General features: G+C 43.6%; 1 protein-coding gene across 1 annotated transcript; it reads right to left on the bottom strand.

Annotated features, from left to right (window-relative positions):
* Positions 1–23920: 23920 nt before the first annotated feature.
* LOC139833595 (uncharacterized) lies at positions 23921–117510 on the bottom strand. Its single transcript, XM_071823912.1, has 7 exons — positions 117208–117510; positions 117034–117106; positions 116670–116933; positions 116364–116591; positions 26311–26429; positions 25332–25404; positions 23921–23949 (listed from the first exon to the last, which is right to left on the bottom strand). Exons 1-7 carry the CDS (start codon positions 117460–117462, stop codon positions 23921–23923), a joined length of 1041 nt encoding a protein of 346 aa, XP_071680013.1. The 5' UTR covers positions 117463–117510.
* Positions 117511–144179: the final 26669 nt, after the last annotated feature.

Raw genomic sequence — 144179 nt, forward strand, 5'->3', positions numbered from 1 at the left:
TCTGGTTTCAAAGTTTTCATCAAGCAAAGTTGGAACCAGAGGCAAAAGTGAAGATCATGTGCATTTTGGATTTTTGCTTTCCAACTCCATTTTGACCACCACCACCACCAATCTACTGCAAATAATATATGATCACACTCCACCAAAATTGAATTCAAAATTTGAAAATAAAGTTCTTGCGGGCATTTCATCGAACACTTGGTGAGCAGCACCCTGCCAACTCCATACATCAAACAAACCAGTGGGTTTTAGCCTAAACCATCACCATTAGGTCATCATTGGTACTCCCTTGACCCCCCTCTAGCCTGCCAAGCACCTCAGACAAGAAGTGGTACATGATTGCATCATGAACAGAGGCAAACCATGCCATGCCGTGGCATGGCATGAGCTCACCATGCCCACTTGCTCTCTGGCCATCTCCACCGTGCACCACCTTGCCAACCAGCTTCCCCACACTCCCCTGATCGTCTTGGACACGAGCCTCGACAAAACGGTGCACCAGACGCACCAAAAACGTGACGCCCAGACGCGCCCAGAACGTGCACGCGCACGACAGAGCGTGCACTGGCACGCTCCACAACGCGCCCGGCCACGTCATCGCCCAGACGCCTCCGTTGACCCTCGCCCTGGCTTCCAGCGCCAAACGCTTCACGACGCCACGGTGAGCCGCCCAGACACTGCCATTGGTCCGCGGGAACGCCGTGCGCCACGCCCACGCCGACGACGTCCGCCGCGGTACAGCAGGCTCCCGTCACCCTCTCGTCCTCGTCTCTCCCTCTTTTTCAACGCCGTCAAGCCCTGCGTCATCAGCAGTGCATCGCCAACCCGCATGCGTCATCGCCAGTCCATCACCGCCGCTGTAGCACCGTCGGCGATGGTGAGATCATCCATGCGCCACGGCCATCTCGCGCTGCTATAAAAGGGGCGCTCTTCTTCTCAAATTGGACACACCATTCGCTTCTCCTCCTCACACCACCCCTCCTCGACCTCTCCGTTCACTCGATTAGCCACTCCGCCGCCCCAATCGCTACCTCATCGCCGCCACCAGTACACGGAGCCGCCGGCGAAGGAGGCCACCCCTGGAGACGAGACTGCTACAGGCTGCTTCATCTACCTCGACAACGTCCTCCCCGCGCTTCGCCGACCCTCGCCGCGCCGCCGGTGAGCCATCGACCTCCTACCAGCGCCGCCTGTGCTCGCCCTTCTCGCCGGAGACGACGACGTATGTTGTTCGTCCGATCCCTTTCTAATCCTACGGTCCACCTCCCTCGTACCGGTTCGCGGTATTAAACCCGCTGACGCGTGGCCCCCACGCCGTCAGGCGGCCCGTTGCGTGGACGCGCCACTGGGCCGGCCCACTTTCCTCTTCCCCTGTGTAGCCCGTTAACAGTTCCCGCCTAAGCCCATCGTTTGAATTTGAATTTTTGAATTTGATTAACTATTCTCAGATGCTGTTTTCAAAATTAAATAGGGGAAAATCTACCAAACCAAATTTGACAAATTTTATATTTTTGGAAACCTTGTCAAATTATCTACAAAACTACACTGGCCCCAACTCTAGATCTGTTATAGAATAAATGTGATAAAAAGAACAAAACAGGGACTTTGCTCTATTCAAATAATTCTTAAAAATCAACCAAATTAGATATTAAGTTAATTCCAATCCCAATAGCTCACTTTTGACTTACACTAATTATTTATGAAATAAAATGGTGTGGTCACTTTGCATGATCATGCCCTAGTTTAATTAAAGGATCATTTGACTAGTTTAACTAGTTGATATTGTCCAAAACTATTAAAGTAAATAGTGTGGAGTTTTGCACTTCATTTTAAACTTGTCTCACATGAATTCATGTGATGCTTGGACCCCTGGTTTCAAACTCTCTTATATGAATTACTTGAGATTTAAATCAAATGTAGTGTTATTTAAATAGTATGAGGTGATCCATCTCATTTAAATTATTTTCCCAAGTAATATTTATGAAGAGGTTGACCTTGGTCAACCTAGGTCATATAATATTAATTGAGGAAATTAAATCTTAACAAGAATCAATGAGAGGAATTTATTTCTCTCAAGAATAGAATAGAAACACTAAGTAATGTGGGTAATGAGAGGAAATCATTTTTCTTAAGAATACCCCCAAAGCCAACTTATGTAATAAGCATGTTGTGATGTTAGCTTAGATTGTGTGACCCATGAGGTGTGCATTAGCCTAGTTAATTAAGCTTGTGTGGTGATTGTACTTCGTATTCGTATTTTAGACGCTAGTACGGAAGAGTATCAAGAGGAGGAGGAGGCCTACTCCCAAGGAGAAGAAGATCAATTTGATCAATACCACCACCAAGGCAAGCTAATATACTTGCTAAGTGCAAAGCTCTCAAGAGCAATGCATCACCCCTTTTTACCTTATGCTTAGTGGTCCTATCCCAATTTTTACTATACAAGTTTTACTGCTTTATTTTTCAAAGTACTTTTGATTCATGATTCACTTGGTCTAGAGTAGCATATGAGCCCAAGCCTAAAGCTAGAACAAGCAATGCTAAGTTAGCACCCCTCATGATTAGTGCTATTGCTAACAAATAAAACTTGACTACTCTAGATGGGAACTTGGTGAAGTGAAGTTGTTTTTGAATGATTTTTGAAAGGTGATATGACCAAGAGAAGATGGTGATTTTTTATTAAAACTGATATTGGTTTGGATGCGATACCTTTCCAATTTTACAAGTACCCCCACAATACCTGAATCTGGGTAAGGCTTAGCTGGAAACTTATGTATTTTAGTATGGGTTCCCTCTGAACAAGCATCATAGGGGTTATGCCGAGGCTGCCTTCGTACTGGTGAAGTGATGTGAAATGACGTGAAATGAGGTGAATGTCCGGCCCAAGCCCTGTGCAGTTCCCAGGCTGACTGTCTGTCTTCACTGGGAGGCCAAGCTCATGGGGAGAGGTGCCTATACTAGAGTATGTAAATGAAAGGTTAGGATTGGTAGTTCGCGTACTGCGTACGATAAATCAGGGCCAGTTACCCCTGACGAACTATTGCAATTGTTGTGGCACAAGTGTACAACCTCTGCAGAGTGTAAACCTATTCGAATAGCCGTGTCCACGGTTACGGACGGTTGGAAAGGCCATACAGTTTCCGGTATCAAAATATCTTGAAAAGGTTGAATGGTGAAGGGTGACTTGACTTGAATCACAACAGAGTTGTGGTAATGACACTAATGTTCCCACTTGAGTTAGTTAGCAAAGTTGAGTCTTTTACTAAATTGCTTATGAAATAAAACTGGCTTTATGCAAATCAAACTAGAGCTTAGTACCCCTACTAGAACTGAATAGCACTTACAATAGTATTAGTTTGCGAGTACTCAACGTACTCACGGCTTTGTCCCTGGCTATTCAAATGGCCAGAGTATGAAGACGAGCAGAACTATCAAGGTGAAGACCAGCAGGACGCCTACGACAACTAGGAGTCTTCTGACGTCAAGCGTTGGCCTGTGGACTAGAGAGTCCTTGTATCTTACGCTTCCGCTATGAACTTGTGTCTGTTCGTTGATCAATAGATCAACTATTCGTGTAATATGGATGATGTGATTCCAAATGTAAGACCTTATGGTTTGTAATGAATGATGACTGTAATACTTAACTATTATGCCTCGCAACAACAATATTCCTGGGATTGCGATGTATGACATAATAGGCATCCGGACGTAAAAATCCGGGTGTTGACACTGACCAGACATGTGCACGTGCAATTCCCTCCTTCCATTTTTGTGGCCTACTCCCTTGAACATGCGGAGGTGCCTTGTTTCCGAGAAAACCAACAGGGTCCTCGACATCTAGATAATTCGTCCAGAAAGAGATGTACTCTTCGGTGAGCCAGCCCTGGACGATGCTTCCATCCGGATGCGAGCTGTTACGAATGTATACTTTAATGACCCCATTCATTCTTTCAAACGGCATCATGTTGTGTAGGAATGCTGGCCCTAGATTTGTGATATCATCCACGATATGGATCAACAGATGGACCATCACGTCAAAGAATGCAGGCGGGAAGTACATATATAAAGCTCAGATAGGATCACCACGATCTCTTCCTGCTGTCTTCCAAGTTTCTTCATGCTTATCGACTTCTGAGTGATGACGTCAAAGAAGTTACAGAGGCCAGTCAGCGTTGCATGGACATGGCCATCCATTATACCTTGGATTGCAACCGGAAGAATCTGCGTCATCATCACGTGACATTCATGAGACTTCATGTCGTTGAAGTTTCATTTCTTGGGGTCCATGTATCTGCTTATTATCCTTGAGTAACCGAAGGGCACTCTAACTCCTAGAAGGCAATTGAAAAATTGATTGAGCTCATCCGGACTAAAAGTGAAGCAGGAGTGGGGGGCAGTAATAGTCTTGCTACTTAACACTTTTGCGCTTCTGATCGTCGTCCGTCTCCTCCTCCGGCTGGCCATCTTGGGTTGGCGGGATGTGAAGCTCTTCCCTAATGGCCAAAAATTTCTGGCCGTGTCTTGCTTTCGGCCCATCTTTGGTCTGGCTGGCATGTTGAGAAGAGTGCCAAGCAAGCTCTCGTACACGTTCTTTGTGATATGCATGACATCAAGGCAGTGAGGCGTATCGAGAATTTTCCAGTACGGCAAGTCCCAAAACACGGATCTCCTTTTCCATACCCCATAAGCGGTGTTGTTGCCTTTTTCTTCTTCTTTTCGGGCTTTTGATGAATCTTTCCTGGCACAGGGCACTCCTTTCTACTTATAAATAATGTATCGATCTCTTCACCTCTCTTCTTACGTGGAGGTCCTCGGGGCTCATTTGTACCATCGAACAGATCTCCATGATTTCTTCACGGGCCAGTCTTGTGTAGCCACCTTCGATGCCCCATGTAAATGATTTTCGAAGAGACGGGATCCTTATCAAGCTGCAAAAACACCATCTCATCCATGCACCTGACACATGCCTTGTGTCCATGGCACATCTGTCACGCAATATATCCGTATCCGAGGTAGTCATGCACCGTCGTGATCAACGCATCTCTCAACGGGAAATATTCTTCTGCAACGACGTGCCATGTATCTACCCCTTCCTTCGCCCACAATGTGTCAAGCTCCTCCTTTAATAGTTGGAGATACATGTTGATTTCGTTTCCTAGCTATGTCGGCCCTTGAATTAGCATACTCATATGTATGTACTTGCTCTTCATGCACATATAGGTGGGGGGAGGTTGTACATCCAAACAAACACATGCCAAGTGCTACATGTGTTGCTCTGGTTGCCGAACGGATTGAATCCGTCCGTGCTCGCACCCAACCCGATGTTCCTGGGATTTGCCCCGAAACTTTTCGTATTCAATGTGTAATGCTTTTCACTGGCTTGAATCCGAAGGGTGTGTCAACGCTGGGTGTTCAAACTGCTCAGGATCATTCAACATTGCCTCCTTTCTTTCAGCATGCTAGCGCATGAGTTTTGCTTCCTTGCGGTCTGCGAAGAACCGTTGCAGCCGCGGGCGAGCGGGAAGTACCACACAACTTTTCGAGAAGCTTTCTTTTTCCCTTTCTTTTATCGATCAATGTCGCACAACAGACATTTGGTCTTGTCTACGTCCTCCTTATGATAAATGATGCAGTCATTGATGCAGGTGTGGTATTTTTCATGCGGTAAATTGAGAGGGCAGGCGATTCTCTTGGCCTCGGCTACATTACCAGGAAGATCTTTCAAGTATTGCAGAATATCGTCGACGCTTGTGTCCATCCATCCGTGTTTTTCCTTCATCTGGAGAACACCGAGCGCTACTCTCAAGCGGGACTCCTCCAACCCGCAACCTACGGCGTACATCAGAGTATTCGAGTATATCTCCAGTTGCTCAAGCTTTGATTTCCCCACAGCACTTTTTGTCTTTTTGAGAAGCAGACCTTGAAGATGAGGGTCCCGCATGACTGAAGCTAGCGGCACCTCTTTGTCGTCATCAATGTTATTGTTCGCGTCTTCAACATTTTATTCATCATGATACTGATCTGCATCATTGTGTGCGACAAACTCTTCGTCGTCATCAATATGATGATGCCCTTCTTGCCGGCCATCACCACCTTGTGCCGTCTCCCCATTGACCTCCGCGTCATCATCATCATCACTCATCGATTGAGTGTGTCCGTGCATGAAACCACTAGAGAGCAGGTGACATAGGCATCCCCAATGGGCCTGCCGAAGATGGTACCCAGGGTTTACTGAAGGCCCATAACTCGAAGAATAAGAAGGTTCGGAAGCCCAAGTTATTATTAAGGAAAGCTAGAGTTGTATTAGGAAGTACTACTTGTAATCTTGCGGGATGGGTTGGAAACCCTCCCGGACTCTGTAAACTTGTGTATTACGAATCCCTCGGCTCCGCCTCCTATATAAGGGGGACTCGAGGGACAAAGAGAGGATCGAATCTATTGTCAACATAACCCGTTTCTTAATCGGCGAGTACTTTTCGGCTGAAACCTTCGAGATCTACTTGCCCTCTACTTCCGACGAAACCCTAGTCTACAATACGTAGGCATTGATAAGTTAATACCTTGTCAATTGGCGCCGACCGTGGGGATTAGAGGAGACAAGGAGCTGATCTCGATGGCACGTTCAAGATCGTCGACTTCGTCGGTAGCAAGCAACGCATTGGATCGAGGTAAACATGTCGAAACTGATCTAGTTGATTTTATTCCTCACCCGCCCTCCCGTTTGGATGCATATGCATATCTGGAGGAGCCCATGGAGATGACGTTCGGAAAGTTCCGATTCTGTGTCGAGAAAGAAGGATCATATCGTCTCGATGTTCCGATTTCATCGGGATTATCGGCGGAGGATTCCGATTTTTCGTCAAGCGAAGAGGAGATTTCGTCGCCACGCTTCATCAACACTATGGCAGGCGAAAAGCTCGCTAAAACTTTCAGCGACATGTCCTTCGAGTCGTCTGCGGACTCTGATATAAGCAGCGACTCAGACATCATCGACAACTTCAGTTTCGTCGACAGATCTATTGCTGTTGGAAAGGTCTTCACCAATCTATATGATGATGTCACCAATCCTGACAAAAATATCATCAAATCTATGCAATTGGAGAAACGAGCCGAGCAGAGCCGGAGACGTCAGAAAACTTCGACGATGCGGGAAATCCATATGTTGATCCTGCAGATCTGACGCCAGGTTTGGGAACAAAATATATCGGACCAGGAACAAGAGAGATGGTGCAATTCCCGCAAGCAGCATGGGATCGAGTAGCAAGAGCTATTGATGGTACAAAACCAATGACCGTTACGGTGACACCTGAGGAGTTACAAGCGTATCAATATAGACTTGCACGTACCAGGAGGGAGCTCGAGAAGCAGAAAATCGAGTTGGACAAAAGGCAGGAAGCCGCTTCCGCATCAAGCAGGCGAAGGGCAGAGCTAAGCCGAAATTCGAGAACTTCGGGAGATAGTCATAGAGAAGCTCGAAGGAGAGCAAGATCTCGGCTGCAAAATATACCTGAATCAGAAAGAGAGACTTTAATTCAAAACCTCGATATGTCTTTTATGTCAATCGATACAAGGGGGAATATTATTCCCAAAACACCGGAAGCGGGATACATGGCAACGCAAGCTTTCATCTTAGCGTCCGAACCACCTCCCGGAGATCCAAGAGAAGCGTTGTATAACATGGCCATGGCAGAGTGTGGAGCCATGGGAGCAGCATTCACAACTACACCTCCCGAAGGAGCTGCAAGGCAAAATAGTCCACGACCTACTGTTGCAGTGCAGGATCCCCCGAGAGCGAGCGGGGTCAGAGATACAGCGACTCAGGCCAGGGTGGATAGAGCGTGACAGGATAGAAGGGAACATCGGCATTCACCAGAAGTCGCTGAAGAAGATATGTGTGGACTCCCGTGTTTTACGAGACGAGTTCGAAAAACTCGAGTCCCGTCAGGATTTAAGTTACCAGGTAATTTCAAGAAGTTCGATGGCCTCTAACACCCCGAGGATTGGCTAGTCGATTACCTCGAGACGGTGAAACTGCAGGTGGAACCAGATTAACGGCCATGCAAAGCATTCAAGTACACTTGAGTGGAGCCGCAAGATCTTGGATAAAGAAGCTTCCCCCGGGTTCCATCGACAGCTGGGATAGTTTTGAGGATGTATTTGTCAAGAATTTCCGATCCACCTGCAAAAAACCTGCGTCACTAGAAGAGTTGAGATCATGTCGACAAAAGCATGATGAATCAATGTGAAAATACATCCAAAGGTGGAACATCATTAAAAACTCGGCAGAAAATATATCTGACGAGAGAGCAATAGATGCGTTTGTGGTAGGAATTCGACGAGGAGATTTTGTCGAGGACTTGGGGAGAACCAACCCAAGGACAGTGTCAGCATTGATGGAGATAGCAAACAGATGGGCAGATGGAGAAGATGCTGTTCACAATAAGCAACACAGGTCACCGGAGGAGGACCGTAGTCGAAACTTTCAAAATAGAGGACGATTTCCTCGACAATTCTCGAGTTACGATGCTCCTGGCCAAATATCGGCTGGGTTTCGGGGAAACACTGGAGGAAACAATAGAGATGAATATCAAAGGAGTAACGAGCAGCGAGGCGACAATAGAGATGACTCTCGGAATAACAGGCAAAATAGTGGACCAAGGTTTCAGAGACCTTTTGTATCTCCCGAGGATATGATGAACGGGCCATGTCAGATGCATTTCTATCTCGACAATAATGGGAAGAGGCAGTCAGGACATTTGCAGAAGGACTGTCGAAATTTTCAAGCAATGTTGAGAATAGCAGGGCACGCTAATGCTCAGGCAACGCACAGAAACCCCCAAGGGCCCAGGAGTGAGATCCACCTGCCACCTCCTCCCGCAATTACGGACGAAAATCGGCACCAGCTCAGAATAGCGGTAGCACCACACCCACCTCCATATGTTGATCCTAACTCCAATGGCGCGGTCTCGATGATTCAGAAAGCTAGGCCATCTAATAGGGCCCAGCAAGTAATTTTGCGACAAGTGTTCATGGCAGAGAAGATGTCTCCACCAACGATTGAGTACCTAAATTGGTCGGGACAGGACATTGGCTTCACAATTGCGGATCACCCGTAGCAAGTTCCTCGACCAGGACAGTCAGCACTCATCTTACCAGCGGTGATCGCAGGATTCGACGTATCTCAAGTATTCATAGATGGAGGCAGCAGTCTAAACCTTATGTACGTGGATACACTAAGGAAGATGAACATATCCCTGGCAAATCTAAAACCAACTGACACACGTTTCCATGGAATCACGCCAGAGAAGCCGAGTTATCCGTTGGGGAAGATCAATCTCGACGTTCAGTTTGGGACCCGAGAAAACTACAGGATAGAAAGGCTGGAGTTTGAAGTTGTGGATTTCCCATCGCAATATCACGCCTTGTTGGGATGACCAGCATATGCCAGGTTTATGGCGGTACCACACTACACGTACCTATTGTGGAGGTTACCTGGACCCAAGGGACCAATTACAGTCAAAGGCAGTTTCGCGGTAGCTGATAAATGTGACAAGGATTTTCATCGACTGTCAGAAACTTTCGGGATGCAAGCAGAATACATGGCGTCAAGGCTCACAACTGATTATGATGTGTTGCCAGATGTAGGAAGGCCGCTCCGAGAGCCAACCTTCAACACTACTAAGGATTCCAAGGAGGTGCAGATTCACCCGACAGATCCAAAGAAAACGACGTCCATTGCAACAGACATGGACCTCGCATAGGAAAGCGCGCTCGTTGAGTTCCTCCGTGAGCACTGGAAAATCTTCGCATGGTGTCCAGCTGACATGCCAGGAGTACCCAGGGAACTTGCCGAGCACCACCTAAACTTGGATCCAATAGCGAGACCAATCAAACAACCTTTGCGGCGTTTTTCGGAACCAAACCGCAAAGCCATGCTGTCAGAGATCGATCGACTCAGAGAAGCTGGTTTTATCAAAGAGCTACATACATAGGCCACGTGGGTAGCTAACCCAATGTTGGTCCCGAAGAAAAACACGAAAGTCCTTCGCATGTGTGTCGACTTTACGTGTCTCAATAAACACTGTCCAAAGGATCACTTTCCCCTCCCAAGGATCGATCAAATCATCGACTCCACGGCAGGATGTGAACGTCTTTCCTTCCTGGACGCATACTCTGGTTATAACCAAATCAGATTAAAAGAAGATGATGAAGTCAAGACAGCGTTCATAACACCTTATGGCGTGTTTTGCTACAGAACAATGCCTTTTGGACTAAAAAACGCGGGAGCAACATATCAGCGGATGATGCAGAAGTGCTTGGCAACACAGATTGGAAAAAATGTACAAGTGTACATTGACGATGTCATCATAACATCAAAAAAGAGGACAACATTGATCGAGGATTTAAAGGAAACTTTCGACAACCTTGACAAGTTTTGCCTCAAACTGAACCCGACGAAGTGTTCTTTTGGCGTCCCTGCAGGAGAACTTCTCGGGTTCCTAGTATCAGCAAGAAGGATCGAGACCAATCCTGAGAAAATCCAAGCCATCGTAACGATGAGGAAGCCAACAAAGTTGAAAGAAATACAACAGTTGACTGGGCGAGTCGCAACTTTGAGCAGATTCGTCGCCAGGTTAGGAGAGAAGGCATTGACGTTCTACGGGTTGATCAAACAAGGAGAGAAGTTTCAATGGAACGAAGAAGCGGACAAGGCTTTCGAGGATCTCAAGCGCACAATCTCGACACAACCAACCTTGGTGGCACCTAAGGAGAAGGAACCCCTCTTGCTATACATTGCAGCCACACCTCAGGTGGTCAGCACAGCTCTCGTAGTCGAAAGGGAGGAAGAAGGAAAACTCCATGGAGTACAGAGGCCAGTATATTTCATAAGTGAAGTATTATCACCTTCAAAACAGCGGTACCCGCAGTACCAGGAGCTAGCATACAGAGTGTTTACAACAGCAAGAAAGTTGCGACACTATTTTTCGGCGCATCCGATAATAGTAGTCAATGAGGCGCCTTTATCAAATATATTAAACAATCCAGAAGCTACGGGCCGTGTCTCCCTTTGGGGAATAGAGCTTTCCCCTCGGGACATCACGTACGAAAAAAGAAAAGCAATAAAGTCGCAAATTTTACCAGACTTCATCGCAGAGTGGATGGAGCTACAAAATACGGGACCCCTGATACGTCCAAAACGTATCTACTTTCCCGAACACTTTTGCTATTGTTTTGCCTCTAATTTGTGTATTTTGGATGCAACTAACACGGACTAACGCTGTTTTCAGCAGAACTGTTCTGGTGTCTCGTTTTTGTGCAGAAATCCAACTTTCGGGAAAATCCTCGGAATTTATGCAGAGGGCCTTATTTTCCCAGAGAACTGACGGAGCCAGAAGGACAAACCAGGTGGAGGCCCGAGGGCCCCACACCATAGGGCAGCGCGGCCCAGGGTGGGCCCGCTCGGCCATGTGGTGTGGCCCCCTCGGCCGGCCTCCGACGCCCTCCTTCGGACTATTTATCGGCCTCGACCTAAAAACGCACGGGAAGAAGTCAAAGTCACCAGAAACCCTCCAGAACGCCGCCACATCGCGAAACTCCGTCGCGGGAGCCAGAAGTCTCCGTTCTGGCACTCCGCCGGGATGGGGAATTGGAAGAGATCATCACCGCCATCACCGCCAACGCCTCTACATCAACCAGCCATGTTTCCCCCATCCATGTGTGAGTAATTCCCCCACTGTAGGCCGAAGGGGATGGTAGGGATTGGATGAGATTGGTCATGTAATAGCATAAGATTGTTAGGGCATAGTGCCTAGTGTCCGTAATTGGTACTTTGATGATATTGTTGCAACTTGTTATGCTTAATGCTTGTCACTAGGGCCCGAGTGCCATGATCTCAGATCTGAACATGTTATTGTTTCATCATGATATTCATTGTTTATGGTCTTACCTATAAGTTGTATACACATGTCGCTGTCCGGAACCGATGGCCCCGAAGTGACAGAAATCGGGACAACCGGAGGGAATGGTAGCGATGTGAGGATCACATGTGTTCACGGAGTGTTAATGCTTTGCTCCGGTACTCTATTAAAAGGAGTACCTTAATATCCAGTAGTTTCCCTTGAGGCCCGGCTGCCACCGGTTGGTAGGACAAAAGATGTTGTGCAAGTTTCTCATTGCGAGCACGCACGACTATATATGGAACACATGCCTATTGATTGCTTTGTACTTGGACACCGTTTTATTAATATCTGCAAATGCCCTGCTATGATTGTTACATGAGTTTCTCTCATCCATGCAACGCCCGTCATCCGTCCCCGTGCCTACAGTATTTTAATCCTGCTGTTTACTAAAATCACTACTGCTGTCTCTGTTACTCTGCTGCTGTTATTTCACTACTGCTACTGCTATAAAACTGTTACTACTGATAAACTCTTGCGAGCAAGTCTGTTTCCAGGTGCAGCTGAATTGACAACTCCGCTGTTAAGGCTTCCAAGTGTTCTTTGTCTCCCCTTGTGTTGAATCAATAAATTGGGTTTTACTTCCCTCGAAGACTATTGCGATCCCCTATACTTGTGGGTCATCAAGACTATTTTCTGGCGCCGTTGCCGGGGAGCATAGCTTTATTTGGAAGTTCACTTGGATTAATAATGTTCGCTGCAAATTCTCCATCATGGGTAAACCTCGCGATACTAAGGTCGCCATATTACCATCCACTACAAGAAAAGGTACAATTCTGAATACCTCCGCTACACTTGATTCACCATCTGTGATTGATAAACTTGTTTCACCGCCACATGCTTCACATGCGGGTACTTCTGCTGAATCTGAAAACTCTCATAATATTGATAATATTTCTGCTGTGCTTGATGATAGTGGTTCATTGGGATCTTTTGTAGATGCTACAATTGCTAGGTCTAGACAAATTGAAAATACTGAAACTCCTAATGCTACTACACCTGTTAATTCACCTGAGCTTGATTATTTTAGTGATGATCCTGATGAAGATTATGTGGAGCTTAATGATGATTTTATTGAAAAATGCAATGCTACTACTGATGCAAGAAAAATTAAAAAGTTACTTGCAGAACATGCTGTTAGATATAAACTGTCTCCTAATCCTAAGTTTGCCACATCTCCCATAAACATTAAGGATAAAGATTATGATTTTTCTCTTGATTTATCTCATATAGCTATTGTTGAGAAAACACCCTTTTGTGGTACTGAAAAAGAAAGTGCTGTTGAACACATGACTGAGTTATCTACTCTAAGTAGCCTGTTCTCTGATGATGTCAAGATGCGTACTTACTTTGTTGCTAAAATCTTTCCATTCTCATTAAAGGATGACGCTAAAACTTGGTATAATAGTTTGCCACCTAATTCTATTAAAAGTCCGAAAGAATTGCTTGATGCTTTCTTCCGTAAATACTTTCCTGCTAGTGCTCAACATATTGCTTTGCAGAGAATTTATAATTTTAACCAGGAAAATGGAGAGAAATTGCCTGAGGCTTGGGCGAGATTTTGTTCTCTTATTAGAGCTCGGCCTGATCATGATTTGGAAAAGCATGATTTACTTGATATATTTTATAGTGGACTAACCATTGAGTCTAGGGCATACCTGGATAGTTGTGCTGGTTGTGTTTTCAGGAAAAGAACTCTAGACGACGCTGAAGAATTATTGGCTAAAATAGGCCGGAATCATGATGATTGGACTACACCTGAACCAACTCCAACGCCAATATTGAAGAAGAGGGGTATGATTAAATTGAATGATGAAGATATGAGGGAAGCCAAGAAGTCTCTCAAGGAGAAAGGTATTAAATCTGAAGATGTGAAGAATCTTCCTCCCATAGAAGATATATGTGAGATAATTCCCCCTTCATCCATGATTGAGGTAAACTCCCTTCAATGCTTTACTAGGAAGATATTCCGTATTCAAAACCTCCTGCACAATGCTTAGATGAGTTTGATAATTATATTGTTAAGCAAGAAAATTTTAATATGAGAGTAGAGAATCATTTAATGGAAAATTCTCGAGCTATTAGTGAATTGCATGATATTGTAGAGAGAACCTCCAATGATGTTAAGATGCTTGTTAAACATTTTCATATGATTCAAACTCAAATTGATCAACTCACTAAAGTACAAAATGACTTGTTAGGGAATAATTCTAAAGAGAAACATGCTTATGAAGTAACAACTAGAGGTGGTGTCTCTACCCAGGATCCTCTATTTCCTGAAGGGCATCCCAAAAGAATTGAACAAGATTCTCAACACATTGAACCTAGTGCTCATTCTAAGAAGAAAAAGAAGAAGAAACATAAAAAGGTTGTAGAATCCTTTGAACCTGCTAATGATCCTAATAGTATTTCTATTTCTGATGCTGAAACTGAAAGTGGTAATGAACATGATAAAGATAATGATAAGAATGATACTCCTGATAAAGAAGAGGTAGAAGGTGAACCCGAAAAGCATGCTAAAAATAAAAAGTATACTAAAGAAGATTTTATTGCTGAGAAACATGGTAATGAAAGAGAACCTTGGGTGCAAAAGCAAATGCCTTTTCCTGCTAAGAAACTAAAATCAAAGGAAGAAGAACACTATAATAAATTTTGCGATTGGATGAAACCTTTATTCTTGCAAATCCCTTTGACTGATGCTATTAAATTGCCTCCTTATTCAAAGTATATGAAAGATATTGTTACTAACAAAAGGAAAATCCCCAATGAGGAAATTTCCACTATGCTTGCTAATTACTCTTTCAATGGTAAAGTGCCAAAGAAGTTGGGCGACCCAGGTATACCTACTATTCCTTGTTCTATTAAGAATAATTATGGTAAAACTGCTCTATGTGACTTGGGAGCCGGTGTTAGTGTTATGCCTTTTTCTCTTTATAAGAGACTTTACTTAGATAAGTTGATACCTACTGATATATCTTTGCAAATGGCTAATAAATCTACTGCTATTCCTGTTGGTATATGTGAGGATGTTCCTATTCAAGTTACTACTAACTGCTTAATATTAACTGATTTTGTTGTGTTGGAAATGCCTGAGGATGATAATATGTCTATTATTCTTGGGAGACCTTTTCTTAACACCGCAGGGGCTGTTATTGATTGCAATAAAGGAAAGGTTACTTTCAATGTTGATGATAGGGAGCATACCATTTATTTTCCCAAGAGGATTGAGAAAGCGTGTGGAGTTAATACTATTTCTAATGTGAGAACTATCAAAGTGGGAACTATTGATTGTCCTATATATGAGCCTAAGGAAGAATATCAAACTCTCGTGATTGGATCCATATCAATACAATTCAAGGTAACATGATTGATTTGAGGTTTATTTCTTCTTATGCTATGTAAAATTTATTTGGTGGTAAGACTTGATCAACCTTGCTAACAAATACTTTTTATATGCATAGAGGAGGGTAAACAACATCTCTTTCTTCCTCTTTTTGCTCTAGTTGCTGTAGCATTTTTAATTTGCAAAGTTCCTTAGTTAATCGGAGATTTCAAAAAATTTCCTGGCCAGTAATAATAAATTAAATACCCAGAAATGTGCATTTTTCAAAGTTTTCAAAAATTCACAAAAATTATACCGTTGGTCCTATTTTTCGACGAGGCACCTGGGAGCACCAGAGGATGACCTGTGGGGCACCAGAGGGTGCCACACCACAGGCCGGCGCGGCCAAGGAGGGGGGCGCGCCACCCTGTGGTGTGGGCCCCTCCTTGCTCCACTTTGCCATCTCTTTCTCCCAGCACCTTCTCTCTCCCGAAAAAACTCGTACCAGGTTCCTCTCTCTCGTGTTTTTGCTCAAGAGCTCCAGATTTCTCGATCTCTTTGCTCAGCCCAGATTTCTTGCTGAAATTTAGCACATTTGCTCCTTGGTATGTGACTCCTCCACCCATCCAAGTAGAATTTTGTTTGGTTGAGTATATCTTGAATATTTTGCTGCTGTAGGTAACATGTTTAGTGAGCTTGCATGCTTGTTCTAAGTGGTAGAAACTAGTTTTGATGCATGATTGGTACTCTAGCAAGTTCCTATGGTAGTTCCCCTTGATTATATGTCACCAAATCAAATTTTTATATTGTTTGTTGAAAATTTCAGAGAAGAGATGAAGAAGTTCAACTTTGGAGAGTTGTTCAAGAAAGGAACAACCAGCACCGAGAGGCCTTCTAGGGCCGCCACCCGGCTTAGGCGATCGTACAACGAGGATATCATCGCGCCTAGCTTCGCGCCCGAAGAGGACAACGGGGCTCCTAATGCTTCGTCTTTTCCATGCTATGATTTTCTGAGGAATGCAGGGATATTGGAGGATTTCTCCACCCTTGTCAACAGGGCGGGCCTAACCACCTATGTGGGAGATGAAAGGGAACAATACTACATGCTCACCAAAATCTTCGTTGAGAGCTTCAAGTTCCACAACAAGCAATATGAGCCGACAGTTGCATTCAAGATCTATGGTAATCCTGTTACTATGGGATTGGAAGATTTTTGTCGTGCATTGGATATTGCCCCTGTAGGTACAGCAAGTAGGATTGATGACAACCCCCGGGACTTGTTGGAGCTCTATCGAGGGATTACCGATGATGATTGTCGCACCATTCAGCATGGCAAGATAAGGAACATTCAACTCCCCGCCATTAAGTATTTTGCATATTACATTGCTACTAGCATTCTTGGTAGGGAGAACACTAGCAATATTTCTAGTTATCATCTTGCTTTCTTGAATATTGCACTTACTGGTCGGACATCTTATCACCTTGGTTCTCTTATTGCTCGCCGCCTGTCTAATAAAGGGCCTATTTTTGGAGGAACTATTGCACTGCGTGTTTTAACTTATCTAAGGCTTCCTATTGATCCTAATGATGTGCCATTGGCCCCTAGGAAACTTGATATTGCTGCTATGAAGAGTCATCATTTTGTTACCGCTGATTCTACTATAGATAATATGGTCTATAGAATGTTGTTTTCTGACGGGGATGAGAAGGAAATCCCTCTTCCCCAACCAGGTTTGTTCAGTATTGACAGGCAATCATGGTCGTGCACTAAGGAGGAGGTGGATGAACATATGAAGATACAAGACTTCCACCAGCAGCATGACTCTGAGGACGCCGAGGCCTCCCACGACTACACCGTCACGTATCCGGGTGCTTCTTCTAGCACATACCCGGAATACGATCCATCTTCGTCATACTACGGAGATATTACCTCATGGGATCGATGGGATTGAACTCCACTTAGGCCAAAAGCCTAAGCTTGGGGGGAGGTATACCGGCATCACTCATTCTTTGCATATTATGGTTGCTGGATACTTGTACATATTTGTTTTGTTCGTTTGAGTGGTTTTATAATGAGAGGAAGATGATATTTGGGGAAGTGCTGCCTGAAAACAGATTCTGGACTGTTACTAGAAAAATTCGAACGCACAGCCAGAGCGTTATTTTGAGCTGCCAATTTTTGTGCAGGTTCCCCAGGTTGTTATCTAACTTTCATTAGTTGAACACTTTTCGAGCTGAGCAACGTAAGATTTTTGTAAAAATAGATTTCTGTACTGCTGTCAGGTTTTGGCAGATTTCTGCCATCTCGCTTTTCTGTATTTCTGTTAGTTTGCTATTTCTTGTTTTTGCTTTGTTTCCTTCCCAAAACACAAAAAGACCAAAAATATTTCTGTTGTTTATCTTCACCATTTGTTTGCTTTGGTTTCTTGCATTTGTTTCGCTTTATTTGCTGTTGCTAGTTTGCTATAAGAAAACCCAAAAAGATTTTGCTTTGTTTGCTTGTTTCCTTTTGTTCTTGTTTGCAATTTGAAAACACCAAAAATATTTGCTGTTCTTCTTTGGTTTTGTAAAGTTCTTTATGAGTTCAATGGTCTTCGGTGGCTGGAGCGTGGTTTTCATTTCATATTATCCAAGCTACACAAGTGAAAAGGCAATAATGACGATCTACGACAATTGGATTGTGGTGAGAGGCTGGTATGAACTCTATTTGTTTTCATTTTTGTACATATACTCATCCATGTGAGCATGCTTAGTTGGTTCATGTGAGGTATATGTTATTTGAGAAAGTCTAGTAGTTCATGATCTCTCATGTTTAGCTCCAATTTATTAATATGAGTAGCATGTCATGGATGTTTGCTTGCATTGTTTTATTCATAAGTAAGTATGGCATTGTGGTATCCTCCTCTGAATAATTCATTTATATCGACTTGGCACATGCTCACGCATGCATATGACTGAACAAAAAGTCAATTAAGCCTCGATGATCTATATTGCTTCAGAGTTCTTGTATCACTTTTATGCCTCCGTTAATTTATTTTGCCGCAAGCATGATTATGACGATTCTTTGCTCTCTTGATTTGTCGCTCCCTAGTCTATTGCTAGCCTTCACTTGTACTGAGCGGGAACGCTGCTCGTGCTTCCAAACACATGAAAACCAAGTTATTCCAGAGTGTCCACCATAAATACCTATGCATGGCATTTCAAACCATTCCAAGTAAATTCTCATGCGCTACCTTTAAAACCTTCAAAATGCTTCTCAATTTGTGTTTATGTTTCATAGCTCATGAGGAAGTATGTGGTGTTTAGCTTTCAACCTTGTCATTTACTTTTGACGGACTCTCATATGGACTAGTGGCACATCCACTTATCCAATAATTTTGCAAAAAGAGCTGGCAATGGGATTCCCAGTCCCGAATTAATTAACTTAAATAGACACTCCTCCATGGTTTGTGATTGTTGGACGGCACCCGAAGGATTCGGTTAGCCATGGCTTGTGTAAGCAAAGGTTGGGGGGAGTGTCATCATCATAATAAAACTAAAATAAAAAGGCACTCCTTCATGGTATGAGATTGTTGGCAGGCACCCGAGGATTCGGTTAGCCATGGTTTGTGAAAGAAAGGTTGGAAGGAGTGCCACATAAATATGCAAATAATTCATTGGAGCCGCTCTTGAAAGTCCGGTTGGCGAGGTAGTTAGTGTACCCATTACCATTTGTTGACAACAACAAACACCTCTCAAAATGATTTTACTCCTGATTTCAAAAATGAAAAGCTCTAGCGCATGTTAATCCCTGCTTCCCTCTGCGAAGGGTCAATCTTTTACTTTTATGTTGTGTCTCCATTATTTCTTTGAGCACTATCTTGAGAGCACAACTATCATTCTTAGTATAATATGCTTGTCTCAAAATATGATTGATTGTGGTATAACTTTGATGCTTTTATCTTTGACAATCACTACTTCTAGTCTTTCTATGAACTCCAGAGGTGCCCGGGCATTTATGTTTTGCCAATCAAATACAGGCAAGCGAGATACCACTCTATCATGCTCTCTTATGAACATTGCAACCTTGCTTATATACATGATTCATGATGCTTATTATTAATTATTGGTACCTCTCCATGATTGACATAGCTGTTAGATGATCTTATTTGCATGTATCTCATTATGAACTGCTTAAGTATTAGCCATAGCATGAGAATATATACATCATATGAGCAAATGTGTTCGTGAAAGTTCTTTTATCGCTCAGTTGTTAACTGAATTGCTTGAGGACAAGCAATAAGCTAAGCTTGGGGGGAGTTGATACGTCCAAAACGTATCTACTTTCCCGAACACTTTTGCTATTGTTTTGCCTCTAATTTGTGTATTTTGGATGCAACTAACACGGACTAACGCTGTTTTCAGCAGAACTATTCTGGTGTCTCATTTTTGTGCAGAAATCCAACTTTCGGGAAAATCCTCGGAATTTATGCAGAGGGCCCTATTTTCCCAGAGAACTGACGGAGCCAGAAGGACAAACCAGGTGGAGGCCCGAGGGCCCCACACCATAGGGCGGCGCGGCCCAGGGGGGCCCGCGCGGCCATGTGGTGTGGCCCCCTCGGCCGGCCTCCGACGCCCTCCTTCGGACTATTTATCGGCCTCGACCTAAAAACGCACGGGGAGAAGTCGAAGTCGCCAGAAACCCTCCAGAACGCCGCCACATCGCGAAACTCCGTCGCGGGAGCCAGAAGTCTCCGTTCTGGCACTCCGCCGGGACGGGGAATTGGAAGAGATCATCACCGCCATCACCGCCAACGCCTCTACATCAACCAGCCATGTTTCCCCCATCCATGTGTGAGTAATTCCCCCGCTGTAGGCCGAAGGGGATGGTAGGGATTGGATGAGATTGGTCATGTAATAGCATAAGATTGTTAGGGCATAGTGCCTAGTGTCCGTAATTGGTACTTTGATGATATTGTTGCAACTTGTTATGCTTAATGCTTGTCACTAGGGCCCGAGTGCCATGATCTCAGATCTGAACATGTTATTGTTTCATCATGATATTCATTGTTTATGGTCTTACCTATAAGTTGTATACACATGTCGCTGTCCAGAACCGATGGCCCCAAAGTGACAGAAATCTGGACAACCGGAGGGAATGGTAGCGATGTGAGGATCACATGTGTTCACGGAGTGTTAATGCTTTGCTCCGGTACTCTATTAAAAGGAGTACCTTAATATCCAGTAGTTTCCCTTGAGGCCCGGCTGCCACCGGCTGGTAGGACAAAAGATGTTGTGCAAGTTTCTCATTGCGAGCACGCACGACTATATATGGAACACATGCCTATTGATTGCTTTGTACTTGGACACCGTTTTATTAATATCTGCAAATGCCCTGCTATGATTGTTACATGAGTTTCTCTCATCCATGCAACGCCCGTCATCCGTCCCCGTGCCTACAGTATTTTAATCCTGCTGTTTACTAAAATCACTACTGCTGTCTCTGTTACTTTGCTGCTGTTATTTCACTACTGCTACTGCTATAAAACTGTTACTACTGATAAACTCTTGCGAGCAAGTCTGTTTCCAGGTGCAGCTGAATTGACAACTCCGCTGTTAAGGCTTCCAAGTGTTCTTTGTCTCCCCTTGTGTCGAATCAATAAATTGGGTTTTACTTCCCTCGAAGACTGTTGCGATCCCCTATACTTGTGGGTCATCAACCCCCCCCCCCCAGATCTATCGAGAACCTGGACTATGAACTTCGACAGGTCCAAGAGATTAGAGGGAGCTGGAGCTGGCGTGATACTAATATCACCTGAAGGCGATAAATTAAAGTATGTCTTACGGATGACGTTTCCAAACGCGTCTAACAATGAGGAAGAATACGAAGCTCTCATACATGGGATGAAGATGGCGAAAGCTTGTGGTGCAACTCGACTAAAAATCTTTGGCGACTCACAATTGGTGGCTCAGCAGGTCATGAATCAGTGCGATGCAGTCAACGAAAGTATGATAGCATACAAAGAAGTGTATAACGAGCTGGAGAAACTGTTTGATGGAGGTGAGGTAAATCACATCAGCAGGCTAAGTAATGATGAAGCCGATGTTCTTGCAAACATTGGGTCGCAGTGTCTCGTGATTCCACCAGGCGTGTTCTGGGAGGAGATAATAGAGAGATCTACAAAGCCGAAGAAACCAAAGAAGAAGGAGAAGGATGAGAAACCCTCGGGGGCTACGAAAGTAACACTGGAAGAAGAAGAGGAACAGGATCTAGTAATGATGGTGCAAACTCCATGGATGCAGGCGTACATATCATACATCCTAAGGAAAACAATACCCGACGATCCAGTCGAAGCAAGGAGAGTTATTAGACGTTCCAAAGCCTTCACTGTAGTCAAAGGGGAGTTGTACAAGCAAAGTATTTCGGGTGTGCTACAAAGGTGCGTCACACCCGAAGAAGGAAGGATAATTCTGAAGGACATACACGAAGGAATATGTGGTCATCATGCAAGCAGTCAAGCTATCGCGGCTAAGGTTTTCAGAGAAGGATTTTATTGGTTGACAGCAATCGAGGATGCGAAGGAGATAGTGCGAACTTGCGACGCGTGCCAGAGATTTGCCGCAAGGCCTCATTCTCCGGCAGCAGAGTTGATGCCAATACCGCTGTCTTGGCCCTTTGCTCAATGGGGTCTCGATATGGTGGGAAAATTATACAAGGCCTCGCCAGGAGGATACGAGTATATGCTCGTCGCTGTCGACAAATTCACCAAATGGATAGAAGCAAAGCCGATAAATTCACCATACGGAGCGTCGGCCATCAAGTTTGTGAAAAGCATTGTCTTTCGGTTCGGAGTACCTCATAGCATCGTCACGGACAATGGCAGTAATTTCACTTCCAAGGAATTCAAAGCATACTGTGCAGAGGTGGGCATTAAATTGCACTTCGCGTCAGTTGCGCACCAGCAGACCAACGGTCAAGTCGAGAAAGCCAATGGTATCATCTGTAATGGTATTAAGAAGCGCTTGTTAGGACCATTGGAAAAAGCTCGACATACTTGGCCAGAGGAGTTGCCAAGTGTGTTATGGAGTATCCGAACAACACCAAATACAGTGACACAGGAGACTCCATTTTTTCTGGTCCATGGAGCTGAGGCAGTACTGCCGATAGAAATAGAGCATGATTCTCCAAGAGTTACGGAATACGACGAAGAAGCTTCCAGAAAAGCATTGGAAGACGATGTCGACGCACTTGATGAGGCTCGAGACGAAGTGTTATCACGGGTCGCTAAGTACCAGCAAGATCTGAAAAACTACCACAGTCGACATTTGCGACCAAGATCTTTTCAGGTTGGAGACCTAGTTCTACGACTCAATCAAAAAAGCCATGAAAAACTCGAGTCGCCGTGGCTTGGCCCTTACATTGTCACAGAAGTAATCGAAGGAGGAGCATACAGGATAAAGGACAAGAAGTCAGGAGCTGCCGAGCCAAATCCTTGGAACGTGGCACAACTCAGGCGTTTTTACGCCTAGAGTCGAAATATAGTCCTCCTTGTAAAAATACAATGTACTGAAACGCCCGCGAGTTTTCAGACGCACTCTTTTCCTTTTTCAGGGCACCGAGTGGGGCTGGAAAAGGTTTTTAATGAGGCGGACTCGCGGTGCTGCAATATAATAAAGATAGTGGAAATATTACATCCTTTTCTTCGACAGGCTCGGGGGCTGGCGCCCAGAAGTTACAATATATATATACATTGTGGACGAATACAACTTGCAAAAATATCACAAAATAAAGTGAAGATACAAAATAGTGATCAACAAAAAAGGCTCGGGGGCTAATACCCGCAAATATAGTATACTCAATATAATTTATTTTGCCATGGTTCAAACCTCGCATACGCAATAAAGAAAATCGCCACCGAAACAATCGGGGGCTTGACGAGGAAAAATAAAAGTATCTAGTGGCTTTACAATATAGATTATGTTTACAACATACAAGATACAACTCCTGAGAAAATTCGACAGGCTAAAAAAGAAACTCTCAATTGCTGCCTAGTATATCATCTATGGTCATCCGTTCATCATGTGCAGTACGAGTACTATGTTCAGCATAGCTGCCCTTCACGAAGAACTCAGCGTCCATCCGAAGAAGTTCATCCATCATCTCTTCTGCTACAGGGGTCACAATATCATCAATTTTGCCAATGTTCCTCTTCCTTTTCGCCATTTTGGCCAGGCACTTGGCAACAATTCGACTCATGTCTAACTTTGGATAGCAGATTTGTATCATCATCATAGCAAATCTTGCGCCCGCAGATAATTGGGCCCGCACAAATCCATGGATTCGAGGTGCATCCCGAAATTTATCCATCAAAGCAGGAAGGGTTTCTGGCATCTTATTGCGCGGGAACATGGTGCTGTAAACTAAGGACAATGTCCTTGTATAGAAGTCGAGGAAATCACGGACCTGACTCACACGATCTTGAAATCTGACGATTTGGCGGGTACGTTAAGGCGTAACCCAAAAGTTGGAACCATGTTCTTCGGCAAGTCTGAGAAGCACATTGGATCGAGCTTCAACACGATGATCCTCGGCAGCAGTATCCAAAAATGAACCTTTTCCAGTGGTAAAATCAGTAAGGAAGGAAGAACAGCAAGAATAACATCAAGCACGGTCAAGAGAACGAAGTATACCTGTCATATCCAAGCTGGAGTCATTCATCAGTTGAAGCATATAATTCTCTCGAGAAGAAGCTTCGGTAGCCTCAGTAACCGCGTCCTCTTTTTCAGCTATAGCATCCTGAGCCTGCTGAAGCACAATTTTTTCCCTCTCCGATGATTTTCGAGACTGCTCCATTATTATAAGTGCTTGCTTCTTCATAGACTGAAGTTGTTGGCGAAGTTCTTTCAAGTCTTCTATTGAACCCTTACTCGAGGAATCTTCGATAAATTCATTCTCAACAGGCATTTTCTTTGAGTAGGAGGAAGCAGGAAAAGCATCGGAAGGACGAGGAGTTGAAGTGCATGTAGTTATCAAATATCAACTAGAAATAAAAGTTTCGACATCAATCATCAAGCAAAAATAGATTTCCATTGATTTTCAAAGTATTTACATGGACATCACAAAAGGAAGGTTCCTAATAAGCTAAGGGGGTAGTTGTCGCCAAAGCTACTATGGCGACAGCATCAAAAGAGAAACAAAACAAAAGAGAAGACAAGGTGGTCTACTTGACCTCCGGCTTCGATGAACTAGGAGCGGGAGTTGGCTTGCATCCGAGGTAGGCGAGGATTTTCTTTGAGTTTGGCTTGGCAGCCTTAATCAACGACTGCCACTTCTTCGTTTCCATCGCCTTCGTGTCGCCAACTTTCGCCCAGTCGACATCTTGTTGGCTGTCAGCAACTAAGGTGATAGTGCCTTCAACACCAACTTTCAAACTCTCTTGGCAAAGTTTGAGCCCAAGATCTTCTTGAGAATTGAAGCACTTGGCAAGATTACTGAAAGTCGTGGGTTCCTCTTTCTTCGTGAAGAAGTAGGGAAAAAGCCGCACAAACCTGTTCTAGCTTCAGTAAGGCCTTCGCGTGCCTCATCTCCATGAATTTCAAGGAGGGAAAGCGCGTCGAGAAGGCGATCACCTTCAGGATTCGCCAGATCATAATCTTGCTGCGTTCTCCCTAAATGAGCAAAAAGAAGCTTGTCAAGAAAAAGGCGAACAAGGACAAATATGACGACCTGAAGTAATAACAAAAGATCTGAGTACTTACTAACAAAACATCGACTCTGCGACTCCAAGCGAGTAAGGATCTCTTCTTCGCGAGCCGAATGCTGAGCTATGTTATCACTCAAAGAAGTTTCCGCGTCATGAAGTCTTTTTCGAATATCTTTGACAGCGGCAGCATCTGCTTCAGCTTTCTTGCGAGCTCTTTCGCTTTGCTCTAACTTGATAGCAAGAGCGTCACCGCGTTTGTTAGCTTCCGCAAGATTCTCTGGAAAAATAAATGACAATAAAATGTCATGACGAAATAATGAAGGAGTTTATTCAGTAGAAGAGGCAGGAAAAAAAATAAAAAAATAGTACCTTCAAGCTTGGTGGCATAATCGCGGTACCCGATAAATTGGGTACCGAGGCGGATAAATTCCTTCATCGAAGGCTGAAGAGAAGACCACAGAAAAGGGAAGTCAATATAGTAAGCAAAAGTTCGATAGCACCAAGCAAAAACCGAAGGGGAGTCCAAAGCAATGAAATGTTCAGAGTATAAAAAAAGAGAGAGAAGAAGAGATAACTTACATCATCCATTAAAGGAGTCGTGGAACTACCAGTTAGCAAGACAGGCTCCTTGACCGACTCGACCCTAGTCCTCTTTGGAGAAGGGGCATGGGGCTTGCAACTGGAGTTGGATGCTCGATGTTTTGCTGAGGAGGCGTGGTTTCATCCCCATCAGGCTGAGCTTCAGAAACAACTAAAGTACGCGACGTACTCGTTTGAGCAGTCGCATCAATAGGTGGAATCTCATCCTCGTCACAACTACAGTAAAAAAGGCGACAATGTAAGAAACAACATAGACAAAAAATTGAGAGCTAAAGCAAAGAGCAGCAGGAACTTACGAGCTGACAAGAGCATCTTCGTAAGGGTTGAAAGTTGTCCTTTTTGAAGGACCAACTTCTTCGGCAGGAGATGTGCCGGGTTTAGAGGCGCCAGAATCAGCGGTTTCGTCCCTTTTCCTCTTGTTCCTTGGAGAAACAGCGGAGGGAAGGGAGTGTGTCGATGCGGTAGCCTCAGATTCGACTTCTTTTTCAGAGGAAGCCGCGGGTTTTTGAAAACCCGCGACTTCACTCTCAGGGTGAGAAGTACCCTGGTTGTCGTCGGTGACAATAGTCCGTTCTTCGACTTCTCCACCTTCGGGAAGGGGAGGAAGAGGTGACGCAGTTTTATGGCCCTGGACAAGATAGAAAGAGTATCAACATGAATTTGTATCAATAATAGCAGACGAAGAAATGGCAGAACAAAAAGAGAAAAGAAGAGAGTGAATGAATAAGCAGATGGTACAATAAATTACCTGCGGGAGCGCGTTGGCGGCGTTGTATGGTGTCACACGGCAAGATGATGGGACGGTGTCTTTCTTGCTCAGCGACGAGATCTTCCGGACAAGTTTTTCTAAGTCCTTGGCCGGTAAATCTATCGATAGGCGATCCACATCCTCATCGCCAGCATACATCCAAAGGGGGTTCTTGCGCGCTTGCAAAGGCTGCACCCTAATTCTAAGGAAATATGCCGTGATTTGGATACCCGACAATTCTTGTCCACGGGTATTTTGGAGTTTGTGGATGCGTGTCATCAGCGCCTCTGTCGATGATTTTTCTTCGTCGGTAGCCTCTGCATCCCAGGACCGGCGGCGACAGATTTTTTCGTTACCATCGAAAGGGGGAATGTTGTGTTCCGCCGAGTTGCGGCTTTCCTCGTGGATATACAACCATTTTTTGCGCTTGAACTAAGTCAGGGAATTTGACGTCGAAGTATTCGACGTCAGGGCGGACGCAGATAACAACGCCACCTATGTTATAGGCGACATTGGGGGAGCCATTGCGGCGGAGAAGAAAGATACGTTTCCAGAGAGCCCAGTTCGGTTGGACCCCAAGGAAAGACTCGCAAAGAGTGATAAAAATAGAGATGTGCAGGATGGAGTTGGGGGTGAGATGGTGAAGTTGCAATCCATATAGAAAGAGCAACCCACGCAGAAAATTGTGAATGGGGGAGGAAAGACTGCAGATGAGGTGGTCAACGAAACTGACCCGGTACTCGATTGGAGAAGATGGATAGCTCTCCTTGCTGGGGAAGCGCAGCGATTCCTTCTTCTTGCTGATCCCAAGTTTCTTCAGCAAGTTGATGTCTTGGGTGGAGATTTTGGATCTCTCCCACTCGGTGTTCCTCAGATCTTCCACCGCCATCTTCGACTCTGGAGTGCTGTGCCTAATGAGCCGCGCGCGCGGTGGCATGAACAATAGTGTAGGAGAAAGGTGCGAGCGTGGTTGAGCTCAAGAAGTGATGGGCGCAAGGGAGGATTTTTCGCAGAAGAAAGCAGAGGTGCGGCGCGAGTGAAAGTGCGAACGGAGGAAGACGATGACCTTAAGTAGGGGTGCGGCGAATCGACGCACCGTTGGATGGAGAAATCTTGCGATGGATGATGTACACGTGGATAAGGGGTAACAACGTAATTTCAATATGAAGGAAAGGAACAGGTGCTACAGTGCGTGCGCCAAAAAAAGTGGAGACGTGTGTCCCCCACTTGCACGACGTGTCAACCTGATAAGGATTTTGGGCCCGCAAGGCAGAGAGAGAGCAGTACTCGCGTCTTCCCAATATAGTGATCGTGGCTATCGTCAGTGATGATGTCACCTTGCCAAGAGAAAAAATCTCGGCTATGACAATTAATGAAATTGGCGGCAGACAAAGACTATTGGTAATTTCGAGAAGCTTTTGATCAAATACAATTTTTTGCTCAAATGCTCGGGGGCTACTTTGGAAAAAAGAAAAAAATCGAGTATGACAAAATAGAAAGGGCGAGAGCCTATGACCAAATGCAAGCATTTGTTCATAGCCTCGGGGGCTACTCCCATCGGGAGCGCTGGTCGCGCACCCGATAGATATGAAAAGCTCGAGAAAGAATAATAATATAGCGACAGAAGATACTAATTTGTTGAGCCTACAACCAAGTACAAGTCCATGGCTATAGCCTCGGGGGCTACTCCCATCGGGAACGCTGTTCACGTGCCCGATGAAATCGAAAAAAAGAGAGAAGAAAGGAAAAAGGAAATGAGCATATTTCGAGTTATGACTGATAACTCTACATATATTCCCATCGGGAACGCAAAATAAGTCATCCGTTGACTCAATAAAATGTGCTATTCCAACAGCCGAAAAAACACTCGACAATATATTCTCAGAGCGCCAAAGTCGCGAATAATCTCTGAATGCCGCAAAACTTTGCGAAGGTAAGACCCCAGATCCGATCTGAGCGGCGTGGCACCGTCTCTGACGTCGGTTTGCTACTTTTTTCCGTATCAACAGATACGAAGAAAAATCCTAACGGACGCGTTAGGTACCCGATAAAATATGACTGGGACTCGACAAAATGGTAAGACCTTAAGCGGCACCTGTCGAAGTTTACACCAGTATCCCGAGATCATGTCCAGGGACGTGATCTTGAAGTAGGTTTTTGCGGATTGCCACTAGAGCAGTTAACTAGTACCTGATCCGTCAGATGAACTAGCCCCAACTACCATCATTCATGTACAATATATAATTGCATATCCAAAGATATGTGATAAAATTCGACAGAGTTATTGAATGATTAAACTTGGAGATTTTCCATGATTCTTCAGTTCAAGCAAAATCTCGAGGGCTACTGACATAGGCATCCCCAATGGGCCTGCCGAAGATGGTACCCGAGGTTTACTGAAGGCCCATAACTCGAAGAATAAGAAGGTTCTAAAGCCCAAGTTATTATTAAGGAAAGCTAGAGTTGTATTGGGAAGTACTACTTGTAATCTTGCGGGATGGGTTGGAAACCCTCCCGGACTCTGTAAACTTGTGTATTACGAATCCCTCGGCTCCGCCTCCTATATAAGGGGGAGTCGAGAGATAAAGAGAGGATCAAATCTATTGTCAACATAACCCGTTTCTTAATCGTCGAGTACTTTTCGGCTGAAACCTTCGAGATCTACTTGCCCTCTACTTCCAACAAAACCCTAGTCTACAATACGTAGGCATTGATAAGTTAATACCTTGTCAGCAGGTGCCCCTGCAGTTTGCCTAAAAATGGCTTAAGCCATTTTCCTAGTTTGCATCTTCGACATGGACACAATATCTAATCTCTATGAGGTTATTTCAATATATGTGGCGATCGCGTGTTTGAGATATCTCATCACGACGCTTTCCCTCATCTTGATGACCATTATCGCCTGCACGACAAGATAATTGATTAGAACCATGCATCCGTCGGTAATTTTCAAGGAAAATTTCGGCATGACCTTCCTATACATTAGGACCTAGGAGCCCGAGAAATATGCCGAAACGGAAACTTAACGAATCAACATTTTGGCACAACATTGACAACTCATCTTCATCTCATCAAATCATTCGGTCACAAACACAAACACAATATATGCCACGCTTTTCTTCATCCGCAATTTGTTCATAAATCACCTATTTGGTTGATATATAAGTAGATCGAGACGTCACGCTGACACAGACGTATGGGTTCTTATTTTCTAGATCTAGATCTAGATTGAGCGGTCAATGCGGGATAGATCTAGATCTACATATAGGATATGTGATGCATGTAGGACAGAAAGATTTGCTAAAAAATATCAATTTCTTTGGCCAAATTAGCTAAATTAGGGGATGAAATGGGAAAAAATGAGCTGGGTTCGGAGAAGGTTCGGGTTGAGTGTGTGGGAGGACTAGTGGGAGAGTGAGATGAGGGTGGGCAGTAATAGAGCAGGGGAAATAGTTCCCAGGTTACTGTCGGCGCACCAAGGTAAGGGTGCGCCGACAGTAGTGGGAGCAGATGGTTGTACCTGTTCCGGGCCTGGTCCAAGAATTGATGCTGATGCACCAGTCCTGGGGCGCTTGGAAATAATAAAATAGCGCCGGCTCGTTGATACGTCCATTTTGCATCACTATTTTATATCATAATTTGCTGTTATTCATTGATATATTTCATATTTGGAGATAATACTTATGTTATTTCATCTATTTTGCATGTTTCATGATTATTGGAGGATCGCGCACCGGAGCCAGGATTCTGCTGGAAAAAGCACCGTCAGAATGCAATATTTCGGGAGATCAACAGTTGACGGAAATTATACGAAAAATCCTATTTTTCCAGATGACGAAGGGACCCAGAAGGGGGAGCCGAGGGGACCCGAGGTGGGCCCACCTCATAGGCCGGCGCGGCCCAAGGCCTGGCCGCGCCGCCCTGTGAGGAGGGGGCCCACAGCCCTCTCTCGCCTCCTTTTCTTCGCGTACATCTTCGTCCCGAAAACCTAAGCTCCATAGGGTACATCGCGAAGAGCCACAGCCGCCTCTGCGGGGCGGAGAACACCAGAGAGAAAAGAGCTCTCCGGCGGGCAGGAATCCGCCGGGGAAATTCCCTCCCGGAGGGGGAAATCGACGCCATCGTCACCGTCATCAAGCTGGACATCATCTCCATCACCATCGTCATCATCTCCATCATCATCACCGCCATCTCCACCGCTGCACCTCGTCACTGCTGTAACAATTCGGGTTGGATCTTGATTGTTTGATAGGGGAAACTCTCCCGGTGTTGATTTCTACTTGTTATTGATGCTATTGAGTGAAACCATTGAACCAAGGTTTATGTTCAGATTGTTATTCATCATCATATCACCTCTGATCATGTTCCATATGATGTCTCGTGAGTAGTTCGTTTAGTTCTTGAGGACATGGGTGAAGTCTAAATGTTAGTAGTGAATTATGGTTGAGTAATATTCAATGTTATGATATTTAAGTTGTGGTGTTATTCTTCTAGTGGTGTCGTGTGAACGTCGACTACACGACACTTCACCTTTATGGGCCTAGGGGAATGCATCTTGTACTCGTTTGCCAATTGCGGGGTTGCCGGAGTGACAGAAACCTGAGCCCCCGTTGGTATATCGATGTAGGAGGGATAGCAGGATCTCAGAGTTTAAGGCTGTGGTTAGATTTATCTTAATTACTTTCTTGTAGTTGCGGATGCTTGCAAGGGGTATAATCACAAGTATGTATTAGTCCTAGGAAGGGCGGTACATTAGCATAGGTTCACCCACACAACACTTATCAAAACAATGAAGATTAATTAGCCGTATGTAGCGAAAGCACTAGACTAAAATCCCGTGTGTCCTCGAGAACGTTTGGTCATTATAAGTAAACAAACCGGCTTGTCCTTTGTGCTAAAAAGGATTGGGCCACTCGCTGCAATTATTACTCTCGCACTTACTTACTCGTACTTTATTCATCTGTTACATCAAAACCCCCTGAATACTTGTCTGTGAGCATTTACAGTGAATCCTTCATCGAAACTGCTTGTCAACACCTTCTGCTCCTCGTTGGGATCGACATTCTTACTTATCGAAGATACTACGATACACCCCCTATACTTGTGGGTCATCAAGACTATTTTCTGGCGCCGTTGCCGGGGAGTGAAACGCTATTGGTAAGTGGAATTGGTAAGGGAAATTTCTACTGTTTGTGCTGATTTTATTTCTGCCTGCTGCTATAATTCATTATGGAGAGATCTTCTCTTGAGTGTTTATTTGGAAAATCTAATACTACTGCAAAGGTAGTGGATGAGGCGCCAGGTAAGGAAGAAATACCATACAAAATACCTATGAAAATTATTGAACGTGTAGTGGGTAACCGTTATACAGGGGATGGAACTGTCCACCCTGGAGATCATTTACTGTTCTTACATGAATTATGCGGTTTATTCAAGTGTGCAGGTATTGCTATGGATGAAGTGAGGAAGAAACTATTCTCTATATCGCTGTCTGGTAAAGCGGCGCATTGGTATAAATTACTGGATAATGGGGATTCTCTTGAATGGAATGATATTGTGCCCTAGTTTTATTCTAAGTTCTATCCTCCAAGTGAGATTCACAAAGATCGGAATCGCATATATAATTTTTGGCCTCATGAAGGAGAGAGTATTGCCCAAGCGTGGGGGAGATTGAAGTCTTTAATGCTCAAATGCCCCATTCATGAGCTTCCTGGTAATATTATTATTGATAATTTCTATGCAAGACTTTCTTTTCAAGACAAGACCTTGCTGGATACTTCTTGTTCTGGATCATTTACATGCAACAAGGAAGAGTTTAAAAGGGACCTTCTTAATCGGATCCAAGAAAATACTGAAGGATGGGAGAACGACAAGGATAGAGAATCAGGTATAAATTATGATTATAAATGCATTGAAGCTTTTATGGATACTGATAAATTTCGTAATATGAGTGCTACTTATGGTCTTGATTCTCAAGTTGCTGCAAATCTTTATAAAGCTTTTGCCTCTCATTATGAATTGCCAAAGAAGAACTTTGATAAGTATCATGAACCGTATAAAGATAAAATTGATTCATCTATAAATAAATGTGTTGTAGTTGAAACTGTTGATCATGTTATTCCTGAAGCTTATATTGAAAAAACTCCTTTCCCTGCTAAAATGAAGGAGTACTCTGTTATAAATAGTGCGGTTCATAAAAGTGAAAAGAAACCTATAGAACCTGAAGAACAAATAAAAGTTGAACCTGCTGTTGCAATAATTAAAGATCTTGTGACTGAAAATGTGGAGGATGGTCATATTATTTTCTGTGAAGATGCCTCTAATATTGTTTCGCATCCTAATAAGTCTAGGAAAGCTAGTGTTCCTATGCTATCTGTTAGAATTGGTGATCATTGTTATTATGGTTTATGTGATATTGGTGCAAGTATTAGTGCTATTCCTTATGAGCTCTACACGGAGATTATGCACGAAATTGGTTCTTGTGAACTTGAAGATATTGATGTGGTTATTCGGCTGGCTAATAGAGAAACTATCTCTCCAATTGGTATTGTTCGAGATGTGGAAGTTCTATGTGGTAAGATTAAATATCCTGCTGACTTTTTGGTACTTGGTTCTGCTGCTAGTAAATATTGTCCTATTATTTTTGGTAGACCTTTTCTAAATACTTGTGGAGCTATTATAGATTGCAAGAAAGAGAAAATTTTGACTAAATTTGCTGGTGAATCTTATGAGTTTAACTTCTCTAAATTTACCAAAACTCCTTATAAAATTGATTCGCCTAATAGTGATTTTAAAGTTGAACAATGTGCATCTATTGCTCTTGCTCCTAGTAATCCTTTGCAGCAACATTTGGAGAATAGTGAGAGTGAAGTTTTTAGGGAAGAAAGAGATGAGCTTGATGAAATTTTCCTTCGTCAACCTATTCTTAAGCATGATTTACCGGTGGAAGATCTGGGTACAACACCACCACCAAAGGAAGATCCTGTCTTTGATTTAAAACCATTGCCTGATAATCTTAAATATGCTCATATTGATGATAAGAAAATATATCCAGTTATTATTAGTTCTAAGCTTTCAGAGTTTGAAGAAGAAAGGTTATTGGAAATACTGAAGAAACACCGAGGTGCTATTGGCTACACTCTTGATGACTTGAAGGGGATTTCTCCCTCTATTTGCCAACACGACATTAATATGGAAGATGATGCAAAGCCTGTTGTTGAACCTCAGCGTCGTCTAATTCCTAAGATGAAGGATGTGGTAAGAAATGAGGTATTAAGACTCCTTGAAGCTGGTATTATATATCCTATTGCTGATAGTAGATGGGTTAGTCCTGTGCATTGTGTTCCTAAGAAAGGAGGAACGACTGTTGTGCCTAATGATAATGATGAACTCATACCTCAAAGAGTAGTTGTAGGGTATAGAATGTGCATTGATTATCGAAAAGTTAATAAGGTTACTAAGAAAGATCATTACCCTTTGCCTTTTATTGATCAAATGTTAGAAAGGTTATCTAAAAATACTCATTTTTGCTTTCTTGATGGTTATTCTGGGTTTTCACAAATTGCTGTTAAAACTAAAGATCAAGAGAAAACCACTTTCACTTGTCCCTATGGAACTTATGCTTATAGGCGTATGCCTTTTGGCTTATGTAATTCTCCTGCTACTTTTCAAAGATGCATGTCTGCTATTTTTCATGGCTTTTGTGAGAGTATTGTAGAGGTATTCATGGACGATTTTTCCGTCTATGGAAATTCTTTTGATAATTGCTTGCGGAACCTTGATAAAGTTTTGCAGAGATGCGAAGAAACTAACCTTGTTCTTAATTGGGAGAAATGCCACTTTATGGTTAATGAAGGAATTGTATTGGGACATAAAATTTCCGAGAGAGGTATTGAAGTTGATAGAGCTAAAGTTGAAGCCATTGAGAAGATGCCCTATCCTAGGGATGTTAAAGGTATTCGTAGTGTTCTTGGTCATGCTGGGTTTTATAGGAGGTTTATTAAAGACTTCTCCAAGATTTCAAAGCCTCTTACTAATCTTCTTCAAAAAGACGTACCTTTTGTTTTTGATGATGATTGTAAGGAAGCTTTCGAAACTCTAAAGAAAGCCTTAACAACTGCCCCTATAGTTGAACCTCCTGATTGGAACTTACCTTTTGAAATTATGTGTGATGCTAGTGATTTTGCTGTAGGCGCTGTTCTTGGACAGCGAGTAGATAAAAAATTAAATGTTATTCATTATGCTAGCAAGACTCTTGATGCTGCTCAAAGAAATTATGCTACAACTGAAAAAGAATTGTTAGCTGTAGTCTTTGCTTGTGACAAGTTTAGATCTTATATCGTTGATTCAAAAGTTACTATTCATACTGATCATGCTGCATTTAGATACCTTATGACAAAGAAAGATGCTAAGCCAAGGCTTATTAGATGGGTACTTCTTTTGCAAGAATTTGATCTGCATATTGTAGATAGGAAAGGTGCTGATAATCCTGTTGCTGATAATTTGTCTAGATTGGAAAATATTGCTTATGATCCTGTTCCTGTTAATGATAGTTTTCCAAATGAACAATTGGCTGTAATAAAGGTGAGCTCGCGAGACAGTCCTTGGTATGCTGATTATGCTAACTTTATTGTTTCCAAGTACTTGCCTCCGACCTTTTCAGCTCAGCAAAGGAGGAAATTCTTTTATGACTTGAGGCATTATTTTTGGGATGACCGACACTTATATAAAGAAGGAGTGGATGGTATTCTGCGAAGATGTGTTCCCGAATATGAGCAACAAGAGATATTGAGTAAATGTCATGGTAGTGCTTATGGAGGACATCACGCCGGAGATAGAACCGCGCAAAAGGTTCTACAATCAGGTTTTTATTGGCCAACTCTCTTCAAAGATGCAAGGAAGTTTATTTTATCTTGTGAAGAATGTCAAAGGGTTGGTAATATCTCCAGACGCAATGAAATGCCTATGAATTATAATCTTGTTATTGAACCATTTGATTGTTGGGGATTTGACTTCATGGGACCTTTTCCCTCTTCAGAAGGTAACACTCATATACTTGTTGCTGTTGATTATGTTACTAAATGGGTGGAAGCCATACCTACAAAAAGTGCTGATGGTGAGACCTCTTTAAGAATGCTTTTAGACATTATTTTTTCCTAGATTTGGAGTTCCTAGATATATTATGACAGATGGAGGTTCTCATTTTATTCATGGTGGTTTTAGAAAAACTCTTGCTAAATATGGTATTAATCATAGAATTGCTTCCGCTTATCATCCTCAAACTAGTGGGCAAGTAGAACTATCAAATAGAGAAATTAAATCTATCTTGCAAAAGACTGTTAATAAAACTAGAAAGAATTGGGCTAGTAAATTGAAGGAAGCACTATGGGCTTATAGAACTGCTTATAAAAACCCCATGGGAATGTCACCTTATAAAATGGTTTATGGAAAAGCTTGTCATTTACCTTTAGAACTAGAGCACAAAGCTTATTGGGCTGTTAGAGAACTAAACAAAGATCCTAAACTAGCCGGTGATAAGAGGTTGTTGCAATTAAGTTCTCTAGATGAATGGAGAAGTGAAGCTTACGAAAATGCTAAACTCTTTAAAGAGAAAGTTAAGAAATGGCATGATAGAAGGATTATCAAAAGAGAGTTTAATATTGGGGATAAAGTCCTATTGTATCGGTCTCGTCTCAGATTCTTTGCAGGGAAATTACTCTCGAAATGGGAAGGACCATATGTTGTTGAGGAGGTGTATCGTTCAGGAGCAATTAAAATTAGTTCTCTCCAAGGCAATGCCACGCAAGTGGTGAATGGACAAAGACTCAAGCATTATATCTCAGGTGATTCTTATAATGTAGATGTTGATGTTATTCAAGTGGAAACACCAGAGGCTTTCATCAAAGGTCAAATTGACAGCCCGCCAGAACTCGACTTTGAATAGGTAACGGTACAGGTAATAAAAAGTTCGCGATTTGCTTTTCGAACAATGTTTTTGCTGTTTTTGGAAAATATGAAAAATTACGAGATCGAAACGGAGTGGAGGAGACGCACGAGGGCATGCCCCCATAGGCCGGCGCGGCCAGGCCTTGGCCCGCGCAGCCCTATGAGCTGGCCGCCCCGTCGCCCCTTTCCGACTCCGGTTCGACCTGGTACTTTCCTTATGACGTAAAAATTCCTGCTATATAATCCCCCGGACCCCTGGAGGTCCGTATATCGTTTTCTCGTCGCGTTTTGTTTCTAGCTGTTTTCTGCCAGGATTTGTTCTTGATCTAGAAGCATCATGGTCTCCAACAACAAAGACAAGGAGCCTATGGAGGAAGATATTCAAGATCCCGGGGGGAAAGAGGTGGACGAGAGCGTTAAGGAAGAAGATGAAGAAGAAGTGGAGGAAGACTCGCGCGCATACCCGCGTGCTACCATTGCAAGCATCGAGGTGGTGGAGAACCCTTTTAATGCAAAGAAGAGCGCAAGAATTCGCACCGGAGGAAGACTTCCACATCACTACCTAGCTCCAAAGACATCTTCTCCAGGCACTTATCACCCCTTCCGCAATCTAATTTACAATAATCAAATTGAAAGGACTCCCAAGGCAGCATTGCCTAGCAATTGGGATATAGATCGTTCTAACACTGCAGGAAGGATGAAGCCTGAAACTGAAGAGTGGGGAAATTATTCCAAGAGTTGGGACTCGCCGTCGGACATACTTCTTAACCACGTCGAGCATAATTCGGAGATGATCCACAACCTCATGTACAAAATTGATGAGCTTCAGGAGCTTGTTGAGAAGCTTGTCAAGAATTCACCATCACCACCGAAGGAGTAATTCATCATCGGTATTGGCATCCCCTTGGTTTGTTCCAATCTTGGGGGAGTGCCGCGGTATCACATCATCACTAACTTTTACTTTTTTACTATCAAGTAGTGTCATATCATGAGTAGGGAAGTTATCATATAAGATGGGTTGCAGTGTGGAAGTATCTCTCCTTTAGTTGGTTGTCTATGTATCCCTTGGTGTGAGTTATCGTTATGAAATATTAATGAGAAGTCTTATCATTTACATATTGCACACCTTATTTTAGTTTGCAATTTCTATTATATGATTGATCTTGATTTTAGTATTGGTACCACTTTGGGAGCATTGAGTAAATCTATTTGGTTTTGGTAAACTTAGCATTGGTCAATAGCAACAACACCTTGAGGTTTAAGTAGAAAAGAGAAATATATATAGTTGTTTCATTGTCTTCCTTTCTTGTTAGCTCATAGCTTATTATTCTGAAGTTAAAATTGTTTGTGCTTACAAGAAAGATGCATGATTGTTTCTATCACATGTATATTCGTTTGATTCCCTCAACTTTTGTGCTTGCTAATTAACCTTGCTAGCCAAAGACCTGTACTGAGAGGGAATACTTCTCGTGCATCCAAACCTCAACCCAAACCTATGCCATTTGTGTCCACCATATCTACCTACTACATGGTATTTCTCCGCCATTCCAAAGTAAATTGCTTGAGTGCTACCTTTAAAATTTCTATCCTTTACCTCTGCAATATATAGCTCATGGGACAAATATCTTAAAAACTATCGTGGTGAAGAATATGTACTTATGTGTCTTATTTCTTAGTAAAGTTGCTTGTTGAGCGGTAACCATGTTTTCTGGGGACGCCATCAACTCTTTTACCTTTGTTGAATATCATGTGAGTTGCTATGCATGTTCGTCTTGTCTGAAGTAAGGGCGGTTTTCACAATCAAATGGTTTGAGTATGCATACTGTTAGAGAAGAACATTGGGCCGCTAACTAAAGCCATGATTCATGGTGGAAGTTTCAGTATGGACAGCTAATCCTCAATCTCTTATGAGAATAATAATTGTTGTTGAATGCTTATGCATTAAAGAGGAGTCCATTATCTGTTGTCTATGTTGTCCCGGTATGGATGTCTAAGTTGAGAATAATCAAAAGCGAGAAATCCAATGCGAGCTTTCTCCTTAGACCTTTGTACAGGCGGCATAGAGGTACCCCTTTGTGACACTTGGTTGAAACATATGCTATGCAATGATAATCTGTGTTAATCCAAGCTAATTAGGACAAGGTGCGAGCACTATTAGTATACTATGCATGAGGCTTGCAACTTATAAGATGTCTTATACATAACACATATGCTTTATTACTACCGTTGACAAAATTGTTTCTTGTTTTCAAAATGAAAAGCTCTAGCACAAAAATAGTAATCCATGCTTTCCTCTGCGAAGGGTCTGTCTCTTACTTTATGTTGAGTCAGTAAACCTATTCCCCTCCATCTTAAGCAAGCATTTGAGTTGTTGTGATCAAACCATTATATTGTGATTTACTTCATCATGTCTTTTACTCTTCCTTGTTTAGTACAAGTTTTATCTGAATGAATATAGCTTTGAAAGTTATCAATGATTACTATGATTGAGTATGCAAGTTTACCATAAGCTTTAATATGAAAACGCTGCTCCATAGATAAGTATAATCTGTTAACTGTTCTCTGACCAAGAACAAAGTTTGCCATCACCAACTATGATTTCTTATGCACCTTTATTTGTGATTTCCTTTTACTTGTTTCAAGTTGAATTATATGAGGAAGTTGTTCACTAATATGTCTTGTGTGAATTAATATGATGCTTCTTGTCCGTATTTTATTTATCGACTCTTCACTCCATAAACATGTGGTCTTGTTTACCGAGTTCAGTTTCGCTTGGGGACAAGCGAAGTCTAAGCTTGGGGGGAGTTGATACGTCCATTTTGCATCACTATTTTATATCATAATTTGCTGTTATTCATTGATATATTTCATATTTGGAGATAATACTTATGTTATTTCATCTATTTTGCATGTTTCATGATTATTGGAGGATCGCGCACCGGAGCCAGGATTCTGCTGGAAAAAGCACCGTCAGAATGCAATATTTCGGGAGATCAACAGTTGACGGAAATTATACGAAAAATCCTATTTTTCCAGATGACGAAGGGAGCCAGAAGGGGGAGCCGAGGGGACCCGAGGTGGGCCCACCTCATAGGCCGGCGCGGCCCAAGGCCTGGCCGCGCCGCCCTGTGAGGAGGGGGCCCACAGCCCTCTCTCGCCTCCTTTTCTTCGCGTACATCTTCGTCCCGAAAACCTAAGCTCCAGAGGGTACATCGCGAAGAGCCACAGCCGCCTCTGCGGGGCGGAGAACACCAGAGAGAAAAGAGCTCTCCGGCGGGCAGGAATCCACCGGGGAAATTCCCTCCCGGAGGGGGAAATCGACGCCATCGTCACCGTCATCGAGCTGGACATCATCTCCATCACCATCGTCATCATCTCCATCATCATCACCGCCATCTCCACCGCTGCACCTCGTCACCGCTGTAACAATTCGGGTTGGATCTTGATTGTTTGATAGGGGAAACTCTCCCGGTGTTGATTTCTACTTGTTATTGATGCTATTGAGTGAAACCATTGAACCAAGGTTTATGTTCAGATTGTTATTCATCATCATATCACCTCTGATCATGTTCCATATGATGTCTCGTGAGTAGTTCGTTTAGTTCTTGAGGACATGGGTGAAGTCTAAATGTTAGTAGTGAATTATGGTTGAGTAATATTCAATGTTATGATATTTAAGTTGTGGTGTTATTCTTCTAGTGGTGTCGTGTGAACATCGACTACACGACACTTCACCTTTATGGGCCTAGGGGAATGCATCTTGTACTCGTTTGCCAATTGCGGGGTTGCCGGAGTGACAGAAACCTGAGCCCCCATTGGTATATCGATGTAGGAGGGATAGCAGGATCTCAGAGTTTAAGGCTGTGGTTAGATTTATCTTAATTACTTTCTTGTAGTTGCGGATGCTTGCAAGGGGTATAATCACAAGTATGTATTAGTCCTAGGAAGGGCGGTACATTAGCATAGGTTCACCCACACAACACTTATCAAAACAATGAAGATTAATTAGCCGTATGTAGCGAAAGCACTAGACTAAAATCCCGTGTGTCCTCGAGAACGTTTGGTCATTATAAGTAAACAAACCGGCTTGTCCTTTGTGCTAAAAAGGATTGGGCCACTCGCTGCAATTATTACTCTCGCACTTTACTTACTCGTACTTTATTCATCTGTTACATCAAAACCCCCTGAATACTTGTCTGTGAGCATTTACAGTGAATCCTTCATCGAAACTGCTTGTCAACACCTTCTGCTCCTCGTTGGGATCGACATTCTTACTTATCGAAGATACTACGATACACCCCCTATACTTGTGGGTCATCACTCGTGCGCCTGCAGTGATTCTTGGGCCAGGCCCGGAGCGGAAGGAGTCGCGGCCTACCTTTAGCGCTGGCGCACTACAATTCTGATATGCCGGCAGTAATTGTGCTTCGTCAGCGCGTCACTATTATGGTGCGCCGACGCGCGTCAACGATGGTGCGCCGACAGTATTCCCTGCAGCTGTAGCCCTTTTCATAATAGTGACACCCACAATCGACATGATAAGATAAAATTGTGGATGTAAGAGAGTTACCATTAGGAAGCTCAGGCAAGTGCACTCCAAGGATGAGATCTTGTGTGTACATGCAAACTGATAGTTTAGTTGATTATCATCAAGTGCATGCATATCAGAGTGGTAGACGTGCATGTCAAGGTTAGTGGAGTCCGGGGCCGGCCCTAAGGGGGGGGGGGGGGGGGGGCAGGCAGGGCGGCCGCCCCAGGCCCCCGGAATCAAGGGGCCCCAAATCCCGAAGCAGCTATGCTGTGGATGAACTTATGTGCATCACCATTAGAGCAAGTCGGGAACTTCTCTGATACGGTTGACATGGACGAAACGTTATGGACGAAGCACAAGACTGTTCTGCTGGGCTGGTAGTTGGGCCCTTTTGACCTTTGGTTCGCTTCGGCCCTTTTTTCTCTGGTTAGATTGGGCTGTGGCAAAGTAGTAACGTTCCAGGAATAACAGTTGACGTGGGCATTACCCTTCGGGTAACCGACATTGCCCTATCCCATGCGGCCCAACTGGAGGCCCATGAAGATACGCGATGGCAAGGTGGGCCACTAGGACGGTGCTGAAAAGGATTCCTTGAAGAACAAGACGAAGAGGAGCCGAACAAGGAAAGTTTAGAGCTAGATCTTTTGTAAACCTAGTCATACCCGGACAGATCTCTTGAGACCCGGTCCCTTATATAAAGGCCAGGAGAGGGGCTGCCGGAGGACACAATCAATCTTAGTAACTTTAGCCACCAGAAGTCTAGACCTAGGTCGCCATAGCACTTAGCCTCTCGACGAGATCACAGCCGAAACCTTCGGCACCCCATTGTAACCCGATATTTTCATAATCAAGATCAGACAGGCAGGACGTAGGGGTGTTACCTCATCGAGGGCCCTAACCTGGGTAAATTGCTCTCCCCGCTTGTATGTGAACCGATGTCTCGTGTCAGCCTACAAGATTCCGTTAACCCTAGGCCCCAATCGGAGGGCATTGCCGAGGAGTACCCTCGAAAACAGTAGATGATGCTTAAAAATAAAGGAACTGCAGCACATAGTTGACTATCGACCCACTTTATTCTTCCTTGGCGTGTTAGTCTATCTGATAGATGTCATAAACAGAGGAATTGCAAGTCCATGGCCAGGTAGAGTCTAGCTTCACATGTGCAAGGCACGGTGCACGACACAGTTTGGCCGTCTTGTGAAAAAGAGCACAAGGTGATTCCAATAATATCGACATGATATTAGAAGAAATATTAAATATTTGTTCGTATAAATTATTTGATAGAAATATTTTTATGCGTTTTATGTATTTACTGGTGAAATTTCCGTAAAATTGTCATTTTATGCTTATTATAGGGACCGGATCAAAGAAGGATAAGGTTGTTATTCGTCCATTTCCCATAATAAGGAAAAATAACAAATCATTAGTTCAGTTTCATCAACGATCTATCCCTCTAGGCTTCACGAATTTCATCATGGTCCTTAACTTTTATTGCAGTGGCATTAAATAGTCATGTCATCTAAAAACAATAACTGGGCTCTGAAAAGAGAGAAGAGTTGATTGGGACTCATAGATATTTAATTTAAGGTAATATCTATTGTATCAAAGAATGTGTTAAAATGCACTTGAAATGTTTATTGTTAAGATTTAAATAGTATACAAAAATTATTAATTATTATTTTAATGCTTATATTGAGGCCCCTGGATCCTACGTTCGCCCCAGGCTCCCGAAATCGACCGGCCCTGGTGGATTCATAAGTGGATCAAGTAGTTAGACTGCTCATAGTGGAAGTAACATAGGTAACATTACACACCCCAAAACATTTTGGTGACATGGCATGACAATAAATAAAAAAAGAGAGTGGGGTGGTAACTAGCTATATGTTACCATAACATCACACTTCTCAAGACAAGATGAGTCTACAATCTAATAAATACAACATGCATGATACCACATATATGTAACTACCCACTATGAAGGTAAAACCGCCGCCGCCCGCGTCGCCATGGGAAAAACTTGAGAGAACCAGGTGGGGAAGGAGAACTGGGGAAGAACGGGGAAGTGAAGAGCTGCGCAGATGAAGAGGTGGAAGAGGGCGGCCGCATATTCACGAGGCCTGGAGGCGGCGGCTCGCTGGAGTCGAGGAGGCGGTCCTTAATCGCGCGCGCTCGACTCGAGGACAAAGGAAACGGGAAAACGAGGGCAAAATCGGGAAAGTTACGCTAATGCTATCCATGCGCCTTAATCGTTGGGAAAAATCCAAAAAAAATTCACGCCTTGTTCCCTGGGATGGAGGGAGTATAAGATAAGAGCCCACTTCTCTTCTCTCTTCTAATCTCTCTCCTCCAACTAAGCAAATTTATAATATTTTATCTCTTATAGCCAGCTGACTGTACCTTATTGTACTTGCTCTTACTCCCACTATGAGCAGTCTTAGAGCATGTACAATAGATCTTAATCAGCCTGCTACAATTCATAACATATCGTCAACATCTTATGTGGAGGAGAGATAAAGGAGAGAGAAGAGAGCTGCCGCTTCACTTGTAGCCTGGCTGTAGCACAACAATCTAAAAGTTGCAGCTCGCATGGAGGGTGGATATTATAACCTGATCTTCCCATCTTTTGAGTCTTGCATGCAAACACTTTTTCATGCGACCATTTAATACTTGAATATTTATAGAGCTAACCTAATAGCCAGCTTATGGTATGAAGATTTATTTGTGAAAGTTTTAGGTGACATGTCATGACTATATAGCCAGTGAGTGACTACATTATTGTTCTTGCTCTTAGAGCAAGGATAATAAAAGAGCCGGCTACTGGAGATATTCACTTTGGCTCATAGGAGCATTTGCTCCTGTTGTGTAAATCTATATTTCGAAGTGTCGAAAAAATTTAAAGTAAAATTCTTCATGTATATCTGCACATTTTATGTTCGTACACAAGTTTTAAAAAAAAACTAAAAAAATTTATGGCTCCTGTAAGAAAGACAAATTTTGATGCTATAACACGACTACGTAGAGGACATTTTTTGTTTTTTAACTTGTGAACTAATATACAATGTCACGATGTACACCAAAAAATTTATGTCAGATTTTTTGACATTTTTAAAATTGTTTTTTAATTATTTTGTACAATGGGAGCATTTGCTTCTATGAGCCAAAACGCCACCTCCTAGCGATTTTTTAATAATACACTTTTTTCGTTATTTTCGTAAATAATACTCGATTTTAATCTTTGCCACAAATAATACACTAGCGTCGCTACGTAGCTTTGGCAGTCTGCGCCACGTTAATGGTGATGCCTCGCCTGCCGGGCGACCGCCCCCCACCTCTGCAAACGAAGTTATGGCGATGCCACGCGTGCCGCGCCCCTCGCCTGCCTCCGGCGTATATAAAGAGGGCGCACGCTCGTCTTCCTCATCCTCTCCTGCACACAAACCCTAGCCGCCACAACCTCCACCGTAGCGCCGCCTTCACTAGTAGGAAAAGCCTCATCAGTGGCGCACGAAAATGGGATTCTGTGGCGCATGGGAGGTGCGCCACAGAAACGTCGCCACAAAAATAAGGTTTCTGTGGCGCACCTGGCCGTGCGCCACAGAATTAAGGTTTCTGTGGTGCACTAGGTCCGGTGCGCCACAGAAATAAGTAGTTCTGTGGCGCATGTGATATAGCTGCGCCACAGAAATAGGTGCGACACAGAATTATTTTTTGGTGCGCCACAGAACAATCTACAGGTATACTCGATTTTGTGCTCCCTGGTGTATTATACAGATTTTATACTAGTTTTATACACCGTATACAGGTTACATACTTATATAATATAGACAGATATAATATGGACATATATAATCATCACATCATCATCACATTACTTAGAGCCCGATCGAGTTATACATATAGCTCCATACAACTCATAATCCATGCAAATTAATTAAGTTCTCATCTTCTCTAGATACAACCGAAGTGACACCGGCCGCCGCCTACACTAGGATGAAATAGAGTACCGCCGCGACGATGGTGAGCAAGAGCGAGAGCACAAGGAAGGTCTTCATCTTGCTCTTGTTCGCTTGGTGCGCCCTCCACTTGGCAACCGCCTCGTGTCTAGTCGGGTACCCTTTGTAGCAGTTGCCGCTGAACTTGTGCACCTGTTTCTTGCACTCCTCCCACTCCTCGTACACTCCTGGAACCCGCCACTCGAACACGACGTAGTATGTCATCTCTATGGACACAAGGCATATTAGTATATAACGCAATGGAAAGAGTTAGAGGGTTCACATGCATACATATTCACAAGAATTAAAACAAGAAAATAATAATAAACCTAAAAGACATATAGCATCGGTATCACATAAGTAATATGGTTCAACGATACCGACTACAATAGTAATTGAAGTACAACAACGACGACCACCGTTTCGAGCAAATTAAGCAATTTTACTTTACAACACGGTACAAATTGTCCATCGATTCAAAGTAATGCTAGGCACACCGGCCTCGGTCAACGAGACGTCTTCTTGAGCGGCTCCGGGAACGGCTTGTACAAGTCCTTCGTCGTCCACGTCCTTCCATCACCCTGCCTATGTAGGCGGTCTTCGATATCCCTCTTAGGCAACGCTCTGGCTGCGTGTAAGAGCCCCGATGCGTTGGATACATCTTGTAAGATAATTTCCGAGAGCTTTACTTGGATGCGATGGAAGTCTTCTCTAAGATCATCATCATTGATTTCCCCCGACATTTTAATGGGGTCTCGCTTACTAGGTGGCAGAGACATCATCTCTGCATCCTCGACAAACCCTTTAAGGTGATGGAGGACATAGAAGGCCTCCTTAATGCTGCCAGCTGGCTACTTGATACAAGGGAAGTTGATCACGTGCTTGAACCCGATCTTTTTAGTGTCCGGCCTGATATATTGCCCATTCTTGTCGAAGGTGCCTCCATTTTTGGAGTAGCCAAGGATAGCTTCATCGAGAACACCCCTTATTCTGTTGTAGTCTTTCTTCGTCGTCGTACTCGACGAGTCGAAATACTGGCTAGTGACCACTTTGGATCTAGGATGATGAGTGTGCAGTATTTGTCCCAGCTCAACACATGCAATTGAAATGGAATGTTGGAAATGATCGGCAATGGAAGAAATATATAAGAAAGCATAAGTTACGACGGTCGTGAGCGGATGTGTACATACTCGGGAAAGACAGGCAGAAGAATGGTGTTGCTCTCTTTGTGCATGAGCATGAAGTTCTGGAGGTACCGCACCGCCTTGGTCCGTGTCCTTGAGCCGTCCTGGAGCTGGCTATCGCGCATGTAGTAGGGATCCGCTACCGCGATGTGGCGGGGTCTCTCTCTGTTGATCTTCATCTGAAGATTGATCGCGTATAGGCGGACCAAGTTATAGTCGAGCCGTTTCGAGTGAAATAGATTGAAGACGTCCTCGAACGCTATGAAGAAGATATCCGCGGGGTCTTCATTGACGAAGTTCTGGTCGAACGGCACCTTGACCGAGAACACCGGGTAATTTGGATCCTTTTCTTTAAGAAGGACGCTCTCTTGATAATTAATAGAGTGCTGCAAAGGGAGCATTTGTCCACTTGCGAGGTGTTTCATGTCCGGAGGCAGTATAGGTTTACCAGCTTCATGACACCGGGGCAAGCCATCCGGTGTAGGTGGTACCATGTCGTCGGCCCGGATCCTCTTAGGAGCAGGCTGGCTCGAAGATGCGCCCTTCTTGGCTCCTCTCTTCCTTCCCTTCTTCACCTGACCTACTGGGGGTGCTGGTGGTGCTGATGGTGGTGCTTCGGGTGCTGGTGGTTGAAAGGATCGTATGCCGCACCTAGAGGGGGGGTGAATAGGTGGTGCTAACCAATTTTTAGTTCTTTTTCAATTTAGGCTTGACACAAAGGTAAATTCTCTAGATATGCAACTAAGTGAATTTACCTATATGACAAGGTTATCAACTAAGCAAGATATAGCTACTCAATATATAGGAGATAGAATGGGATAGAGGTAACCGAGAGTGGAGCACGCGATGACACGGAGATGATTCCCGTAGTTCCCTTCCTTAAGATACGTCTACGTTTGGAGGAGTGTGGTTGCTACGCAAGCCAAACCAACAGCCACGAAGGCTTCACTCAGATCTCCTGTGAGCAACGCCACGAAGGCCTAGCCCACTTCCACTAAGGGATTTCCTCGAGGCGGAAACCAGGCCTTTACAATGTTCTTGGGGCACACATCCACAACCAAATTGGAGGCTCCCAAATCTGTAACAACACAACAATCAACAACAACACATCAACACAAATCAACTAGGGAACCAAATAGGAACACTAGCATGAGATCCCTCAAACAAATGAGGGGGAAATGAAAATCGCTTCGGTGAGGATGTAGATCGGTGGCTTCTCCTACGAATCTCCAAAGATCAAGAGATTTGGTTGGGGGAGGAAGGAGATCTTGCAAATCTTGTGTTTCTTGAGGTGGCTCTAATGGAGGTGAAGCTTGTCAGATTTCTTGTGCAATGATTGAGCAAAGGGGGAAGGAAGAAGAAGAGGGGTATAAATACCCCTCCCCAAAATCCAGCCGTTGAGCCTTCCGGGGGGCCGGATAATCCGGCCTAAGTTAGGGCCGGATAATCCGCCCCCCCCGGATAATCCGGCCTCCTGGTACAAAACCAGGACAATGTCCGAGCAATTGTCCGGCCCCTATACTGAGCTGCTTTTCCTCAAGTCCTTAGCCGTTTTCGAGGGGGCCGGATATTCTTGAAATGTCTGGCCCGGATTATCCGGCCCTGGGACAAAACCGGGACAATATCCGGGCAAATGTCCGGCCCCTGTACTGAGCTGCATTTCCCCAAGTCCTTAGCCGAAATTCTGGGGGCCGGATATTTTGGAAATATCCGGCCCGGATTATCCGGCCTGATGAACATTTTTGCAATTGCTTTTTGACAGCACTGACCACATCCAACACACATACAAATGTATCTATGTAATCCCTGTACCACTTAAACAACCATTAGTGTATCACATACATTGACATCAAACACTCAAAACATAATATGAGAGATGTTCTTTGAATCTCCCCCTTTTTAGTGTTTGATGACAATATACGGATTTGCAAGAGAATTACAATAGAGACAAGCATGATGGCAAAACCATAGAGGCACTCCCCCTACATGTGTGCATATAAGTAATTTGCATTTGAATACAAATACACAACACATAGGATTGAGGTGCCTCAACAATAGAGGTATCCATCATGAGCTCTAACAAGAGACATATACAACATGAAGTTGAGATAGGATGCTAGAAGTCATACCCATGTGTAGATATATGATACAGAGATATAGCATCACACATGATATAATAGTCTTGATCTCAACATATAGAAATCCGAAAACCATAACAATGTCTCACACCACATAGCACATAGTTTTAAAACAGAACACAACCAAAGCAAATAGTTCAAATAAGAGGGAACACAAGCAATAAAGGAATGATAAACGCATATGCTTGTGTCCAAACCATGCAAATCCCCGAGAGAGTTCCTAATAGAACGCTTCTCCCCCTTTGGAATCGAGACGCCAAAAAGGGGACAAGCGCGATGCTACTCGCCCCATGGGGATCACTCGGAGGCATCATCATCATCGGACTCTTGCGCCTCTTCCTCTTCTTCTTCTTCTTCTTCTTCTTCTTCATCAGTGTCAGGTGCATCCGGAGAGCGGCGAGTGAGGCTGGACCTTTGAATGCAACTATCAAGATCACTCCACGGAACCTGTGCAGAATGCCACCCACTATAACCTGGGTGAACTGGAGGCTGAGGAGGGGGTCCTTGCTCACCACTGAGCTTGTGCAGAATAACCGCCTGAGTATGCTTAATCTCAGAACGCTCCCGGCTGGCCGCATAGTTCTCCTTATGGATCTCAATGTTCATGCAAAGGATGTAACGCTGAAACCAACTGAGCCTGTTCACTTGTTTCTTCATAGCAGGGAGGTCAGGATGGCGAGCAGGAGCAAATCCACTAGAACGAGCATCACCCATGAATGAGTCAGGTGGAGGTACAGCAGAAGAGACATGCTTAAGCTTGTAGGCCTTCTTGACAGTGTGATTCATCAAAGGGTACCCGCTCAAGTCTTCACCACGCACGCCCGCAGTGTCGTTGATGAGGAGCTGGATGTAAGGCGCATAAGGTATAGTGGTGCGGGAGACCATGGCATCATGAATCTCATGGAAGATGAAGTCCATGACATCAACAGTGTAGTTACGTTCCTCATTCTCATCACGAGCACACCGAAAGCTGAGGTACATGAGGTCCACAAGAGCTCCCCGGATTGCGTCATTGTTACCACCACTAGGAGCGATGGTGGACCGAAAGAACCTGAGCAACTGACTATAGATGGGAAGCAGCCCCTTGGTCTCTCCCACTTTTCCAGCAGATGTATAGAGATCAAACAGTGCATTCTTATCTGCCTTCTGAGGTCCATGGAGACGACGGCCTCCTTCTGCAGGAACTCCAAGGATAGCAGCAAAACGGTGCAAGGTGGCACTACAGTGAGTGGAGCCAGACATCCATTCCATAGTACGGTCCTCATCTTTCTTGATGGCCAACGTAGCAAAGAACTGCTTCACCAACTCTGGACTATAGTCACATTGAATCTTCATCAAATCCTTCAAGCCCATCCTACCAGCCACCCAGATGGCATCCGCAAAGTGATTGTTGACTGCCAGAACATCCACATCAATAGCTTGCATGGGACGTACTTTCTTCATGGGCTCATAGATATCCTTATAGATGAACTCCTGTTCCATGCACCAGTATTTTCTGCCCTCTGTCTCTTCATCCCTTGGGAGGTCTTCATACCAGTTCTTCATGCGGATAGCAGAGTAAGAGATAGGGTCCATGGTCTTGTAGTTTTCCCTTGACGCCTTGTTCTTGTGCCTAGATGAGGTTGACTTGTGGGGAGCATTGGACACGAACTCATCACTAGACCGATCAGCCCTTGGACGTCTCCGAGAGGTACCCCGAGAAGTACGACCTGTGAATAGCAAAGATGGATAGCAAAGAGAAGATAATGCTCATAAGTCATGTATGACACAGTAATGCACTCTAGAAACATACTATAAGCTGGTACAAGTCTAAAACAAGATAGATTGTATCAAAACTGCAGTGGCGATGAAGCTCCAGGCCGGATAATCCGGTGCCCCAAGGGGGCGGATAATCCGGCCGGACCGGATAATCCGGTCCTCGCGGGGGCCGGATAATCCGGCCCTGCGAATCTAGCAGATTTTGCAATCAACAACTTGTCTTGGAACAGATCGGCCTAATAGCATGCAAGAGGAGTACACTACAAGCGATTTGGAACAACTAGACACCAAATCCACCAAGAAAATAGCACATATAAAACACAACACCTAGGGTTAGGGATTTTGAGTCATACCCGCATCCATTGCGAGAGCCGCTTGGAGGAGAAGGTAGCTAGGAGGGAGGAGCACCCGATCCACCCAAAAACTCCGGGAGGGAGTGGACAAGGCAACTCCGGCGAGGAGGAGAGTCTCCGGCGACCTTGAGAGGAGAGAGAGGAGAGAGAGGCGCGTGGGGGGTGGAATGAACCGTTTCCCCCCCGCGGCCTCATCCTCGGCCCTTTCAAGATCTGCCTAGGCCGGATAATCCGGCCCTAGTTTAGGGCGGATAATCCGGTCGGGCCAGATTTTCTGGGTTGCCAGGGGGCGGATTATCCGGTGTTCTGGAAAATTCCAGAACACCGTCAATCCCGCCTATCTTTAGTTGGTTATTTGCGTACCCATATGTGGTGCAATAACTATCACCTCACATATAAGATGCATATTTACCAATAAGATGGGGCAACCTAGATCATCCGAGCGAGAAACCTCAAACTCCAAGTTTTTTACCAAACATGACAAATGAGCAAGATGGAAATGGCTTATAGATGAGTGTAGGCTTAGGTTTAGAAGACTCAAACTGTTAATGGTACATGATCACTCAAGTTTGCAACATATGAGAAAATAAGGCCAAACTAGAGTGATTTCCCATAAGAACATGGAGTTGTCAAATAAAAGGCGATAAGATCCAAATAACTCCAACTCTTCACAAAGAAGAGTGTGGTGGCCTAGGCCACCATATATGAGTGTTGTGGTATGGCACCGCGAAGATATATCTTGGGTCAAAGCCACTACTCATCATTGACGCTCACATATCAACATATGATATTAAGAGAATGATTTCTTAATGTTGGCATTATGGGGGGAGGGATAGCTCAATAATTTAAACCGCACTCCCCCTATTTCCATGCCCACATCTAGACCAAATAAAGTTTTGAGACAAAGGTGTGTTTGCAAGATGGTCAAGCTATACTCCTTGAATCAATGATATTTAGCTCATTCCTCAAATAAGTGAACCTTGCTTCATCAAGAGGCTTCTTGAATATATCGGCAAGTTGATCTTTGGTTGGAACATAGATAAGCTCAAAATCACCGCAGGCAACATGATCCCTAATGAAATGATTCCGGATCTCAATATGCTTCGTTCTTGAATGTTGCACCGGATTATAGGCAATCTTGATGGCACTTTCATTGTCACACAATAGAGGCACTTTGTCACAAATGACACCGTATTCCTTTAAAGTTTGCCTCATCCATAACAATTGAGTGCATCCACTTGCGGCGGCAACATATTCGGCTTCGGCGGTGGAGAGAGATATACAATTTTGCTTCTTAGAAGACCAACACACCAAGGACCTACCAAGGAATTGGCAAGCCCCAGAAGTTGATTTCCTATCATCCTTGTCACCCGCCCAATCCGCATCGGTATAACCATTGAGAATAAAACTTGAGCCTTTGGGGTACCAAATACCATATCTTGGGGTATCAACCAAATATCGAAAGATTCTTTTGAGAGCCATCATGTGGCTCTCCTTAGGAGAAGCTTGATACCTTGCACACACACCAACACTCAACACTATGTCCGGTCTAGATGCACAAAGGTAAAGCAAGGATCCAATCATGGAGCGATATACCTTTTGATCCACCTCTTTACCATTGGGATCTAGTGCAAGATGACATTTGGTGACCATAGGAGTGGCCACACCCTTCATCTCGGTCATCTTCAACCTCTTGAGCATGTCTTGGAGATATTTTGCTTGATTAATGAAGGTTCCTTCCCTCAATTGCTTGATCTCAAAACCAAGGAAGAACTTCATCTCTCCCATCATGGACATATCAAACCTATCGGTCATAAGCTTTGAGAATTCATCATTGAAAGCTTTGTTAGTAGAGCCAAATATAATATCATCAACATATAATTGGCAAACGAAAAGCTCCCCATTGACCCTCTTAGTAAAAAGAGTGGGGTCGATTAGCCCAACATCAAACCCGCGGTCTACCAACAATTCCTTAAGGTGCTCGTACCAAGCTCTAGGAGCTTGTTTGAGACCATAAAGTGCTTTATCAAGCTTGTATACATGGTTAGGAAAGTTGAGATCCTCGAACCCCGGGGGTTGCTTAACATAAACCTCTTCATGCAAGGGACCATTAAGAAAAGCACTTTTCACATCCATTTGTTGTAACTTAAAGTTATGATGCGATGCATAAGCAAGAAGGATACGGATGGACTGAAGGCGAGCCACGGGAGCATAGGTTTCCCCAAAGTCAATTCCCTCAACTTGAGAAAACCCTTGAGCCAACAATCTTGCCTTGTTCCTCAGAATATTTCCAAACTCGTCTTGCTTGTTCTTGAATATCCATTTAGTGCCTATAACATTGCGGCACTCCTTTGGCTTCTTTACTAAGGTCCACACTTTGTTGCGCTTGAAGTTGTTGAGTTCCTCGTGCATAGCTTCCACCCAATCCGAATCTTCAAGGGCTTCAAACACTTTCTTGGGTTCCACTACGGAGATATAAGCATGATGATTGCTAAAGTTAGCCAATTGCCTTCTTGTGGAGACTTTTGCTCGAACATCACCAAGGACCTTGTCATGTGTGTGTCCACGAATTTCAAGGGTCCTATCTCTTCTTGCTAAACGACGGGCCTCGATCTCCTCCTTGGTTCTTCTTGGCCTTGGAGGTGTCACTTGATCAACTTGATCATTTGGGTCCCCGTCTTGACCTTCAACTTGAGCTTCCTCAATTTCTTGAGGTTGCTCATCCTCATGTGCTTGATCTTGGACAATATTTGGTGAAGCGCAAATATCAAATGGATACTCATCAGAGCTATCATGAATTCTTGGTTGATCTTGTCCTTGATCTTGTTCATGAGAGGGAGGGTTTTCTTCTTGTTCTTGGGTTGGTGCATCATTAGCTTCAAGAGATAGGGTTTGTTGATGTTGAGAGGATGAGGGCTCCACCGTGGTAGAGCATAGTTCTTCCCGAGACGCCACACCGTGTCCCTCAATGGGGCGGAAAAATCCCACACCCATTCTTACTATGGCATCTTGAGGTATTTCATCACCTGCACATACATCAACTTGCCCCACTTGGGAGCCATCATTTTCTTCGAACCTCACACTACAAGATTCGATGATAATCCCGGAGGCTATATCAAAGACTCTATAAGTGTGAGATTCGGCACCGTAACCAACAAATATACCCTCCAAAGCTTTAGGAGCAAATTTAGATAAACGAACTCCTTTGATTTTGTAGAAACACTTACACCCGAACACCTTGAAGTATGAGATATTAGGCTTGTTCCCGGTGAGTATTTCATATGGAGTCTTGTTCAAGCCCTTGCGGAGATAGAGCCGGTTAGAGGAGTGGCAAGCGGTGGAGATGGCTTCCGCCCAAAAGTTATAGCGGGATTTATACTCCGCCATCATAGATCTTGCCATATCCATATGGGTCCGGTTCTTCCTCTCCGCAACACCATTTTGTTGAGGGGTGTAAGCAGCGGAATATTTATGTCGAATCCCCTCATCACTAAGGAAATCATTGAGTGTATAGTTCTTGAACTCGGAGCCGTTGTCACTTCTTATTGCCATAATGAGGAGGTTGTGTTGGCGTTGCACCTCGGTAGCAAAGTCAATGAATATTTGTTGAGTCTCATCTTTCGTCTTGAGAAAGTAGACCCAAGTGTATGTTGAGTAATCATCAACAATCACCAAGCAATGTTTCTTCGCACCAAGACTTGCATGAGTAACGGGACCAAAGAGATCCACATGAAGGAGCTCCAAGATCCTCTTGGAAGAGATGATAGTCTTGCTTGGATGTGGAGAGTCATGCATTTTGCCTTCAACACAAGCCCTACAAACACGATCTTTGGCAAAAGACACGTTTTCCATTAGTCCCACAATATGGTTCCCCTTGTGAAGACTTTGCAAAGTTCTCATGTTGACATGGGCTAGGCGGCGATGCCACAACCAACCCACGTCCGCCTTTCCGAATAGGCACATCGCACTTGTCGTGGTGGTCCCCGAAAAGTCCACCACATACAAGTTGTGTTCGCGATACCCAACGAAAGCGACTTTTAGAGTCTGTCTCCACAAGAGGACCACAATATCATTATCAATAAAGACGGCGAAACCCATCTTGCCAAGGGCGGAAACGGAAAGCAAATTGTAACCAAGGGTTTTGACAAGCATGACATCCACAAGAGTAATGATGTGTGCAACCACAACCTTGCCAAAACCCATTACCTCGGATGTAGAATTATCGCCAAAGGAGACGGTGATATTATTTATATTGGGCCTCAACTCCTTGACGAGGTTCTTGCCGCCGGTCATATGACTTGTACATCCACTATTAAGTACCCATTTTGACCCTCCGGCGGCATAGTCCTACATGAGATCAATTCTTGGATTTAGGTACCCATTTCTCAATGGGTCCTCTTTTGTTAGCAACAAGGGTCTTTGGGACCCAAATAGACCAAGCAACATAACCATCATATGGGCCAACATATTTAGCATAAACATCACCATAATAATCTTTAAATAAAACATAGTGAGGGTTAGCATTTCCCGCATCATCATCATTAATGGTTTTGCCCTTAGGAGCTTCACCATTAGTGATATCTTTCTTCTTCTCTTGTGCGGGCTTGGCCTTTTGCTTGTTTGCCTTCTTTGCCTTGGCCCCATAACCAAGGCCCTCCTTCCCATTGTTTGATCTTTGCTTACTCAAAAGATCATCCAAAGAAAGTTTACTTTGGGGAGAGGAGGCCTTAGCAAGTTTATCCTTCAACCTAGTATTTTCCTCAATAACATTTGCATGATCACATGAAGGAGTAGAGGAACTAGGCACATCATATGAAGCAAGCCTAATTTGAAGTTGCTCAAACGACTTGGATAGGAGAGTGTATTCACTCTTCAAAGCTTTGTGAGCTTTGTCTAGTTCATCTAGATCCTTCACAAGTTTCTCATGATCAACCCCAAATTGGGCCTTTTCCTTTTTAAGCACTTTATTCTTAGCCCTAGCAAGATCTTTAGCTTTAGTGAGCTTGTTAATTTTATCTTGAGGCTCTTCAATATTTTCTAGCCTCTCTTCAAGAGAAGCTATGGTTTCTTGACTTTCCTCAAGAGCATTTTTAAGAGCATGGATTTCAAGAGAGTCTTCTCTCTCTATTTGACCCTTTTTCTCAAGAGTATGATTTTGTTGAGCTATACGAGCCATGAGATTTGAAACATGCTTTTTAGTGTTACCTTGTAGGTTGAGAATGAATTCATCAAACTCTAGCATTTCTTGTTTCACTTTTAGACTAGCATCATCAACCCCTAGATCACTAGATATGTGAGGCATAGAGAGGCTAGGAGATGATACCTCGGAGGATTTAGCCATGAGACAACTTTCTTCCTCCACACGAATGACCCCATTGGGGGATTCACTTGGTGATGAAGAGTTAGTGGAGAGGGAGGCAAGAGCGACCAATCCATTAGAGGTTGCATCTTCTTCATCATCAACATCATCATCTCCGGAGGTATATTCTTCTTGAGTTGATAGCACAATAGATGTGTCCAAGGAGGACCTTGCCATGAAGCAATGTGCATTCTTGATATGAGGATTCTCATTGGGGGACTCAAAGAGAGATGAAGAGGGAATGTTGGTAGTGGCAATGGCGGCCACTTCCTTTGAGCTTTCTTCTCCTTCATCACCACTAGAACTTTCAACTTCATCGGAAGAATATTCTTCCCTTGTTACTAGCACAACTCTTGAGGGCCTCTTGCCCTTCTTGGTCTTGTTGTTGTAGAATTTCTTGTTGGGGGCTTTTGAATATTTGCCCTTTGTGTCTTTGCTCTTGTCCTTGGGAATGAGCCTTCCATTATGAAGCTCTCTATTCTCATAGGGGCATTCGGCAATGAAGTGGCGCTTGTCATCACAATTGTAGCATGATCTTGTCTTTGGACCAAAGCTAGTGAACCCACTTTTGTTGTTTCTCTTGATGTTGTCTTCCTTGGCCTTGGAGGGATCAACCCAAAAGGACTTTGCATGGAAGGCCATGTGATCATGGTAGTGGCATTGCAAATCTTCCGGATAGGACATACTCCAAGATGCCCTATAAGATTCTTGAGGAATCACTTCTTCAACGGAGTTGACCGCCAAGGCAAGGTTGGAACCTTTTGTCATCCCAAGAGCTCGATTGCGAGAATCATGAGAGGTTTTCTCAAGCACTTTTAGAGCTTGCATCTCGTGCACGACTTGTTGAGAGGTGAGAGAGGAATAGCATTCCCTCCCCACAAGAGTCTTGACATCAATGGGTACAAATGGCATCATGCATTCAATGTACTTCTCCTTGATCCAAGAGTCATTGATGTGGGTGGCACCAATAAGCCGGAAGGCATCGACAACGGTGAGAAGTCTTACATACATGACTTCATGATCTTCATCCGGTAGCCTCATGAACCCTTCGGCTTTATTCTTAAGAGCATTATACTTGTTCCTCCTTGTGCTCTCACTTCCAATGCAACTAGCGGCCAAACCATCCCAAGCTTCCTTGGCGGTGGTGTAGTTCCGAACACGATGCAAGTCCTTTGTCCCCACACTAGTTTGAATCATGTACAAGGCGGTGTTGTTGAGTTGACTATCAACCGCTTCTCTTCTAGTCAACTTGTCGGGGTTGTATGGCTTGAAGCCTTCCAAGATGATTCTCCAAAGTTCATTGGAGGCACTGCAAACATGAGAGCGAAACTCAAATTGCCAAGTATCGAAATTATCAATGGAAAAATTAGGTGGGTCGCCCCAAATGTTCAAATGGGGATGGGGAACCGGTATATCGGGAGATAGAAAAGGTGGAGGTACTCGATTGTAGCTCTCACCCCCACTAGTTCCCCTACGAGATGCAATGGGAGATTTGATAGTGTTTAAGTTATCACCTTCCACGGGTTTGGTAGAGGAGGGTAATGCCGAAGCACCTCCCTCTTCTAACGCACCCGTGTCCTTTACCTCTACGGTGGAAGCCCTAGGAAGGACCGGAGTCAAAAGCTCGGAAATCATTTTTCTCATGCTTTCCATTTGAGCATCCATGGAGGATCTCAAAGAATTGATGTCCTCCATGGTGACCATCTTACCGGCCTCTTCCGAAGGCCCATCGTCCGGCATACTCTTAGGCGGTTAAGCCTGAAATAAGAGCCGAGGCTCTGATACCAATTGAAAGGATCGTATGCCGCACCTAGAGGGGGGGGGGGTGAATAGGTGCTAACCAATTTTTAGTTCTTTTTCAATTTAGGCTTGACACAAAGGTAAATTCTCTAGATATGCAACTAAGTGAATTTACCTATATGACAAGGTTATCAACTAAGCAAGATATAGCTACTCAATATATAGGAGATAGAATGGGATAGAGGTAACCGAGAGTGGAGCACGCGATGACACGGAGATGATTCCCGTAGTTCCCTTCCTTTGCAAGAAGGTACGTCTACGTTTGGAGGAGTGTGGTTGCTACGCAAGCCAAACCAATAGCCACGAAGGCTTCACTCAGATCTCCTGTGAGCAACGCCACGAAGGCCTAGCCCACTTCCACTAAGGGATTTCCTCGAGGCGGAAACCGGGCCTTTACAATGTTCTTGGGGCACACATCCACAACCAAATTGGAGGCTCCCAAATCTGTAACAACACAACAATCAACAACAACACATCAACACAAATCAACTAGGGAACCAAATAGGAACACTAGCATGAGATCCCTCAAACAAATGAGGGGGAAATGAAAATCGCTTCGGTGAGGATGTAGATCGGTGGATTCTCCTACGAATCTCCAAAGATCAAGAGATTTGGTTGGGGGAGGAAGGAGATCTTGCAAATCTTGTGTTTCTTGAGGTGGCTCTAATGGAGGTGAAGCTTGGCAGATTTCTTGTGCAATGATTGAGCAAAGGGGGAAGGAAGAAGAAGAGGGGTGTAACAACCCAAAATTTTCAAAACAAACAAAATGAATTTCCCTAGTCCAAATTTTTGGACCAACAAAAACTTTTATTAAAATGAGATTGATACAAGTAGATCTTGTTCAAATCTTGTGTTTGCCATGATGAGTGTTATTATGCTTATGTGCTAAACCCTAAAACCCCAAAGTGATCAAGTGAAGATCACCAATCAAATAAAATACAAGAGAAAGAAATCAAATAAGAAAAACCTTAAACCCTAATCTTCTCCAGAAATCCTTCTGGATCTATTTTGAGAAACCCAAAATAAAATAAAAGGCATATGTGGGCATCTAGCCCTAATAGGTAAATCTTGAACCCTACCTTTATTAATTATGCTAAATGGTGGTGAACCATTGTGAACCCCACAAAACCCTAAACCTCACCCCTCTTTTCACCCCTACTAGTTAAATAAGAAAGAGGCATATGTGCCTATGGCTATAATTATAAAACTTTACCCTAAGCCTTATACTTTGCTTAGAGGTTTGGAAAATCTTCATACACCTTACCTAGTACCTACTAAACCAAATCCAAGTGTTTTCCCAAGAAAATAAAAAGAAACTAAAAATGCCATAGAGGCATATGAGAGAAAAATGCAAATTTGTGAATTTAAGATTCTTGACCCTAGGACTTGTGGTGAATGGATGGATCACTTCCATATACCATTTCAACACTCAACAATATCAAATGGGCCAAGAACACTCAAATCAAAAATCAAATGCCACATATGCATAGAGGCATATGTGACACATAGCCATTTTGCCCCAAATCTTGACCTATGCACTTCTACCTTGATCAAATGATGGGAAACCATCTCTCAACCTATTATAACCCTAAATTGACCCTAACCCATGCCCAAGTGAAGCAAGGGGAACAATTTACAAAAATAATGAAATTTGAACCTCACCTCTTAGGTGTTATGGCCAATTTTGCAAATCCTTGATCAATACCTTGTGGAATGGATTCAATGGTTTGAAAATGTTTCTAAACTAATAAGAATCACATTAGAGTCAACCAAAGTCAACTCAATTGGAGAAAAATCAAATAGTGAGATAATCCCCAAAATTCACTCACATACACTTAGCCAAATTTGCAAATCCTCAACCAAGGCCACCATGGCTTGATCTCTTGCTTGTAGAATACCTAATTTTGATAAACAAACAAAATTGCATCAAAGAAACAAGAATCCAATCAAAGGAAATCTCAATTTCAATTCACATATGATAATGGTCATATGTCACTTTTATTTTATCTTCACCACTTTGCACCCTTTTATCTTCTGATTCCTCAACCAAACTTAGTCAACTATGACCATGTCATCCAAGACCATGTCAAGGTCAACAACTTCCATGTTGACCATCCCTGCTGAAGTTGACCAGGTTGACCAGTATAGTGTTGCCAAGTGGAGACTTTGGATTAAAGAGAAGATCATCTCACTTTTGCCATTTTGCAATTCTTTTCCAAATTGAACCCCACCACCACCTTTCCATCTCTATGAATATATGAATAAGATCCACCAAAGGATTTTCAAAATTTTGAAAACTTTTCTCTTACGGGCATTTAATCAAACACCTGGCAGGCAGGAGTAAACTTGGTGCCCATACCTCAATTTTACCTTGGACCAGGTCCAACCCTGACCATCTCTGAGGCCCTGGAGCTCCCTCACACCTCCCATCACCAGTACAGGCCACTGCACCCCTCTCTCTTGGTCACCATGACCAAAACCCAACCCATGCCGGCCACCATTGACACCCACATGCTCACCTCCTCTCCTCTCACATCCATCTCCCCTCACCATGTCAACTGACTCCCCCTGACCCTCCTGAAGCTGACCATGCATGCCCTTGACCAAGACGACGTCGGCATTGACCAGCAGCCGCGTGCCCAGACGCGCCCAGAGACGCCCATGCGCGACAGGACGCGCATGGTGACGCCCCGGAGCGCGCCAGAGCCTCACCTCGCCCCGTCGCCTCACACTCCCCCTCGATCCCTCCTTTCACCCACTTGCTCGCCGTGGACCCTGCAACCTCCCAGACAACGCCATCTCGCCGCGGGAACCCTGTACGTGACACCACCGTCGACGACGTGCGCCGGTACCCGCGACAGAGACCGCACGCGCTCGTCCTCGTTTCTGCCTCTTTTTCATCGCCTTCAAGCCCCACGTCGCCGCCGTGACGTCGCCGAGCCAGGAGCGTCATCGCCAGAGCCCCAGAACCGCTGTAGCACCATCACCATGACCACCACCGTCGCAGCACCTCGGCCACCTCCAGACGCTATAAAAGGAGACCTCCTCGTGCTTCACCCTCCACACCAATCTTGCTCTCCTTCCTCTCCTCAAGCTCCTCGACCTCACCTCTTGCTCGATTCACCACCTTAGCCAGTCAATTTGATCACCGGAGCCGCGGCGGTGCTGAGAAGGGCGCCGTCGATCTAGGCCACCCCTAGAGACGAAACTGCTACAGGCTGCCTCCCCTTCCTCGACAACGTCATCTCAGCGCCTCGCCGACCCTCGCCGCGCCGCCGGTGAGCCGCCGACCCCCTACCTGCGCCGTGCAAGCAGCCAGTTCTCGCCGACGACGACGACGCCCCTCCACCGTCAGATCCGCGTCTGATCCAACGCTCCTCATCCCCGCGTACCGCTTCGGTGAGTCACCCCGCTGACGTGTGGCCCCCACCATGTCAGGCGGCCCGTTGCGTGGACGCGCTACTGGGCCGGCCCACTTTCTTTTTCCCCTGCGCAGCCCGTTTACTTTCCCGCCCCCGTTTGAATTCAAACTGGTCTAAATCTTTTTCAATTATTTTACAATCTGATGCTAGATTCAAAATTTAATAGATCTAAATCTACTGAGCCAAATTCAACGAATTTTATATCTTTAGAAAGCTAATGAAATACCCCATCCAACCCCACTGGATTCATTTCAAAATTTGTTGTAAAATTTGAATAGTAAAAATAACAAAGCAGTAACTTTTCCAACTTCAAACAATTCTTAAAAATCAACCATAAACTATTTTGAGGTGGTTCCACCTCTCAAAAATCACATTTGATGTTGTCTAATTTATTATATAATAAAATACTATAGTTGTTTCATATGATCATGAGCTAAACTCACATAATGGCTATCTGGCCATTTCTAGCTCATTTAAACTTTTTCAAAAATAGTATTTAAATAGTATGAGGTGTAGCACCTCATGTAAATCATCCTCTCAAGTTGTATGAAGTAGTGTGATAACCCTGGTTGCTTGGCCTCATATTTGTTCACTTATACTAAATGTTTGCCTTAGTAGCATTTTAAATTGTTCCAACAAATAATTAAATCTTATGGGAGTGTTTCTCTCATTTAAATCTTGTCTTGAATAATTCAAAGTGAGGTAGAGACTCTGGTCATTTAGGTCTCACATGAATTGTTGATGATATTAACTCTTTACCTGGTTAGGATTAAAAGGTATGAGGTGTTCACCTCATTTAAATCTTTTCTCCAATGATAAGTATGAAGAGGTTGACTTTGGTCAACCTAGGTCATATATTGTTCATGAGAGAATTTAAATCTTAATAAGATAATGAGAGGAAATTATTTCTCTAAGTAATTAAAAGTAACACTTTATTTAGTATGAGAGGAAATTATTTTTCCTAAATAAGAAAACAACACCTTTAACCACTTAATAGTACTAAGTGATGCTAGTTTACTTGTGTAGATTATATGAAGTGTTTCACTTCATTTAAATCTTGTCCCAAGTATTTTCATATGAAGTTTGAACCCCTGGTCCAATACTCCCACATTAAATACTTGGAGATTTAAATCTTAATAGGCATTATTAAATGGTATGAGGTATCCCTACCTCATTTAACTCATTTTCTCAAATGATGATGATGAATGGTTGACTTAGGTCAACATAAATTCATGTGTGATGATTTGAGAAATTAAATCTTAAAGAAGATTCAATGAGAGGAAATTATTCCTCAAGAACTATATGGAAACTATCATTTACATATAAAATGAGAGGAAATTATTCTTCCTCAAAGCACTACCACCAATGCACCAAATTGTATTAATTGTGTGAATAGAATAGTTTGTGTGAATATATGTGATGTTTGGAATAGCCAAAAAAATTGTTTGGTGATTGTATCCTCGTATTCGTATTTTAGACGCTAGTACCGAGGAGTATCAAGAGGAGGAGGAGATCTACTTCCAAGGAGAAGAAGACCACTTTGATCACCTCAACAACCAAGGCAAGCTAGTATTTCTTGCATGCTTTTACCAATGCAAGCTAACACCCTTGCAAGCTAATCTTCTTGCAAGATATTACCCTGGCAAAGTGCAAAGCTCTACAAGAGCAAGGCACCACCACTTTTTACTTTATGCTTATGAGCCTAATTCCCAGTTTTACTCTTATAAGCTTTTGGTTTTGGTTATTTATAACTTGCTTTTATAGTTAACTTTGGTCTAGAGATAGAATACTACAAGAGTATCAAACTTAGCCTAGCAAGCTCCAAGATACTTAGCACCTCTCATAACTAGTGGCTAGTGCTCAATTTTAAAAGTGACTACTCTAGTTGGGAACTTGTGATTTGGAAGTGACTTTGAAAACCTTGGAATGATGAGTCATTCTATTGAAAGATTTTGAAGGTGAATATGACTGGTGAATGACTTGGTGAATTTTACCAAAACTGATGGTTGGGTTCGGATGCGATACCATTCCAATTTTGCCAGTACCCCCACAATACCTGATATGGGTAGGGCTTAACTAGAAGTTTATATATCTTAGTATGGGTTCCCTCTAAACAAGCGTCATCGGGGTTATGCTGGAGGCTGCCTCTACAAAAGTGAAGTGATATTGAAATGACGTGAAATGAGGTGAATGTCCGGCCCAAGCCCTGTGCAGTTCCCGGGTTAACAGTTGGTTTTCACCGGGAGGCCAAGCTCATGGGGAGAGATGCCTATACTAGGATATGTAAGTGAAAGGTTATGGTTGGTAGTCCGCACACGGAGTGTGGTAAATCAGGGCCAGTTAACCCTGACGGATTATTGCAAATGTTGTGGCACAAGTGTACGACCTCTGCAGAGTGTAGATCTATTCGAATAGCCGCGTCCACGGTTATGGACGGTTGGAAAGGCCATACTGTTCCGTCATCAGACTTTTTTTTCAAAAAGTGACATGTGAAGGGTGACTTGTGATTTTGAATTGAAAGGTGACTTTGACTTTGAATCACAACTGAGTTGTGGGAATGACACTAATGTTCCCACTTGAGTTAGTTGAGCAAATGAAGGTTTTTGATCATTAAAGTGTTTATGAAACAAAACTGGCTTTATGCAAATGAAACTAGAGCTTAGAACCCCTTACTATAGTTGATAGTACTTACCTTAGTATTAGTTTGCGAGTACTTTAAAGTACTCATGGCTTTGTCCCTGGCTATTCAAATGGCCAGACTATGAAGAGGAGTACGAACCGGAAGAAGGACAGCGGGACGTCTACGACAACTAGGACCACTCCCGACGTCAACGGTTACTGTGGAATAGATGGACTACTACTACGCTACTTCGCTTCCGCTATGTGTTTTGTAGTTGATCAATAGATCAACTAGTATTGTAATAAGACTGGATCATGTGATCCCGTGTTGTAAGACAATTATGCGTTGTAATAAATGATGTGTTGTGATATTAATCTATTATGTCTCGCAAAAACAATATTCCTGGGATTGCGATGAATGGCATAATAGGCATCTGGACTTAAAAATCCGGGTGTTGACAAGTTGGTATCAGAGCCATTGTTGACCTTAGGAGACCCTAGTTAGAATGGACGTCTGTAAAACTTAGTTTCAAAACCAAAGAAGTGAATATTTGTGAAAAACTTATTCTCACTCTTAACCTTGAAATCTTTTTCAAAATGAGAAATTTATGCTCTACTTCTTTTTGTAGCACTATCTAAAATTTTGCACACTTGACTACTTCTTTAACTTACTTATCCTACTTGCTCACAGATGAAGTACCAATGGGAGTCCTATAAGCTGGGTTCCGGAGGCGACCCAAGGTTCGAAAAGGAGTTGAAGCAACTAGTGGACTATCTAGGACACCCGTATCCCGAGTTCTTCGGAATACCCCTCAAGGCTCGGTTAGGAGAACCACCTCGGTGGGACGTTTCTACTGATCTACGAAGGAAGCTTGATGCCCCGGTATGGGAAACCATATGGTTTTCTGTAACGGGAAACACTTGGAAGGAAGGACTAGACAAAGCTATGCAAGAAGCAATTTCCCGTCTGTGTGGACAAAATGAGGACAAGATCAAGAACACTCGTTTCATCTACTACCCAAGACATGACTCCATGGGAAGACCGATGACCATGCCCCCACCCCAACCAAAGATGAACCCCTATGAAGCACCTCAGGACTTCAGGCAGTACAAAACCCGCAGGGATTTGGACAATGCCCTCGCCTCTCGCCAAGCACCTCACCTGTGAAGACGAAGAAATCCCCCCCCCTGAAGAGTAGTATCATTTAAACATTTAAGTAGGTGTGAGTTGTATCAGGATCCCCCTTGTATCGTAGAACGATGAATGGTTCTTCAAACCAACGGTGTGTTAGCCTTGTAATGTGTGATGCTTGGTATGAATGAAAAAGTGTTGTTGGTTTTTACCCCCGCAACACTACTCAAATTTTCAATTTGTGAACTTTTTAAAAATTTAACAAAACAAACTGTAGAAATTTCCCTCTTATCTTATCATCTACCTCAATGTTCAGATGGCCCCACCAACCCGCAACACCACCCAGGATGCCATGATGCAACTGCTGCAGACGATGATAGCAGACCGAGAAGTCGAGAGAGCTGAACGCCAAGCCAACATTACCGCACTGCAACAGATAGCTCAGAACAACCAAGGCCATGGAAACCACGATCACCCTGGATCGAAGCTGAAGAACTTTCAGCACACCAACCCTCCAATGTTCAACAAGACTGAAGAGCCCCTTGATGCTGATGACTGGCTCCAGACCATGGAGAACAACCTCGAAGTTGCGGGAGTTGAAGCCGCAGAGAAAGTGCTGTTTGCCACGCACTACTTAACAGGACCAGCCAGAGCTTGGTGGACCAGCACCCGTGCCCTGAATGCAGGACATATGATGACATGGGAAGACTTCAAGACTAAGTTTAGCAAATACCATGTGCCCCAAGGACTGATTAAGAAGATGAGAGATGAGTTCCGTGAACTCAAACAAGGAAGGATGTCCGTGGTGGAATACCGCGACAGGTTTCTCACTCTATCGAGGTACGCCCCGGATGAGACCGACACCAACGAGAAGAGAAAGGAAAGATTTCTGAACGGACTACACGACGAGATGCAGACTGTATTGGTGAACATTCCGTTCGCTGATTTGGAAGCCCTCGTGGACTCAGCCATACAGATGGAAGGAAAGCTGCATCAGGCCAACGAGAACCGCAAGAGAAGAATGATGAACCAGAATGGACCCCACCATAATCAGAAGTATCGCAATAACTCCTCTGGAGGATTCACCCCAAGATTCAACAATCCCCCTGCCCAGAATTATCGCCCCAACTACGCCAACAACAACGGAGGACCCCCGAAGCCCGGAGGGAACAACAACAACAACAACAACAACCGCCCCAACAACAACAACAACAATAGAAACAACAACAACCCCAATACCGCGCCGAGGACTGGAAGCAATGCTACCCCCGTCAACCCCAAAGACAAGTCCAACGTCAACTGCTATGAATGTGGAGTTGTGGGTCATTTCTCCAAAGAGTGCCCCAAGAAGCTTGCCAGGATTGCCGCCAATACCGCAGCACCTGCTCAGCAACAGCGCCGCTTTGCCGGAAGAAAGAATCAGAACAACAACAACGGCCGTCTCTACCACATGACCGCCACTGAAGCTCAGGAAGCACCCCAGACCATGCCAAGTATGTCTTCCTGTTAATAAAATGCTCAATCTCTCTTAGGAACCTAACTTTTCTTAAAATCTCGGGACGAGATTTGTTTAAGGGGGAAGGGTTTGTAACAACCCAAAATTTTCAAAACAAACAAAATGAATTTCCCTAGTCCAAATTTTTGGACCAACAAAAACTTTTATTAAAATGAGATTGATACAAGTAGATCTTGTTCAAATCTTGTGTTTGCCATGATGAGTGTTATTATGCTTATGTGCTAAACCCTAAAACCCCAAAGTGATCAAGTGAAGATCACCAATCAAATAAAATACAAGAGAAAGAAATCAAATAAGAAAAACCTTAAACCCTAATCTTCTCCAGAAATCCTTCTGGATCTATTTTGAGAAACCCAAAATAAAATAAAAGGCATATGTGGGCATCTAGCCCTAATAGGTAAATCTTGAACCCTACCTTTATTAATTATGCTAAATGGTGGTGAACCATTGTGAACCCCACAAAACCCTAAACCTCACCCCTCTTTTCACCCCTACTAGTTAAATAAGAAAGAGGCATATGTGCCTATGGCTATAATTATAAAACTTTACCCTAAGCCTTATACTTTGCTTAGAGGTTTGGAAAATCTTCATACACCTTACCTAGTACCTACTAAACCAAATCCAAGTGTTTTCCCAAGAAAATAAAAAGAAACTAAAAATGCCATAGAGGCATATGAGAGAAAAATGCAAATTTGTGAATTTAATATTCTTGACCCTAGTACTTGTGGTGAATGGATGGATCACTTCCATATACCATTTCAACACTCAACAATATCAAATGGGCCAAGAACACTCAAATCAAAAATCAAATGCCACATATGCATAGAGGCATATGTGACACATAGCCATTTTGCCCCAAATCTTGACCTATGCACTTCTACCTTGATCAAATGATGGGAAACCATCTCTCAACCTATTATAACCCTAAATTGACCCTAACCCATGCCCAAGTGAAGCAAGGGGAACAATTTACAAAAATAATGAAATTTGAACCTCACCTCTTAGGTGTTATGGCCAATTTTGCAAATCCTTGATCAATACCTTGTGGAATGGATTCAATGGTTTGAAAATGTTTCTAAACTAATAAGAATCACATTAGAGTCAACCAAAGTCAACTCAATTGGAGAAAAATCAAATAGTGAGATAATCCCCAAAATTCACTCACATACACTTAGCCAAATTTGCAAATCCTCAACCAAGGCCACCATGGCTTGATCTCTTGCTTGTAGAATACCTAATTTTGATAAACAAACAAAATTGCATCAAAGAAACAAGAATCCAATCAAAGGAAATCTCAATTTCAATTCACATATGATAATGGTCATATGTCACTTTTATTTTATCTTCACCACTTTGCACCCTTTTATCTTCTGATTCCTCAACCAAACTTAGTCAACTATGACCATGTCATCCAAGACCATGTCAAGGTCAACAACTTCCATGTTGACCATCCCTGCTGAAGTTGACCAGGTTGACCAGTATAGTGTTGCCAAGTGGAGACTTTGGATTAAAGAGAAGATCATCTCACTTTTGCCATTTTGCAATTCTTTTCCAAATTGAACCCCACCACCACCTTTCCATCTCTATGAATATATGAATAAGATCCACCAAAGGATTTTCAAAATTTTGAAAACTTTTCTCTTACGGGCATTTAATCAAACACCTGGCAGGCAGGAGTAAACTTGGTGCCCATACCTCAATTTTACCTTGGACCAGGTCCAACCCTGACCATCTCTGAGGCCCTGGAGCTCCCTCACACCTCCCATCACCAGTACAGGCCACTGCACCCCTCTCTCTTGGTCACCATGACCAAAACCCAACCCATGCCGGCCACCATTGACACCCACATGCTCACCTCCTCTCCTCTCACATCCATCTCCCCTCACCATGTCAACTGACTCCCCCTGACCCTCCTGAAGCTGACCATGCATGCCCTTGACCAAGACGACGTCGGCATTGACCAGCAGCCGCGTGCCCAGACGCGCCCAGAGACGCCCATGCGCGACAGGACGCGCATGGTGACGCCCCGGAGCGCGCCAGAGCCTCACCTCGCCCCGTCGCCTCACACTCCCCCTCGATCCCTCCTTTCACCCACTTGCTCGCCGTGGACCCTGCAACCTCCCAGACAACGCCATCTCGCCGCGGGAACCCTGTACGTGACACCACCGTCGACGACGTGCGCCGGTACCCGCGACAGAGACCGCACGCGCTCGTCCTCGTTTCTGCCTCTTTTTCATCGCCTTCAAGCCCCACGTCGCCGCCGTGACGTCGCCGAGCCAGGAGCGTCATCGCCAGAGCCCCAGAACCGCTGTAGCACCATCACCATGACCACCACCGTCACAGCACCTCGGCCACCTCCAGACGCTATAAAAGGAGACCTCCTCGTGCTTCACCCTCCACACCAATCTTGCTCTCCTTCCTCTCCTCAAGCTCCTCGACCTCACCTCTTGCTCGATTCACCACCTTAGCCAGTCAATTTGATCACCGGAGCCGCGGCGGTGCTGAGAAGGGCGCCGTCGATCCAGGCCACCCCTAGAGACGAAACTGCTACAGGCTGCCTCCCCTTCCTCGACAACGTCATCTCAGCGCCTCGCCGACCCTCGCCGCGCCGCCGGTGAGCCGCCGACCCCCTACCTGCGCCGTGCAAGCAGCCAGTTCTCGCCGACGACGACGACGCCCCTCCACCGTCAGATCCGCGTCTGATCCAACGCTCCTCATCCCCGCGTACCGCTTCGGTGAGTCACCCCGCTGACGTGTGGCCCCCACCATGTCAGGCGGCCCGTTGCGTGGACGCGCTACTGGGCCGGCCCACTTTCTTTTTCCCCTGCGCAGCCCGTTTACTTTCCCGCCCCCGTTTGAATTCAAACTGGTCTAAATCTTTTTCAATTATTTTACAATCTGATGCTAGATTCAAAATTTAATAGATCTAAATCTACTGAGCCAAATTCAACGAATTTTATATCTTTAGAAAGCTAATGAAATACCCCATCCAACCCCACTGGATTCATTTCAAAATTTGTTGTAAAATTTGAATAGTAAAAATAACAAAGCAGTAACTTTTCCAACTTCAAACAATTCTTAAAAATCAACCATAAACTATTTTGAGGTGGTTCCACCTCTCAAAAATCACATTTGATGTTGTCTAATTTATTATATAATAAAATACTATAGTTGTTTCATATGATCATGAGCTAAACTCACATAATGGCTATCTGGCCATTTCTAGCTCATTTAAACTTTTTCAAAAATAGTATTTAAATAGTATGAGGTGTAGCACCTCATGTAAATCATCCTCTCAAGTTGTATGAAGTAGTGTGATAACCCTGGTTGCTTGGCCTCATATTTGTTCACTTATACTAAATGTTTGCCTTAGTAGCATTTTAAATTGTTCCAACAAATAATTAAATCTTATGGGAGTGTTTCTCTCATTTAAATCTTGTCTTGAATAATTCAAAGTGAGGTAGAGACTCTGGTCATTTAGGTCTCACATGAATTGTTGATGATATTAACTCTTTACCTGGTTAGGATTAAAAGGTATGAGGTGTTCACCTCATTTAAATCTTTTCTCCAATGATAAGTATGAAGAGGTTGACTTTGGTCAACCTAGGTCATATATTGTTCATGAGAGAATTTAAATCTTAATAAGATAATGAGAGGAAATTATTTCTCTAAGTAATTAAAAGTAACACTTTATTTAGTATGAGAGGAAATTATTTTTCCTAAATAAGAAAACAACACCTTTAACCACTTAATAGTACTAAGTGATGCTAGTTTACTTGTGTAGATTATATGAAGTGTTTCACTTCATTTAAATCTTGTCCCAAGTATTTTCATATGAAGTTTGAACCCCTGGTCCAATACTCCCACATTAAATACTTGGAGATTTAAATCTTAATAGGCATTATTAAATGGTATGAGGTATCCCTACCTCATTTAACTCATTTTCTCAAATGATGATGATGAATGGTTGACTTAGGTCAACATAAATTCATGTGTGATGATTTGAGAAATTAAATCTTAAAGAAGATTCAATGAGAGGAAATTATTCCTCAAGAACTATATGGAAACTATCATTTACATATAAAATGAGAGGAAATTATTCTTCCTCAAAGCACTACCACCAATGCACCAAATTGTATTAATTGTGTGAATAGAATAGTTTGTGTGAATATATGTGATGTTTGGAATAGCCAAAAAATTGTTTGGTGATTGTATCCTCGTATTCGTATTTTAGACGCTAGTACCGAGGAGTATCAAGAGGAGGAGGAGATCTACTTCCAAGGAGAAGAAGACCACTTTGATCACCTCAACAACCAAGGCAAGCTAGTATTTCTTGCATGCTTTTACCAATGCAAGCTAACACCCTTGCAAGCTAATCTTCTTGCAAGATATTACCCTGGCAAAGTGCAAAGCTCTACAAGAGCAAGGCACCACCACTTTTTACTTTATGCTTATGAGCCTAATTCCCAGTTTTACTCTTATAAGCTTTTGGTTTTGGTTATTTATAACTTGCTTTTATAGTTAACTTTGGTCTAGAGATAGAATACTACAAGAGTATCAAACTTAGCCTAGCAAGCTCCAAGATACTTAGCACCTCTCATAACTAGTGGCTAGTGCTCAATTTTAAAAGTGACTACTCTAGTTGGGAACTTGTGATTTGGAAGTGACTTTGAAAACCTTGGAATGATGAGTCATTCTATTGAAAGATTTTGAAGGTGAATATGACTGGTGAATGACTTGGTGAATTTTACCAAAACTGATGGTTGGGTTCGGATGCGATACCATTCCAATTTTGCCAGTACCCCACAATACCTGATATGGGTAGGGCTTAACTAGAAGTTTATATATCTTAGTATGGGTTCCCTCTAAACAAGCGTCATCGGGGTTATGCTGGAGGCTGCCTCTACAAAAGTGAAGTGATATTGAAATGACGTGAAATGAGGTGAATGTCCGGCCCAAGCCTGTGCGATTCCCGGGTTAACGGTTGGTTTTCACCGGGAGGCCAAGCTCATGGGGAGAGATGCCTATACTAGGATATGTAAGTGAAAGGTTATGGTTGGTAGTCCGCACACGGAGTGTGGTAAATCAGGGGCGATTAACCCGACGGATTATTGCAAATGTTGTGGCACAAGTGTACGACCTCTGCCGCAGAGTGTAGATCTATTCGAATAGCCGCGTCCACGGTTATGGACGGTTGGAAAGGCCATACTGTTCCGTCATCAGACTTTTTTTTCAAAAAGTGACATGTGAAGGGTGACTTGTGATTTTGAATTGAAAGGTGACTTTGACTTTGAATCACAACTGAGTTGTGGGAATGACACTAATGTTCCCACTTGAGTTAGTTGAGCAAATGAAGGTTTTTGATCATTAAAGTGTTTATGAAACAAAACTGGCTTTATGCAAATGAAACTAGAGCTTAGAACCCCTTACTATAGTTGATAGTACTTACCTTAGTATTAGTTTGCGAGTACTTTAAAGTACTCATGGCTTTGTCCCTGGCTATTCAAATGGCCAGACTATGAAGAGGAGTACCAGAACCCGGAAGAAGGACAGCAGGACGTCTACGACAACTAGGACCACTCCTGACGTCAACAGTTGCCTGTGGAATAGATGGACTACTACTACGCTACTTCGCTTCCGCTATGTGTTTTGTAGTTGATCAATAGATCAACTAGTATTGTAATAAGACTGGATCATGTGATCCCGTGTTGTAAGACAATTATGCATTGTAATAAATGATGTGTTGTGATATTAATCTATTATGTCTCGCAAAAACAATATTCCTGGGATTGCGATGAATGGCATAATAGGCATCTGGACTTAAAAATCCGGGTGTTGACAAGGGGTATAAATACCCCTCCCCAAAATCCAGCCGTTGAGCCTTCCGGGGGGCCGGATAATCCGGCCCCCCCCGCGGATAATCCGGCCTCCTGGTACAAAACCAGGACAATGTCCGGGCAATTGTCCGGCCCCTATACTGAGCTGCTTTTCCTCAAGTCCTTAGCCGTTTTCGAGGGCCCCGGATATTCTTGAAATGTCCGGCCCGGATTATCCGGCCCTGGGACAAAACTGGGACAATATCCGGGCAAATGTCCGGCCCCTGTACTGAGCTGCATTTCCCCAAGTCCTTAGCCTAAATTCTGGGGCCCGGATATTTTGGAAATATCCGGCCCGGATTATCCGGACTGATGAACATTTTTGCAATTGCTTTTTGACAGCACTGACCACATCCAACACACATACAAATGTATCTATGTAATCCCTGTACCACTTAAACAACCATTAGTGTATCACATACATTGACATCAAACACTCAAACATAATATGAGAGATGTTCTTTCAGTGGTGCTTCTGAGGTTGCTGGGATTGATTTGGGTGGCTCCCCGATGATCGTCTTACGCAGCGTGTTAGGGCTGAAAACGGTAGCAGGCTTGACTTGAGCTGGATTGCCAGCCTCCGGAGGAGTGTCTTGAGAAAGACCCGTGAAGACCAGGCGTTGCTTCGTGACTGTAGGGGGATGACCAAGTTGATCGCCGTGTGTGCGGAAGGCTTGTTCATCCATAGGAGGCATGTACATATCTTGGCTGCAGGCGCCAGTATTGATGTAGGCATCGATGTCATCATCATCATCTACATCGTTGCCATCAAGTGGCGCCATGTCCTGGACCTTAGGTGGTGGCGGTTGCGATGCCGCCGCTTGGCTTACCGTGCGTCTAGTTGACGGTCGTTGCGATAGCGCTCCCAACAACTGTTTGTGGCATGTGGTGGTGGCGGCGATCGTCGGTTCCTTCCGGGTGGCGGCGGCGACCGCCGGTTCCTTCAGGGTAGTGGGGGCGGCGACCGCCGTTTCCTTAAGGGTGTCGTCGACCCTGGCGATCTTGGGCCGGATGATAGGGGAGGTGGCGCCGGTGCTTTTCTTAGCACTCGGAAGACCCCCCCCCAGACGAATCTGGTTCTTCGGCCATTTCATAAGCCATGAGGTGCAATCCCCAAGGGGCAAAACGTCGCCTTCGTCTGTGCCCGGAGGTTGAAAGGGGGGATGGCATAGCGGTACTCCGGCACTACCATTACCAACTTGACCTTCGCCACGTCTTCCGCCAATCTAGCGCTGTGCATAACGCGGGAAGCCATGACAAGGCCGCTAGCAACTTCCACCAACTTGCCGCCGGGCTCCACCGTTTGCAGAAGTATGCATTGTTCATCCTGAGTCAGGGGCGCCATGTTGGGCATCGTGAGATGGCAGTCACGAAAGGCATATATAGTTAAAGAAGATGACGCGAAGGAGTAACTAATGAATTTACCTCCTTGATGGCGTCGATCTCGGCTACTGTCGATACAAGGGCGGCGGTTGGGGGCGTCGATGCGACCAGTTGGAGCTGCGGCGTCGGGTGGAGCGGCGGCGTCTGGTGGAGCCCCGACCCGGCGTCGGGTGGAGCGGCACCGTCGGTGACACGTGGAAGCTTGAGTTGCTGCCGCTGATGCTGGGCACATGTATCGGCCCCACTTGACCTCCCGCATTCCAAGCAGCTAACCCCTCCATCAACCCAGGGGGATGATCTGCCGGATCTTCTCGTCCAATAACTTGTTCATCATCTCCGTGTTCTCCACAGGCTTTTCGGCCACCAGCTTCTCTAGTGACTCCACCTTCTTCTTCAGCTCCTGAACCTCGGATTTATCCTTAGCCGACGACCTCCTCTCCAGCTTTCTCGTCTTGGCATCCGACCCATAGTACTCGGATAGCTTCATACTTGTGCCAAAGCCGAACACACGGCCACCCGACATCGGTGGCTTTTCCAGCTCCCTCTCCTTGTATTTGTTCGTCGCCCTGTTGAAAGGCGTGTCCCACGGTTCCGTCGACCCCTGGGACGACGGGCCAGCCGTACAACTAGCCTTCATCAACTCTTCATCCTTCAGACAAAGGAACTTAAGGTTAGCCCAATTGGCTTGATTTCCTAATAAGATGAGCGAAATAATATAGAACTATCCTTACCAGGTACTTCTCGAATTCCCTCATGTCTTTTTGATCCGTAATAAATTCCCCCGTCTTCCAGTCTAAGTAGTAGCGGGACCGGACAAAGTTCCTAGCCTGTACATCCTGGATTTTGTGCCAGGGGTTTTCTTTCCCCAGACGTACCATCTCGGCATCCTCCTTGTCCCAAGTGGGCTGTTTTCCTTGGTAACCGCCGCTTCCGCAATGGTGGGTCCCTAAGTTCAACTCCCGCCTTTTCTTCCCCCAGTCGGTCCATTTTTTAACACTGTCAGTCTGTAAGTAAGACTTGAATGCATTAAAGTCTTCTAAGGAGATCGACGGGTCTTTGTTACTTATCCTCTCCCAGCTTTCACCGGCCTCGATCTTTCTCTTCAGCCGGTTCTTCCAGCTACTCAAGGTGGTGCTCATCTTCGTGAGAGCTAAAGAGTCCACCTTCTTATTGAACGGCTCCGGGAACGTGTATCGCTGGTGAAGCTTCTGGAGGAGGGATTGGGCGATAGCCTCGTTCTCCTTGCTTCTGAGGTCCCGAGTTAGGATCGGCACGGTTTCACGGATGATGCACCCTAGTTGCATGCCGTACCCTTTGGCAACCCACGAAGGCTCCATCGGGAGGCCACTTTCGGAGACTACCGTGACAGCATCGGTGACGTTGGCGAGCACTTGCGGCCTCCGATCCCTCCTTGGCCTCCTCGCCGTCCTCTTCTTCTTACCCTCCTGAGGGTTGCCGCCGCTATCACCTTCCGTGTGGTTGGCCGCGTTCTCTTCACCGGTCTCGGCGGCGTCGTCCCAGGTATCGTCATCGTCGCTGGTGTCGGCGGCGGCCCCCCGGCCCTCTCCCTCGGAGGCGGCGTCCCGGCCCTCGTCGGTGTCGTCGGTGGCCCCCCGGCCCTCTCCCTCGGAGGCGGCGTCCCGGCCCTCTTCCTCATCACCGGGCGACTCGGCGGCGGCCTTCCGGGGCCGCTCGTAGCCCTCCCAGAAGTCCTTGTTGGCCTCTCTGGCTTCTTCGTTCTGGCTCCTGGGCTTAGAAGTGCTGCCCGACATGTTTATTTGCACTTCATTAAAAAGAGGCAAAAAGTTAGTACAAAAGTCAACCAAAAAATTCGGCATGACCTTTGCTATTTTTTCTACGTAGGAGTGCCCATTTCTCATCTGAAACGGAAGTTAATCAACGCTTCGGGAGAAATGGGCAACTCAATGAAATCCCTGCAAAAATATCCACCATATCCACCATATATCCACCATATCAGTTAGTACTACAAACCAGAAAACCTGGACATATATTGCTAGACATATATAGTTCCTATTTTTTTAACCTGGAGCACTACAACAAATTAACCTGAAGCATCTACAATACATCAAACAAAACCTGGAGCCACTACAAGAAAAGTTCTGATAGACAACGTCTCAAAATCGTCCGCTAAGGGGTATTTTTCGTCGCCTATGGGCCTAACCCGACGATATGGGTTCTGTTGTGGATACTGCGTCAGGCAAAGTCCTACGACGATTTTTTCGGTCCGTCGCGCTTGGGCGCCCTTCCGCCACGGAAAATCGGACCGTTGCGCAAGTGTTTCCGGGAGCCCATTGACTGCTGACGTCATGCAAACTGACACGTGGCGGCCTTAGATTAGCGCGATTAACGGCGTTAACCGGCTGAAACCCCGTGGTAGATGGTAGGCCCACACGAGGCCTGCCACGTCTTAAGCGGGCCGGGCCAGCTGACTTAGTTTGACCGGTCAACTATATAGCTGGGCTGGTCCATTTGTTACGTGGGCCGGGCCTAACCTCTAAGGTTGACTGGTCAAAACATTAACGGGCTGGCCCACTAAGCATGTGGGCCGGGCCGAATGCACTCGTTTGACGGGTCAACAGGCAAAAGGGCCGGCCCAAAGACATGTGGGACCCACTTTCCTGTTATCGGGCCGGCCCATTTAACTAGTGGGGTCCACCTTAAAGCAACTGGGCCGGCCCAAGAAGTTATTGGGCCGGCCCAATAAGCATGTGGGTCCCACTTTCCTGCTATCGGGCCGGCCCATTTAGTACGTGGGGTCCACAATAGATCAAATGGGCCAGCCCAACAAGCCAGTGGGCCGGGCCAAAAGCACAGGTGGGTCCCACTTTCCTGTTAAAGGGCCGGCCCATTTAGTATGTGGGGTCCACCATATAGCAAGTGGGCCGGCCCAACAAGATAGTGGGCCGGGCCAAAAACACAGGTGGGTCCCACTTTCCGGTTAAAGGGCCGGCCCATTTAGTATGTGGGGTCCACCATATAGCAATTGGGCTGGCCCAACAAGATAGTGGGCCGGGCCAAAAACACAGGTCGGTCCCACTTTCCTGTTAAAGGGCCGACCCATTTAGTATGTGGGGTCCACCATGTAGCAACTGGGCCGGCCCAACAAGATAGTGGGCCGGGCCAAAAACACAGGTGGGTCCCACTTTCCTCTTAAAGGGCCGGCCCATTTAGTACGTGGGGTCCATCACAAAAGCAATTGGGCTGGCCCAACTAGTTAGTGGGCCGACCCAGTAGTGGGTGGGGCCCACCTTAAATCAAGTGGGCCGGCCCAATTAGAGTGTGGGTTCCACCGTAATTCAAGTGGGCTGGCCCAATAAGTAAGTGGGCCAGCCCGTTTAGTTGTTGTTTATATGCCGGCATAATAGGCGCTTTAGGATTTTGCGGGCCGGCACATATGTGATTTCGCTTAATTGGGCCGTTTAAGGACTGGGAATTCGTGATTTAGATACTGAGAATATTTACGCAGCATTGATTTCTGTCGGATAGCCTCACTTACCACAAGCACCAAAGAAAAAATGCGCGAAAGAACTATAAAAACTAACTAAATATTACATCAGCTGCAAGGCTTTGAAAAAATATTACAGAACCCAGAGAAATTGAATGGTAAGTAAACCTAGCAATACAATGAAGCGATCCGGCAATCTTTTAAGTTGTCCATGCAGCACCTATATCTGAAACAAAGACATTACAAGTTAAGACAGCAACAATGGAAAGGCAAAGACACTACAATATTGTTTGCCAAAGAATTTGGAACTCATCATTTCGTCGTTATAACAAGATCATTGTAATGCGCACAATAAGTAAACAAAGAGTGCATGCCGCATACCAACAGCCAATATAACAGAGCATGTTAGAATGAAACATCAGACTTACTACTGTCGAGTCCCATGCAAACCAACATGTTCAGGGAGTACAAAATTGGCATGAACAACATAGTAGCAGGCTATAAATTCTGTAACAACGACTGAGCAAGATGAAGTTATGATGGCTACATCTACAGAGCATGGAATGTAAACCAAAAATAGAAGTTACGATGGCAAAAGCTAAAGAGGAGGGAATGTGAACCAACATGTGCCAAGTGCAATTACTTCATTTTGGCCGTGAACTAAATAATACTCCTGAACTTATAGTGAAGGGGATGCAAATCAAGATGTTTCAGGATATAAACTTGTAATGAGCAACACATAGAGGATAGTTAATGTTGGAGCTTAGGATGGACCAGATACAGAATATAGTGGGATCACCTGTGAATGTGTATAAGAGGGAATGCAAACCAATATGTTCAGCATTCCATATGTGAGCGTCATGCCAAGTCAGAGAAACAAGTCAATAATGCAGCTTTTGAAGAACAAGATGGCACGCAAAATTATTATCTAGTAGTATGACAAGTTTATTTGTACTACAGGCTAGATAGCAGAGTGATAGCATGCCAAACTAAGTTCTTACTTTGTTAGCTTACAATGAAGTAGATACAAAACAATGGCATCACCTGTAGTACAGGGAATGCAAGCCAACATGTTCATGGAGTAAAAAATTGGCACAAACAACATAGTAGCAGGCCATAATTTTTGTAACAACGACTGAGCAAGATAAAGTTATGATGGCTAGATCTACAGAGCAGGCAATGTAAACCAAATATAGAAGTTAAGATGCCAAAAGCTATAGAGCAGGGAATGCGAACCAACATGTGCAATTACTTAAAATTGGCCATGAACTAAATAATAGCAGGATGTTACTATAATACCTATAATTTTTGTAACAACGACTGAACTAGAAAACCATATGCGAACCAACATGTTCAATCGCTTAAAGTTAGCAATGAACTAGAAAATAGCAAGGTGTTACGGTCATAGCTAGGAATGAACTAAAAGAGCTTCAGACAAACAAGCATCTGAACCCAGAACATGGAGCTAAAACAAGGGACTTACATTAGGAGAAGCACTCTGTGGGAGTCACAATAGATCTTCCTGGGGTTGATAGATCCGGTGATGAAGTACGCTACATGTGCTACTTGGGGTTGGAGAGACGGCCATTACACTTCATGGTTACTCATCTCATCTGCAAAAACGTAACGGCGCGTCGTTAGCACAAACAGGTTCCCCCAAGATTAAACAAGAACTTACAGGCAAGCAATAGAAAAGCGACAGTAGAAGAGTTTAGATCATGCACGGCGCCGGTGAAGCAGATCCGGTTCATGCACAGCGGTGTCGGTGAGCAAGATCCGATGCGGTGGAAGACGGATCCGGCGAAGCGGCTCCGGTGGGGTGGACGATACAGCAGCTGAAGCGACTGCGGTAGACTGCTGGATGAGCATATGGTTTCGAGGTTCGGCGGGGATGATCCGGTCCGGTTGATGACGGCGTCGATGAAGCGGCTCCGGCAGGCAGCCGGATGACGAGGATCGCGAGGGCTCGGGTAGGCCAGGGAAGTCCGGCGGGGATGTTCCGGTGCGGTGGTCGTGGAGGTGGGAGAGAGGGACTTGGGAAATTCCGGTGGGTGGTCTGAGGGAAATGAATTTTTTTTGGGAGGGTTTCCGGGCTAGGGAGGTGGTGATCCAAAAAATGACGGGCAGACCCCCCCACCAACCGACTTTGCTGTCATCTCCACAGGGGTAGAATGGGAATTTGGAAGCGTGTGAAATTTTTGTATTTTGTGGGCGGGAAGTTTTGCCGCTATGAGATTTTGAATTTGGCTAAGGTCCAAGTATAATGATAAAAAATTGTGAGACCGTACTAGCACCTCTGTTCAAGGCCGAGTGCAAAATCAAATCATCATCACCTTGAATATCGGTCAGTACCATGATCATGATCTATCTCTGAAATTAGTGTATCCGCTAGATCTTGCAAAGTGTAATGATAAAAAGAATTGTGAGACCGTACTAGTATTTCTCTTCTAGGCCGAGTGCAACATCAAATCATCATCACGTTGAAAACTTGTTACCAACTTACCATGATCATGATCTACCTCTGAAAATGGGCGCATCCACTAAAACTTGCAAAGTATAATGATACAAATTTGTGAGACCGTACTAGTACTTATGTTCAAGGTCGAGTGCAACATCAAATCATCATTACATTGAAAATTGTGTTACCATGATCATGATATTTCTCTGAATTTGGCGCATCCGCTAAATCTCGCAAAGGATAATGATAAAAAAAATGTGAGATTGTACTAGTTCTTATGTTCAAGGCCGAGTACAAGATCAAATCATCATCACGTTGAAATTTGTTACAATGATCATGACATATCTCTAAAATTGGTGCATCCGCTAAATCTTGCACGCGGCGCATCTCGGTGCGGAGCAACAGGTCGGTGCTATCAAGGTTGAGGCGTCGGTAGCGTCATCGGGCTCTCCTCTCTTGATAGATCTTCTACATGGCGCGGCGCACCACCCGCCGATAAGCAGTCACATGCCCACCACGTCCCCGGCATCCTCGAGGCGCGGCCGCCCTTCTACGAGCCAGCGTCGACTCAAGGTATGAATCCATGTGGTGTCGCGCCCCTTCTGCCGATGAAGTGGGTGCCTTAGATTTATTGTTCTTCTCTTATGATTATTTTGAGCCGAACATGTGTGCTCTTTCTCTGAATATATTGCTTGAAAAGCTTACCAAGTTACTTAAATTCACTTCGTTCTTAATCTTGCGAGCTAATATTGTTATTTTTAATGAACGGTGGTGCGCGCAAGAAGAATTATTTGTGGGTGTGTTGAGCTGTTAGGCATAAGTCGAAATCCTCATCTAAACGAGGCCTTAGCTTAACACATAAAAAAGGTGTTCAATCTCGCCCACAATACCCTCTTCTTTCCTCTCCCTTTATTGGAACTTGTTTTGCAGACAAGGAAAGTGGCACGTGTAATGTGAGTAAAACCCTCTTAGCCAAAATCATCTACGAGCAAGATTTTCTATATTGTAGATGCCCCAATTGACTCTCATCCCCAAAGTAGTTTTTTTATGTCAGTATAGACTTCTTTACTGGATGTATACTATCGTACATGGCATGCATTTGCCTAATGAGCAGCATTGTATTGCTATTCTAGCCAACCTGATCGATATGTCAAGCTTCATGCACGAGATGCCATGTTTAATTTACTCCCTCGCTCTGATCCATATTTCTTGGTGTGAAATGAATGTGAATCGGAGGGAGTACTTTTCTTAGATAGTACTATATCATTTCAAAAAAAAGTACTACTACATCACAAATGCATCAAAAGAGTACTACATCACAAGACCACCACGGTTGTACTTGTAGAGTTTAATGCTGAACTTCCAAAGGGATTAAGATTACACATATGAACTTTAAACATGACTAGGAGCATGAGGGCCAGCAGCAGGGGCGTTGACGTGGAGCAAGCTAGGCAAGACGTAATTCTGGAGGAAGAGGCCATATGATGCGTGCTTGGCCTTGGTTGCAGAGCGGTGCTTCCCCTATGTACTTAGGCCTACACCCATCGCATGTTGGATCAGGCTGTGGATGTCCTTCTAGAGAAATTTGCCACATAATGGGCAAAATAGCTCCCCGCGCATGCAGAAACGAATTTCACCACCCTTCAGCCGCTTGAGAACATAGCGGCTTTTCCGGTCCATGCGCACCTTGTTGTTGTCCATGTCATCAGAATACTCCTATGAATTATTAAGTATTACATAATCAGGTTTTTTATGACAGATCGAATAAATACTCCACTAACATAATCAAACCTTAGAAACCCTAAAATTAAATGTGTAGAACAAGTAAATGGCAGAAGAAATCGTAATAAATCATGAGAAACCCTATGAACAACCATGAACATAAGCCACAACAATTGCAAGTCCACTAATTATGAACACATAAATTGATTATATGACTACATGGCAGATTAGTCGAAATTAAACTAGAATATGATCTTACGAATCGTAGAATCAATTACATCTACAAGAACAAGGTAGGATATCAAATCAATCAAGAACCAGGCTCGTGCAAACCATGTGAACAGCAATATGACACAAAGAGGGTTGGGACAGTTTCGGTAAAAGAGAAGTACCTCCTCGTCATCACCCTCAACATCCTCCTGGAACTGAACGTTTGGGCCGAAATCGTCGAAGGGGTCAAGGTTCGCGTCCAGCATCGGGCCTAGGAAGACCTCGCCGTGGTGGCCTGCAACGCCGTGCACATGTTCGGCGGGATAAACAACGTTGGTATCCACCTTCTGCTCGACGGCCAGGACGCCCGTTTCGACCGAGGTCGAAGAACCAGACAAGCAGAGGAGACGAGCGGCATGGGTGCCCGGTGAAGCCTCACCCGTCGTGACGGCCAGGACGCCCATTTCGACCGAGGTTGAAGAATCCGACAAGCAGAGGAGATGAGCGGCCTGGGTGCCCGGTGAAGCCTCACCCACCGCGACGGCCACTACCGTAGAGGCATCCTCTGCGTGGGCGGTCGCCTATTGCTCCGCCTCGTATGCAATACCTGTCTTCATGCTGCTGTGGTTGGAAACGGGAAAGTCGATGCCTTAGAGGTGCGGTGAGTGGATGGGGGTTTTTCACAGTGTGGGGGAGGCAAATTGGGGGAGTGGAGAGGACAAGCTCGCGAGAGATGATGAGGCCGATTATGTTATAGCCTCTGACTCTCTGTATCCAGTAGTGGACGCGTGAAGTCATGCATGTACTCGACTTTCCACTTTCTGGGAGACGTGTACGAAACTTTTTTTTTGGACCATTTAACTTCATGTGGGACTCATGTATACCAATACTTCCAAACGTCATAAGTAATTCAAAATCATTCAGAATAATATGAGACCTTAACATTTTATTTTTTGTGTCAGATATTGTCTATGAAAAATAACATCCTTCAAAAAATAAATCCCCTATGCCAATCCGATCATGCCCGTCTACTCCAACTAGCTTCCTCGAGTAATTTGTCACCTTACATTCTTAAAATGAACCAAAATTTGGCACAGGGGTGCATCTTCACATGGAAAATGATGTTACCATTCTGTCTTCCCATTTTTTTTGATTTTTTCAAAATTGTCATGCCCTAACGGAAAAAATGTACTCCTTCTAAGAAGCATGTATCAGAATGGCATTACCAAAACCTAGGGGTGGGGTGGGGGGTGGGGGGCACATGGTGGTGTGATGATACATCACATTTGGACCACACAACACCATTTGGACCAACCAAAAAAAAACCACCCTACACAAACCCTGGTCAAAACTAGTTTGACCAATATTACAAAAGTTGTACGGAGTACATAATTCAAAACCGTCGTAAATATACGAAGCATTCAGGAGTCCCCAAAGTCAGTGACTTTGAGTCACTTACAACTGTGGTCCACATATCAGTCACCCAAAGTCATGGCAAAGTCAGCTTGGCAAAGTCACCGACAGACAAAGCAAGCAGTGAACAGACAACTCCGTAGCACTGAAAAGACATCTCACAGAAAAGGCTAGTACTACCTTTTCTTCCCGGATAAGCAAAAATAGTTGATCGGTACTGACGAAATGCACCAGGTCCGCAATGTACTCCAGCTATAAGTGAAGCATGCCTACCACTGAAGAGGAAATTCAAGATTCCACCAGATCCCCATATCACTCTTTTGCATAAAACACGGACATATCTTTTGCACAATTCACCACTTGTTGGTCTAATCTATCGCAGCTTCCATCAGTTGGTCATCTAATTAACGATTTAACGGATTAGAAAAATAAGCGGTGGAATTAGAAGTACTAGTAGCGAAATGTGCAAAATATACCGTCCTTCCCCAGGGGGTTTGTCCAGAAGAGGGCCGGATGACAATGTCCCGGGTGCATCCAGAAACGAGAGGGGTAGTTTCTAATACATGTAAGAAATTATTTTACAAAAAGGTACATATTAAGTAGTACAACTATTGGTACAGTACTACTATTTTGAGGGAAAATGCCATGTCGTGCGACCTCTAATCAATGAGTAGAAGTTGTAGGTGCAAATAACATGCATTGTTGAAAGCTGGTTCCGCTGGAATTTGAGCTCAGCCGGGGCGGATTCTGCGAAGTTCGCCGACGTCACTCATGTATCCCACCAAACTGCTCACTTCTTTCAATGTCTCTTCTCTTTCACTGCAGCTCTCAAACATCAGGTGCATCAACTTATCTTGTGCCTTCTGCCTCTCGAGAAGGGCAAGGATGGCGATGTCAGCATATTCAAGGTTCAACTTTTGGAGCTGTACTTTATCCTGAAGAAGGATTTTGTACTCTATATCAGACTTGTCTCTTTCGAGGCACACAGTCTTGAGTATGCTGCTGGCTTTCTCCGCTGATGCAATGTTCCTCTCTTTCTGCTTAATCAGCTCGTTCTTCAACATATCGCGCTCATTGCGAAGGCTGCAAATGAGCTCCACAAGAGTTTTCGAATTCTTCTTCTTGGCAGCCAAATCGTCTCGGAGGCGATCACACTCTAAGCTGAGCTCCTCGTTTTTTTCCATCAAGATGGCGACAGTGGTGTCGATAGTCGGCGCCGCTTCCTTCAGGGCGAAATCATCGGTAGCAAGTAAGCGCAAAGGAAGAAGAAGAAGAAGAAGATAACTACACAGTGCTTGGTGCTACCTCATTTCGCCGGGGTAGGGCCGGGTTGAAATCATCGGACGACGATGATTCCTTGGTCGTGGAAGTTGGTGCAGTACGGGCGTCGTTGGAACTTCCAACCCTTTAAGATGTATAACCATAGAGACTCTTAAAGAGCTTGAGCTCGGGCAAGAAGAAACGAAAGTACATGGCGAAGGAAACTAACCCGGTGAGCACAGCACGGACGCGTTTCGGCGGCGACGGCGAGCCCACTTGGTTTCTGGAACCGTCTCTCGAAATTTCGAGCCGGCGTTTTTTATCCGCGTACTTGACCGCCGGCGACCTGAAGTTTGAACACATTAATTGCTGGAGGAGAGAGCGACGAAAGAAACGAAAGTACATGGCGAAGGAAACTAACCCGGTGAGCACAGCACGGACGCGTTTCGGCGGCGGCGGCGACGGCGAGCCCACTTGGTTTCTGGAAGCGTCTCTCGAAATTTCGAGCCGGCGTTTTTTCTCCGCGTACTTGACCGCCGACGACCTGAATTTTGAAGACATTGCTGGAGGAGAGAGCGACGAACAAATGTTTGTTAGGTGGAGAGAGGAAGAAAGTGAATGGAACGAGAGAGTTTAGCGTTTTGCCCTTATAGTCATAGTCGCTAACCGTGACGCGGGCAGGTTGGTCGTCGGCGTTTAATGGTCTCCCGCGTGGAAACCGAGGCGGCCACGAGGCAGCGGCTGGCCACGCGGCGTCCAGTCGCCTACGCCGCCGTAAATGAGGGTAGTTGCCTACCACCACCAGGTGACATGCACCTTTTGCATGTCACCGTGTGACATGCAGCCTAAATTCAAATTTAAAACATTGCGAAAAAATCATGCATCCGGTGACATGCCCATGGCATGCCACCGATGAAGAGTTCCGTGCCCTGCACTCTGGCACTCTGCGCCGTCTTGGATCAGAAAATGAGCGAAGAACGAGGACGAGGCACTAGTTCAAATTTAGGATGAAGTTTAAGTTTTATTTTGGTTTAAATTAGATTAGAGGGAGTAGTACTCTTACTTTATTACTCGTACTTGTGTTAATGTAGTAGTATTATTATGGTGGTGTACTTGCATTCATGTACTTGTTTCAGCTGTTTTGGTGAAGGAGACATGCATCACCTTTTTTGGTGATGTATCTAGTCGTCCTGTAGCCCTTGTCAAATTCCTCTGATATACTGATGGGAGGGCTTGTTCACCCCATACTGATGGGAGCCCTTGTCAAATCGTAATCATAGCCAAAAGGCGCATTTTTTCCCGATATTACTCGATGCTTAAGGCGCGGGTGGTTGTGGTTCAGTTATCTCCCTAATTTGCACCTGCTTTCCAGTTTCCACTAGTCGAAAGTCGAAACCTGGCCACATTAACCCAAGATCCTGAAGCCACCGCCTCAACCCTAGCCGCCTCCAGTTCTTCCTCCTCCATAGATTGGTTCCCCCTCCTCCGGTTGGCTTCGCCGGCGTCGGAGGAGTGGGGAACCCGATCTATGCGTGGAGTTGTTGCGGTCAGAAACCCACCGGCGAGCAGCGATGGGCAACACAGTAGAGCCGGGAGGCTCCCAGGACTGCGGCTGGCCCTGGTCCCTCCGAGCGACGGCCCGCAAAGACTCGGCACGCACGTCCGATGCTGGTGCAAGGGCGTGCCACCTGACCTATACCTGGTCAGGAAGGTGATGGATGTGCCTCGCTTAGTTTCCTGCATGGCATACACGTAAACATTAAATACGAGCCTCGATCGGCTCTCAGGTTGTCCTGTGAATCGGCTCGAAGAGCCGATCCACCCATGATCCGTACGGGGTGTACGAATATATGGTGGTCCTGCTTGATCAAAATAAAGCTAAAACGACCTACTACGATTTAGGGTTTTCACCACATAATCGGAACATCCTACTCGTGATTGAGCCTGGCGGCCACGCACGGTGATCGTAAACCGACCCTAGACAAGGCCTAAAAACCAACACGAGGTTGATCCCCGGAACATCCTGACTAGGGCTAGCAGACTACACCCTGCGTGCCACTGGATCCTTCAACCCGTTTGTAAGGCCTAACTATGCAGATATTAAACTAATCCTTGAAGAACAAGGAGCAACCATAACGGATCGGATCTACTAAATAATGATCAAGCGGGGTGCCGCCCTTACACCTAAGATAGGTGTAAGGGCGGCTAGACGTCTCAGGGTTGCACGACGACAGCATATGATACGATGAACAATGCTAACCCTAACACATCTAAGATAACTACGTTGCTCGCCATCAAAAAGGCTTCAGTACGAGCAACGCATGGACAACGAATAAACGTGTACTGCCTAGATCGCAAGATGCGATCTAGGCAGCATGATGCTTACCCGGAAGAAACCCTCGAGACAAGGGAGTTGGCGATGCGCCTAGATTGGTTTGTGGTGAACGTGATTGTTGTTTATTTCATAAACCCTAGATACATATTTATAGTCCATAGACTTTCTAACGTGGGAATAATCCCAACCGGGCACGAGCCAAACTCTATCTAACCGACACGTATCCTACTATATTACAGATACACGGGCAAACTAGCCCAAACTTTGCATATAAGGCCGATTCATGTATTTCTTCCATGTATATCCTTCAAGCCCATCTTTAATCGCGGCCCACCTCTGATCCAGTCAAATTCTGGTGATAACACATGCCCCCCTGGTTTTGGAAATGACAATTCCAAAATCATTTTGCTTTTCCTTCGTCGGGTCATGTTGTGGCAGAGCAGAACCGTCGCAGTATCCTTCATCATGATGCCTTGCCTCTTCCACTTCCGCGTGTCCCGGCAAAAATTGTTTTTCTCGTTGGGCACCACTTCCTCGGAAACTGCTGTGGCATTGAATTTCCACTATATCCCCTTTTATTTAACCGCTCCAAACAGTTTGCTTCTTCATCCCCTTCGCATTAGCACTCCAAAAGCCCTCCTGCGCCACCATGTCTTCTTCCTCCTCTGCCTCATCGGGTCTTTCCACCCAATCCTCCTCCTCCCGCGAGCCGACGCCGGAGTGGAACCCGGAGGAGGCCCATGCGGCCAACATCCGCCGTGCCATCGAAGCCGGGGAGGAGTCCAATCACGATTTCTCCGTCTGGTCTGAGGACGACAAGTCCTCGACCGACGGGGAAAGTGACCTCCGCTTCCTCGCCGACGGGGAAACGGAGGAGGAGAGCGATGACGATCGCTTCTCCTGTGATGACTTCACCTCCCCCGAGGAGGAGGAGGAGGAGAAGGAGGAGGAGGACGACACCTCCTCCGACGAACCGCCGGCCAAGCGCTTCTGCCCCTGTCCGGGGAACCTCAGCGACTTCGACAGCGACGACGACGATGCTGACGAGGAGGACGAGGACAACGAGGGCCCTGCCGGCGGCCGCTGCAGCAGCGACGATGAGCCCGCCGGGAGTAGCGCCGACAGCGGCGACGACGGCGACGACGAGGGCAGCGACGGCCCGTAGATAGGACCCTTAGCATAGGATCAGCAGTAGTAGATGGGGCAATGTACCCCCTAGTATTTCCTTTTGAGAGCAATCAACTCTTTATGTAAGAAATCCTATTTATCAATGAAGAATTTCCCCAGTTTGATTTTGCTGATTTCCTTTAAGCTAATTTAGCCGATTTCCCCTCATACTGACTTTGCCGATTGTTCACTTAGCTAATGCTCAATGAGCTGATAGCAACGCATCAGTTCTTCACAATCTATCCTTCAACTCTTCGACTGATGACTTTGACATCTGGTGGATAATGTGGAAGACCCTTGCCTTCAAGAGAGCCCTTAAATTCCTCCCACCAGCTCCAGTGATCCTCTTCCGCAAGAACTCACCATTTTTTGAAGAAGGTTGCGACGAAGGACCAGCCGATGACACCCCAATCGGCTTCTAAAAACAAAGCATCTACCAGGCCAGCTGCCCCCCGAGCCTCAGTCAAGGCGAGAATAGCGGTGAGGATGCACAGATCAGACAAAGGGCTTTGAACTCAGGTAATTCTGAGACAGCCACCATGCCGAGCCAGCCAAACTTGCCCCCGTCGATCGCCTCTTCTTCCGTTGAAAGCCGATATTGTAGACGAAACACCAACGGCTTAATGAGCAAAAGGCTGCCTTGCATGCCAAAAATGACGCTTCTGACAGTACTGCTGAACTGGCGCAAAGGGTTGGAAGTCCTCGAAGAGAAAGTTCGGGCACCAAAATCGGCTCATTGCAGCTGAGGAAGCTCTCATTGTTCACTCCCTCAAAGAAGCAGAAGGCCTTGAAGCTGAACTGAAGACCGACTTGGTGAAAATCCGCGTCGTGAACACGCAGCGGGTAGATCTTGTGTAATTTGTACTAGAGTCGATGTCCGTGCATCGGCTGTATACCATGAGATTTTTTTTTACTGGCCGATTTTTCTATCGGCCCCAATATTTCACTGCACATGTATCGCACATGTTCATCTGATTAGGTGCCCCCCGAGCCGAATCTGTCAGGTAACTGCAGATATCGGCTCTGTAGTTAGCCAAGGCACTGTATTTGAACGTCGGCTCCGTTAGGACTAATGTTGACTCTCATCAGCCGACGTAAAACCGCTGCCCATTAGATCGACGTTGAACACAGGCAGAATGTGTGGTGAGGATAATTTTTGGCCGATTGCTGGAATCGGCCTCCATGTTGATTGAATCGCTCAATGAAGGTTTTGCAATGTTCCTCCATAGATCTTTGGGGCCGATCCCAAGGATCGGCCTCGCCACGTTTGTCCATAGGTTTGTTCTTGCTATACGGTCAGGCCGGTGGATAAGACCAGCCTAACCCCCTCCTTTGTCACGTCGATGCGCTCGCAGTCGTCCAAATTGCTGCCTGAGAGTGGCTCTTGGCCTGTTGTCTCCCAAGCGTTCATGCCAGCCGTTGAAATCTCGGCTGAGTCATCTGCATGGACGACCTCTACCTCATCTCCATCCCACTGTATTACGCATTGGTGCATCGTGGATGGAATGCAACAGTTGGCGTGGATCCAATCTCTTCCTAGCAGGACAGCATAGGTGCTCTTGCTATCGACAATAAAGAACGTCGTAGGGATGGTTTTCCTTCCTACGGTCAGATCCACGTTCAGAACACCTTGTGCGTCAGACGCTTGGCCGTTGAAATCGCTCAATGTCACGTTGGTCTTGATCAGATCTGAGCTAGAGCGTCCCAACCGACGTAGCATGGAGTATGGCATAATGTTGACTGCCGCTCCGGTGTCCACCAGCATCTTGTTGACAGGCTTCCCATCGATATAACCTCGCAAGTACAGGGCCTTCAGATGTCTATAGCTTCTTTCTCGTGGCTTCTCAAAGATAACTGGTCGTGGGCCGCAGTCAAGTTGTGCCACAGGTGCTTCGTCTAATCCTGGAGCACTAAACTCCGTCGGAAGGATGAACACCATGTTTGTGCCAGCCGATGTTTCATCATCGGCTTTCTTTTGTCTGGGGCGCCACTCTTTCCTTTGTGGCCGACCTTCTTCGTCCAGGGTTCGCTGAATTTTAGCGGCTAGATCAGGCCGCGCCTTCCTCAACGTGTGCAGGTATAACCTTTCGGCTTCCTCCAAACCACGTAGTCGCTGAACCCTACGCTTTTGGGAACGGCTGAGTCCATCAGGGCACCACCTTGGCCGGTGGTACTTATCTTCTTCTTCTTCATCATCGTCTTCCAAATCCTCGAGATCTTCCACCCGAGGGGACTCAGCGTGCTTGTTCCGAGGCGGGAGAGGCCCTAGACGTTTGAACACGGACACGTTAGCTGCATCCTTCCTCTTCTATCTACATTCTGGGCAGTTGCCGATTGTAGGCAATCGGCTCATTCCTGAATCCCAGCAAGAACCGAAGAAGGGACAGTCCCAGTGCCTATCCTCATCGTCTTGCTCTCTTGACTTTTCCTTGGCATGGCGCTCATATCTCTCCTCGTCGCGATCATGCCGACGATGTCTCCTGGCGTCCCTAGCCAGACGATCTCTTTCACCATCGTCGTTGGGTTGTCGGCATTGGTCATATTGACTCACATACTTGTTGAGGAGGTGATCAGAGAGAGGTCGCTGATATCTCACATTCCTCACTTCTCCCTCTGTGATGTAGCGCTTGCCATCGTGACGGAGCCGATCGCGTGGAACGGCTTCCTCTGTGTCCTTGCTACGAGAGCAGCTGCCCTCGTCTCCGTCCTTACCAGAGTGGTGTCCAGGTCCTACCATGTTGATATTGAACGAGAATCCTGGCTGGCACCCTCCAGGGTAAGTGCACTCCACCATGTTAACGGCGGGGAAGGGGTGTGTGTCGACTTTCATGGCGTACTGGCTGAAAATTAGATGCCCTTGTTCTGTCGCCATTTGGACCTGCTGCCGCCACACCCTGCAGTCGTTGGTGGCATGGGTGAACGTGTTATGTCACTTGCAGTATGGCTTTCCATTCAGCTCCTGCGCCGTGGGGATCTTGTGGCCTTCGGGTACCTTTAGCTGCTTCTCCTTAAGTAAGAGGTCGAAAATCTGCTCAGCTTTGGTAACGTCGAAGTCAAACCCTCTTGGAGGACCTTGTGGCTTAACCCACTTGCAGGACACGGGGCTTGCCCCCCGAGTCCATTCAGCCACTGCTACCTCTTGATCTCCCGCAGAGCCTTCGTCTTCATCTGCCTCAACCAGGACCACCGCACGCTTGAATTTATCCTGGTATACATCTGGGTGGCGCTGTTCATATACTGACAGCTTCTGCACCATGTGCGCCAGTGAAGGGTAGTCTGCTTGGGAGGCCACGTCCTTGATCGGTGATGCGAGACCCACCACCGCCAACTCGACTGCTTCTTTTTCAGTCACACGAGCCGAATAGCATCGGTTCCTAACGGTCCTGAAGCGCTGGACGTATTCTGACACTGTTTCTCCGCGCTTCTGACGTACTTGTGCAAAATCGGCAATGCCAGCCTCGGAAGCCTCTGAGTGATACTGCATGTGGAACTGCTCTTCCAACTGCTTCCAAGTCCGGATTGAGTCTGGTGGCAGCGATGTGTACCATCCGAAAGCCGATCCTGTGAGGGACTGTGCGAAGAACCTCACACGCAGCTCATCTGATGCTGAGATCGTGCCCAGCTGTGCCAAATATCGGCTCACATGCTCGATGGAGCTGGAACCATCTGATCCATTAAACTTGGAGAAATCAGGGAGCCGATATTTGGGTGGTAGCGGGATCAACTCGTACTCGTTGGGGTACGGCTTGGAATAGCCGATTGTCCTCCTTTTCGGCACCATGCCGAACTGGTCTCTCACGATTGTACTGATCTGATCCGCGGTGCTGGCTGCAGGAGTCGAACTCTGAAGATTCGCCGGAGTGGCATACCTAGCCAGCCATGCTTGCTTTTCCAGCTCTGAGCCAACTGCAGGAGCTGAGCTCTGGAGGTTTGTCGGAGTGGCATACTTAGCTAGCCACGTCTGCTTCTCAAGATCTGTTCCCGAAGTTCCTCCTGTTGTTCCAGAAGTCCCTGCTGTTGCAGTCTGGTTTGTGAGTGCCCAGTTACTGCAGTCTGGCACGTATGTGCACGTGTATCCGTGAGGGATCTCCTTAGGCGCCTCATGCAAGAACTGGTAGTCACTAGGGTCACCACCGATCTTGTAGATGACATATGCCGGTGAATTCGGCACTTCTGGTGCTGCCAACGCGAATGGCAGCGGTGGACGGGACTGGAGTGGCATCTCTCCTTGGTAAGTCCCGAGAGCTGGTCCTGACGGAGAGTACTGATGCCTCATGATTTCCTGGATCACCCGAAGAGCGACACGCTCCAAAGTGTTCACCAGGCTCTCAGAATGGCGGTGCAGCGAGTGAGCTACCATGAAGTTAATCTCCTGATGCAGGGACCTGGTGCGTTCTTCTGACGGGGCGGACAGGTCCACTCCATCGAGCGCGCCTTCAGGTGAGAACCCTTTCCACCTGACGCCATGTGAGCGGGTTCTGTGAAAAGAGCCGATGAGGTCGGCTTCGAGGATCGCTTTGACCTCGTCATACTTCTTCTTGAGCTCCTCGGTCAGATCCTCGTACGTGACTGGGGTGCCTTCCGCCATCTCAGATGTAGATGGCGATGCGGTTGATGTCGAAGATGGTCCCACCGGGCGTGCCAGAATGTGTTGCGGTCAGAAACCCACCGGCGAGCAGTGACGGGCAACACAGTAGAGCCGGGAGGCTCCCAGGACTGCGGCTGGCCCTGGTCCCTCCGAGCGACGGCCCGCAAAGACTCGGCACGCACGTCCGATGCTGGTGCAAGGGCGTGCCACCTGACCTATACCTGGTCAGGAAGGTGATGGATGTGCCTCGCTTAGTTTCCTGCATGGCATACACGTAAACATTAAATACGAGCCTCGATCGGCTCTCAGGTTGTTCTGTGAATCGGCTCGAAGAGCCGATCCACCCATGATCCGTACGGGGTGTACGAATATATGGTGGTCCTGCTTGATCAAAATAAAGCTAAAACGACCTACTACGATTTAGGGTTTTCACCACATAATCGGAACATCCTACTCGTGATTGAGCCTGGCGGCCACGCACGGTGATCGTAAACCGACCCTAGACAAGGCCTAAAAACCAACACGAGGTTGATCCCCGGAACATCCTGACTAGGGCTAGCAGACTACACCCTGCGTGCCACTGGATCCTTCAACCCGTTTGTAAGGCCTAACTATGCAGATATTAAACTAATCCTTGAAGAACAAGGAGCAACCATAACGGATCGGATCTACTAAATAATGATCAAGCGGGGTGCCGCCCTTACACCTAAGATAGGTGTAAGGGCGGCTAGACGTCTCAGGGTTGCACGGCGACAGCATATGATACGATGAACAATGCTAACCCTAACACATCTAAGATAACTACGTTGCTCGCCATCAAAAAGGCTTTAGTACGAGCAACGCATGGACAGCGAATAAACGTGTACTGCCTAGATTGCAAGATGCGATCTAGGCAGCATGATGCTTACCCGGAAGAAACCCTCGAGACAAGGGAGTTGGCGATGCGCCTAGATTGGTTTGTGGTGAACGTGATTGTTGTTTATTTCATAAACCCTAGATACATATTTATAGTCCGTAGACTTTCTAACGTGGGAATAATCCCAACCGGGCACGAGCTAAACTCTATCTAACCGACACGTATCCTACTATATTACAGATACACGGGCAAACTAGCCCAAACTTTGCATATAAGGCCGATTCATGTATTTCTTCCATGTATATCCTTCAAGCCCATCTTTAATTGCGGCCCACCTCTGATCCGGTCAAATTCTGGTGATAACAGGAGTTTCGAATAAAAGTATTGTTTTCATTAGATTATATTAGATTATGTTAGGATTTTGGTAGCCGCCTTCTTGTTGGTTTCCCCTCAATGGAGATGGCATCGTCTGCAATAAGTGATCTTCGGCCTTTCGTTCGGCAACGAGATCTTCTTCCCGGCGTCAATGGTGGTCTTGAACGATCACAATTTTCTAGGTATGGGCCTTTGGATCTTGCTTCGCCAGATCGATTTTGGATCTTTTGTCTTTGTTGCCGTGGGGAGGATTATCCTCGCAGTTTTTGTCCCGGCTGCTACGTCCTCGACAATGGTGATTCGTACTCTCGGCTCTCCATCGACGATGACAAAGCTAGTCAGTTATTATTCCCTGATATACTGGTGTTGGTACTCTTGCCGATGTTGTATGACTGCTTTAATGGTTGCGTGCGTGCACGCAGCTTTGGCATTGCGGCTCAAAAAATTATGGGAGAACTTTCATCGGTATCTACAGGTCTATGGTTAGTTATCTATTTTTGGCTGCCTTTAGAAAAGTACAAGATTGTGTTCTGGAAGAAGAAAAAAATTGAAGACCTCGAAGATTTGTTACTATCTTTTAGACTTTATTTTGTTATCATTGGAGTCAGTTCATGTATCTCTACCATGTACTATTTGTTGCTATGAATATATGTGGTATTGATTGTCAAAAAAAAAACCCAAGATCCTGAAAAATTGTTGATCTATCCCGAGAAATGAGGAGGTTTAAGGAAACGAGGAGTCCACAGCGCGTGCGGAAGGAGCTTTAATCGTGCGAGCATGCAGGGGCAAAATGAGGAAACTAGCGATTACTTTCTCTCCTGCCAGTCTTATACCTTAATAAATGGGCAAACTGAGCACGTTGTAGCTAATCCTTTTATTAATTAAGCAGCTATATTAGTCAATAAGATTGCCTTATGTTTTTCCTCAGTTTTCGCCAAGCCCTTATTTGTAACCCGCAGAAGGAGCTCAGACGGGAGGATTCCAGTTTAGTTGACTGTTCCGTGCTGACGTGTGGGGCTAGTAGAAAGGGACCGCGTGGGACAGGACGAGACCGCGTTTGGTTGTACGTGAGCAGGAGCTGGGTTCTGTCTCTCTCGGCGCGAATTGGCATTTTTAAGAGCACCTTTTCCCCCTCTGTCTCTTTGTCTTTTTTAACCAAATTAGTATCAAATCTAGAGAAGCTTGCATTTCTGTCTTTCTTCAATTATTTGTGCCTTTTGGCCCTCGTTGTTTGCCCAATATGGCAGCAAATCTAGTACTCCCTCTGGTCCATATGTATGTAGTTAAATCTAGAAGCAAATCTCCAGGGTAATGTACTCCGTACGACAAATTCACAGTAATAGTAAATCGAGAAAACAAAGTAGGGCCAACAAAATATAGTAGAATAGGGATAGATAATAGGGATCCCTCCCTAGATAATAAGCTGCATACACAGCAGCCAACAAGTTCGAGGTTCTTCACAACACCATCATACTAACAACATAACAACAAGGGATCCCTAGCTAACAACAAAATAGAAGCTGCTTTGCAGCAGCAGCACACGTCCAGGACTCCGCCTACCCCATCTGCCTGTGCCTCCACTTGTTGCTCCCCTTGGGAGCCTTGGGCTTGAGCGGAGGCATGCGCCCGGCGGAGATCTCCACCCGCTGGATGCTGCGGAGGTGCATGCCGAGCGCCATGTGCTTGGCGCGGAAGGAGTGGGGGTTCACCGACGCACCGACCTTGCGGTTGGTGTTGCCGATGTTCTCGGCATGCGTGAGGAGGCAGTTGAAGTCAGTGCCGCCGAGCCTCCTAGTGCAGAAGGGGCACCTGTAGACACCCTTGGCGAAGTAGGAGACGTACTGGCCGACCTGCAGCCTCCGCAGCACCTGGCGAGTCTTGACGTCATGGTGCTCATCGTCGCTGCCGACGTCGCTACCAGACAGCTGATCCATATCAAATGGGAACTATTAGTGAATGAGATGCAACGATGACTAACGTGCATGATAACAAAGTAAGGAAAAACAGAGCCAACCTCAGTTAGAGTGGACACGATTATATGTCTACAGGGATGGTGTTAGCGAACCATAGCTCATGCACAACAGATTTGTACACAGCAATGGTTCGCTGAACCCACTCTGTAAAAATTTGTGCCCAACGATTCATCATAGGCAAAGAAACAGATTCCAGATCAGATTTTGAACAGATTCCAGAATATTTGCAAAATTAAACGGTTGATATCTTTTGATTCGTGCATAAAATAACTGACTGAGATCCCATAAATTAACTGATTGAGATCCCATTATTACTTGCATAAATTAACCGAATGGCCGAACTCCAAATCTTAAACGAAATCAAGAAGGGATCAAAGCAAAATGGAATAAAATCGGCGCAAATATTAACCCAGTACTCAACCATCTACAGATCGGCACTAATAGTTACTAGGGAACCAGCAAAAATAGGGTTCAAAGAGGAATGGGGAACAAAAAAGGGAGCAACCCATAGTTACCTCGTTCCATGGGTCGTCCATGCAGGTGTCATAGGGGTTCGGAGGCGAGATGTACGGCACCTCCTCATAGGGGTCCCATCCCGGCGGGATCCGACCGCCACCGGCGGCGGCGACGGCCGTTGAGGGGACGGCGTCGAAGAGGGAGACGTCGCGCTTGGAGCCGACGGCGTCATTAACGATGGGATTCGCATTCTCCTTGTACATCTCGCCGGCCGAGAGGGAGAGGGTTTTTTGCTTTGGAGAAGATGATGGGACGTGAGAGGAGGCGTTGCATCAGCTAGTGTGAGTGACAGAGAGAGTGCGAGGAGGCGTCTATAAAGGCGAGGGCTGGTTAATGCAACCTGCGTCCTAAGCGTCCACCATTGATCGTCTGCACGTCTTGGGCTTCTGCAACGCGACACGCGTCCACGATTGCACGTCTTCGACTTCTGCACCGCGACCCGCGTCTACGCGTCAACAATTGCACGTCTTCCACTTCTGCACCGCAACACGCGTACTCGAGTCTAACCCTGGAAATTTAGCATTTTTGTGTGCTCAGTTTTCCCCTTGAGTACTAATACTGCCTAGTGCAATATACTCAGTTTTACCTCAACCCTAACCCTAAACTCTGTCTTATGAAGTCAAGCATGAAGAGAAGTGGTTTTGGGTTTAAAACATGGAAATTTCAAAACCCCCCAAAACCTTCATTTTAGGGTGACTAAGAAGGATCCATGCTTACCCTTTTATTTTCATGTTTTAAACTTGTTTAAATCTTGGTCAAACCTAGGATTTGACCAAGATTCAAATGGGCAAAAAATAAAAAAAATCAGAAAAATGAAAAACCAAAGTACATAGTCTTCTTATGTCATATAGTAAGCATTCAATTTGTTAAACAAGGTCTAGGCATATTCAAACCAGCCAAATCATGTATCTATAAACCCCTAACCCCTAAACTCTGTCTTATGAAGTCAAGCATGAAGAGAAGTGGTTTTGGGTTTCAAACATGGCCGGAAATTTCAAAAACCTCCCAAAAGCCACATTTTAGAGTGACTAAGAAGGATCCATGCTTACCTTTGCATTTTCATATTTTAAACTTGTTTAAATCATTGTCAAACCTAGGATTTGACCAAGATACAAATGGGCACAAAATTTTAAAAATCAGAAAAAAAGCAGATAGTCTTCTTGTGTCATATAGTAAGCATTCAAGTTGATAAACAAGGTCTAGCTATATCCAAACCAGACAAATCATGTATCTACCCCTTGTCGATCTTATGAAGTCTTGCATGAAGAGAAGTCGTTTTAGGTTTCAAGTTTAAAATGTATCTACCCCTCTGATATAGTCTTCTTATGTCATATAGTAAGCATTAAAGTTGAGAAACAAGGTCTAGACATATTCAAACTATGCAAATCATGTATCTACCCCCTAACCCCTAAACTCTGTCTTATGAAGTCAAGCATGAAGAGAGGTGGTTTTGGGTTTCAAACATGGAAATTTCAAAAAACTCCCGAAAGCTTCATTTTAGAGTGACGTCTAAGAAGGATACAGGCTTCCCTTCTCATTTTCATGTTTTAAACTTGTTTAAATCTTGGCAAACCTAGGATTTGACCAAGATTCTTCAGAAAAAATTAAAAGAATGAAAAACCAAAGCACATAGCATTATTCTTATGTCATATAGTAAGCATTCAAGTTGATAAACAAGGTCTAGACATATTCAAACCAGAAAAATCATGTATATATCTACACCTAACCCTAATTAAACTCTGTCTTAATTATGAAGTCAAGCATGAAGAGAAGTGGTTTTGGGTTTCAAACATGGAAATTTCAAGCATGAAGAGAAGTGGTTTTGGGCTTCATTTTAGGGAGACTAATAAGGATCCATGTATACCATTTTATTTTCATGTTTTAAACTTGTTTAAATCTTGGTCAAACCTAGGATTTGACCAAGATTCAAATGGGCGGGAAATTAAAAAAATCAGAAAAATAAAAAACCAAAGTACATAGTCTTCTTATGTCATATAGTAAGCATTCAAGTTGTTAAACAAGGTCTAGACATATTCAAACCAGACAAATCATGTATCTATACCCCTAACCCCTAAACTCTATCTTATGAATGAAGTCAAGCATGAAGAGAAGTGGTTTTGGGTTTCAAACATGGAAATTTCATAAACCTCCCAAGAGGCTCATTTTAGAGTGACTAAGAAGGATCCATCCTTACCTTTTCATTTCATGTTATAAACTTGTTTAAATCATGGTCAACCCTAGGATTTAACCAAGATTCAAATGGGCAGAAAATTAAAAAAATTAGAAAAATGAAAAACCAAAGTACATAGTCTTCTTATGTACGTCATATAGTAAGCATATTCAAGTTGATAAACAAGGTTTGGACATATTCAAACCATACAAATCATGTATCTACCCCCTAACCCCTAAACTCTGTCTTATGAAGTCAAGCATGCGAAGAGAAGTGGTTTTGGGTTTCAAACATGGAAATTTCAAAACCTCCAAAAAGCTTCATTTTAGAGTGACTAAGAAGGATCCATGCTTAGCTTTGCATTTCATATTTTAAACATGTTTAAATCATTATCAAACCTAGGATTTAACCAAGATACAAATGGGTCGGCACAAAATTCAAAAAAACAGAAAAATGAAAAACCAAATCACATAGTCTTCTTATATCATATCGTAAGCATTCAAGTTGATAAACAAGGTCTAGATATATCCAAACCATACAAATCGTGTATCTACCCCTGTCGATCTTATGAAGTCTAGCATGAAAAGAAGTCGTTTTGGGTTTCAAACATGGAAATTTCAAGAACATCCCAAAAGCTTCTTATGTCATATAGTACTAAGCATTAAAGTTGAGAAACAAGGTCTAGACATATTCAAACTATGCAAATCATGTATCTACGCCCTAACCCCTAATTAAACTTTGTCTTATGTAGTCAAGCATGAAGAGAGGTGGTTTTGGGTATCAAACATGGAAATTTCAAAAACCTCCCAAAAGCTTCATTTTAGAGTGACTAATTAATAAGAAGGATGATACAGGCTCCCCTTCTCATTTTCATGTTTTAAACTTGTTTAAATCTTGGTCAAACCTAGGATTTGACCAATACGCATCCTGATGCGTCTTCTCTTGACAAAGAAGATGGCTGGCAGTTTGCGTACCTATTGCACGTGACTTGTGCTCACTGAAGTGTGGGACCTCACGCGTGGGCACCACACGTAAGTGACAGACCTGTTGGTGTAAAAACTCGGTTGATTATTATAGTGCATTAGAACTAAGTTTCCTATGGATTCAAGCCTAGGAAATCCAAGTTAACTCATTTACATGACATTATTTTTTCCATGAAGCAAAGTTAACACATCTATCAATTGGTACATTTTGGAGTGACTAAGAAGGATCCAGGCTTACTTATTCGTTTTCACGTGTTAAACTTGTCTAAATCTTGGTCAAACCTAGGATTTGACCAACAAGATTCAAATGGGCAGAAAAATAAAATAAAAACAGAAAAATGAAAAACTAAATAATCACATAGTCTTCTTATGTCATATAGTAAGCATTAAAGTTGATAATAAAGGTCTAGACATATTCAAACCAGACAAATCATGTATCTACCTCCTAACCCTTAAACTCTGTCTTATGAAGTCAAGCATGAAGAGAAGTGGTTTTGGGTTTCAAACATGGAAATTTCAAGAACCTCCGAAAAGCTTCATTTTAGAGTGACTAATAAGAAGGATCCATGCTTACCTTTTCATTTTCATATTTTAAACTCGTTTAAATCTTTGTCAAACCTAGGATTTGACCAAAAGATTCAAATGGGCATAAAATTCATAAAAAATCAGAAAAATGAAAAACCAAAGCATATAGTCTTCTTATGTCATATAGTAAGCATTCAAGTTGATAAATTAACAAGGTTTTGACATATTCAAACCATACAAATCATGTATCTACCCCTAACCCTAAACTCGGTCAATCTTATGAAGTCTAGCATGAAGAAAAGTCGTTTTGGGTTTCAAACATGGAAATTTCAAGAACACACCCCAAAAGCTTCATTTTTAGAGTGACTAAGAAGGATCCATGCTTAACTTTTCATTTCATGTTATAGACTTGTTTAAATCATGGTCAACCCTAGGATTAATTTGACCAAGATTCAAGTGGGCAGAAAATTTAAAAAAATAGAAAACTGAAAAACCAAAGTACATAGTCTTCTTATGTACGTCATATAGTAAGCATATTCAAGTTGATAAACAAGGTTTGGACATATTCAAACCATACAAATCATGTATCTACCCCCTAACCCTAAACTCTTTCTTATGAAGTCAAGCATGAAGAGAAGTGGTTTTGGGTTTCAAACATGGAAATTTCAAAAACCTCCCAAAAACTTCATATTAGAGTGACTAATTAAGAAGGATACAGGCTTCCCTTTTCATTTTCATGTTTTAAACTTGTTTAAATCTTTGTCACACCTAGGATTTGGCCAAGATTCAAATATATGGGCATAAAATAAAAAAAACAGAAAAATGAAAAACCCAAGCACATAGTCTTCTTATGTCATATAGTTAGCATTAAAGTTGATAAACAAGGTTTAGACATATTCAAACCAGACAGATCATGTATCTACCCCCTAACCCTAAACTCGGTCTTATGAAGTCTAGCATGAAGAGAAGTCGTTTTGGGTTTCAAACGTTTAAGCCAAAAGCCCCTTTTCAAATATTTTAGACTTATTCAAATTTGGTTCAAATTTGAAAGACATACAAGTTATAGCACACATAGTGCATACATTTTCACACATACTGCACTAGATAGATGCTAACCCTATAGTTTGAGGCCATTTGGATGAGGTAGAAAAAATTCTTGGATTAGAATCGTGTTGTTCGAACCCCGTAGTTGGATTTTTTTGAACCTTGATCTGTAGTACTGGGCAAAACCCTAGTTTAACCTATTTAATTATAGATTCGTATATCGATTTTTCTACGTTTTTATTATTACTATGCAGCACATGTGTGTTTGCCCGTCTAGCTAGTGAAACTCGGAGGAAGAGGGATCACTCGGAAGGTCAGAAGAAGGGAGAGCATTATGGTGTCTCCCCTTTTTCGGGTGACGATGTTGACTATTGTGCAGGGTTTGTCAGTGAGCAGGGATGTGCGAGCGATCGAGCGAGCGAGCGAGTCGAGCGAGGCCGAGAATGAGAGAGATTTGTTTTTTTTGTGTGTGAGAGGGACAACCGAAGGATCTTGAAGGACCCAGAGACTTCCAATACGCATCCTGATGCGTCTTCTCTTGACAAAGAAGATGGCTGGGAGTTTGCGTACCTATTGCACGTGACTTGTGCTCGCTGAAGTGTGGGACCTCACGCGTGGGCACCACACGTAAGTGACAGACCTGTTGGTGTAAAAACTCGGTTGATTATTATAGTGCATTAGAACAAAGTTTCCTATGGATTCAAGCGTAGGAAATCCAAGTTAACTCATTTAATTACATGACATTATTTTTTCCATGAAGCAAAGTTAACACATCTATCAATTGGTACATTTTGGAGTGACTAAGAAGGATCCAGGCTTACTTATTCGTTTTCACGTGTTAAACTTGTCTAAATCTTGGTCAAACCTAGGATTTGACCAACAAGATTCAAATGGGCAGAAAAATAAAATAAAATCAGGAAAATGAAAAACTAAATCACATAGTCTTCATATGTCATATAGTAAGCATTAAAGTTGATAAACAAGGTCTAGACATATTCAAACCACACAAATCATGTATCTACCCCCTAACCCTTAAACTCTGTCTTATGAAGTCAAGCATGAAGAGAAGTGGTTTTGGGTTTCAAACATGGAAATTTCAAAAACCTCCCAAAAACTTCATTTTAGAGTGACTAATTAATAAGAAGGATGATACAGGCTCCCCTTCTCATTTTCATGTTTTCAACTTGTTTAAATCTTGGTCAAACCTAGGATTTGACCAAGATTCTTCAGAAAAAATCAAAAAAATGAAAAACCAAAGCACATAGCATTCTTATGTCATATAGTAAGCATTCAAGATGATAAACAAGGTCTAGACATATTCAAACCAGAAAAATCATGTATATATCTACCCCTAACCCTAAACTCTGTCTTATGAAGTCAAGCATGAAATAGAAGTGGCGGTTTTGGGTTTGAAACATGGAAATTTCGAAAAAAAGCTTCATTTTAGGTAGACTAAGAAGGATCCATGCTTACCATTTTATTTTCATGTTTTAAACTTGTTTAAATCTTGTTCAAACCTAGGATTTGACCAAGATTCAAATGGGCAGAAAATGAAAAAAAATGAAAAAAAATGAAAAACCAAAGTACATAGTCTTCTTATGTCATATAGTAAGCATTCAATTTGTTAAACAAGGTCGATCTAGACATATTCAAACCAGAAAAATCATGTATCTATACCCCTAACCCCTAATTAAACTCTGTCTTATGAAGTCAAGCATGAAGAGAAGTGGTTTCGGGTTTCAAACATGGACTAAGAAGGATCATTTTTAAAAAAAACCAAAAGCTTCATTTTAGAGTGCATAAGAAGGATCCAGGCTTACCCTTTCATTTTGATGTTTTAATCTTATTTAAATCTTGGTCAATCCTAGGATTTGACCAATATTCAAATGAGCATAAAATAAAAAATAAAAAAATAAAAAAATGAAAGCACATAATCTTCTTATGTCATATAGTAAGCATTCAAAAGTTCATGAACAAGGTCTAGACACATTCAAATCAAACAAGTCATGTACCCCCTAACCCTACACTGTGTCTTATAAATGAAGTCAAGCATGAAAAGAAGTGTGGTTTTGGGTTTCAAACATGGAAATTTGAAAAACCTCCCAAAAGCTTCATTTTAATTAGACTGACTGATTAATTAAGAAGGATCCATGATTAAATACCTTTTCATTGTCATGTTTTAAACTTGTTTAAATCTTGGTCAAACCTAGGATATATTTGATCAAGATTCAAATGGGCATAAAAATTCAAAAAAAAAATCAAAAGAATGAAAAACCAAAGCACATAGCCTCTTCTTATGTCACATAGTAAGCATTCAAATTGATAAACAAGGTCTAGACATATTCAAACCAGACAAATCATGTATCTATACCCCTAACCCCTAAACTCGGTCAATCTTATGAAGTCTAGCATGAAGAGAAGTCGTTTTGGGTTTCAAACATGGAAATTTCAAGAACACATCCCGCCAAAAGCTTCATTTTAGAGTGACTAAGAAGGATCCATGCTTACTTTTTCATTTCATGTTATAGACTTGTTTAAATCATGGTCAACCCTAGGATTAATTTGACCAAGATTCAAGTGGGCAGAAAATTTAAAAAAATAGAAAACTGAAAAACCAAAGTACATAGTCTTCTTATGTACGTCATATAGTAAGCATATTCAAGTTGATAAACAAGGTTTGGACATATTCAAACCATACAAACCATGTATCTACCCCCTAACCCTAAACTCATTCTTATGAAGTCAAGCATGAAGAGAAGTGGTTTTGGGTTTCAAACATGGAAATTTCAAAAACCTCCCTAAAACTTCATATTAGAGTGACTAATTAAGAAGGATACAGGCTTCCCTTTTCATTTTCATGTTTTAAACTTGTTTAAATCTTTGTCACACCTACGATTTGGCCAAGATTCAAATATATGGGCATAAAATTAAAAAAAACAGAAAAATGAAAAACCCAAGCACATAGTCTTCTTATGTCATATAGTTAGCATTAAAGTTGATAAACAAGGTTTAGACATATTCAAACCAGACAGATCATGTATCTACCCCCTAACCCTAAACTCGGTCTTATGAAGTCTAGCATGAAGAGAAGTCATTTTGGGTTTCAAACGTTTAAGCCAAAAGCCCCTTTTCAAATATTTCAAACTTATTCAAATTTGAAAGACATATAAGTTATAGCACTCATAGTGCATACATTTTCACACATACTGCACTAGATAGATGCTAACCCTATAGTTTGAGGCCATTTGGATGAGGTAGAAAAAATTCTTGGATTAGAATCGTGTTGTTCGAACCTCGTAGTTGGATTTTTTTGAACCTTGATCTGTAGTACTGGGCAAAACCCTAGTTTAACCTATTTAATTATAGATTCGTATATCGATTTTTCTACCTTTTTATTATTACTATGCAGCAGATGTGTGTTTGCCCGTCTAGCTAGTGAAACTCGGAGGAAGAGGGATCACTCGGAAGGTCAGAAGAAGGGAGAGCATTATGGTGTCTCCCCTTTTTCGGGTGACGATGTTGACTATTGTGCAGGGTTTGTCAGTGAGCAGGGAGGTGCGAGCGAGCGAGCGAGTCGAGCGAGGCCGAGAATGAGAGAGATTTTTTTTTGTGTGAGAGGGACAACCGAAGGATCCTGAAGGACCCAGAGACTTCCAATACGCATCGTGATGCGTCTTCTCTTGACAAAGAAGATGGCTGGGAGTTTGCGTACCTATTGCACGTGACTTGTGCTCACTGAAGTGTGGGACCTCACGCGTGGGCACCACACGTAAGTGACAGACCTGTTGGTGTAAAAACTTGGTTGATTATTATAGTGCATTAGAACAAAGTTTCCTATGGATTCAAGCGTAGGAAATCCAAGTTAACTCATTTAATTACATGACATTATTTTTTCCATGAAGCAAAGTTAACACATCTATCAATTGGTACATTTTGGAGTGACTAAGAAGGATCCAGGCTTACTTATTCGTTTTCACGTGTTAAACTTGTCTAAATCTTGGTCAAACCTAGGATTTGACCAACAAGATTCAAATGGGCAGAAAAATAAAATAAAAACAGAAAAATGAAAAACTAAATCACATAGTCTTATTATGTCATATAGTAAGCATTAAAGTTGATAAACAAGGTCTAGACATATTCAAACCACACAAATCATGTATCTACCCCCTAACCCTTAAACTCTGTCTTATGAAGTCAAGCATGAAGAGAAGTGGTTTTGGGTTTCAAACATGGAAATTTCAAAAACCTCCCAAAAACTTCATTTTAGAGTGACTAAGAAGGATACATGCTTCCCTTTTCATTTTCATGTTTTAAACTTGTTTAAATTATCTTGGTCAAACCTAGGATTTGACAAGATTCAAATGGGCACCAAAATTCAAAAATAAAAACAGAAAAAATAAAAACTAAAGCAAATAGTTTTCTTATGTCATATAGTAAGCATTAAAGTTGAAAAACAAGGTCAAGACATATTCAAACCAGACAAATCATGTATCTATACCCCCTAACCCCTAAACTCTGTCTTATGAAGTCAAGCTTGTGAAGAGAAGTGGTTTTGGGTTTCAAACATGGAAATTTCAAAAACCTCCCAAAAGCTTCATGTTAGAGTGACTGAGAAGGATCCATGCTTACCTTTGCATTTCATATTTTAAACTTGCTTAAATCATTATCAAACCTAGGATTTGACCAAGATACAAATGGGTGGGCACAAAATTCAAAAAAATCAGAAAAAATGAAAAACCAAATCACATAGTCTTCTTATGTCATATCGTAAGCATTCAAGTTGATAAACAAGGTCTAGATATATCCAAACCGGACAAATCATGTATCTACCCCCTAACCCTAAACTCTGTCTTATGAAGTCAAGCATGAAGAGAAGTGGTTTTCGGTTTCAAACATGGAAATTTCAAAAACCTCCCAAAAGCTTAATTTTAGAGTGACTAAGAAGGAACCATGCTTACCTTTTCATTTTCATATTTTAAACTTGTTTAAATCTTAATTTGTCAAACCTTGGATCTGACCAAGAGATTCAAATCGGCATAAAATTCAAAAAAAAAACTCAGAAAAAGGAAAAACAAAAGCATATAGTCTTCTTATGTCATATAGTAAGCATTCAAGTTGATAAACAAGGTTTGGACATATTCAAACCAGACAAATAATGTATCTCTACCCCCTAACCCTAATTAAACTCGGTCGATCTTATGAAGTCTAGCATGAAGAGAAGTCGTTTTGGGTTTCAAACATGGAAATTTCAAGAACATCCCAAATGCTTCTTATGTCATATAGTACTAAGCATTAAAGTTGAGAAACAAGGTCTAGACATATTCAAACTATGCAAATCATGTATCTACCCCCTAACCCCTAAACTTTGTCTTATGTAGTCAAGCATGAACAGAGGTGGTTTTGGGTTTCAAACATGGAAATTTCAAAAACCTCCCAAAAGCTTCATTTTAGAGTGACTAATTAAGAAGGATGATACAGGCTCCCCTTCTCATTTTCATGTTTTAAACTTGTTTAAATCTTGGTCCAACCTAGGATTTGACCAAGATTCTTCAGAAAAAATCAAAAAAAATGAAAAACCAAATCACATAGTCTTCTTATGTCATATTTTAAGCATTCAAGTTGATAAAAAAGGTCTAGATATACCCAAACCAGACAAATCATGTATCTACCCCCTAACCCTAAACTCTGTCTTATGAAGTCAAGCATGAAGAGAAGTGGTTTTCGGTTTCAAACATGCATGGAAAATTCAAAAACCTCCCAAAAGCTTCATTTTAGAGTGACTAAGAAGGATCCATGCTTACCTTTTCATTTTCATATTTTAAACTTGTTTAAATCTTAATTTGTCAAACCTAGGATCTGACCAAGAGATTCAAATCGGCATAAAATTCAAAAAAAACTCAGGAAAAGGAAAAACAAAAGCATATAGTCTTCTTATGTCATATAGTAAGCATTCAAGTTGATAAACAAGGTTTGGACATATTCAAACCAGACAAATAATGTATCTCTACCCCCTAACCCTAAACTCGGTCGATCTTATGAAGTCTAGCATGAAGAGAAGTCGTTTTGGGTTTCAAACATGGAAATTTCAAGAACATCTTAAAAGCTTCTTATGGCATATAGTACTAAGCATTAAAGTTGAGAAACAAGGTCTAGACATATTCAACCTACACAAATCATGTATCTACCCCCTAACCCCTAAACTTTGTCTTATGTAGTCAAGCATGAAGAGAGGTGGTTTTGGGTTTCAAACATGGAAATTTCAAAAACCTCCCAAAAGCTTCATTTTAGAGTGACTAATTAATAAGAAGGATGATACAGCTAGGCTCCCCTTCTCATTTTCATGTTTTAAACTTGTTTAAATCTTGGTCAAACCTAGGATTTGACCAAGATTCTTCAGAAAAAATCAAAAGAATGAAAAACCAAAGCACATAGCATTCTTATGTCATATAGTAAGCATCCAAGATGATAAACAAGGTCTAGACATATTCAAACCAGAAAAATCATGTATATATCTCCCCCTAACCCTAAACTCTGTCTTATGATGTCAAGCATGAAATAGAAGTGGCGGTTTTGGGTTTGAAACATGGAAATTTCAAAAAAAAAAAAGCTTCATGCATTTTAGGGAGACTAAGAAGGATCCATGCTTTCCATTTTATTTTCATGTTTTAAACTTGTTTAAATCTTGTTCAAACCTAGGATTTGACCAAGATTCAAATGGGCAGAAAATTAAAAAAAATGAAAAGAATGAAAAACCAAAGTACGTAGTCTTCTTATGTCATATAGTAAGCATTCAAGTTGTTAAACAAGGTCGATCTAGACATATTCAAACCAGACAAATCATGTATCTATACCCCTAACCCCTAAACTCGGTCAATCTTATGAAGTCTAGCATGAAGAGAAGTCGTTTTGGGTTTCAAACATGGAAATTTCAAGAACACATCCCAAAAGCTTCATTTTAGAGTCACTAAGATGGATCCATGCTTACCTTTTCATTTCATGTTATAGACTTGTTTAAATCATGGCCTGGTCAACCCTAGGATTAATTTGACCAAGATTCAAGTGGGCAGAAAATTTAAAAAAATAGAAAACTGAAAAACCAAAGTACATAGTCTTCTTATGTACGTCATATAGTAAGCATATTCAAGTTGATAAACAAGGTTTGGACATATTCAAACCATACAAATCATGTATCTACCCCCTAACCCTAAACTCTTTCTTATGAAGTCAAGCATGAAGAGAAGTGGTTTTGGGTTTCAAACATGGAAATTTCAAAAACCTCCCAAAAACTTCATATTAGAGTGACTAATTAAGAAGGATACAGGTGACATAGGCATCCCAAATGGGCCTGCCGAAGATGGTACCCGGGGTTTACTGGAAGCCCAATACCCGAAGAATAAGAAGATTCGGGAGCCCAAGATTTACTAAGGAAAGATAGAGTTGTAATAGGAAGTGTTGTTTGTGATCTGGCGGGATGAGTTAGAAACCGTCCCGGACTATGTAAACTTGTATAGCACGAATCCCTCGGCTCCACCTCATATATAAGGGGGAGTCGAGGGACAAAGGATCAATCGAATCATTGTCTGCAAACCCTAGTTTTCATAGTCGTCGAGTACTTTTCGGCTGAAACCTTCGAGATCTACTTGCCCTCTACTTCTAACTAAACCCTAGCCTATAATCCATAGGCATTGACAAGTCGATACCTTGTCAATTGGCGCCGTCTGTGGGGATTAGAGGCGTAAGGAGCTGATCTCGATGGCACGCTCAAGATCTTCGACATCGTCAACCGCAAGCAACACAATGGATCGAGGTAAACAGATCGCTACTGGTCTTGTCGATTTTGTTCCTCACCCACCCTCCCGTTTGGATGCATATGCGTATCTGGCGGAGCCCATGGAGATGACGTTCGGAAGGTTCCACTTTCGCGTCGAGAAGGAAGGATCGTATCGTGTCGAGATTCCGATTTCGTCGGAATCATCAGTGGCCGATTCCGATTTTTCAAGCTATACATCGTCAAACGAATCAGGAGAAGAAGAAACCTCGGCGACACGCTACGTCAGCATCAGAGCAAGAGAGAAACTCGCCAAGATCTTCAACGACATGTCGTTTGAGTCATCTCGCGATTCATATATAAGCGATGGTTCAAGCAATGTCGACAATTACGACTTCATCGACAAATCTTTGACAGTGGGCAAGGTCTTCATCAATCTCAACGACGATGTCACCAAACCCAACATAGATCTGAGTACAAAGTATCATCAGATTTACGCCATTGAAGATCAAGAAGAGACATCTGAGGCTTTCGACAGTTTGGGAAATCCATACGTCGATCCCTCCAATCTGCGACAAGGCTTGGGCAACAAATACGTCGGGCCAGAGCCGCGAGATAGAGTTCAACTTTCACAAGCAGCGTGGGACAGAGCTGCGAGAGCTATGAACGGCACAGAACCAATGGCTACCACAGCCACACCCGAAGAATTGCACGCATATCAATATAGGCTCGCACGAGCTGCCAGGGAATTGCAAAAACAGACAGCTGAGTTGAACAGGAGAAAGGAGGCAGCTTCTGCATCCAGCAGGAGAAGGGCAGATCTAAGTCGACAATCTAGAACTACGGGTGATAGCCATCGGGAGGCGCGGAACAGAGCAAGGTCAAGACTGCAACACATACCCGAAGCGGAAAGAGAGCACTTGGTTCAAAACCTCGACATGTCCTTTATGTCGATAGATACAAGAGGAAACATCATCCCTAAGACACCAGAGGCTGGGTATATGGCGACACATGCTTTTATCCTTGCATCTAAACCACCTCCGGGTGACCCAAGGGAAACACTGTACAATATGGCGGTAGCAGGAGTTGGAGCTATGGGGACAGCGTTTATATCAACGCCTCCCGAAGGAGTGGCAAGGCAAAATAGTCCGCGACCCGCAAAGAAGAACAGCGGCAAAGACTCGAAGGGCCAAGTGGAGCAAGAGACACGGCAGCACAAGCAAGAGTCGACAGAGCGCGGCAGCAGAAGGGATCATCGGCAATCCCCGAACTTAACGACGAAGATATGTGCGGCTTACCATGCTTCACGAGGAGAGTCCGAAACGCGAGTCCCTCGGGATTCAAGTTACCCGATAATTTCAAGAAATTCGACGGCCTTCAAGATCCAGGAGGATTGGCTAGTCGACTATCTGGAGACGGTGAAGGCGACAGGGGAGGAACTAGCGCAACAGCCAGGCCAAGCAACCAGGTGCACCCGAGTGGTGCCGCACGATCATGGATAAAGAAACTCGCTCCAGGATCCATCGACAGCTGGGAAAGTTTCGAGGACGTGTTCGTCAAGAACTTCAGATCCACGTGCAAAAAACCCGCATCGTTAGAGGAGTTGAGAGCGTGTCGACAAAAGCCAGATGAGCCAATGAGAAAGTACATCCAGAGGTGGAATATCATCAAAAACTCGGCAGAAAACATATCTGACGAGAGAGCAATAGATGCGTTTGTCGCAGGAGTCAGGCGTGGAGACTTTGTCGAGGATTTGGGAAGGACCAATCCAAGGACAGTATCCGCGTTAATGGAGATAGCAAATAAATGGGCAGATGGAGAAGACGCTGTCCACAACAAACGACACAGGTCGCCAGAGGAGGACCGTGGTCGAAACTATCAACCGAGGCGAAGATTTCCTCGGACGTACCAGAACTACGACGCCCCAGGACAAATTTCGGCAGGTTTTCGGACAAATACAGGAGGCAACAGAGATGATTACCAGAGAAGCAGTGAACAGCGAGGTGATAATAGGGATGATTCACGCAACAGGCAAAATAGTGGGCCGAGGTTTCCAAGACCTTTCGTGTCCCCCGAGGAAATGCTGAACGGACCGTGCCAGATGCACTTCTTCCTCGACAGCAACGGGAAAAGACAGTCAGGGCACCTGCAGAAGATCGTCGAAATTTTCAGCAATGTTCAGATACGCAGAAAATGCTCACGCTCGAGCAGCACAGAGAAACCCTCGGGAGCCTAGGAGCGAGGTTCATCTCCCGCCACCTCCCGCGATTACAGAGGACAATCGACACCAGCTAAGAATAGCGGCAGCACCTGCACCACCACCCTATGTTGATCCTAATTCCAACGGAGCAGTGTTGATGATTCAGAAGGGAAGGCCGTCCAATAGAGCTCAAAAAGTAATCTCACGACAGGTGTTTATGGCAGAGAAAATGCCTCCACCAACAGTTGAGTACCTTAATTGGTCAGGACAAGATATCGGCTTCACAATAGCAGATCATCCGCAGCAAGTTCCTCGACCAGGGCAGTCAGCACTTATTCTGCCAGCAGTTATCGCAGGATTTGATGTCTCTCGAGTGTTCATAGACGGCGGCAGCAGCTTGAACCTCATGTATGCAGATACATTGAGGAAGATGAACATATCCTTAGCAAACTTGAAACCAACAGACACAAGGTTCCACGGCATTACACCAGAGAAACCAAGTTATCCATTGGGAAAAATCAATCTCGATGTTCAATTTGGGACCCGAGAAAATTATAGAATCGAGAAGCTCGAATTTGAAGTCGTGGATTTTCCATCACAATACCACGCTCTGTTGGGACGACCAGCATATGCTAGATTTATGGCAGTACCACACTATACATACCTGTTGTGGAGGTTGCCCGGACCAAGAGGACCAATCACAGTCAAGGGAAGCTTTGCCTTAGCCGATAAGTGCGACAAGGATTTTCACAGGTTGGCGTAAACTTTCGGGATGCAAGCCGAGTACTTGGCGTCAAAAAGCATGACTGATTACGACGCATCGCCGTACGCCGGAAGGCCAAATAAAGAATCAACTTTCAACACAGAGAAAAATTCTAAGGAGGTGCAGATTCACCCGACAGATCCAAAAAGACGACATCTATCGCAAATGATATGGATATCGCATAGGAAAGCGCGCTCGTCAAGTTCCTCCGTGAGAACTGGAAAATCTTTGCATGGTGTCCAGCTGACATGCCAGGAGTACCTAGGGAACTTGCCGAGCACCACCTAAATTTGGATCCAACAGCGAAACCAATCAGACAACCTTTGCGGCGTTTTTCGGAACCAAACCGCAAAGCCATGCTTTCAGAAATAAATCGACTCGAAGAAGCTGGTTTTATCAGAGAAATATCTACAGTAAGCCACATGGGTAGCTAACCCTGATGGTGCCGAAGAAAAACACGACAGTCCTTCGCATGTGCGTCGACTTTACGTGTCTCAATAAACATTGTCCTAAGGATCACTTTCCCCTCCCAAGGATCGATCAAATTATCGACTCCACGGCAGGTTGCGAACGTCTTTCCTTCTTGGATGCATACTCTGGTTATAACCAGATCAGATTAAAAGAAGATGATGAAGCCAAGACAGCGTTTATTACACCTTACGGCGTGTTTTGCTACAAAACAATGCCCTTTGGTCTAAAAAATGCGGGAGCAACATATCAGAGGATGATGCAGAAGTGTTTAGCAACACAGATCGGGAAAAACGTGCAAGTATACATCGATGATGTCGTCATAACATCAAAAAAGGGGACAACATTGATCGAGGATCTCAAAGAAACTTTTGACAACCTCGACAAATTCTGCCTCAAACTGAACCCGACGAAGTGTTCTTTTGGCGTCCCAAGAGGGAGAACTTCTGGGGTTTCTAGTTTCGGCAAGAGGGATTGAAGCAAATCCCGACAAAATACAAGCCATAGTAACAATGAGAAAGCCAACAAAGTTGAAAGAAATACAGCAGCTAATCGGGCGAGTCGCAGCTTTGAGCAGGTTCGTCGCCGAGTTAGGAGAAAAAGCGTTACCATTTTATGCGCTGATAAAACAAGGAGATAAATTCCAGTGGAACGAAGAGGCCGACAGAGCTTTCGAGGATCTGAAGCGAAAAATCTCGACACCACCAATCCTGGTGGCTCCAAAGGAAAAGGAACCTCTCCTGCTGTATATTGCAGCCACGCCCCAAGTGGTTAGCACAGTATTAGTTGTCGAAAGAGAGGAAGAAGGGAAAATCCATGGAGTGCAGCGGCCAGTATACTTCGTGAGCGAAGTCTTGTCACCTTCAAAACAAAGGTACCCTCAGTACCAAAAGCTAGCATATGGAGTGTTCACGACAGCACGAAAATTGCGCCACTATTTTTCGGCACACCCGATCATAGTGGTCAATGAAGCTCCCTTGTCAAATATACTGAATAACCCAGAAGCTACGGGTCGTGTCTCCCTTTGGGGAATAGAACTTTCCCCTCGGGACATCACGTATGAAAAAAGAAAAGCAATAAAGTCGCAAATACTGCCAGACTTCATCGCAGAATGGATGGAGTTGCAAAATACAGGACCACCAGATTTATCGAGAACTTGGACCATGAACTTTGATGGGTCCAAGAGACTAGAAGGAGCTGGCGCAGGAGTAGTACTCATATCACCTGAAGGCGACAAATTGAAGTACATCCTCCGGATGACGTTCCTTAACGCATCTAACAATGAAGCAGAATATGAGGCTCTCATACACGGGATGAAGATGGCGAAAGCCTGCGGAGCAACTCGATTAAAAATCTTTGGCGACTCACAGTTGGTGGCTCAGCAAGTTATGAACCAATGTGATGCAATCAATGATAGCATGATGGCATACAAGGAGGTGTACAACGAGCTTGAAAAGTTATTCGATGGATGCGAAGTAAATCATATTAGCAGGTTGAGCAACGACGAAGCCGACGTTCTTGCAAACATCGGGTCACAGTGCCTTCCAATCCCGCCAGGTGTATTCTGGGAAGAGATAACAGAGAGATCCACTAAGCCAACAAAGTCAAAAAAGAAGGAGAAGAAACCCTCGGGGGCTGCCAAGGAAAAGCAAGAGGAAGAAGAAGAGGACCAGGACTTGGTCATGGTGATACAGATACCGTGGATGCAGCCGTACATATCATACATCATGAGGAAAGAAATACCCGATGATCCAGTTGAAGCAAGGCGAGTAATTCGACGCTCCAAAGCTTTTACGGTGGTCAAGGGAGAATTGTATAAGCGAAGTATTTCAGGCGTTTTGCAAAGGTGCGTTACACCCGAAGAAGGAAGAATAATCCTGAAGGATGTACACGAAGGAATATGTGGCCACCACGCAAGTAGTCGAGCTATCGCAGCCAAGGTTTTTCGGGCAGGATTCTACTGGTTGACAGCAATCGAGGACGCCAAGGACATAGTAAGAACTTGCGACGCATGTCAAAGGTTCGCCGCAAAACCTCACTCTCCAGCAGCAGAGTTAGCACCAATACCATTGTCTTGGCCCTTTGCTCAATGGGGACTTGATATGGTGGGTAAGTTACACAAATCCTGGCCAGGAGGAAAGGAGTACATGCTAGTAGCTGTCGATAAGTTTACAAAGTGGATAGAAGCGAAGCCGATAAATTCACCAGATGGAGCATCCGCAGTAAAATTCGTAAAAGGCCTCGTCTTCAGATTTGGAGTGCCCCACAAGATCGTCACGTACAACGGCAGCAACTTCACATCCCATGAATTCAAAGATTATTGCGAGGAGGTGGGTATTAAGCTGAACTTTGCGTCAGTTGCACATCCTCAAACCAATGGGCAAGTCGAGAAAGCCAATGGCATCATCTGCAATGGTATCAAGAAGCGCTTATTAGGACCACTGGAAAAAGCTCGACATACATGGCCAGAAGAACTACCAAGCGTGTTGTGGAGCATCCGAACAACACCAAACACAAGAACGCAGGAAACTCCGTTTTCTGGTTCATGGAGCGAGCAGTACTACCAATCGAGATAGAGCACAACTCTCCACGTGTCGCTGAATATGATGAAGAAACGTCGAGAAGAGTGCTAGAAGACGACGTCGACGCACTTGATGAAGCTCGAGATGAAGTATTATCTCGGGTAACCAAATATCAACAGGATTTGAAGAATTACCACAGTCGACGTTTGCGGCCAAGATCTTTTCAGGTGGGAGACCTAGTTCTTCGGCTCACGCAAAAAAGTCATGAAAAACTCGAGTCACCATGGCTTGGCCCTTACATTGTCACGGAAGTAATTGGAGGAGGAGCATACAAAATAAAGGACAAGAAGACAGGGGTGGAGGAGCCAAACCCCTGGAACGTGGCGCAACTTAGGCGTTTTTACGCCTAGAGTCAAAATATAGTCTTTGTAAAGCTTCAATGTACTGAAACGCCCGCGAGTTTTCAGACGCACTCTTTTCCTTTTTCGGGGCACCGAGTGGGGCCGGAGAAGGTTTTTAATGAGGCGGGCTCGCGGTGCTGCAATATAATAAAGATAGTGACAATATAACTTTTCTTCTTTATCGACATGACCAAAGTCTTCGCTCCGACGAATTTCAATATAGTTCATCAACAAAAGGAAAAACTTGCCTTGGTATTCAAATACCTCGTGAGTCAACAAAAATACAAAATAGTACTCAATAAAAAGCTTGGGGGCTCATATTCGCCTTAAATATATAAATGCCTTGGTTAAAAACTTCGCAAGTATACAAATATAGTAAAGAGTCACCGAAACACTCGGGGGCTAAACAAACAGAGAAATATAATGATTGCTTTACAATATAGTCGTGGATTACAAAGAAAAAATATCTACAAGAAGAAACTAACTAGTCTTGATTCAATATGTCATCAAGAGTAACCCTGTTTTCCTCAGGAGCAGCACCAAGAAAATCGGCATAATGGCCATCGGCAAAAAAGTCGGCATCCATCCGAAGTAGGTCCTCAATCATTTCTTCGGCTATAGGCGTAACCTTCGTGTTAATCCTGTCAACACCAACTCTCCGACGTTTTACTTTTTGGTGAACCTTCTCGACAACCTGGGTAAGGTCAAGCTTCGAGTGGCAGATTTGGAGCATGATAAGAGCAAATCTGGCGCCAGCTACTAGTTGAGCTTTGACAAAATCATGGATACTGCGAGCATCCTTGAACCTTTCCATCAATTCAGGAAGAGTTTTTGGTTGGACGTTCCGAGGAAACATGGAGTTGTAAACCATGGACAAGGTCTTGGTACAGAAGTCGAGGAAATCACGAGTTTGAGAGGCGCGATCTTGAAATCTGACAATTTGGCGGGTCCTTTCCGGGGTAGCCCAAAACAAAGAACCATGGTCCAAGGAGAGATTAACAAGGAGGGTTGTCCTAGCATTCACCCTCTCTTCCTCGGCAGCAGCATCAGTAAAGGCACCTATCAAAACAAAAAAAACGGAAACCTTCAAAGAAACAATAGTATGCAGATAAAGGATATCAGCAGATGAAACAGGCATACCCGACATATCTGCACTGGCTTCATTCATTAATTCGAGCATGAAATTTTCTCGAATAGTCGCCTTTTCAGCCTCGGAAGCAGCAATTTCCTTAGCAGCTACAGCCTCGCGAGCTTGTTGAAGAGCAATTTTTTCGGCTTCAGATGACTTACGAGATTGCTCCATCATCACAAGTGTTTGCTTCTTCGCATACTGACGTTGTTGACGAAGTTCATCCAGTTCTTGCGACAAGGTATCGTCGACAGGAGCGGTATCACCAAAAGCTTTCCTCGCAGCGGGAAGAAGAAGGCGAAACATTGGAAGGAGCGGAAGATGGAGTATAGTTATCAAATATCAATCGAAAAATAAACAAGACAACATCAAATAACAAGCAAAGATAGAAGTCTTCATTAATCTCTTGGAATAATTACAAGGGCATTACAGTCGAGTTAAGAAAGTACGTGTCGCCAAATGACTACTTTGGCGACAGAAGCAAAAGAAACAGAAAGAAAAACAGAGGCATGCAACTAGACCTCCGGCCTCGAGGAGCTAGGAGTTGAAGCTGGCTTGATCCCCAGATACGCCAAGATCTTCTTCGTGTTGGGCTTGGCCGCCTTGATCAGCGACCTCCATCTTGACTGCTCTATCTGACTGGTGTCGCCAACCTTCATCCAATCAAGCGTCTGTTGGCTGTCAGCAACCAGGGCAACGATACTCTCGACAGCAACCTTCATATTCTCCTGACGCATCTTCAATCCTGTGTCTTCCGAAGCATTAAACATCTTGGCGAGGTTAAGGAAAGTTGCGGGTTCTTCTTTCTTCGGGAAGAAATAAGGGAACAACGCTGACAATCCTGCATTAGCATTTGCCACGCCTTCACGAATTTCGCGCCCGTGAAACTCCAGAAGAGAAAGTGCGTCAAGGAGAGGATCGTTGACAGGATTATCCAGATCAAAATCCTGGTTTGTTTGGGCTGCCACACGAGACAAGACATCAGTCAACAACCAAGAAACAGGAAGTGCAGTAAAATAAAAGGGATTGATAATATTACTCAGAGTACGTCGACTTTGCGACTTCAAACGCTTGAGGATTCCTTCGTCACGAGAAGCTTGTGCAGCTTTGTGCTCATCCAAGGCAGCTGTCGCATCCTCAAGTTTCTTCTGCAGTTCCTCGACACCAGCAGCTTTCGCCTTAGCTTCATCAGCTTCGACCTTGGCTTTGCTAGCAGCGAGTTCGGCTTTCTTGCGAGCCGCCTCACTTTGCTCAAGTTTTTGAGCCAGTGCGTCGGCGCGTTCGTTAGCCTCTGCAAGTTTCTCTGTCGAGATATGGAAAAAAGAGAGAAGAAAGATCAAAAAATCGCGGCAAGTAACAGGAGTGACAAATTAAGGAAAAACGACAAGTATGAAAGTCGTTACCTTCGGCTCTATTAGCATATTCACGGTACCCAATAAATTGGGAACCGATGCGGAGAAGATCCTTGATCATAGGCTGTTCAACGTGAACACAGTAAGAGAAACATCGGCATAAAAAAAAAAAAAAAAAGATGTGAAGAAACAAAATAAAGAAAATATAGATGTCGACAAACTTACATCATCTAGGAGCGGGGGCGACGAACTGCCCAACTGAGGGGCAGGATCAACAATCTTTTCAACCCGTGCCCTTTTTGGTGAAGGGGCACGGGGGCTCGAAGGAGTAGATGTATCAACATTTTGTTGAGGAGGCGACGATTCCTCCCCTTCAACTGGTTTTTCTGAAATAACTAAAGTATGTGACGTGCTCGTTCGAGCAGCCACATCTAAAGTTGGTGTTTCTTCATCATCACTGTGACAAAATAGCGGCAGCATAAAAGCAAGGCAAGATAAAATTCTTCAAATAAAAAAGGAAAAGAGCAAGGAACCTACGAGCTGATGATACTCTCGATGTATGGATCATAAGCTGCTTTTCGAGGTGCAGGAGCAAGCTTCTTCGGGTTTCGAGGTCCCGGAATCTTCGGCATTGCTCCTTTTCCTTTTGCTCTTCGGAGAAACAGCAGGAGGAGGAGATTGCGCTGATGTTGTATCTTCGAGGCAGCATCCTTCTCGAGTAGATCCCGCAGATTTTCGAGAATCATGCGGGTTCATTCACAAAGAGGGGGTCTCTGGTTGACATCATCGACAACGGCTCTTTCTTCGACCTCTCCATCCTCGGGAAGAGGAGGAAGGGAAGCCATAGTAGGATGATTCTACAAGGAAATAGTGACAAAAGAGAATAAGTGAGATACCACTGCAATAAGATACGAGGAACGATTCGAACAAGATAGAACTTCGAGAAGAGAAAATACCTCGGGAAGAGGATTGGAAGCCTTGTATGGTTCCACTCGACGGGAGGAGGGAATAGGATCCTTCTTGCCTAATCGAGAAATTCTTCGAACCAATTTTTCCAAGTCCTTTACAGAAAGATCACCGGAGATTCTGTTGGCGTCATTTTCACCGAATACGTCCAAAGGGGATTTTTGCGAGCCTCGAAGAGGCTGCACTCTAATCCTAAGGAAGTAGGCAGTAATTTGAACACCAGATAGCTCTTTGCCTCGAGTGTTTTGAAGATGACGGATACGAGCCATGAGCGCCTCTGTCACCTTTTCTCTTCTTCGAAGCTTTCGGCATCCCAGAACGGCGACGCTGAATCCTGGCACTTCCGTCAAAAGGAACTATGTTGTGCTCCACAGAATTGGCGCTTTCTTCGTGGATGTAGAGCCACTTTTTGCGCCATCCTTGGACAGAATCAGGAAACTTGACGTCGAAATAATCGACATCAGTCCGAACACAGATAACAACGCCACCTATGTTATAAGTGACGTTGTGGGAGCCATTACGGCGGAGGCAGAAAATGCGCTTCCACAGAGCCCAATTGGGAGGGATTCCGAGGAAGCATTCGCAAAGTGTGATAAAAATAGAAATGTGAAGGATGGAATTGGGAGTCAACTGGTGCAGTTGAATCCCATAAACGAAAAGAAGGCCGCGGAGGAAATCATGGATTGGGGTTGAAAGGCCGCGGATCAGGTGATCAACAAAACTAACCCGATACTCCATTGGAGGCTTGGGGTAGCTTTCTTCGCTAGGAAAGCGGATGGCGTCCTCCTTCGTCATGAGGCCGAGCCTCTTCAGCGTGTTGATGTCTTGATTGGAGATTTTGGATCTCTCCCACTCAAGATCCTCGGCGGCCATCTTGGATTCCGGCGTCGTGGCGGAGTCGGGACGCGTGCGCGGTGGCATCAACGGCAGTGGGCAGAGCAATGTATGTGCGAACGGAAGATTGGAGAGAGTTGGGCGCAGGGGGAGTTTTGCGAAGAGGAACAGGTAAGCGGCGCAAGTAAGGGGATGAACGGAGGTTGAAGAAGGGTTTATATAAGAATCGGGTGAAGCAGTGTGCCGTTGGATGAAGAAATCGTGTGGTGAGAATGGATCTTCTAGACACAAGGGCAAAACAGTATTTTTATTGAGATAGGCGTTACCGTACGTGCGCCAGGAAAAGCGGAGGACGTGTGTCCCCCACTTGCACGACGTGTCAACATGGTCGAAGCAATGGACCCACAGGGCAGAGAACTCACGACTATTCGAGAAGGATGAAGTAAATTTGATTAAGGGAAGTATGTCGACAAGAAAAATAAAAGAAAAGTGACGACAGAAAGAATTATTCAATACTTCGGGAGCCTTTGATCAAATACAAGTTTTTGCCCAAATGCTCGGGGGCTACTTCAGAAAAAAGTAAATTTTCGAGTATGACAAATATAGAAATTGCGGGAGCCTACAACCAAGCACAAGTCCTTGGCTGTAGCCTCGGGGGCTACTCCCATCGGGAGCGCATTCGCGCACCCGAGAGATAAAAAAAAAAGAGAGAGAAGAAGAAAGAGATCATATTGGGAAGTAATGAAAATATAGCGACAAGGTGGACTAAAATGTTGAGCCTACAACCAAGCACAAGTTCTTGGTTGTAGCCTCGGGGGCTACTCCCATCGGGAACGCTGTTCGCGTGCCCGATGAAATTAACAAAAATAGAAAAACAAGAGAGTATATTTCGAGTTATAATTAACTCTACATATACTCCCATCGGGAGAACAATATAAGTCATATATGACTCGATAAAATGTGCCATTCCAACAGCCGGAAAAGCACTCGACAATATATTCTCAGAACGCCGAAGTTGCGATCAATTTCTGAATGCCGCAAAATTTGCGAAGGTAAGACCCCAGATCCGTTCTGCTGGGCGTGGCATCGCCAAAGACTGCGCTCTGCTACTTTTATCCGTATCAACAGATACGAAGAAAAATCCTAACGGACGCGTTAGGTACCCGATAAATTTGACTGGGACTCGACAGAATGGTAAGACCTTAAGCGGCACCTGTCGACGTTTACACCAGTATCCCGAGATCATGTCCGGGGACGTGATTTTGAAGTAGGTTTTTGCGGATTGCCACTAGAGCAGTTAACTAGTACCTGATCCGTCAGATGAACTAGCCCCAATTACCAGTATCCCTGTACAATATAGAATTTTATGTGAAGAAATATAAAAGGTTAAAGCTTTCGAGTAAAAATAAACAATGGAGATTTTCCCTGACTCTACGATTCAAGCAAAATCTCGGGGGCTACTGACATAGGCATCCCAAATGGGCCTGCCGAAGATGGTACCCGGGGTTTACTGGAAGCCCAATACCCGAAGAATAAGAAGATTCGGGAGCCCAAGATTTACTAAGGAAAGATAGAGTTGTAATAGGAAGTGTTGTTTGTGATCTGGCGGGATGAGTTAGAAACCGTCCCGGACTATGTAAACTTGTATAGCACGAATCCCTCGGCTCCACCTCATATATAAGGGGGAGTCGAGGGACAAAGGATCAATCGAATCATTGTCTGCAAACCCTAGTTTTCATAGTCGTCGAGTACTTTTCGGCTGAAACCTTCGAGATCTACTTGCCCTCTACTTCTAACTAAACCCTAGCCTATAATCCATAGGCATTGACAAGTCGATACCTTGTCAACAGGCTTCCCTTTTCATTTTCATGTTTTAAACTTGTTTAAATCTTTGTCACACCTAGGATTTGGCCAAGATTCAAATATATGGGCATAAAATTAAAAAAAACAGAAAAATGAAAAACCCAAGCACATAGTCTTCTTATGTCATATAGTTAGCATTAAAGTTGATAAACAAGGTTTAGACATATTCAAACCAGACAGATCATGTATCTACCCCCTAAACCTAAACTCGGTCTTATGAAGTCTAGCTTGAAGAGAAGTCGTTTTGGGTTTCAAACGTTTAAGCCAAAAGCCCCTTTTCAAATATTTCAAACTTATTCAAATTTGGTTCAAATTTGAAAGACATACAAGTTATAGCACACGTAGTGCATACATTTTCACACATACTGCACTAGATAGATGCTAACCCTATAGTTTGAGGACATTTGGATAAGGTAGAAAAAATTCTTGGATTAGAATCGTGTTGTTCGAACCCCGTAGTTGGATTTTTTTGAACCTTGATCTGTAGTACTGGGCAAAACCCTAGTTTAACCTATTTAATTATAGATTTGTATATCGATTTTTCTACCTTTTTATTATTACTATGCAGCAGATGTGTGTTTGCCCGTCTAGCTAGTGAAACTCGGAGGAAGAGGGATCACTCGGAAGGTCAGAAGAAGGGAGAGCATTATGGTGTCTCCCCTTTTTCGGGTGACGATGTTGACTATTGTGCAGGGTTTGTCAGTGAGCAGGGAGGTGCGAGCGAGCGAGCGAGCGAGTCGAGCGAGGCCGAGAATGAGAGAGATTTTTTTTTGTGTGAGAGGGACAACCGAAGGATCCTGAAGGACCCAGAGACTTCCAATACGCATCCTGATGCGTCTTCTCTTGACAAAGAAGATGGCTGGGAGTTTGCGTACCTATTGCACGTGACTTGTGCTCACTGAAGTGTGGGACCTCACGCGTGGGCACCACACGTAAGTGACAGACCTGTTGGTGTAAAAACTCGGTTGATTATTATAGTGCATTAGAACAAAGTTTCCTATGGATTCAAGCGTAGGAAATCCAAGTTAACTCATTTAATTACATGACATTATTTTTTCCATGAAGCAAAGTTAACCCATCTATCAATTGGTACATTTTGGAGTGACTAAGAAGGATCCAGGCTTACTTATTCGTTTTCACGTGTTAAACTTGTCTAAATCTTGGTCTAACCTAGGATTTGACCAACAAGATTCAAATGGGCAGAAAAATAAAATAAAAACAGAAAAATGAAAAACTAAATCACATAGTCTTCTTATGAAGTCAAGCATGAAGAGAAGTGGTTTTGGGTTTCAAACATGGAAATTTCAAAAACCTCCCAAAAACTTCATTTTAGAGTGACTAAGAAGGATACATGCTTCCCTTTTCATTTTCATGTTTTAAGCTTGTTTAAATTATTATCAAACCTAGGATTTGACCAAGATACAAATGGGTGGGCACAAAATTCAAAAAAATCAGAAAAAATGAAAAACCAAATCACATAGTCTTCTTATGTCATATCGTAAGCATTCAAGTTGATAAACAAGGTCTAGACATATTCAAACCAGACAAATCATGTATCTACCCCTAACCCTTAAACTCTGTCTTATGAAGTCAAGCATGAAGAGAAGTGGTTTTGGGTTTCAAACATGGAAATTTCAAAAACCTCCCAAAAACTTCATTTTAGAGTGACTAAGAAGGATACATGCTTCCCTTTTCATTTTCATGTTTTAAACTTGTTTAAATTATCTTGGTCAAACCTAGGATTTGACAAGATTCAAATGGGCACCAAAATTAAAAAAAAAACAGAAAAAAACCAAAGCAAATAGTTTTCTTATGTCATATAGTAAGCATTAAAGTTGATAAACAAGGTCAAGAAATATTCAAACCAGACAAATCATGTATCTATACCCCCTAACCCCTAAACTCTGTCTTATGAAGTCAAGCATGTGAAGAGAAGTGGTTTTGGGTTTCAAACATGGAAATTTCAAAAACCTCCCAAAAGCTTCATGTTAGAGTGACTGAGAAGGATCCATGCTTACCTTTGCATTTCATATTTTAAACTTGCTTAAATCATTATCAAACCTAGGATTTGACCAAGATACAAATGGGTGGGCACAAAATTCAAAAAAATCAGAAAAAATGAAAAACCAAATCACATAGTCTTCTTATGTCATATCGTAAGCATTCAAGTTGATAAACAAGGTCTAGATCTATCCAAACCAGACAAATCATGTATCTACCCCCTAACCCAAAACTCGGTCGATCTTATGAAGTCTAGCATGAAGAGAAGTCATTTTGGGTTTCAAACATGGAAATTTCAAGAACATCTCAAAAGCTTCTTATGTCATATAGTACTAAGCATTAAAGTTGAGAAACAAGGTCTAGACATATTCAAACTATGCAAATCATGTATCTACCCCCTAACCCCTAAACTTTGTCTTATGTAGTCAAGCATGAAGAGAGGTGGTTTTGGGTTTCAAACATGGAAATTTCGAAAACCTCCCAAAAGCTTCATTTTAGAGTGACTAATTAATAAGAAGGATGATACAGGCTCCCCTTCTCATTTTCATATTTTAAACTTGTTTAAATCTTGGTCAAACCTAGGATTTAACCAAGATTCTTCAGAAAAAATCAAAAGAATGAAAAACCAAAGCACATAGCATTCTTATGTCATATAGTAAGCATTCAAGATGATAAAAAAGGTCTAGACATATTCAAACCAGAAAAATCATATATATATCTACCCCTAACCCTAAACTCTGTCTTATGAAGTCAAGCATGAAAGAGAAGTGGCGGTTTTGGGTTTGAAACATGGAAATTTCAAAAAAAAACAAAAGGTTCATTTTAGGGAGACTAAGAAGGATCCATGCTTACCATTTTATTTTCATGTTTTAAACTTGTTTAAATCTTGTTCAAACCTAGGATTTGACCAAGATTCAAATGGGCAGAAAATTAAAAAAATGAAAAAAATGACACCAAAGTACATAGTCTTATTATGTCATATAGTAAGCATTCAAGTTGTTAAACAAGGTCGATCTAGACATATTCAAACCAGACAAATCATGTATCTATACCCCTAACCCCTAATTAAAATCTGTCTTAATTATGAAGTCAAGCATGAAGAGAAGTGGTTTCGGGTTTCAAACATGGACTAAGAAGGATCATTTTAAAAAACCCCAAAAGCTTCATTTTAGATTGCATAAGAAGGATCCGGGCTTACCCTTTCATTTTCATGTTTTAATCTTGTTTAAATCTTGGTCAAACCTAGGATTTGACCAATATTCAAATGAGCATAAAATAAAAAATAAAAAAATAAAAAACGAAAGCACATAATCTTCTTATGTCATATAGTAAGCATTCAAAAGTTGATAAACAAGGTTTGGACATATTCAAACCAGACAAATAATGTATCTACCCCCTAACCCGAAACTCGGTCGATCTTATGAAGTCTAGCATGAAGAGAAGTCGTTTTGGGTTTCAAACATGGAAATTTCAAGAACATCGATCCCAAAAGCTTCTTATGTCATATAGTAAGCATTAAAGTTGAGAAACAAGGTCTAGACATATTCAAACTATGCAAATCATGTATCTACACCCCGTAACCCCTAAACTTTGTCTTATGTAGTCAAGCATGAAGAGAGGTGGTTTTGGGTTTCAAACATGGAAATTTCAAAAACCTCCCAAAAGCTTCATTTTAGAGTGACTAAGAAGGATGATACAGGCTTCTCTTCTCATTTTCATGTTTTAAACTTGTTTAAATCTTGGTCAAAGCTAGGATTTGACCAAGATTCTTCAAAAAAAATCAAAAGAATGAAAAACTAAAGCACATAGCATTCTTATGTCATATAGTAAGCATTCAAGATGATAAACAAGGTCTAGACATATTCAAACCAGAAAAATCATGTATATATCTACCCCTAACCCTAAACTCTGTCTTATGAAGTCAAGCATGAAAGAGAAGTGGCGGTTTTGGGTTTGAAACATGGAAATTTCAAAAAAACCCCAAAAGCTTCATTTTAGGGAGAATAAGAAGGGTCCATGCTTACCATTTTATTTTCATGTTTTAAACTTGTTTAAATCTTGTTCAAACCTAGGATTTGACCAAGATTCAAATGGGCAGAAAATTACAAAAAATAAAAAAATGAAAAACCAAAGTTCATAGTCTTCTTATGTCATATAGTAAGCATTCAAGTTGTTAAACAAGGTCTAGACATATTCAAACCAGACAAATCATGTATCTATACCCCTAACCCTAATTAAACTCTGTCTTATGAAGTCAAGCATGAAGAGAAGTGGTTTCGGGTTTCAAACATGGACTAAGAAGGATCATTTTAAAAAACCCCAAAAGCTTCATTTTAGAGTGCATAAGAAGGATCCAGGCTTACCCTTTCATTTTGATGTTTTAATCTTGTTTAAATCTTGGTCAAACCTAGGATTTGACCAATATTCAAATGAGCATAAAATAAAAAATAAAAAAAATAAAAAACGAAAGCACATAATCTTCTTATGTCATATAGTAAGCATTCAAGTTCATAAACAAGGTCTAGACACATTCAAATCAAACAAGTCATGTACCCCCTAACCCTAACTGTGTGTCGTGTAAATGAAATCAAGCATGAAAAGAAGTGTGGTTTTAGGTTTCAAACATGGAAATTTGAAAAACCTCCCAAAAGCTTCATTTTAACTAGACTGACTGATTAATTAAGAAGGATCCATTATTAATTACCTTTTCATTGTCATGTTTTAAACCTGTTTAAATCTTGGTCAAACCTAGGATTTGACCAAGATTCAAATGGGCATAAAAATTCAGAAAAAATCGAAAAAATGAAAAACCAAAGCACATAGCCTCTTCTTATGTCATATAGTAAACATTCAAATAGATAAACAAGGTCTAGACATATTCAAACCAGACAAATCATGTATCTATACCCCTAACCCCTAAACTCTATCTTATGAATGAAGTCAAGCATGAAGAGAAGTAGTTTTGGGTTTCAAACATGGAAATTTCAAAAACCTCCCAAAAGCTTCATTTTAGAGCGACTAAGAAGGATCGATGCTTACCTTTTCATTTTCATATTTTAAACTTATTTAAATCTTGGTCAAACCTAGGATTTGACCAAGATTCAAATGGGCATAAAAATCCAGACAAAAAATCTAAAGAATGAAAAACCAAAGCACATAGCCTTCTTAATTATGTCATATAGTAAACATTCAAGTTGATAAACAAGGTCTAGACATATTCAAAACAAAAAATCATGTATCTACCCCTAACCCTAAACTCTGTCTTATGAAGTCAAGCATGAAGAAGAGTGGTGTTGGGTTTCAAACATGCATGGAAATTTCAAGAACCTCCCAAAAGCTTCATTTTAGAGTGACTAAGAAGGATCCATGCTTACACATTTTCATTTTCATGTTTTAAACTTGTTTGAATCCTGGTCAAACCTGGGATTTGACCAAGATACAAATGGGCATAAAATTCAAAAAAAATTAGATAAATGAAAAACCAGAGCACATAGTCTTCTTATGTCATATGGTAAGCATTCAAGTTGATAAACAAGATCTACACATATTCAAACTATACAAATCATGTATCTACCCCCTAACCCCTAAACTTTGTCTTATGAAGTCAAGCATTAAGAGAAGTGGTTTTGGGTTTCAAACATGGAAATTTCAAAAACCTCCCAAAAGCTTCATTTTAGAGTGACTAAGAAGGATCCAGGCTTACTTTTTCATTTTCATGTTTTAAACTTGTTTAAATCTAGGTCAAACCTAGGATTTGACCAAGATTCAAATGGACATAAAAAAAATCAACAGTTTACAACAGCACACAAAATAAGCATGAGATTACATCTAAATCCCTAACTTTTACATGGAGGACCCCAGGCTGAAAGCAAGAAATGCGATCGGGTCTTGAATCTTGATGCGTCTTCTCTTGACAAAGAAGATCGCTGGGAGTTTGCGTAGGTACAGCACGTCACTTGTGCTCACTGAAGTGTGGGACCTAACGCATGGGCAACACACGTAAGTGACATGAATTCAAGGGTAGGGCAGCCAAGAGAAAAAAAAAACGAGAATTTGGACAAAAATAACCCAATCTTGCTACTAGTATGTCGAAATTTTGTTTTCCCAATCTTGTTGACTTTGGGTTATTTCTGTCTATTTTGCTGAAAAAACGAGGACAGCGGGAGGCACTGGTGGAATCTGCAAAAAAAATGTCCAAGTGGTGGTTTGTGCAACATATAGAGCAGTACAGTATATGGTAGTACAAGATGAATGTGCACTGCCGTGGGCCCGTGGTAATATATCATGATGATGGCAAAGGATCTTTTCTCTGCTGAAACTGTCCAGAGCTGATTTGATGAGACAAAATACAGCTCCACGGCGTGCAAGGATAGCTATACAGTACATTAGCTTCTTCTCGGGTCACACGCCTTCACGACAGGTGCAGTAAGTGCAGCAGAGAGCAGAGAGAGAAGGCACGCCCGTAGTACTCGTATATTGATTTCAATTCAAAAGGTTTTTTTGCCTGCCTCTCCGTCTTCTTCATCTCCATCTTCTCTGGCGACCCCGCCTACACCATCAGCCCCTGCACCACGTCGCCATGCCTTTTTTGGATCATCTCGACCCACCTGTTTGATGGTACTAGTAGGAGTTGTGGACTTTTATCCATATCGCTCTACCAGCTGCCGCTCGCACTGTCCTCCAATACCTCATACCCAAACGCCAGCCTCCCACTCCCACACCCCCACCCCCCCGCTTGACCGCATCCTTCCAATGGCGAGTTCGATCAATGAGAGTGGCAGTTCTTGGGTGTTTCCTGATGGCCCCCTTGAAGAAATCGCATCCCGATGCGATGTCATCACCGCCGCGAGCCTCGCCGGTTCATGCAAGTTTTATCATGATTCAGCAACACAAAGTGTAGCTCTGCCTGCATCTCAGCCATTTGGCATGCCCTGTGTTCTTCATACTCACCAAACTGAGGTACCGCCCGCGCACAATCCCTTCTCCCGCGTCCACAAGTTCAAGCAGCAGGGTGCGCAGAAGGACAAGCAGCATGATGCGAAAGAGCGCAAGGGTACCTTGTGCCAACTAACGCCGCTGGACAGGATCTCTTCCGATGTCGTGATTCCAGATGGTGGTACGGGCATGTGGGCAGGCGCGAATGGAGATTGGATCGCCCTTCTTGGCTTCCCCTGGAATTGGGAGCTTGTCAATGTGTACACTGGTCGCCGGATTCCTCTACCACCAATACGTGAGTTTAAATCCACCCCGGATAAACTTGTGTTCGAGTCTAATGATCAACATCTTCAACTGCTGAAGATAGCTATTTGCCGAGTTCCAACAGCTGCTTCAAATTCTACTAGTTTCTCTGTTCTTGCCATCTTCAACGCGTCAATTGCAGTCCTTCACTGTGCTTCTAGCAGATGGACAGTTCTTGACAACCAGTTCTTAGGGTTCGGCTACTCCGATGCAATCATCCACAAGGGTATTGTATTTGCTGTAACTCAGACAGGCGAAGTTTATGCATGGAATCAACTTTCTTGGGGTAATTTTTCTCATCTCATATGATGTGTTTTCTCTATTAGCTGCTAGTTTCAGATTTAGCTTTAGCCTTTTTCTTTTTGTTGTGCAGTTTCCGTGTCATGCCTGTACCTTTCCCCCTCTATATTCAATCAAAATCAGCAGCGATATGCCTTTGAGTCAAAATAAAGTACTCCCTCCGATCCAAATCAAATTGACTCAGCTTTGTCTAGCGAGTGCATCTAGCTAGACAAACTTGAGTCAATTAATTTGTGCATATCTAGCTAGACACATCCAGTTGAGTCAATTAATTTGGATCGGGGGTGGTATTTTAGCTAGTATCATTATTCATGTATGTAATCAACTAATCAAGTTTTGCTGAACTAACTTCAAGCTGTGCTTTCCTTTGCAAGGTCCTTTGTTGATCAGAACGGCACCTATTCCGCCAGAACTTGATGAACAAGGTCTGTACAATCTTGGCTCCTGGTGGTTAGCACGATCTCCTGATGGTTCTAGACTTTTTCTGGTCCATACCTGGGGCGTTGCTGACGGGCGGGATTATACTGGACTGGTTCGGAATTTACCTGCTGCTGCTACCTCTGAGGGTCGTCATGGTCGCACTATTCGCGGGTATGGTAAGGGTTTACTTGGCTGCGAGGTGTACAGCATGGACACCAGTCAGTTGATGCCACCGAGGCCATGGAGGAGGATTATTTCCCTTGGATCATATTCTCTCTTCCTTGGAGTGAACTATCCGATTATCATTCCAGTAGAAGACGGGGCAGAACATGACCGTCCAAATATGGCGAGAAGCAACTCTGTTTACACATCGCACCATGCAGTAGGCCTTGTATATCCTCCTTGTCCAGAAATTTGCCGCTTCAGTTTGAATTCTGAAGACTGTACTGTTGGTTTCCAAACCAACATTAGATGGACATGGCGGCAGGTTCCGTTGTGGTTCATCCCAAGCTTCGTCAACGCCCGGCAATGGAACCTGCCTTCGCGTCACAGGTCCAGAAAGAAAGGCTGATGTACTTTATGTAATACTCATGTTGTAATGCAAGATTTGTATCTGTTGAACTATTTCATTTGCATGTTTATCTCTACCTAGGCTACTCCCGTTCCGTAGTTGTGTTGTACTATCTGTTGAACTATTTCCTTTGCCTGTTATCTCTACCTAGGCTACTCCTCTGTAGTTGTTAAATTGATGTAATGCTCCTACAATGCAGGCTACACTGGGCGTGTGGCCTGTAATGTTATCAAACACCTTTTGTACTCGTTCTAGTAAGCATTTCACATGATAACTCACATAATTAAAGTACCCCTACAACATATTAGTTGAAAGATATTTCTCATAATTAAGTACCCCTCTTTGAGCTTATGCGAAACATAAATGACTATTTATAAATATATATTGTCGTCACAAGATTATATTAAAAACAATGGTAGTTCTATTAGAAAAAGAAAGTGTGAATAGTAGAATAATGGAGAAGTGTTTTTTGAGGTCTGTGCATAGCTAGTGTTCATGGTGCAAAAGCACTTAGACTAGTCACAATGGGAAGTATCGTAGACTAGTATCATACATATGATACTAGTTTATGATACAACACCTTCAATGCATAGTATCATGAATTAGTATCATGCAACGTTGCGAAAAACAATTATTCATTTCTTTCCAAATAGACTAGCTTTGCGAGGAGGACAAAACATTTCTTTATTGCCCTCTCATATGAATCACCTCCATACATCACCTCTCATACCGATTGAAAGCCATGCCAAATCGTTGGTTCAAGACCATGAATACCAAGCCAATTTTGTGAGCTAGTTGGACCACCCTCGGATTGAGAACCAACGGTTGAAAGAAAGGTGGGCGCCAACTCTTATTTTTTTCTCGAGACTCCGACACTTGATGTTGATTGCAAAGTTCACAAAGGCCAAAATTTTGACATCCTCTTTGTGCAAGTCTTGCCACCATCCAAACTCGGGTTTGAAGTACCAACCAAGAAAAAAAAACTTGCACTTTGGAGGACCTCATGGACCATGAAAAATTTGAAAAACTTCCAGTAAATCATGCATATTTCGATTTATATTTTGGTGAAGTTTCATTCGATTTGAATCATAGGTTTGTGAGCAAATATATATTTAGTTTAAACTAGTGCTTGAATACGTAAGAAGCTATTTAATCACAGCTAGTCGTTCGAATGGGAAGAAATATTCATAGATTTTAAAACAAGGCATCTACATATTACTGGATTTTTTCAAAATTTTCTGAATAGTTTTTCCTTTTTAGCTTCGAAATAAGAGATAGTTTGGAACGTTGGATCTCAAATGGATGGTAGATGGTGGCACATAGTCACAATGTATCTTGGAAGCATCAAGTCACTGAAGCTCTGTCCGGTTTCCAAACCAAGCTAGGAAAGGCATTGAAAATGAAGTTCTGCTCTAAAACATCTCTCATTTCATTTTGGTACTCGTGCGGTTGCATGCTGCCGACGTGTTAAGGTACGTGTCTCTGGCATGTAGAGAACTACGATTATTGGCGAAAAATATATCGAAATGGAAACTGTAAAAAAACCGCTCTCTGGTCAACCGGATGTGACGAAACATCACTGCACCAAACGTCGTCGCAAATTTATAGATGGGTGGCGTGCTAGTATACCAACAGTCAAATCGGCGCCCAGTCGCAGTAGCAGCCTAGAGTACTACCTAGTTTTTGCACCTTGCATGTCTATCATCTTCTTCTTCACCCTCCCAGAATCACGCGCATGCGCAGGATCTCGATCCCCACCACGCCGCATCACTAGTACTATACCTTTCTCTCCTCACCCCAGTCGGCCGCGCGCCGCATCGTTCCTTCCATAGCGCTCGCCCTCTCCTCCGAAAACCCCAAGCGCAGTTGCATCCGCCATCCACCTAAATCCATCTTCACGTGATGGAATATTCTAGGCTTTGCCGGGGCAGCGGGGACGGCCACTTGGAGGCTCTCACCGGCGACAACATCGACCTCATCGCTGCGCATCTGGACGTTACCTACACCGTCCGACTTGCCGCATGTTCCAGGGAGCTCTACGACCAGATCAACAAGGATGAAGGTAAGATGCACCATTGGGATGAACCCTGCCTGCAGATGCCTCCGCCTGCTTATTGGTTCGATGAACACTGGGACATGGCGACAGCATCTCGTCTGCATGATACCGTGTACGACCTGGTGCCCCTCGACCATCCTCGCCGTTCTGTCGCCCTGCCGTTCATGCACGACAGAAAATGGCTTGGCGCGAACGGCGACTGGATCGCCGCCGCCGATCATCATGGGTGGTGCCTCTTGAACGTCTACACCGAGCGACATATCTCCCTTCCATCCCTACCTGCTTCGAAGATTCATCATAGTATTGTTTCATATCGACCTGCATACTCTTTTAACTGGGGTCCAGCAATTTATTTGTTGAAGATTGTAATCTGCCAAGTGCCCACAAAAGGTGGGAGGTACGCAGATACAAGCTCATCGCCTTGTTCGACAAAACGATTTTCTACCTTGAAGGGGGTGGCGACTGGAGAATGCTGGAGGCCCTTACACCTGCACCTGATTATCCAAATTACTGTGATGCCATTGAACTCCGTGGCCACGTTTTTGCGGTGGACAAAACTGACGGCTCCACGTACTTCTGGGACACCGCAAATGGTATTTTTCAGTCCTTATGTTGCATTGCATGATACACTATCTTAACCAATGAAGTTATTCATGAACTACCTTGTTTATATTTTACCTTTCTTATATGACTTAATGATCACACCCCCTTTTGCTGAATATGAATGAACCGTTGCTTGCAATGAATTAGTAGTACTAATTAGTCACCAACAAACATAGTATGCTCAGTATGTGATTGCATTCCTAAATTAGTAACTCTACACCACTACAGAATATGGGTGTAATTAACCAGTATCTCAAAAGATAACGTAGCACTATGAAGGCACCCTTTTTGATAACCTTTTACACCCATTGTTTCATATATAACTAATTGATTTTGCCTCCAAAAGGAGGACGAGAGACCCCCGCCATCTGCATCAGAGAGATGCATAAGGACTTTCATAAGTATATGACTTAACGATCACATCCTTTATCTGAATATGAATGAACCGTTGCTTGCAATGAATTAGTACTAGTCAGTCATCAGCAAACATAGTATACTCCGTATGTGAATGCATTCCTGAATTAGTAACTCTATGCAACTGCAGAATATGGATGTAATTAACAAGTATCTCAAATGTTAACGTGGAAACGGAAAAATAGAAGAAAATCATTTGTAATTACATGCGTAGCTTATATTTTCTAGAGATCGGGGAAAAGCCTTGATTGGATGTACCTACATGCAGATCAAACAGTTCTTTGTTTATATAGGTGAACAATCTGCAGAATGGTATAATTAATTTTGTTTTTGATACATTTTTTCTCCCATTTTCTTGAATAGATTTCAGTTTCCCACAATTATCTTTCATTAGTGATTGTGACGTCCCCTCATTCAAAATAACTCAGGTTATCTTTTTCCTAATTCAATGATATTTAAGTTTGAGTAAGTTTACGACTAATATCTACAACCTCATATATATATAAGATTTAGCACCTGCAGGCCTAACAAAGTTAACTGCCTCTAGTCCCCTGTATAGTTCTTTCTTTTTGCTTTCTCAGTTTTTCGTAGCCTTGCTACAACCCTGTATGCTCTAATATATAATGATGCACGACTAGGCATGTGTTCGAGAAAAGAAAATCTAAATATCTTTTGTAATATATGTACCTATATTGATGTTTTAGATGTTGGTAGTATAATTTTTGATAAACTTGAACAGACTTAAATCAGTTTAACTTAGCACAATCATATAGCGTACCTTTTTTATAACGCGAAAATGAGGTAAACAAATACCATGTGTACCCTTTACTATCAATAGTAGAGAAGAGATTATGAACCTTCAACTCTAAAATGCAAATTCTTCTACTGAATGGATAGCTGCATCTGATACCTATTTTACAAATGTTACCAGACTTGGGGTTAGCTACAAAGAGCATTTCTTTCTTGTCAAGCTTCATGCACTACCAACACAACCAAAAGTCCGAACTGATCGCAAGGGCGGCAATCCGTTTTATACAATTCAACACCCCCCCTCACATGTGATGGGAGACAAGTCAACATGTGGAAAGACTCAGAGATATAGCTCAAGAGGCATATACGTGGACTCCGATGGGGCAACAACAATTTTAGGATAAATTGCGAAAGCCAGGACTCGAACTCGAGACCCTGGCTCTGACACCATGTCAAGCTTCATGGACTAGCCAACGCAACCAAAAGTCCGAACTGATGGAAAGGTCTAGGCAATCCACTTATACAGTTAAACATTTCTTACCCTTCGGGTGATTACAGGGAAGCAATCTAATAGATCACTTAAGACAAAGGGAATTAACTACAGCACAGGACTTAAACTTAAGATGATATATATTTGTCAAAATTTGAATGTATCTATATGCTTTCACTGTCTAGATACATCTGAATTTGGACAAATCTCAGACACTTTCGGTGGGACAGAGGTAGTATATAACTGTGTATACACTAACTAGTGTCTAGTTTTGGCGAAGTTTACACTAGTTTCGTGGGATGGATGCAGTATAACTGATATATTGGACACTCGATTTGAACACATGAATGACCAATGTCCTTAGCTTACATAGTCGTATTTATACTGTGAGCATGAACGATGAACAATGCTGCTGTTTGAATATGGTTGCTAGTAACACCCTATTCGTCTCCATTTCTAATATTGCAGAAAACCTGATGCTCCCGTTTGTAATCCCGCCACCGGTGGTGGATGATCAGCAGTACGCGTGGTTCCTCGCTCCATCTGCTGATGGCAAGCGATTGATGATCATCCTTACAGTAAACAAGATTGGGATTGCCAATGCTGAAGTACCTCCTAACATTCCCTATGCTGCTAATGGGCTTCAGCTACGGCAATATCCTCCTGTTGCCACCTACGTCTTTGAGCTGGATCCCTTATCTACTGCACGTGCAGGGGACTTTCTTTGGAGGCAGGTTAACAGCCTCAGCGACCACTCTCTGTTCCTCGGACTCAATTACCCGATCATTGCCAACCTGAAGAAGCGTGAATCCAAAGCTCCTGATGGCACATTGGTTCCATTCATGAGGAAAAACTGCGTCTACACAGCATACCAGAATATTCGTCATAATCAATACCCTAAAATTTTGCGCTGCAACCTCCAGCCAGATGAAGGTGAGACTGTGGGAGTTATCAGCCCTCCCAAGGATGGTTGGGATAGTGTCCGACAAGCGGCTATGTGGTTTAAGCCCGCTTTAAACATTGCCCGTTCGGTGTTACCTTTAAAAAAACAGTGACACAATTTTATTATGCTTGAAGTGTTGAGAAGTAGTACACTGTTTTTAGTATGTATTAGTTTGAATCAGTTTATTTGAACACTGCCCTGCTTTTATATTTCGTGTTGCCTTCATATTATAACCCATGCATGGCTGTTTTAGGATTGACTTTATTTCAGCACTATAATTACAATGTGTGTACGTCCTTTATAATATAGCCCCCTCTTGTTGATCATACTCATGAGAGGACCATTCCTATTTTTTTCGCCGCTAAAGGGTAAAGTACATCCACTGGCACGGGGGTGTGTTCGGTTCCACCCTATCCCCAAACCGAACATGCATCAACTACGAGCAAGGAAGTAGATGTGCGACCTAGGTGACTGTGCGGACCCCACCTGTGAACCAAAGAAAAAAACATGTCAATACGGAACTGATGTACACACGACAACTCCTATATGATATGCATATGTACGATTGAGCATCTGGAGGTGTGCTGCCACCTCCTTCCTCACACGAAGGGTTGGATCTTGTGTTTCGTACACGGATCGGACTGAAATTGTCGTGTGCATAGCAAGGTTCATGTCAATAAGGCTGAGTTTGGCATCTAAGTCTAGGCAACAAATACTTTTGGGTTCCAACGGGCATCTACAAGGTATTTTCTATAGGCCTACTTGCTCCGGCTGTCGAAGCCCAATAACTACAAATGGGCCTTTCTGCTCATGCAATATTGGCCCTTTTCTAAAGAACCACAGATCCTATGATTGGGAAAAAACAAAAACACGGAGATTCTACATAAAAGTTGTTTGTATTTATTTTGAATTATTGGGTTGCAATTTTTGAAACTGCTCGTGGCCAATATGAAAATCCTTGATCGCTCCATACCCACATAGATCACGGTATTTTCAAAAATTCGTAAAGTGGATTTGAAATTTAAAACATATCCTAATAATTCCATGATTTATTCTATTAACTTGCATGATCTTGGAGCGAAAGAGCTTGTATTAGTCTGCGAAAATAATACTGATAAACCTGTCATTAATAAGAAATGAAGGTTTATCGTTCAGAGAGGATGCCATGTGGGACCCATGAGATAGTAGCGTCCTCAACGTTTCAAAGAAAAAGGCAAGTAGCCCGAAAATAGGGGTAAAAAATAAATCCTACAAAGGAAACATTTATAGTTCATAGAGGCTGACATGTGGGACCGATCTGCCAGCTGCATCCTCATCATTTCGAAGTCGGCAGGGGATCAAATGAAAAAGGCAAATAGCCAGAAATTAGGGGTCAAAAATAAATCCAAAAAGGAAACTTTTATTCTTCATAGAGGATGACATGTGGGACCGACCTGCCAGCAGCGTCCTCATCGTTTCAAAGGCCGCAGGGGATCAAAAGAAAAAAAGGCAAATAGCCAGAAATAAAATCCAACAAAGGAAAGGTTTGTTGTTCATAGAGGCTGACATGTGGGACCCATGAGCCAGCGGCGACCTCAATTTCAAAGGCGGCATATGATCGAAAAGAAAAAGGCAAGTTAGCAAAAATCAGGGGGTAAAAAAAATCTAAGAAAAGAAACTTTATTGTACATAGAGGATGACATGCGGGTCCCATGAGCCAGCACCTTACTCAAAGTTTCAGAGGCGGCATGAGATCAAAACAAAAAGGAAACTGACCAAATATCAGGAGCAAAAAATAATCCAAGAAAAGAAACTTTTATTGTACATAGAGGATGACATATGGGTCCCACTTATACAAGCTCTTTCGCTCCAAGATCTTGCAAGTTGATTGTACATAGAGGATGACATGCGGGCCCCTTGTGTCAGCAGCTTAATCAACGTTTCCAAGGCGGCAGGGGATCAAAAGAAAAAAGAAATAGCCAAAAATAAGAGGGTAAAAAAATCCAAGAAAAGAAACTTTTATAGTATAGAGGATGACATGTGGGTCCCATGAGCCAGCAGCTTCCTCAACGTTTCTGAGGCTGCATGAGATCGAAAGAAAAAGGCAAGTGACCAAAAATAAGGGGGTAAAAAAAATCCAAGAAAAGAGACTTGATTGTACATAGAGGATGACATGCGGGTCCCATCAGTCAGCAGCTTACTCAACGTTTCCAAGGCGGCAGGGGATCAAAAGAAAATGGAAATAGCTAAAGATCAGAGGGTGAAAAAAATCCAAGAAAAGAAACTTTTATAGTACATAGAGGATAACATACGGGTCCCATGAGCCAGCAGGTTCCGCAACATTTTCAAAGGCGGCATGAGATCGAAAGAAAAAGGCAAGTGGCCAAAAATTAGAGGGTGAAAAATAATCGAAGAAAAGAAACTTTTATTGTACATAGAGGATGACATGCTGTCCCATTTTGCAGCAGAGGTCCCAACGTTTCAAATGCGGCTTGAGATCAAAAGAAAAAGAAAGTAGCCAGAAATTAGGGGGTAAAAAAAACTCGAAGAAAAGAAAGTTGATTGTACATAGAGGATGACATGCGGGTCCCAACGTTTCAAATGCGGCTTGAGATCAAAAGAAAAAGAAAGTAGCCAGAAATTAGGGGGTCAAAAAAATTCCAAGAAAGGAAAGCTTTATCGTTCATACAGGCTGACATGTGGGACCTATGAGCCAGCAGCTTACTAAACGTTTCAAAGGCGGCAGGGAATCAAAAGAAAAGGAAATAGCCAAAAATCAGAGGGTGAAAAAAAATCCAAGAAATCAAACTTTTATTGTACATAGAGGATGACATGCGGGTTCCATGAGCCAGCAGATTCCTCAACATTTCAAACGTGGCATGAGATCGAAAGAAAAAGGCAAGTGACCAAATATCAGGAGCCAAAAATAATCCAAGAAAAGAAACTTTATTGTACATAGAGGATGACATGCGGGTCCCATTTTGCAGCAGCGGTCTCAACGTTTCCAAGGCGGCACAGGACCAAAAGAAAAAATGAAGTAGCCAGAAATCAGGGGGTGAAAAAAATCCAAGAAAAGAAAGATTTCAATTGGGCTGCATCTGGACATCTGGGCCTTCGAACTATCCTTCTAGGCCTTTTGATTCGTACAATTTTAGCCCACTCCAGAACATGAAAGTTCGGATTTTTCTCAAAAAAAAAACAGGAATGTCCTATGCTTCGCAAAAAGAAAAAACAAGGAGATTCAAGATATAAGTTGTAAAAATAAAGATTTAATTTATCCGTTTGCAATAGCTCAGAGCGAAATACACTGTTTATTGTCTGCAAAATAATCAAGATATCACATGTTTCTTGTACGGGGAGGCTGACATCAGGGACCCATGAGCCAGCAGCGTCGTCAACGTTTCAAAGGCAGGGGATCGAAAATAAAAAAAAAACCAAAAATCAGTTGGTAAAAAATCCAAGAAAAGAAAACATTTATCGTTCTGAGAGGATGACATGCGGGACCGATGAGGCAGCAGCATCCTCAACGTTTCCAAGGCGGCAGGGGATCAAAAGAAAAAAAAAGGAAATAGCCAGAAATTAATTAGGGGTCAAAAATAAATCCACCAAAGGAAACTTTTATTGTTCATAGAGGATGACATGTGGGACCGACCTGCCAACAGAGTCCTCATCGTTTCAAAGGGGGCAGGGGATCAAAATAAAAAGGAAATTAGGGATCAAAAATAACTCCAAGAAAGGAAATTTTTATTGTTCGTAGAGGATGACACGCGGGACCTATGAGCCAGCAGCTTACTCAACGTTTCAAAGGCGGCATGAGATCAAAAGAAAAAGGCAAGTGACGAATATCAGGAGCCTAAAATAATTCAAGAAAAGAAACTTGATTGTACATAGAGGATGACATGCGGGTCCCATGAGTAAGCAGCTTATTCAACGTTTCCAAGGCGGCAGGGCATAAAAAAAAAGGAAATAGCCAAAAATCAGAGAGTGAAAAAACCCTAGAAAATAAACTTTTATAGCACATAGAGGATGACATGCGGGTCCCATGAGCCAGCAGGTTCCTCAACGTTTCAAACGTGGCATGAGATCAAAAGAAAAAAAGACAAGTGACCAAATATCAGGAGCCAAAAATAATCCAAGAAAAGAAAGTTTTACATCGAGGATGACATGCGGGTCCCATTTAGCAGCAGCGGTATCACTGTTTGAGAGGCTGCACGGGATCGAAAGAAAAATGCAAGTGACCAAATATGAGGTGACAAAAAAATTCCAAGAAAAGAAAGTTTATTGTACATAGAGGATGACATGCGGGTCCCATTTTGTAGCAGCGGTCTCAATGTTTCCAAGGCGGCACAGGACCAAAAGAAAAATGAAGTAGCCAGAAATCAGGGGGTGAAAAAAAATCCAAGAAGAAAGATTTCAATTGGGCTGCATCTGGACATCTGGGCCTTCGAACTATCCTGCTTGGCCTTTTTACTCGTACAATTTCAGCCCACTCCAAAACAGGAAAGTTCGGAATTTTCTAAAAAAAACAGGAAAGTCCTATGCTTCGCAAAAACAAAAAAAAACAAGGAGATTCAACATATAAGTTTGTTTATGTAAAAATAAAGATTTATTTTATCCGTTTGAAATAGCTCAGAGCGCAATACACTGTTTATTGTCTGCAAAATAATCAAGATATCACATGTTTGTTGTACGGGGAGGCTGACATCGGGGACCCATGAGCCAGCAGCGTCGTCAACGTTTTAAAGGCGGCAGGGGATGGAAAGAAAAAATAAACTAAAAATCTGTTGCTAAAAAATCCAAGAAAAGAAACATTTTCGTTCTAAGAGGATGACATGCGGGACCCATGAGGCAGTAGCATCCTCAGCGTTTATTGTTCATAGAGGCTGACATGTGGGACCCGTGAGCCAGCAGCGTCCTCAACGTTTTAAAGGCTGCAGGAGATCGAAAGAAAAAATAAGCCAAAAATCGTTTGGTCAACAAAATCCAAGAAAAGAAAACATTTACCGTTCTGAGAGGATGACATGCGGGACCCATGAGGCAGCAGCATCCTCAGCGATTTCAAGGCGGCAGGGGATCAAAAGAAAAAAAGGAAATATCCAGAAATTGATTAGGGGTTCGAAATAAATCCATCAAAGGAAACTTTTATTGTTCATAGAGGATGACATGTGGGACCGACCTGCCAACAGCGTCCTCATCGTTTCAGAGGGGGCAGGAGATCAAAAGAAAAAGGCAAATAGCCAGAAATTAGGGGTAAAAAATAACTCCAAGAAAGAAAACTTTTATTGTCGTAGAGGATGACATGCGGGACCCATGAGCCAGCAGCTTAGTCAACGTTTCAAAGGCAGCATGAGATCGAAAGAAAAAGGCAAGTGACCAAATATCAGGTGCCAAAAAAATCCAAGAAAAGAAAGTTTTATTGTACATAGAGGATGACATGCGGGTCCCATGAGCCAGCAGGTTCCTCAATGTTTCAAACGTGGCATGAGATCGAAAGAAAAAGGCAAGTGACCAAATATCAGGATCCAAAAATAATTCAAGAAAAGAAACTTAATTGTACATAGAGGCTGACATGTGGGACCTATGAGCCAGCAGAGTCCTCAACGTTTCAAAGGTGGCAGAGGATCAAAAGAAAAAGGAAATAGCCAAAAATCAGAGGGTGAAAAAAAACCAAGAAAATGAACTTTTATAGTACATAGAGGATGACATGCGGGTCCCATGACCCTGCAGGTTCCTCAACGTTTCAAACGTGGCATGAGATCGAAAGAAAAAGGCAAGTGATCAAATATGAGGAGCCAAAAATTATTCAATAAAAGAAAGTTTTATAGTAGATAGAGGATGACATGCGGATCCCATTTAGCAGCAGCGGTATCACCGTTTGAGAGGCGGGACGGGATCGAAAGAAAAAGGCAAGTGACCAAATATGAGGTGCCAAAAATAATTCAAGAAAAGAAAGTTTTATAGTACATAGAGGATGACATGCGGGTCCCATTTAGCAGCAGCGGTATCACCGTTTGAGAGGCGGCAGGGGATCGAAAGAAAAAGGCAAGTGACCAAATATGAGGAGCCAAAAATAATTCAAGAAAAGAAAGTTTTACAGTACATAGAGGATGACATGCGGGTCCCATTTAGCAGCAGTGGTATCACCGTTTGAGAGATGGTAGGGGATCGAAAGAAAAAGGCAAGTGACCAAATATGAGGTGCCAAAAAAAACTCCAAGAAAAGAAAGTTGATTGCACATAGAGGATGACATGCGGGTCCCATTTAGCAGCAGCGGTCTCAATGTTTCCAAGGCGGCAAGGGATCAAAAGAAAAAGGAAGTAGCACTAGATACATCTTTGGTTCATAGAGGATGACATGCGGGACCCATGTTCCTGCATCGTAAACGGCTCGATCGGAGAACGTTGAACGAGATGGCGCGATCGAGAAAAAAAACAATGCCAGAGAGGCTGCCATCTGGGCCCTACATCCCTCGGCGGTGCGGATTTGCGTTGACTCGGCCGGCGAACCCGAGATTTCGAGATGCACCACGTCCCGGGCCACCATACGCCACGTTTTGGCCGTTTTCGTCGGGCTTGGCCTCAAAAACGAGAAAAAAAATATTTTGACATGCACAACGGAGAGACCAAAAATCGTCGGCCATGGTCACCAGCAACCACGGCGCGACTTCAACTTCGTCGGCCATGGCAACTTTTCTTGTAGTGAGCATCAATACAGCAGGCATTATTAACCTAGAGCATCAATACAACAGATATTATTAACCTGGAGCATCTACAACAAATTAACCTGGAGAATTTACAATACATCAAACAAAACCTGGAGCAATCACCTGGAGCACTACAACAAACCTGGAGCATCTTTTTAACCAACTGTTAGCATATTTAGTGCAGCCAAGGCAGTATCTAATGACTTAGAAAAATGACTTCAATAGTAGGCAGTAGCATTTCATTCAAAATCAACTAGGCAGTATCATTTCATCATTAGCTTGTTCATTTTTTCATTTGTATTAAAAAACCTATTGCATTGTATTAAAAAACCTACTGCATTGTTCATTTTATTGAACCATGTACATCAACAGAGTAGTAGCAGCTTCATTTTAATTTTCATTTAAACAAACTTCATTCTTTTTTCAGAGAGAACTTCAAGAACTTTATTAGCTCTACTACATTTTCTCAACTATCACAGTTCATATATACTATATATATACTGTATATATACTGCAACCATCTATGCATTTAATCATGTATTTAATCAGTGGTCATATGTGAACTAAAACCATCTATTTAATCAGTGGCCAAAGGTGAACTAAAACCATCTATGCATTCTTACCTTGCAACCAGGAAGCATGAGCATGATCATTTCATAAATGAATTCAAAACATAAAATGGCAGCAGGAGACACAAGTGATTCACTAGCACATGCAACACACACATGATCACTAACTCTCACCCTAATTCTGTTCTTACTAAATGACAAGATTAATATCTACATTTCTCTGCCAATTCGAAAACCTAAATCACATTCAAAACATTACCTAGCAGTAGTAAATTTGTATCTACATTCACTAACTACATTCAAAACCTAAATCAACCAATTCACTAACTACATTCACTAACCAATTTGTATCTGCCAATTCACTAACTACATTCAAAACCTAAATCAACCAATTATTTGTATCTACATTTCTCTGCCAATTCGAATTTAGAAAATGAGCATGAGCTATTGCTAACATAGCATTACCTACCAATAGCTAGCATAGCATTACCCAGCAGTAGCAAATTTAAATCACCAAATTATATCAACTAAATAAACCTACTGCTAGCTACTACTGTTACTTTATCAACTAATTAAAATTGTCCTAAAATTGTATAATTGTTTAATGCAAAACACAAGAGACCAATTAATTGTTTACTGCAAAACCAACATACCAAACATATAAACAAATAATTCACATTGCATTAGTATTTCTTCTTGTTTATTCAGCCTTCTTACATGAAATAATCTTCACTACATTGCATTAGGATTCAATCAGACGATTACATGGACAAATTCCAAGTTGCGAGCAAGAAGGAAATCACCAAGCATCCCAAAAGCACCAGAAAGAAGGACTAATCGAGCAGGACGCTCGCGGTGGCAGGATTGGGGATGGGCACAGGGCAGTGAGGGGGGGGGACAAGGGAGTGGGGACAGGGGAGAGGGGCTCTCACCGAATGGCGGCGGCGCAGGGTTGCGGTGGCGGCGGCGTTGTCCTCCTCCTCCTCTGCGGTGGAGGCTCGGGCTCGCGCGTCCCTGCTCGGTGGCGGTGTGGCGGTCCTCCTCCTCCTCGATCTGCGGAGGCGGCTCGGGCTCGGGCGTCCTGCTCGGCGGTGGCATGGCGGTCCTCCTCCTCCTCGGCGGTGCTAGGCGGTGGCGGTGGTTGCGAGAGCAGAGTGGCGGGCGCTAGGGTTGGCTCGTCGGGGAAGAACTGTTTGTGAGTGTGGAAGAAAGAAACGAGTCAATTATTTCACCAAGTGTCTAAATTCTGTGGCGCACCACCTATACATGCGCTACAGAACTAAGCATTCTGTGGCGCATCAGCTCAGACATGCGCCACAGAATTCCTTAATTCTGTGGCGCACCCAAAGGGGTGTGCGCCACAGAATTTAGACACTTAGCAAAACAAAACGGGTTACTGTTGTGTCCTGACAGATACTTAGCACTAGCCTAGTGGTTAAGGCCAATGTTAGCCCATTAGTAGCCAGGTTCGAACCCTGGCTGCCACACAATTTTTCTTCCTTTTTTTCATATTTTAGTTACATTTCAATAAATAACACAACATTATTTAGTAATTAGTAGAGAATTATAAATTACTTCTCTCATACAAACATGTTCTTGTTTCTCTCACACACACATGCATGTACTTGTCTAACACACACACTCACACACATGTGATAGACCAAAAAAAGTTCTTCTTCGTCCCGGCTCCGAGCTCTGGCGTCTCTTCGCAATCTTCTTGCCCTTTCGGTTGTTGGCGGTTGAATACTTTATGCCGGCCACCTTGAGATTTCTTCGCGTGAACTGACAACCTTTAGAGGGTAGGGAGGTCTTCCTTCTTACTTTACTAGTAGTAGGCATGTTGAAGTGCCTGTCGAATTCCTCCTCAATCTTCGGGTCACCGTTCTTGTCCAAGTCTTCCTCGTTGGCGTCTCCTTGCATTCCTATGATGCTCCTCTTGCCCCTCCTCACGACAACACGGCTAGGCCTCGACGGATCGGTGATGAAGAAGCATTGGTCAACTTGGCTACCGAGTACCCATGGCTCATTTTTCGCGGATGCGTTCTTCGATTTTGCATCGGGTATAACCATGGTTGTGAAATATCGGCCTTCTTTTTCGACCTTCTTGGTCCATCTCACACGAAACATTGGCACCGTCTCTCCACAATAATTGAGCTCCCATATCTCCTCGATCCTTCCAAAAAATCTTTCCTTGACATTAGCCTCGTCATCGGCGTATGACAGCATAGTTACTCCCGAGTTTTGATTTTCACTATTTCTGTCCTTTTCCTCGGTGTAGAATCTATAACCGTTGATGTCGTACCCCTGATAGGTCCTTACGTTATGCCCGGGTCCCTGTGATAAGGTGTATATGAGTTTTTCATCTTCGGTAGAAGGCCTTTTTCTCTGTGCTTCAACCAGTTGAGTTTGCTTGAACCAACGCGTGAAGCTGGAGTTGTGCTTTTTGGTTACGTCTCCCATCTTCCTCGGCCAGCCCATATCGATGTAATTCTGCTCG

This window comes from Lolium perenne, chromosome 7 (genome assembly GCF_019359855.2).
Source record: "Lolium perenne isolate Kyuss_39 chromosome 7, Kyuss_2.0, whole genome shotgun sequence".
Taxonomy (NCBI): domain Eukaryota; kingdom Viridiplantae; phylum Streptophyta; class Magnoliopsida; order Poales; family Poaceae; genus Lolium; species Lolium perenne.

Coding starts and splice junctions, on each gene's coding strand:
- LOC139833595 (XM_071823912.1), bottom strand. CDS start 117,462: ATGCTGCCGCTATTTTGTCACAGTGATGATGAAGAAACACCAACTTTA. Junction 116,592..116,669: donor GCAAAGTCGACGTACTCTGA/GTAATATTATCA, acceptor CTCGTGTGGCAG/CCCAAACAAACCAGGATTTT. Junction 26,430..116,363: donor AGACACAGGATTGAAGATGC/GTCAGGAGAATA, acceptor GCCTATCGATAG/ATTTACCGGCCAAGGACTTA.